This window comes from Eleginops maclovinus, chromosome 5 (assembly GCF_036324505.1).
Source record: "Eleginops maclovinus isolate JMC-PN-2008 ecotype Puerto Natales chromosome 5, JC_Emac_rtc_rv5, whole genome shotgun sequence".
NCBI classification, from domain to species: domain Eukaryota; kingdom Metazoa; phylum Chordata; class Actinopteri; order Perciformes; family Eleginopidae; genus Eleginops; species Eleginops maclovinus.
In genome coordinates this window covers 6,618,929-6,763,107 of record NC_086353.1, presented here as the reverse complement: position 1 = coordinate 6,763,107, position 144,179 = coordinate 6,618,929, and the positions used below count along the sequence as shown (strand labels likewise).

The following is a 144,179-nucleotide window of genomic DNA, read 5'->3' as shown; positions in this document are numbered from 1 at the left end:
TCATTTTTTAGCTTTTTTATTAATTTTGTGCCTTTTTATTTGATCCATTGCACACAGCATTTTCCACTTCTTTGTTTCAACAGTACAATGTGTTCAGGACACGTTGCACAAGAAAGAGGAGTTCCTGTCCCTTTTGCAGAGAGTTAGGGTACGGTGTGCCATTTTTGTTCCTTTAAAGATCTAATTCTTAAAAGTGGAGCATAGGAGTTTAAGTGGGACAGAAGCTCCAAACTATCTCTGAATACGACTCATGCACCATCAATCTTCCTCAGCAACAGTGAACACAGTGTGTGTGTGTGTGTGTGTGTGTGTGTGTGTGTGTGTGTGTGTGTGTGTGTGTGTGTGTGTGTGTGTGTGTGTGTGTGTGTGTGTGTGTGTGTGTGTGAGGATATGCCTCCCTGTTGTTAGCTAACCTGAAAAAACAACACAAAAACTTAACGGGATGTCAATACTCTGGACTGTTACTATAATAAACTCCTTTTCCTTTCCGAGAGGTTGTCCTGTGTACATAGCTCTGATAGGGACTAGATCTGCTGGTTTAAAGAGGTCATACAGTATGCTGCCCTGTGCTTTTGAAGTCTGTTTTTTAAAGATACAATGGTGATTTCCATCAGGCGATTTGTATAATACTATGCAAATACATAAGCTGACTTTCCAATACATTTATAATAAACAAAAAAAATTGATAAGAGAATTATATAAGTAAAGAATACAACAAACACAAAAACCTAATTTCCTGCTGCAAACTTCCTAAAAGAAAAGAGTATTGAAAGCAGTGAGTGATGCATGGTGAGGAAGGATACCGAGGCAAACACAAAAGCACACACACACACGCACACGCACGCACGCGCGCACACACACACACACACACACACACACAGATGTTTAGTTAGTCTTAGTCAAGCCTACCAGTCATAAAGGCTGTGGAAGCCTTACCACTCTGATCCAAAAGGAAGTCGTCCTGCGCATAGCGGTGTTTCTCCGGGCCGCACGCTATAAACACATCATCGTCTCCAAAGAAGTCCTGCAGGCAGATAATCTGGAGGAAGAGAGGAGAAGTGAAAAAGATGGATAATACTTAGAGAGGAATACTACTTTTTATGATACCTAAAGCCTAGAGAAAGTAAGGTAATAATGGGATACTTTAAACATTGTTTGCTTGTGTATAACCTGATCAGACTCATTTTGAGACATAGAGGTCCTTAAGATAACGCAACACGATCCTACTGAATGTTTCGCATTACTCTACTGACAGTTGGTGGCTGGCATGTATGTAAAATTTCAAATATTTACAAAGCTTAGCATATGTTGTCGGTTAAGGGGGTCATCTGAGAAGCGCACGAACGACTCGTTGGTCTGGGTGGGAGACTGTTATTAAATAGTTATTTGATTGGGAACAACTAAAGCTATTCACTTTAGCTTCTTTCATACAGTAAGACACGGTTGATGTAGTTCGATAATCTAGTGTTCCTTAAAAAAGATGACATGATGCTCCTGCCTTTCATTCTACTTTACATGTTTTAGGTGCATCTTTTTTTAATATATCAAACAATGTCTCATGCTCATTGAAATAGGCCAACTAAAATCAGTGTGTAGGATGTGTGTTGTACGGTAAGGTTGTGACTTGTAAATGTGTATGTGTCGAGTCAACAGCACAGAGAGAGGGAGCGCAACAACAGGACAAGGTCAAAACACCCTGACACCCCGAATACTGCATAGTCAATGCAGCGTCATGGGAAAGCAGTACAGTGTGTGTGTGTGTGCTGCAGGGCGATCTGTCTTGCTCTTTCTATTCTGTCTCAATGTGATTGTGATTTTGTCTGCAGCTCAGAGCACTTTTCCTTTTACACCCATCAGCCACCCGTGGAGACAGAAACATGAGTTACTTTTAAACTATGGTGAGTTATGCCTACACATGTACACACACAGATTATCCCTCCGTTGCTGTAGGTGGACAAGTAGGCGGAGAAAGGAGAAATAGATCCATTCATCATCTCATCCTTCATCACACACGATTGCACCCACACAAAAGAGCCCCCACACACTGCCATGTATACTGTATGTACTGTATACATGCAAACACACACACACACACACACACACACACACACACACACACACACACACACACACACACACACACACACACACACACACACACACACACACACACACACACACACACACACACACACACACACACACACACACACACACACACACACACACACACACACACACACGTGAAACAAGAGTATGGAGGAGGAGAGCAAGATGGCAAAAGATTGTGGGCAGATGGATTCTCTGGGGGAGATTTGGGGGCAGACTCAGTGGGTTGCAGTTGCGTGTGTGTGTGTGTGCATGTGCCTGTGTTTCTGGGTGTTTCTGTGCGTGTGTTTGTGTGTCAGTTGGTATCACAAAAACTGTGGTGGTCAGGAAATGCTAAATTACGACTACAGAGCATAAACAATCTCCACAGTAGAAACAAGAGTCCGAGGCAACAAGAAAACAGGAGAGTGGAGTAGGGGTGTGACATCTGACAACAAAAATAGTAATGAACATTAAAAAACACCAAAAACGACCATTACATTAGGCCTGAGGTACACATTCATTAATAATGAATAACACACTTCACATGACACTTCTGCAGGTCCTACGTTCAGACAGCATCCATAAAAAATGAAACAGGAAGCCGTATCCATAACATGCTCATGAATAATCAATAAACGCCCTTCCTGGCCTTCATATGGCCTTTTTGTCTAATCATCTGGTGGCGTCTTTACATGGCAACAAATACAAATGATCAGTGGAAGTAGATCAGGAGTTGAGCTGTGGTGAGTATCAAAAGGTTTGACATAGCTTGAATACTATAGATGCCATTCCTTGGATGAGCTCTCCCTCTGGAATCTGGCAGCTGATAGCCACACCATACTGTCAGGGCACAGGTGTTAGAATCACCATGGCAACAGTGCATAGGGACAGTCCGGTGAAGGTGTCAAAAATGGACTCTGGTGTAGTGAAGGATGATATGTCCCTCTGACCTCTGACCTTTATCCACACACTGCTTCCTCTGGTGTGCACACAGCATCATGTTCACACTGTGCAGCATTCTTTTCATTCACTTGATGGGCTGCGTTGTTAAGAAGCACGCTGGTCGTTTGTTAGAGGACAATGTGACACCGCATGACAGAGGACTGCTGAAGTGAGCATTGTCCCCTGGCAGGAAATCTACCGTGGTAACATCTGCCATCAGAGACCGACACCTCAAACATGGAGACATACGCTTCTTTGCTTTAAATGCAAAGATGTATACACATTTTTACTTTTGTCATTTAAATAAAGCGCTGCTGCCAGCAACCAGTTAGCCTAGCTTAGCCCAAAGACTGGAAACTATGGCAAACAGGTAGCCTGTCTCGGTCCAACTGTTACAAAATTGGACTACCTGCAACTCTAAAGCTCACCTGTTGTTTAATCATTGAAACATTTAGCTTGAAAAAATAATGTTTCCATTTTACAAGGCGTTATGTGCCAGGCTATTTGTTGGCAAGGCACCATACCTTCCTACAGTTTGTCTTGGTTGCATGGCAACAGCTTAGGGATAAAAAAAGAGTACATGAATCCCCATCACACGATAAAATGTTGTTTTTTATACTGATGGAGTCAGATTAGCAGTTTCACCCTCCTGTCCTATAGTCTTTCTGCTACGCTAAGCTAGGCTAACCATTCCCTGGTGGCAGATTCAAATTTAAGGGACACTAGAGTGGTTTTAATTTAGCTAGTAAACTGTCAATAAGAAGAAAAAAGAAACAATACAAAACATTGCCCAAATGTCATGTGACGCTGTCAACACGCTAAGCTCTGCATTTTCATTTCTGCACCTAAAAAAGCAAATTGACTGAAATCACTTCTCGTTTATTTTAATTGCTGATGCCGCAGTACATGCTTGTCCCAACACCAGCTGAGGCAACAGGCTTATTCTGGAGAACAGAAATGAACAGCTAGAATATTATATATCTTGGTTGAGAGAGCCCCTGGCTGTGATCTAATTTACTTTCACCTCTACACACACCTCTCTCACTGCAAGGCTTCACTGCTGTGGCCTGTGATAAAGTATATTCCAGCCAGCCGGCGATGCCCAGGGGAAGGCAGTGAAATTGAGACAAATGTCTGAAAAGCCCCAGGTTCAAAAGATAAGAACTATTTTGAACGTTTTTAGATGCAAACCGCACTATTTACAATAACCTGATTAGGAAGACTGTATGTACCTGAATAAAGAAGAATGCTTTGGATAAAATGTGTTGTTTGATTCCCCGTCTAATAAAGTTAAGCATCAACAAATGTGCAGCAGATCTTTTGGATAAAGTAAAAAGGATAGTATGAATGTCAGATCGTATTATCCATGTTTCTTCTTGCTCTTGTCAACCACGGCCAACATGAACAGCCATTGGCACTCCATCACAAGTGCTGCCCTGCTAGGGCTTGTCTCGGCCAATCAGTGAAGTGTTATGTTTGCAGGGTCCTGTCATTGGCTGGTTGACGTGTCTTGAGGCTATGCTGAAGTTTGCCCTCTGAGATGTAACAACCCCCCCCCCCCCTTCTCTTGTATGTCTGGTCTCTTGCTTTCACCATCAGTCTGTGTCCTCTGTGTAGCCTGCTGTACTTTCTGCCCTGCCACGCTTGGCAACAGAGGACCTACGTACAGGCAGAGGGCTTTTAGTATGAGTGAAAGTGTCAAAAGAAATCAATATATTTGACGTGAATCTGAATTGTTTTCAAAAAATAAAAATGGGCAGTAGGTTGTAACAAAAATACTTGTGCGATTTAGATTTTCAAAACATCTACTATTCAAATATATTCAAAACATCAACAATGTAGTTTAACTGTACAGTGGTATTGAGTGGGTGGGAATTGCCTTCTTTTGCTCCTACAGTAAGTCAGGGCTTTGTTCCAAAACGAAATGTCACACATCAGCAGGTGGTGAAAAATCAGGGCAGTGGAAAAGGCTGTGAATGGCTAAACAAGAAACACCCAAGAAAGTAAAGGCTCTCTTTCAGGCTGACGGGACAATAATCACAGTAATCATTGGGTACCATCAACCCCTTTTACCTCCAAACCTCTCATTGTTGCTCATCACACTGAGCCAAATGAGCAAGAGGGAAAGAAGGTGGTTTGAGTCCTGAAGGAAAGACAATAAAAATATCTGCCTCTGGGAAGGTCACCCTACACAGCACTCCTGCTGACACAAAGGAATTCACCTTTTATGATATCTAGCATTATTGAATTACTCTTGGTTGATGTTATAGAGTAAGCCAGATTTGTTTAAATTATATGACAATAAACCCCAATGTCCCCAACTATTCTCCAATGAAAGTAGCTAGCAGCACTAGCTCCAAAGGTTTAGGGCATTAATACGGCATTGAAGGGTCTAGTCTGCTGCATCTAAAGAAAGCAGCAGCAGAAGTTGCTAAATAAGGTGAGAAAGTCACAATATTGCAACACTGACTGCCCGTCCTTTTATGCCTTTCTCAAAAGACAGAAGGTTATCAGGTAGATAGCAAATCTACAGTCCTGTGAAAGACATATAAGCTAGCCTTTTTTTTTGTCAGAGCATATGATTTATTGTATTTCTCTCTGGATGTTAAGCAAATGAAAAAACAAATATCCTACATTAGTTTACCCACTCATGCTTCAACTCTTAAGACTATCCAGATAGCTAAATACCTATAAAATTCACCAGGGTGATGCTTAAGCTAAATCCAAACAGGTAATTAACCCTGTTTGAACTCTTACAAACAGACCGGGGCTGCTTCCTGAGACTGTTTAATTCCTTTGGATCAGAGGAGTAAATCTCAGACTTGTAAGAGCCAATAAAAGGTGGCGGCGGCACAAAAAGGAGCATTGAGAAATCTAACACCATCTTTAATACGTCACTACTCTGGATTCACTACATTGTTATGTTCTCTAAAACATTCAACAGCAACCACACGGGAAAAGAACCAACAACAAAGCTCAGTGAAGGCGTTGAAGAAGAAACATGAAGAAGCATGTTTCCGTAGGGTTGTCATAAACAGGATTTCATTAATTCATAAGAGTCACTTTATTTTAATACACTGAGGGCTACAGACCAATGGAGCGTAACTTTAAGTTGGCAGTTTTCCTTCATTTGTTATCCAATTTATGGAAACTCAAGGCAATCCAGTCTCCCTCACATCCGCCACTAGCTGGTTGGCCTATCACATATTTCTCTGCTGTCTGGCCCTCGCTCTCCTCCGAGACATATTCACACACAGAAGAAGAGAGACATTACTGTACATAACCTCGAGCTTTCTGAATGTACACAAGCGCTGAGCTCTTTATACTCTAATGGAGCTGTGCAAGTAGGAATGAGTGGGAGTAGAAACCAAAACATGCACACACAACTTTAGCCCAAATGAGCCTCAGTAGATTACTCCTTTCATTTAGACAGCGCGACTTGCTGTATTGCTGAGGTGCTAAGGGATCCACAAGAGATGCATAAAAATGTTGTTTTTGTTACCAATTAACATGACACTCAGTCTCCAATTAAAATCTACAATATTGCAGCACTTAATAAGGGGCTAGAAGGCAATACATGCTCAAAATATAATATAGCTGTTCCACAACAAGTCTCCAATTTTTATCTTTTTATGTTATATGTTCTTGTTTATATTTGTACTGTGGGACTGCCAGAAACGGTATTTCAATTTTCTGTATGTATAACACATGTGGAAACTTTGACAATAAAGTGGACTTTAACTTGACTTTGACAATGATCTACATGAATATCTCTTGGAGTGTAAAATGTATATCATGTTTGCAATATGAAAAAAAAACTGACTATTAACATAAATATCAAAACTCCTAAACTAGGAATTACACCTCATGGAATCTAATCATTAGATGCTGTTCAAAGCGCAAAGGGATATCCACTATCAGCATCAGAGCTGTGGTACAGTTGTCAGCATCCGCCCTGTGCAAACACATTCATCACATCAATCTGACAAAACTTGCTGAGGCAATCTGTGCCTGCTTGAATGATTAAACTCAAGTAGATAAACAATAGTGTGTGGGTTGGGATTTGGATATCATGATGTCAACTCTCCTGTTGGGAGAGTGAAAGGCCTGCTGCAAAGAATGGATGAGGGCCAGGCTCTGGACAAACAAAGCAAAACAAGTAGGAGATCACACAGCACACAATGGATGTCCCCCCCACCCCCTTGTGTGTTGCCTTGTGCACAGCCAACACCCCCCCGCTCTCTGTCGTCTGCCGGCTTTTTGTTTCCTGTTTGTCAATGCAGAGTATCATGCCAGCACTTGTGAAACGTTGGTCAGGCACTTTTTTCTTTATAATTACAATGAAGTGCGTTTGTGATGCCCACCAAGACTGGGAGAAAGCATTGAGGGTGTGTGTGTGTGTGTGTGTGTGTGTGTGTGTGTGTGTGTGTGTGTGTGTGTGTGTGTGTGTGTGTGTGTGTGTGTGTGTGTGTTAGAAGTTAGAATCGGAGGATGAAACCCTCTTTATTGTCACATACATGCACACAGCAGAGCACACAGCAGAGAAATTGGTTCTCTGCATTTAACCCATCCTAGTACTAGGAGCAGTGGGCAGCTATTTTGCAGCCCCAGCGCCTGGTTTGTGTGTGTGTGTGTGTGTGTGTGTGTGTGTGTGTGTGTGTGTGTGTGTGTGTGTGTGTGTGTGTGTGTGTGTGTGTGTGTGTGTGTGTGTGTGTGTGTGTGTGTGTGTGTGTGTGTGAGCCATCTGCTAGGACAAGAGACAAGAAAGAGGGGTTGGGGATTTTATATCCTAAGGCCAGACAGCAGCACTATTACTCCAGGGCCTCATCATTTTGATTCCACTGATTTAGTTTCTGACTTCCACGCTGCTACGAGGCCCCTGAATAAACACAAGGTAGATTTAAAAAATGGGGGAAACATAGAAAAATAGTTGTTAGATAGGAACTATAAAATGAGGAATGTAATTCTGAAATGGTAAGTTCCACATAAAATGTGTAATTCTGATTGGTTTGAGGTTGTTGACTTTTAGTAAGTGGATATAAAATGTGAGGCTTAGATTAAGAGCGTATAGCTTTTGTAATGTGTGTATCCAACACCAGCAACCTCAAAAATCCCCACTGTAATAGCTAGTTGTTGCCTAGCAAAACAAAAGCCCTAGTCAGAGGCCCATGAATTTTTATTATTTGTAAAACAGAGATGCAAGGTCCATATCATTCAAATGAGCTTGATTACATAGGGGATTATGTTGGCATATGGTTAACGTATAAGTAGAATAGTGCTCACCAAACACTACTTGAAGTTCAGACAGTAAAAACGTAATGAGTCCAGAGTGAACAAAAACTCAACCTAGCAGAAATGGTTCCTGGTTGGATGGTGTCACTGCGCTGGCGTCAGATGGAGCTGTATGCTAATGACTGTGCAGAACAATAGGTGGCCATGCGAGTTTCATGGCTGTTGACCTGAATGGTGGTGTTTAATCCAGACTTGGCCCTGAAAACAGCTCATGCCTCACAATCACATGGAGCCTGTGTGGCCATGACCCCAGCTACTAAGACAGGGAGACAGTCTTATTAATCCGTCTATAAGTGACTATAAGTGACTGTCTATAAATATAGTGAATGTAAACCCTCTAACTGTTGGTAAAAGACAGCAGAGCCGCACGTTCCTCCTAACACATGTACTGTGAGACGGGGCTGTTTGAGAGTATCGGGGCCAGGAGGCCATCATCATTAGAAGCGTGTCATGTGAAATGATGCCACAGTGCTTCAGTGTCACGCTAACCAACATCCACCTCCCTCTCTTGCTAATGTGCATGCCCCCAAAACCCAGCAATCCATGCACCATGAACTAGCTAGCTGTTATCTTGATGACATGACGGGGATCAAATATTTGCAAGTAATCTAGGGCTGAATTGAATTCACAATAGCAAGTAGTTTATTTTACCACTACTATGATTACTTCTATTTTAAATGGTGCTTAATGTTCCATGCACAAAAATATTCTTACGATCTACTCACAGAGTACAATATATTGAATTAACAACCATGTCTACGGGGTGATAGTTAGGCAGCAAGTCACACAATTGTAAATGTTTTTGGGACAAAGACTAGAAAAAAAAGGAAGGAGATGGAGGAAAAAGCCACTATAGATAAATGAAGTCTGTCTGTATTTTTTTTTATTTACTCTCTATTTACTGCAAATAAATGGTAAGTAAGAAGAACCTGTTTGTTGAGAGTAGCTCCCTACATGCTGCTGCTACCCACAGCATAGCAGAAAATGATTTGCAGCCTGATAAACTGCTGCAGTATCGAGACATGCATGTGACCTTCAAGGTCTGTTAGGCACACTGTATGCATGCAGAAGCATTTACACACTTGCCTCTAAGAATTACAGACAAACTGAGATACAAAAGAAAACCTAGTTAAACACATCATAGGGTGTGATGAAGAAAACAGCAGGAATGTCTTTCATCAAATAATACTGCTTATGTACATTTTTTCAGTCGTGCATTTCTTTAGTTTATTATATAAAGATACAGTATGCACGCGCATGCCATGATGTAAACAAACAAAGACATTCCATCTGAGCAGACTTTCCAATTATCAGAGTCCCATTTCCTCCCTCTGCTTGTGTACTGACAAGGTCTTTATAGATTTTAGGGACATGAGCATGTAAGCTCTTCCAGCTCAGGACTGTTTCCAGTTCCTGGTTAATGGGCAGACTGGCTGTCATCCTGATAACATTACTGAGTAAAAAGGATTGGGAACATAGGCCACTGTTTTTAGGATGTTCAGGCAGATGTTTTTGACAAGAGAAAATCTATGTTTAAGTTATGTAAATGTTCAGCCAGGACACAATCTTTAGTTTTATCACTACAAAGTTGTTTCTGAAATAAAAATCTTGAATTGATATATGTAGTGCGCTCTTGCTAATTATCCGATTGATGATCAAACCACATGATGAGTGGTGGCCAAAAAAGATGTTAAGATATAAGAGGAGGCCTTTTTTGATCGCAACCATTTGCAGCGAGGTATGTTTTACTTAGAGTACAGTAGAGGTGGCTACATGTATGAGGGAGGCCAACAGCATTTACTGTAGTTGTTCAATGTCAGAGTATTAGGTGAACCGTGCTAAGAGAGCCTCAGAATACTCTAATGATTTAAAAAATGTGTCATCATGTAGAGGAAACCAATAGATGACTATGGTGAAATAAACAAATGCTATGCATCCAAGATTGGGGAACTATTAACAATAACAATGTTTTCAGGAATAATACTTCTTTAAATAAACCAATGTTATCGATTATTCACTCACACCAACCACACAGTCATTATCTATCTTAAAATGGGAATTCTGCTTAATGCTACGTACCAGATTTACCTCAAATGTTTTAATAGCAGTACTAAAGACTGACTGGCATTGATTATGTGTCAGGTCAGAGGGGGCTGATGGCTACATTGGGGTAAAGGCAGGGAAATATCCTGGACAGTATCTTGTTCTCCCAAAATGCACCGGTTTAAAAAGAAAGGTGACCAAAAATCGGTAAAATCCGTGAGGTCCTTGAATCTGACATTGAATTGGGACCTAGATAGTGTTTGTGTGTGTGTGTGTGTGTGTGTGTGTGTGTGTGTGTGTGTGTGTGTGTGTGTGTGTGTGTGTGTGTGTGTGTGTGTGTGTGTGTGTGTGTGTGTGTGTGTACATTCGATTACGCTGCATCCTTTCAATTCTAATCCTGGATGTTTCTAAAAAGAAATTACCTAAACAAGGATCCTGTAACTGAAGAGGGAATACGAATTTGTAATGTAATTACGGCAAACAGAAGTGTTGTCAGCTGCTCTGCACAGTGGGATAAATAGTCAGGGTGGTAACAAGGGGGGCATAGAAAAGGTAGAGGGAAGCAAGCACTAGAGAGACTGGGGGCTGGGAAATGCGCTTTGTGTCCGTTCACCCTCCTTCTCTGGCAACAACCCTCTTCTTCTGCCCTTTCCATCTTTTGTCAACACAATTCTCAGTCAACTTCTCTGAGCTGACAGCACGTTAATGTGCCAGGCTGTAGCCAGGTCAGTGCCAGGTTGCTGCAGCTTATGCTGGGGTTCAGGACTTTCACAGGATAATCCACTGTAGTGGGGGAGTTGAGAGAATACACCGTTTGATGGTTTAACATCCTACACCTTTTTAACATCCTACACAAAGGTGTGTCCAATATCACTTTCCAAATGCGACAATATGACATGTATAACCACCTCACGTAGAGATAGGCTATGTGGAGGCGAGGAAAGTCCAGGGTTAAAGTTTCTGTCCTTACAATTCAATACTTTCGTTTTATCTTCTTCTTTCTACAGTTCCATTGACAGAGTTTAAATGATTCATACATAAAGAAAGAGAACTTAGCAAGTACTGGACCGTTAACTGCGCCCCACATTAATGAATGCATTGATTAGACAGTAAAAAAAAGGAGAATCTTATTTTCCGCCTGCCCAGTCAGCTTTGAGATGTAAAACAGGGGTTTCTTTGAAAAGCAGCAGCTGATTCTGCTGGCCCTGATAACCAAGATCTACAATTAACATTCAGTCTGAAGAGCATCTTTGCATCGTGGAGGGAGAGTGGACAGAGATGTATTGTGCAATCACACATGCACATCCCTGAACACACACACAAACACACACACCTGACAGCTGCACTTTAACCCCTCGCTTCCAGCTTATAGGTCTAATTATCCGGTTGTGGCCAGGGCCCCAGTGGGGGGCCTCTGAGTGTGTATGCGTGTGTGTGTGTGTAAGTGTAAGTGGGAGGGGGCTGCAGACCGGGTGGCTGGGACCTGTGATTTGATTTTGGAGGAGCAGATGGCAGGCTGCTGCTGGAAGGCATTTGGAGCGTGTTTGTGTGTTTTTGGGTGTGAGTGAAGAGCCTTACTTTTTAGGGAATAATATGTTTGATAATATACACCTAAAACAAAGCACTGCTATCTAAACCAAAGGTTAACATTGTTTGCAACCATTTGTGAACACATATGATACTGTACAGTTTCTATTCCTTTCATTGCATAATGCACTTTGCACACATGGAAACGATGAAATTTAACATCTAAAAATGTATTTCAACAACTGGATGGAGTCTGTGCCTCGCCTCCAGTCTCAGATACTGTATGCTAGTTCTACTCTGAACATGCTGTAATTGATATTGATCATCCGGTCTGATTTGGGGGTTTGAAGGCAAACAAGCTTCCCAAAACCTCAGTGTTCTTTCAATGTAACCAACACAAGAAAATATCCTTCTTTTTTTTTTTTTTTTACACAAACTCCATTTAATATATAAGAACACATATTTATGAGATGCATGTCTTTGCTTGCGAGTGAAACCCATCTAACTTCAAATGTAGTGGAAAAATATCCTATTTTTCTTTGCATGGTCACAAAGCTTTTCTTAGCTCATGAAAAGTTGATGTTTTGGAGAGACATGATTTTTACAGGATAGTGCCTACATGTATGTGGGAAAGAGCCTTCTCGCCACCAGTATGGCGCCACGTAGGATGTTAAAAGAGACTCATCAGCAAAGAGAGGCTTCATGACAGAGAGAGCCAAAAAGGAAAACGTGACAAGATGTTATGCTCTTCCATTAAATTCTCTAAGAAGAAGAAGAAGACATACTTTTATTAATCCCTTTCTCTACTCTGTTGTGTTGACACACATTAAACACACAGAGGATATACATGCACAAACACAGAGGAAATACATGCACACACAACCACATGCAGAGGAGAGGTGGCAGAGAAGCCAGGTACCCGGCGCCAAGGGAGCAGATAGAGGTTAGGTGCCTTGCTCAAGGGCACCTCGGCAGTGGCCTAGGAGGAGAACTGGCACCTCTCCAGCTACCAGCTCACTCCATATTTTTTTTGGTCCGATCGGGACGTGAACCGGCGACCCTTCGGTCCCAAGACCAAGTCCACTGCCGCCCCAAAAAGAAAGGCAGCACTGCCGAATACAGTACAGATGATGTTGTCAACAACTTAAAAGCCTCAGACCATGTTAAATAAAACCTCTTCTGACTGAACTGAGTGATACTATCATGGACAGGATACTGTCAGGAGTCAAGCTCTGGTGTCAGGATCACGTTACAGGCTTAATGGGTTAAACCTCTGAATCACACTCTTAATTTAATTCTGAGACTACTCCTGTTGAAGCCAAGAGAGTATAAGCAATTCTAAAGCAGAGAGTCAGTTTTTAAATACTGAATGAGTCATTCGGCACAAACACACTCACTGCCTTACCAATGGCAGCTACTGCTACTGCTTATAGATCCAAATGTCTGATTCAGCTTAAGTGACAGCTGAAAAGCTAGAAAATACTTTGATTATTGAAACACAGTCTCACCTAATCGTACTTTCTTGACATGTTAAGGCACCATTTAGGTAAAGGATATTACTCGAAAAATGTCCACAATAGTGGAGCTGTATGCTTCATTTGATTTAGATAGATAGACTCGGAGGATGAAACCCTCTTTATTAGTCACATACATGCACACAGCAGAGCACACACATGCATTTAACCCATCCTAGTGCTAGGAGCAGTGGGCAGCTATCGTGCAGCGCCCGGGGAGCAATGGGGAGGGGGGATTGGAGGTGTCCGGTGCCTTGCTCAAGGGCACCACAGCAGGGCCTAGGAGGTGAACTGGGACCTCTCCAAGTAGCAGTCCACTTTCCATATTTCAAATCTGTTCGGGGACTTGAACCGGCGACCCTACGATTCCCAGTCCAAGCCCCGTACTGACTGAGCCACTGGACATTTATGAAAACAATGCTTTTCTTGAGTGAAATAAACTCATTAGAGAGGTTACAGAAAGGGTGCTCTCTCTCCATCTGTCTAATAATATGCCAATCTTTTTGGTGTACAGATGAATAGTCAAATGTGAAATGCACAAAGTAGGTAAATAATGCGAAGCAAGTAAGATAACGTTTACAATACAAATGTATCTTAAGTACCAAAGTACCAAGTAACCTATAAAGTCCAATGCAACATTCTTCATAGCAATACAGGGTGTGAAATGGCTGGGAAGAGCAGCTGGTCTGCACAGCTGATCTAGTTGGTATTTACTACAGATGGAAATTGAGAGATAAATGGCTTATGTGACAGATATGGGACTGAAATAATCACAGTGGAGAATCAAATACGATTCTTACAAGAAACATTTATGTGTGCAGCTGTGGCCAAACCATATAAGTGGAAACATGTTTTATAATTCTCAAACAAGCCTTCAAGTTTTTACATACACCCTCCTTTATTTCCAGTTCATTTTGACCCCGTACTTTTGTTTGGTTAATTGCATTAAACAGCTTTACCCATTTTAACTATCCGACTATCCGGATGAGACAGCATCATATAAATCTTTTGGATTAGGGGCACCATGTGTTCAAAATCACCTCATCCCATAACACCAGGGACCCTAAATGAGAATCTCAGATGTAAATATTACTATATACGAGTCCCAGGTGGATATGATTATAGCAAAAACAGACTCAATGGCTTAATGGAAAGACAAGGTATAAAGGAAACTGTACTGATGGATATAACAAAACGCCTGAACTCTTAAGTGTATTCATTACTGCCTCTTTGAAATAAGCGTGGCGTGTAATTATGTATGGATGATTAAATGGGGTGTAATTACCTAGACTGCTGACACAGCTGAAACCTATAAATCATAGCACTTTTTAGAGATGAAACCTTTGGCTGAAAAGCTCAGCTGTCCCACCTGGTTTTCATACACACACTATCCAATTTCATCTGACTGAAAACACAACTCCTTCCAACTGTCATGTTGTGTAATTTCCGTCAATGACTTCATCAATATCGGCACGAAAGAAAAGTACTTGATTTTCTGTAACGGGTTTTCCATAATTTAGGGTTATTAACCCAACATGCATTGTAACAGACTCACCTGTTTGCCCTCCAGAGTGTACAGCCTCCTCACAGCTCCAGAGTCCAACTTGATAGCATCTGTGATGTCAGTGAGCACCTGCTCGAAGGAGTGAGCCGTCTTCTTGTTGAGCAGTACCCTTACTGCTTTGCGCGGTTTGACTCCGCTGCGGATGACTGTGACTAGTTTGGGTTTGATGAAGTCCTTGGACTCACGCTGCAACTCGCTCTTCGACGGGAGGAGGGAGGAAAGGGAGCGAGATGTGCCGGTTTTGCTGCCCACTGCCCAGTTAGGGTTAACGTTCTTGTTGTAGTCCACTCGTCTGAAGGGCTCGTTTGAGGCACACACATAACTCTCACCTGGGGGAAGAAAGCAGTTTGAAGAGTTGATCTCATGTCTTCAAATTATTTTAGGGTTGACTACAATGTAGGTGCTTTCATAACATATTTACACAATGAGATTTCTGGTAATCATCATCAGTCATTTTGATCACTGAATTAGTGGGTAAAGACAGATAATATTAAATGATACATATACATCAGTTTACTACACTGTTTCCTATAGAACCAAAAAAAGGCGATATGACCGTTCTTTTATCCGAATATCTTATATCGATATAATGCCAAGCCCAATTTACCATGATTAAGAAATTGGAATAGTGTGTTTTAAATTAAATATTGTAAAGATCACACACACATACTGCACATACTGTACATCAGATTTCATCTGACATGTATGGTATGCACCACAAAATACCAGGTCCACATGCCACAAGGGGAATCAGAGGGACAACAAAGAGTTAACATTCCTCAGTAGAAACAAAAAGGCGCATTGAGAGGCCAGGCCAGTGTACCACTGTCCTCTCTCCCCTTCAGCTGCCGAGCTGCTGCGTTGGCCTTCATCCAATGCAAAGCACTTTGTTTTATCTGCCAGCCTGAGATTCCACGTTTTAACAAGCAAATGTTTCCCCTTAAGAACAAAGTCATGTGACCAGAACAAGGCCGAAACATGTTAACCACAGGAGGAATGTCTGGTGATTGTTTTGAAGGCTGAGTGTTGGATGAGAAATTCAATGCTGTTCTGTTCCACTGAGTAAGAGAGGAAAAGTGACACATACATTTTGTTCATTCTGACTTCATCACCAAAGTATTTACCACAAAAACATGGATCTCTCTAAGAATAAACTTCTGTTTAACAGATACTCCACAAAACATATAAGATACTTGTGATCTATCAAATATCCACAGCTTATCAGTAAAGATATTTACAGGGCTAGAGGATAAATACTTCTCCTCAAAACTTTAAAGGAGAAGAATAGCAGGCACAAACTGAGAAACTGAAAAACCGTAGCTTGTTAAAATTTCTGTCAGGCCTTAACTCTGCATCTCTGAGTCATTGATAGAACTGCATAGCACTGAGACTGGCAAGGGAGCAAAAACACAGGCTAGTTTATAAGCTGCATAATGTATAATCCTATAAGAGGACATACCTCCGAAATCTCTTAGTATACAACTTGTAAAGGTTTGTGGGACAGTGTCAAGAATTCTACAAACAGTATCAAATCCGAAGCTATACAATTGTAGTTATCTGATGAATATCAAGACAAAAGACGCGAGCTGCAGTGAAAGAAGGCCAGATGAGACAGAGTGTCCCACGATACCTGGCTTTATTAAGCTCACAATTAACCAAAGGCTAATTAAAATGCAAGGTCACATCTGGGGCGAATGAGCCCTAGCTGAAAAACTAAAACAAAATATAACTGGGGGTGTCATTCATCAGGGGCACAATGACAGTATGCTGGAAAGACCTCAGATGGTGATTGGTGACAGGCTTATTCCCCGAGGTGCAGGGGTCTCAGGTGCAACATCCCTCAGTGATGCGAGGGGAGCCCAAACCAGCCGCCACTGGCTGCTGTCCTCATGTGGATGACAGATGAGGTCAGCTTTAACAGAGCTGTCTATCATGTCCAGCAGCTTTAATGCAGTGGTCTCACATCTGTTACCAATACAAAACGAGAGCAATGATGGTGAAAGGGAATCATAAAATAGCGGTTATATTAAGACAATATAAGCTTCTCTTCACCAAACCAATGAAGTGACCCCATGATCCAATGATACTCTTAGCATGTATGGCCTTCTGTTTTGTTTTACTGACTTAATATTCACTACTCTAGTAAAAGGAATTGGACAAGTATGGTGAGCTAACTATTTGTGACATACTATATTGCCACATCTTTTAGAGGGGGTTGGCGGGGAGGTCCCAATCTGTTGCTCAGTTTATTCAAATAATGTCACATATGTCCATGTCTAGTTTGTTCTTCTATCCAACAAACCCCTTTCAATCAAGCCTACATTAGTGATACAGCTCAGCAGTGTTAGCCTCGAGCCAAACCCCAAACGCTGCAACAAATTAGGCATTTCAAAATATTCATGACTGAGCGGCTCCTAAAACTGTGAATTTATTAACCACAGCTAATTAAAATCTAAATAGTTTGAAACGGAGGGTCTCCAGGCAAAAACACATCTTGTTCATTCACAAGACTTCAATAATTGATTTTATCCAGACAATAAACACATAATTTCCTTTTATTGTGGGTATTAAAGTTGGTTTACTAGTTTGTGTGGAACTTCTCTAACAGGTGCACTTAATTGGAATAAGTTGTTTTTATTTATTTATTTTTCCCTTGATAGGTTACACAGAACATTACCCATTTCAAAATACGTTAATGAATTCTACAAAGCTATTGTTTGTCAGAAAGTTATCAGAGCTTACAGCTGCTATTCTTTAATAAAGACAGGTATAATCAACTCCATATTGACCAATTCGGCAGTATTTGGAAAGGAAATCAGTTCCAAAATATCCCATGACGGAATAGTCCAAACAACCACAATGAGTTGAAAAGGGCTGCAGGCGTTAACTGTAGATTTGAACCTACCTCCAACACGTGATTAGGATAAACAACTTGACCTTGCTGTGCTATCAATGGAACACTAAAACCTGGCCAGCTCTGCTCGACTGCTCCCGGTGGCTCTTGGCACGTCTCCCTAAGAGCTGACCGGTTGGTTTAATAATCCCATCCAGCCAGAGGGGACACACATGTGAATGGTGCTTATTGGGTTTTTACACAAAAGAGCCCCAGCAGGCCCCAATCAATGGAGGCAGACTGCTGAGCTGTGCAGCAATGTTTCCTTTCTCTGTCCATTAGATGGGCGAGTAAACAAGGACAAGACACTGATGCTCTGCCACCCTGCAGTGCATCTCACATCTGATTTTACCCAAGTCATAAAAACGCACCCCTCAAGGTATCAAGCCATGTAAATAGTCGGCTAATTTGCTGTGTTTTTTAGATCTTAGGTCTTAATTGACTTTGGCCATTACAAACAATACAAACAGATGGAATGAAGTTTAGTAGATGTGCTCACAGTATTTAAAATAACTATTATAATTCAAATTCTCAATATGAATGTGAATGAAATGGAAACAAGACCATGGAAACACTGACACTAGGGTTCTTCAGAAAAACCAGGTAGTCTTGTGCTGTGTCTATACAGTATGGGATGGATTATAGAGATGGGAAAAAAATCCAATGTTTATGACTTGCTTGTGTTCAAGTTTTCAACAGAACCAAGACGGTTGTGTGCGGGTAAATTACATTTTCAATCACCTTGGATGTTGGACTGGCTGATGTGAGACATTCAATTCTTGGTTTTTGTATTATTATGTGCCAAGTCTGATTGTCTTCTTGATTTTTTAAATTTTCCCACAATTTGAGTGATGAGGTGTACACAATTTAATTAAAAGAAAAAACTTTTCATCCAGAACAAATGAAACACAACTAGTAGGACATGTTTGTCCAGGAGCCTCATTTCACAAGAGTTTCCTGCACATTAAGTGCAGAGGTGCAGTGGCAGACTGCCAATGCACCAAAACAACTTTTGCTCAAATTGTCAAACTAATGACGCTACAGAATTTAGATCAGGCTCTGGCCCAAATCTTTCTCAGTCACTCAGGGGAGGGGGGCATAGGAAATCAGTGTAGCACAGAGTGTCAGGTTTTATAAGGATGTGAGATGAATGTAGACGAGTATACAGGAATAATGACTGTAGTAAGACGTCAGTGGATCCTGAGTGTTGTGGCAGTGCCGTGACCTCTCCTGATAAAAGAGGATTGCAGAAGGTCACAGTACACATACATACACACACACACACACACACACACACACACACACACACACACATACACACACACACACACACACACACACACACACACACACACACACACACACAAGGATTAACTTATTACTGAGAGGCCACTGTCTCTGCAGGGGTGAATTACACTGCATTAAAGTGAAAGGGAAGGAGAAGCCTGTGCTCTATTGGTGTCTGCCTTGGACATGATGTCAAAACTTAAAAATAGTATAAAAAACTTGTCGGATCATGCACTAAACCAAATGTGTTTAGGGACTAATGTCTGTCCTGCAGTTCCTTATCTAAAACACTAAACTGATCCTGGAACTTTCCACTAATGACTCAATAACTTTAACTTTAAGTTAATATATCTGAGTTGTCCAATTTTCCAAAATTGTTATCACATTTCCAGTATTAAAAGCCATTCTTTCGCCCCTACACTTCAACCAACAAACTGGATGGGGGAGGAAAATTTCCATCTTTCAAGCCCCAAGGGTGAGATCAATTTAAGAGAGCATCCAATGGACCCTGCAAAAACATACACATTCATCACACATTAATTCCCAGGCAGGATTGCACTTAGAGCTACACAAGGCACTTTCAAACCTGCACAAACTCAACTAAAGAGGGGAGAGAGTGAAAGAGTCCAACTGAGATCAATGGACCCTGAAGCGCATTAGCAGCCTGTGCAGAACCAAAGCTGCACTGAGGAGGGATCTGCTTGTCTGCATGCAGACACATGGGTCAAATATGTCAGAACAGTTATGTCAATGATGCAAATGATGCAAAGGAAGCGCTGCACTGCATCCATTATACTGTGATGTCCTTCAGAAGGAAACCTCATTTGTAGAACTCTGCATAAAAAGGAACACAAAACTACATTTTGCCTGACAGACTCAACTTTCCTGCAAATGACATCCAGATGTTTAATTCACAAAGTAAACAGAATCATGAGCCATATAGGGGTAAGCCCTAAACAACGTGAATATGTTCTAAAAGTGACTTTTTATTTGCCTGAAGCTGCATCGATCAGTGTATATTTGCATGGACCATTTAGCCATTGCTCAAGGCAGAACTGAGCTTTTATAAAAAATCAATGGCATGACTGAATCAATGCACTTTATCTATCATCGGTATAAAGTATTGACCCTATTTCATGATTGGTGTTCACATAAGGTTACATCCATTATCACCCTTACCCTCTACTAACTCATCCAGACTGGTGATCCTCTTTCCTCCATCCAAAGCGTATAAGGTCCGGACTCCTTGAGGAAGGTTGACATTGTCCGACAGGGACCTTGTGAGCTCCATGAGCAGAGCATCCATGGACCGGAACCTGTCGCTAGATATGGCATAAACCAAACCTTTAAAATATCTGTCCCCATTGCGATAAAACCGCACTTTTCTTGCTTTTTTCTCGGAGGTGAGGGACTGGAGGGTGCGGGTCCGGTAGAAGCTACAGTGCGCACTGTGAGCAGGGCTGGGGACCACACCGTTTCCTCTGGAGCCGGACTGGGACCCGGAGCCCGAGTTAGTCCTCGGTGTCCGATGCGGCTTCTCTCGTTCCTCAAAGTGTTCAAATTCAATACTTCTGCTTAGCGACATGTTAACCGGCTTTTACTCTTCCTGTTTTAAAATAAATCCCAAACAGAAGGAGGATACACGTGTGATTCTCCTGTCTACGCCTCCAGTCAGCTGTTGTGGGGACACTGTGTGACTGCTTGCTGCACCGGTTGCTGGTGACAAGTCCAAACGCAAAAGAAAATAGCTCCAAAAAAATGAATTAGTTTGTCTACCTACAATAACACAGATTAGTAGTAATCCAACCGTCAGCTCGGGGTTATCCGGTTGAAAATGTGTCGAATAAAGAGCTGCTGTGTTTGACAGACATTGCAGAAGACCTGCCGGTAGGTTTTCAAACAACGTAGCAATTTGGCTAAACTTCGGCGCACGGCACCAAACACCGCAAGCCGCCTCCTTCTCCACCTCTCATCCTTCCTCTGACTGGCTGCGAGCTCAGACTGTCAGATCAATGGATAAAGAGAAGGGAGGGGGGCTTCCCCGTCAGGCTCAGGGTCCTAATGCTCTCTATTGTTCTGATAATATATTCACATGAAAACAATTACGTTTAGCCTATTATTTTCAAACCGTAAGAGTAACACAGAAAGTGTTTCAGAGTTCAGAGGAAAGGCCAAAACACCTTGAAAGTAATACTGATGGACTCAATTCTATTATAAAGAAAAGGACGACTAATATATATATTGTAATAGCCTATACATAACTGAACAACGGTGAAGCTTGGACAGCATTACTCCTCAAGCTAAAGATAAAGCACTGTATTCCCTATACTTCTTTATACATAGATTGCATTCAGAGATTGATAGGTTGCTGTATTGCAGAGTTAAATAGTCACACCATGTGTATGAATTTAACCTACACATTGAACAATATAGAGACAGTTCTGTTTGTGTATTAGACAATTATTTCAGTTTGGCTATGTTGCAGAGTGCAGCAAAGACTAAACAGGACTCTACGTTTCTGCCAAATAGTGAGCCTGGATTAAAGAGGGAGATGCCAGTTTTACTCACCACCTGGTGGTATCCTGGTAAATTCACCGCCACCCCCTGCCAGGATCTTAAATAAATGCGTCACCACCTGGCCTAGCACAGCACGGTCCTGAGCCACACTGTCACAGCAGCTTGTCAAAAAAGCAGGGCAAGCATGGTACCAGGCAGAATGGAGATGGGTTAACCCACTTTTCAAGGACAGTAGCCTAATTCTTGAAACCAGTGCAACAGAAACTAATAAATCTATCTTTTCGAAGCACCCATTAGGGACAAGATTGGGGCATTTATAGGTCTATTTTGAGTATAAAATGTACAAATTAAAAACAATATAGTTAGGAAGAGTTCCCTCATGAATGATCAAGCCAGTTTTTTGTAAATCTAAACTTTCTATATTTAATACAAGTCACTTTAACCCAAATTGTTTTCACAAATATGAATGTCAACAAACTGTTTACAACATAAGAAAAAAAGCTGCTCTTAATTCCTCATTTGAACACAGAAAAGACACAAATCATCTTGCATAAAGATGAATAAATCAGACAAGTGAGTTTCTAAACATCAAAACAAAAATTGTCAGGTGTCATTTTTGTATTTTTTGTGAGGTGACCCTTTTTCTACATTATAACATACTGTCAATTTGAGGAAGGAAATTAGGTATTGGGTTAATGGAAACTAAATAATGCAACTGACATCATCTTTTTATTCTCCAATGTTTTAGAAATGTATTCAGTCTTTCTTTGATTTGCTCATTTCATTCAAGTTTTTACAAATACCACCAATGAGTTTCCAGCAACATCTTAGGAATTTTTTCAAACTGAAAGCCAGCTGTGTCTGATGTATTGTTTGAGCAGCCTCTGAGGGAGGAAGTCGCTGCACAGAAAGAAAATAGGAAATGCTCTTCCCCCGGCAAAGGGAAATCCTGTACAGAATGACAAAGCAGAAAATCCCTCAATGACAAGAATCCCTCTCTCTAAATTAAAAACAACAATATGGGTTGCGATAAGGGCTTTGTAAGCCTCCTCCGACTCTTTTCTTTCGGTTCTTTTGCTAAGCTACTAATATAATGCAGTTTACAAGGGATTCGGGGTATAAGTCTCCCTTAGGCATTTATATGTAATCACTTCCCAAAACAATCCACTCCTAAGGAAACAACGCAAAGCATGGGATCATTTTAAAAAGATCTGGTCATTTTAAGCCAAAGTCACTCGACTAGTGATTACAGGCTACGCATTAAAAGAGATGTAAGGAACGTGTTGACCCTGGTACTTCCACATTTATGTAAATCAGATATAATTGTCCCTATTCCTCTCTTAATCTTATAAATTGCAATCTCTGCATTTTATCACTTTCATATGTGCAAAGGAAATTAAAAAACGACATACAGGACAAAACAAGTCCAAACTGAAGCTCTACTCATGCCTTATATTTACTAAAGAGGCATTTCTGAGGTGTCACATGGACCCTCATAATTCAGAAGCAAAGACCATCTTTTGGCAGAGGGTGGATAAAAGGCATCAGGAGATTTGAAAAAGAACCTATTTGTCTTTAAACCCGCTGACAGGCAGCGTGGGTGGGTGTGTTCATGATTTTCATGGCAGGCACCAGGTGCCACAACACGCAGATCCTTTCAGATTAATGTGTCAATAAAAATTACAATATTGCTCTGGGGTCAAAGATCAAGAGAGAGTAAAGGCTGCAGTTGGAGAGAGAGATTAAGGATGCATCGTTGTATGATCTTAACACCTCCCTCACAGGCATCACAGCCACAGCTGCAGTAAACTTGTTCAACCCCAGTTTGTGTGACAATGTTTAAAGATACAATGTTCCAAAACAGAGCTATGGTCAATCATTGTAGTTATTAAACTAATACATATGCATAAGACCAATTAGTATCTAAAACTGCTAATGGCTGTTTTGCTTTTATAAGGTCAAGGTCAAGATAATGTATGTCTGATCTAATAATGTTAAAAGTGCAAAAAATACATTAGCACCCTCTAGTGTTCACCAGGCAACAATAAATAAGGGGGATAGGAATTGCTATATTTTGCTTAAAAAACACAAATCTTTTTTCTTAGAGTAAATACAATTATTTGGAAGCTGTGTGAAAACGTGCAACTAAAACGTGTTCTCATGAACATTAATTTGTTTTAAAAGTCCAGATCATAGATTTAAACACCTTCTTGTTCAAATCAGACAATTAATCAAAATCATTCAATTCCTTGTTTTGTAATCAAATCATCACCCACATAAATGCCAAAGTCCCTAAGCACAAATATAGAGTCCACACTCGATGCCCTCTGTCTGCCTGGCCTGGTTTAGGTTACAATGTTTTCCAAATCCACTATTCTTGTAGTCAGGCTCTCACCTGGGACCAATTTGCCTTCAGAGACCTTACAAGGAGCTGTTGCCTCTGACTCCCATGATCACAGGGGCATGGAAACTCCTTCACTATAATAAGATGGTGATTCTCAGAGGGGTCGCAGAGGAACCAACAAGCCAATTAGCTGCATTCACAAGAACCAGACTACATTTTTGTCTATCATGTCTATTGCACATTTTGACACCTTTTACCTCTTCTAATATGTCACAACCATAACATGGACACATAATGATCATCCTCAGCCATGACCCACTGCAAAGTTATGAGGATAATACAAAAACGAGTCTCACACTGCAACTATTAAATCAAGTAAATCTCCTGCCATAGGAGAGTTAAGTGCTAAATGTTCTCCAGGTAAAATTAACCAGCAAGGCTACATTTTCTACTTTCATCCTTTACCAAGTAGTTCGCCTACAGCAATAATAAAAAAAAGGCTTACTACAGGGATTCATAAGCCTTGTCATGATCAAAGACAAGGTTATTTCAGGTGCCATACAATGTGGAACACAGCCTGTTCAGAGACCGTATTAAACTAACCTAGCACTCCTGTCCAGGCAAATTGAATTACAAGAGGTCACTTCAGGTTTTACACCGTTTGGCAGCAGTGAGGGGCCATGTTTTCCCACACTGACCCAGTTCTCTCACTTTCTGTTAAGAGTTGAGTAGCCAATGTTGCTACCAGGTCTGTTAGCATGATGCTGCAAGTAAGAAGAGGCTGTGTTACCTCATCTAACCTGGGAATAATTAATATCCCATTCAATTCAGAGATTCGAGTCAGAGATATATTGGAATCAGATATATTTACTGTATTGGCATCAAATGTTAATTTACAGCATGCAGTTGTTGTGGCGAAATCAGGCTGCTGGGGGGAAAAAAAACTAAACGGTTTTATTTGGGGGTATTTCATACTAGCCATGCAGTCAAATAGCTTCTGGGTATATCTCAGTCTGCCTGCTTTTGATACAGTGTTAGTAATATTTCCCCAAATAAACTTCACAGTAAGTAAGCCATAAAACATGCCACTAGTCCCTGCTGAAATATATCATTTTACATATTTAATTATCAAGTTTTTAGATCTGAAAACGTTTTCACTTGTCATGTTGACCTTGTTTGCTGTACTGTAGATTGTTGACAACGAATGAATGAATAATTGTATTACTGTATATTATTACTAACACTTTGGGTGTCTGACCACTAGATGGGGCTCTTACAACAGTGTTTCACTGCAAGTGCACTGCTCACTTGAAATTGGGTAATTTCCGTTCCTTTTTTTAAATCCATATCATTATATTTTAGTTTTTATATTTCCGGTTAAAGAAGCATGTATTAATATTGTGGTATTTCAGTTGACTTTTTTAAGATTGACCTCAAAGAGATGCATCATTTTAATGAGCACACGGAGGTCTTGATTTAGTGCCATGCTTCTATTATAATGGCAACCTCATAATAATATACAAGAGGGAGAGAATCAATGAAAGAGTAATAAAAATAACAGCAAAGGAAGAGTGGAAATTATCTTTTTTAGAGGACAATTGAAGTATAAGGAGGGAAGATGGAAAAGTGTGGAAAAGGGGAAAGGATTCAGTGAGGCAAGGATAACATGAAGTATTTGATGAAGAGATTTCAGACTCTAGAGAGGGGAATACCTGGACAGGAAAATAATCCCTGCCATCAGAGAAAAGACCAGGTTAGAGCACAGTCCAGTCTGCATGAAGCAATGAGCAGACGGTGGGGAAGAGAAAGCTCAATGACGAAAAAAGATGACTTTATTTAAATCAATGAGTTCACATTGTCACTGTACCCTAAGGCATGTATTGCACACCACAATGCTCTTATGTGTCAGTTAACCTTTTGGCCTTGGCATGACATGAAACAGGCTTCTCTCAGTGAGGAGTTCCCCCTTAGAGAAAGACACCTTTGATCAATAAAATAACCTGTGACTCCTCTCCAGAGGCAAAAACATCTAGACATTAACAGCACTGTTAATCTGTCAGAGTGGTCCTGGTGGATTACAGTCGGAGCGGTCACTGCATTGAACAGTCAAAACTAATGAGGCTGACATGTGTCAGAGAGAAGCATTGCTCTGGCCAGATCTCATCCAAGACATCCTGCTCCTCCCCAGAGAAATCACCGGCCCTGTGGTCCTTATTGTTGTATCAAGTACTAACCCTCCAAAAGATTAAGTACAGCACTGTCATAAAGTATAGGCATAACAAATAACATTATAGTGCTCCAAGATGGTGTTAAAGAGGTGATTTTTTTATTGAATTTGAAACGTGGAGATAAAAATAATCAGTGAGCTGTATTGAAAATATGCTGCGGCTTGCAATAATTTCCATATTTGATAAAGTGCATATATTTATCTCTATCTATTAAAAAAAGGAAAATGTTGATACACTTTATGGTAAGGCACCATTCACACAGGGTTTTAGTAGCAACTCATTTAGCTATAACTAATGAGTTCAATTCTTTAAATATTGGTTATAAGCCATTAAAAAAGAGCAATTTTTAGTTGCAAAAAACCTATGTGTTTTTATTTTTTACTCATTGCAAATGTAGGACATCTAGTGATAGTTACTTATATGTTGATCACTTTTTTATTGGCCATCAGTAATTAATAGTAAAATGGCTTCTAGAGCAAGTGTCAGGCTGGAAGTTAAACAGGTGGCAAACTAATCATATTAAACATTTCAACTGATGTATGAACCACATTTAAACCCTTACTGAAAAATACCCATTGAAAACGAGCGATCATTTGTTATTTGTTATTATTTGGTTATAACTTTTTGACATGAGTTGATGGAACAAGTTTTACTTAGTTGGAAAAAACTTAATCTACATGCATGTATACATTGTCCTAAAGCTAAAAGAGTGTTAAAACTCATGAAAGGTTTTTAAGACACATACTTTTCATGCTATGGTGAAGTTATGTTTCAGAAGTTGAGGGAGTCTCAAACCTGTATGAACTTTAAATAGTAGGCTACATAATATATACTTGTATGCTCAAGTATTAACTATGCTATTACCACCTTCTATACAACGAATCCCCAAACTGAATGATGCACAGCAACACCGGTCACCACATGTCACCACAGATCTGGCAAAAAAAAAAAAATCCACAGAGATGTGTCAGAAATTAGCATTGTGAGCAGTTGGGCATTGACGGATGTCTTTCACTGTGAATATCAACCACGGCGCTGGTGAACAAGTCCACTCTCATCTAATCTTGTCACAAACTCCTACAGCCCGCTGTGATGTCAGAGCCACTCTGAAAGTCCACGCTTTGTTTGAGCGAGTCTGTTGAATATACAGCTGTCCGACTGAAAGGCTGCATGAAGAGCGTGTGATGCAGACGTAGCTGTTAATGAATGGATCGTCACGGCGATAATTCACAAGGTCCAGTCACTGTGTGGTGTGAGTGCCTTGATGACACATTATCTGTGGCTCTCGACTTTTAAAGGGAGTAGCTGTCCTGCTAATATTAGAATAATGTCCTTATTTAACAGTTTTAAACTGCAGTATGTCTTGTGTTTGTAAGGTAGTAACATGTTGGATAGAATTACTTAATATAATTGCATCAGAACAAAGAGTGACAGAAAACCAAACAATAAGTAAAGCAATTAGCTTTTATAAAGCAGGATACCAAGGATGTGTTTGTAATACACTATACTATATTGTAGTTAATTAAATATCGATACCACTATAACTTATAGGCAGCTATGTATGGAGACTGTCGTATAATCAGATGATGATGACAGTGAAGTGAAACACAGTTCCAATAGTTCAAAGATATGTCTATTAAAGTTAGAAATGCTTCACGTGTTGAACACAAGCATCACTGCGTCCGTACAGCAGACAGGAGGTAGAATCAATAGATGGCACTGTTTCCCAGGCCTTGGCACGCAACCTTAGATGGTACCAAATTTCCTCCTCTCTTTTTCCTTTCTCTCCTATAGTTGTTCTGTCTAGAACCCTCTTAAAATGTTGAACAGACAGGCAGAGTAAACCTGAAGCCATGTGAAGCTGAATCCTCCAGAGAATCACACCTCACTACACTTATTGTATCAGAATGAAACAGAGGATTTGAGAGCTGTTTGGGACGATAGATAGTGGTGCTCATAATATGTATAAACTGAAATATATATATATATTTAAATATGTAAATATATAATTATATATATTTAATATTTAAATATATTTAAATATATGTATATATATATATTTAGGATTAAATGTGTGATATTAGCATTATGGTGATATTATAGTGAAGACAGGTTTCTAAACATAGTATGTTTCAAAAAATAAGAATTAGGGCAAAGGATTAAACAATATTAAAGACCCTGAAAACCAGATTATCCCAAAGTTCAAACAAGTTTGGTTATTTCATATTTGAGATTTGTTTTTCTGCTGTGCCATTTCACCTGGTACTAGGCGAGGTAAAAATGTATGTCATGTACCGTACTCCTGAGGAAGTAGCAGCATCCACTGTTGCAGAACATATAGAATCTGATGACAGTTTTGGAGTGGTCTGATTATATTGCCAGGCTGTCAATCAAATAACATCCAGAGTCCTTGATGAAACAGATTCCATCGAAACGTATAACTAAATATCATTGAAGATTTTTCTTCAAAACTTCCATTTTTGCACATTTGTTCCTGGGTATTTAAGGTTACAGAGAAATATGTTTTAACAGTCTTTTTCTGAGGCTGCATCTGCAAAATGGGGCACTAAATAAAGATCCCTGAATGTTAATAATTATTATTTGGTTTGAACATAATAATATTATTTTGAATGTAACATGAGTACAAAGGGGGGGAAAGCATTTTGAATCAATCGTTTGCGATCAAATGTTCTGCCTTAATAATCAACTAGCATTTTGTTGATGTTTGAGATTTATTAAATATGATTTGGCTTGTGATTTGATGTGTGTGCAAGTGTGTGTGCAAGTGTGTGTGCAAGTGTGTGTATGAGTGTAGGTTGATACACCTGCAGATGATTGACTGTTGCATTGTTGCAAAGTTAAATGAGATTGATCAGCGTGCTGTTAGATTAATTCTAACATTGATTTCTAACATATAACAAGTGTGAAGAGAGAGACAGAGCGAAGCTTGATGGATGAGTCAATGTGATATGGGAAAAAGCCCTTTGTGCTATTTTCTGTTAAACCTTGAAGCTCACCAGCTGCTTGAAGTGCAGAAACAAGGTGTTTGTGTGTGTTCAGCATCCTTTAGTTTCTCAATATTTTCTTAAAATACAAGCATAACAACTTTCAAATAGCATAGCGCCTGCTAGGTTCACATGGGGCTACCTTTCTTTGCGGAAGTTACACCTGGAGCATGAGACAATCGCAGTGGTTGCTAGGTTACGAGTCTCCTCATGGTCTCTGCCGTGAGCTTCCAGAGAATCGAGCTTTGCTCAGTGAATCATCCCCTTCAGTCGATACAGGAGTGAGTATGACCATGAGTGAACCACACAGAGTATGAATCCAATGTGTGTGTGTGAGCGTGTGTGTGTGTGTGTGTGTGTGTGTGTGTGTGTGTGTGTGTGTGTGTGTGTGTGTGTGTGTGTGTGTGTGTGCGTTCTTGGTCTTTTACTATGGCTAATACTTATATGTCAACAATCACAGGGTAGCGCCCTGTTATAACAAGAGAGGGTTTAACATGTCAGAGCAGGAAGCGCACGTTTATATTATATAATAAAATGAATGGCTGATTTCCTTTGGCTGCTTTCACCTCAGGCTGCTGCTTTTTTGCAAGCTGGTTCACTGTTACTAACACCTATACTACTCCAAAGTCCAAATTATTTGCTCTGAAAAAGACCTACTAACGTGTGAACACAAGGAAGAACTACCATTCTTTTGAAGTTCAATTTCTGGCGAGCATAGGGGAATTCAGAAGTCAATATTTATCAGTGTTTTGATCTCCACCTACAGTATACTCTCAAGATACAAATATGACACTTAGGATGCTTAATACTGCACCAGACATAGTCATTACATCGTCTGTCTCTTGTTACAGACAGTTAACATGTAGCCAGTTTCTCACAGCGTTTCACAGATGCTTCACCTAAACAGCTTCCCATTGCATCTAAAAACAATGCTGTAGAGAAAGGTGAGACTAAACCAGGTTGGTAAAGCAAAAATAAAGTACTGAAAGATGCCACAACGCAGATTCTTGGTGGTGATTCTCATCAAGTTTGTCAATAAAGTGACAGTTTTAACATTACACATGATCTGACCCCTTGATTGCTGATGTGTTTTAAATGACAGCTATAAAAAGAACATAAAGCTTTGTTGAAGATAAAGGTTTCACTTTCCAGAGATTCATCTCGTCAATAGAGGTCATTCATTTTTGTGAAGTCTACATGTGAGTATATGTAGAAAAGGAATATTTAATCTGCAGGAAATCTCATTGCGATGAAGCGATTATTTGCTCACGTTTTTAGGTGGTGCAATCCTCTAACTCGTGACAAAATCTTCCCAAACGCCTCTTCAGCTCGTCTGAATAGTGTAGTTTTCCTCTCCTCATCAATTCTAGCCATCTGTTGCTCATTTCATATCTGTTCATCTGAATTTGGCCCTGGGTCTTTGCATCTTTGGAAGCCGTGGGTTAGTGTTAAAGATATTCATGTATCCTTTTCAAATGTGGTTTGCGATAATCACAGATTTTTAAAGTAATGCCGACATTTTAGAAAGTAATGTCGCTGAATGGAATACTGAACAAATAACAAAAGTGTCAGGTTACCAGATAACAACACATTTCCAAGTGGAGTAAATAGGCATGATGTCTTTGGTTATACCTACCAATGTTTTGAGACAATCCTTCTATGAACCGTGGAGGAGCACACAGCAATAAATAATGACAAGCAGCAAATATATTTTTCTCCAGAAAATGTCACCACAGACGCTCCAAAATGCACTGAGAACACTTTTCAAAGGGGCTTTTCTTTATAGGGAAATAATAATGAAAGTTGTTGGATTTTGAAAATCTTTGGATTATTTAAAGATACCACAACATTGTTTCTGCAAGGCCATGTAGCTGTTCATATTTTTTGTTGCAAATGCTCAAAGAGTAATGCCTTTAGGACCTTTCTTTGTGGTTGTCAGTGCATCACTCCAGACATTTTGGATCTTCATTTTCCCTTCTCTCTCTCTCTCTCTCTCTCTCTCTCTCTCTCTCTCTCTCTCTCTCTCTCTCTCTCTCTCTCTCCCTTTGCATGCATGGTTTCCTCCTCTCTCCCTTGACAGGTGTCCTTGAGTTTTGCCTCTTGTGTGTTTGTGTAGTCTGTCCTTCTTCCAGGTCTGCATGATGGAGACGAGGTTGACGTCCTTAGTGTTTGGCATCACATAGACATTTCTCTACTCATATAGGCAGGACGTCTTTCCGTATCCCAATCAGATTGTACATTTTATGTTTGGGCTATATGAGTCACATTGAGTTGACATGAGAACGTGAGCAAATGTGTGGGATTAAATGTTACATTATGTTAACTTTCATGGTCCATACTTTTGTTTTACTTTTTTCTATTAGCACGTCATTGCATGCTTTAAATAAATGAAAAGACATAGTGTTTCTCATGCCTGTTTTGTTACCTTACAATCATCCTTTTATATCTAAATAAGGAGCGGTCCCTCTTTCACAGATTTTACAATCTTGCAGCGCAATGTTTCTAAAACAGCCAGAAACCCAAACATGTTTTTTCTTGAAGACCACAGTTGATTTTCCGCGATGCTTGAAATGGGAGGGGTGAGTGATTTTCGTTTGGTTGTAATCTGCAAACTCACCACTAGATGCCCTTAACTATTGGCCCTTTAGGTCCTATCCTGTAACTGATTCTTCCCATTTGATGAAACATTTCCTGCCAGTTGCACAGCAGTTGCGGTTTAAATGAGGCACATAAGGTGATCTGGAGGACTACTGCTGATTTATCTTGGACTGGGTCACTGTATTGGTGCTACAGTTTGGCACAGCTGCTCTCGTAAAATGTTTTGATACCCCCAATAAGAGTTCAGTGTTTTACTGTGATTAAATCCCCCAGGCCTGTTTGCAGTAAAAAAAATCTCTCTCTGTCTGTCTCTGAGTATCTTTCCTTACCATTCCCTCTCTCCCCCTCCCACACCATTACTGCTTGCCATTCTGCCTCCATCGTCATTCTTATTCTCTCCCACTCTCTACCTCTACTGACCTACACACAGGGAAACACGGGTCACTGAGTTCGTCTGTGTAGTCAGTACAACCGTCTGGTTAAAATCCTTGCAACTGTCTTGAACTAAAGTCAAACCAAATAATTTTTAACTGCTTTTTAATGTCAAATGGCAATGTGTGTTTATAAGATTAATTCATCCCTTCTGGCAGGGAGCAAAAGCTATGTGATGGCCTTCGACTGTGACGAGGAAATATCCACAACTCACGGCATGATTGGTCCAAAATGTGCCGTTTACATTTAAACTCCCAACTAAAGAAACATTGATGTTGGCTCATCTTATCAAATAAGTGTATCTCCTGACCCTGTGTCGTAAACACACACTTTTTGCTATAGCAGCTTGTGTTCTCAACAGGAGGGAAATACATGATTTTGGCTACCTCCTGAACTTTCCTCTATCACAAACATCAGGCCAGATTTTGGCTTCTTTGTTATAGCCATGTCTTTCATTCGTATAGTACAATGTTGACTCTAAAAATAGTACACTTGGAAGAATGCCATTGGTGGAGAGAGTTGCCCGCCGAGAGTTTTCCTGTTTAAAAGGGTGTATTTCTACAAAGCATTTCTACAGGCAGATATACACTTTCCAAATTGCAGCTGTCCATCATTTCTGCAGTAATGACTATCCTTATACCCTGTTTAAAATCTCACCAATCCGTAATATGCAGAAACATTACTGTCACATTGTTTTAAGAGAATACTTTTCCCTGGACTCTGTTATCTGAACCCAGATCTTTGCACTCTCTGCACCGTCATATGACTGACTCCGTTTAGCCTACATTTGTCCTCTGATTTTGAGTGATTGTTAACCAAATGCCCTAATTGTTTAATTAGGTCAGGGCCAGGGAGCTCTGACAGCTGCAGCGTGATTCATGTATGCTACATTTTCAGCAGCAGTAATAGGTGGTTGGCAGTTGGGGGGGCAAGAAGTGATGCGGCCTTTGGCAGGAGAGCTGGCATCTGTCACCCATGTCAGCATAATGGGAGCGCAAACGGCAGTCCAAAAATGCTGCCAGGTAACCCATTGCCTCCAACACCTCAACAAAGATTTCCTATCATTTTTAAGCCAATACTGTATTTGTAGCTTCCCCAAAGTCAGAATTTAAAGAATCATGGCTCTAATCCATTCTGTGTCTTCTATAATGTGTATGCCTAATGCAATAACGTGCTGTTGGTGAAATCAACGTGGAATATCCCTTTAATCTTTTAAATTGTACCTCTTTTTTTACAAAATCATATACAAAACACAAGACAAACACAAAGACCAAAGTGAAAACCTTTTGGAATCTAATGTCATTGTGCAATTCGTACTATACTGTATGTACTGAACTTTTTTTGTTTTGTGGCCATCCCCTTGTCTCAATGAGCCAACAACAGTAAAAGTCACATGCATCCCCAGAGCACCATGAGCATACTGTGTGTAGCGTTTGTTGAAGTAAATATTAATAGACAGGCAAGAGCTCTGGCTTGAATATTTCAAATCTGAGTGGCTGTACAGTATGGCTGGGTCCAAGTCCGTGTGCTGCGATCCATTAGTGCTACAACCATCCCCAGGGCAGCGGCACCAAGCGGAGTACAGTACTGTCTTGCCAATCTCTGCCGACTTGTTTTCTAGCTGACAGCTGAATTTACAAGGGTCAAATTACTGTGGGAAGAATAAAACCAAATTTTGAAAGGCTTGGTATCAATAGTTTCTATGTCATTCTGTCTGATGTTCACTTCCCCTCTCCCCTATCGTAGGTGGGGGAACAGACACACATTGTTTTTAAGGAATGTCCACATTGGGATAGGTTGTTAAACTAATGGAAATACTGTGTCGTGAGGACTCCAGGAAAAGGTTGGCTCCTAGATCACTTGAGTTTTGGGAAGAGGAAAAGGTTTCTTTGGCTGATATCTTGTTATCGAATGACGTGTGCATTAGCTGGTCGAATAGCACAAGTGAAATAGTAATTTAATGAAAGCCACACTACATCCATTTAAAATAAGGTCACAAATGAGATTCAGGTGACTTTCCTAACCAATAAACCATATGCTGAAACTAAGTATGACAAATAATCTGTCACTGGCTTTAGGTCCTACAGAAATGACAGTGAACAGTATAAATATATGCTCGGTAAAATATTTAGCCACCTGTTCTCCTTCAGGAAAAAATAAGAATCATCAGGGAGAATTATGTATGTGATATATGTTATTATTATATTATATGGCGCCCTAGTTTTGCAATAATTTGGCATGATACATAAATAAATACCTTATTTTGAGAGCCAATTAAATCTTGTAAAGAGCAGTAACAGCAGCATTTTATAATTTATAAAGATGGACGCAGCCACCGTGATGTTATTCCCTTAAGTCTGACTTTTCTGTCGATGCCATGTTGTTTGTTTTGGAGCCAGAAGTGACCATATTTGGACAAGAGGGAGGGTTCCTGAATCTCAGTACCACTAACACGCTGTCTGCCCATGACGTTTACATAGGCAACAGAACAAGTTTTTTAGTTTGTTTCTTGTTTCTCAACGGTGTTTCACTGCCTCTCTGGCATCCTGCCAGCTGCTGTCTGTCAAACTCAGACAGCGACCCACCCATCCATTTCACCTGAGATGAAAAAAAAACATAAGGTCTTGTATTTCCTCAAAGGTGTTTGTCTTCTTTATTAATACCAAAAAGCTGACATTACTAATTATTTATTAATGTTAGTTATTTATTTTCCTATTTTGAAGTTTCCAAAGGTGCAATAACTCGATTTTTGCTAACCTGGGAACTCATCTCCATGCTGATAATCCTGTCATTATTACGTTATGGAGCTGGTATGGTACAAATGTACAGTCAGCCAATAATTGCATGTTACATTAGCATTTATTTTTAGTTGTTTGTCTGCCACCTGATGAATGTCAGTATGACATACAAACTCCCTGTAGCTCTGCTTTTAGTCTTATCCTTCTCCTTTATCATTGATCTGGATTTCTCTAATATTCAATTATTTCCTACATATTTGCAAAGCCCAATGTGAATGTGTCAAACCAGATTGTTTACTTCGACCAGCATATACTTGTTTTGTCTTTAATTGGTAATGCCTCTCTTTACAGAGCATTTACAGCAATCTCTGCTGTTTTAAATTATTTCCCTACATTTGCAAAATAATGTGTATAAAGACGATCGGCAACACACCAGCCACCACTTTATACACGTTTGATGTGTGTTCAGGTAAAATACAACTCATATGTAAGTCATTGTAGTTATCCAAGAGAGTAATGGCCTATGTTTTATATGTTTGGCAGACTTATGGTTAGCTTTGTAAACATGCTGCCAGAGTTTTACGGCTGTTACTTTAGACTATAAAGAAAAGATTTCCACAACTTGCTTTTACACAAAGGACTCTTTCGCAGCAGCATTGAAAAGCCAGCCTACAACTCATCTTGAAAGCTGAGCTCTGAAGATTTAGGTTTGCATCAGTGAGGCTAGATTTGTAGACACCTTAAACTAAATGTGTGTCCCTTTAATCAATGCTTGCATGCTAGATAGCCATAATTCATTCTTCAACTGTATACAGAGAGCAGGATCCATCTAATTAGATTGTTAATATAACATTAAATGCACTGAAAACTGTCTTTAAATGCTTAACAAATATATTCTAACACATAGATCATGGTAGAGTAGTGCTATAAATAATAATCTAAATTAAATGTGAAAAATCTCTGGATATTGACTTGCATGAAATTAACTTGAATTATTACTCACTTTACAGCATTTCCTGGGGGACTTGTTAAAAATTGTCAAAATTGGTGCAGAGCCTGTGACATACTGACACTGGATCCTATACTTCCCATAATGCAACACAGCCTTTCTTTAGACCCTTGTTGTATCATGAACTCTCTCTTTGGTGGAAACACAAATAACCAGATCTTTATTGGCTCCAGCTCCAGCTCCGGCTCCAGCTCCAGCTCCGGCTCCAGCTCCGGCTCCAGCTCCAGCTCCAGCTCCAGCTCCGGATCCAGCTCCGGGTCCAGCTCCGGGTCCAGCTCCGGGTCCAGCTCCGGGTCCAGCTCTGGGTTGGTGGAAAAGAACCCTTACGGGTCATGGCTCCAGGGAAATCACCTGGATGTCCCTTATAGCAAATTTTAAACTAAACTTTTTACTTCAAGATTTTTTTCTGAATAAAGCTTTTATTAGACAGAAGCAGTGGGTGGGTGTATAACATTGGAAACGGGTTTAAAATCAAACCAGTTGCATAATATTAGTGGTACGTGTCATGTGCACCAGGCCAACAGGATACCCCTGTATATCAACTTTACATTACATTCATTTCATGGACACTTATCCTAAGCAACTTATTAAACGTGCATTCAAACCACATAGGGCAAAAGGTTGTTATCATAAACAATCAGTGGGTTTGAATCAAAATTCTTATTTCTTCTTAGTTATATTTAAACTGCACAGCAACATCAAACTGAAATCTCACTGTCACTGTGTCTCGCCGTGCTGTAGGCCGCTGCGTGGAGTTGATAGATGAGCAAAAACTGAGCTGTGGATTGATTGTACAGTCAGAGTGCTTTCTGATGTATAGGGCCAACTGCATATTACCAGTGTGACTCCCTCAGGGGAGGAGAGCAATGGCATTCCTTTACTGTGAATGTACAGGCATGCAGATTGGATATTTGATAGTGAGAAACTGTAGTATTATTTGTGTGTGCTTTTACCTTTAACATCTTCATATGGCAGTTATCAGTAGGCTGTTGTTCTGTTAATTCACTTGAAATTTGATGTGATACATTTTAGTCTATGAAAGTTATCCAAACAGGTACAATAATTGATATTTCTTGCAGCGATACATTTACCTAAAAGACTAATTTCCAAAATGTCAGACAGTAAAAAAAAAAGCGATTAAAGAAATTTGCATAATTATTTGCTGGGAAAGTACAGGTTATAATTTCCTCTCTGCCCTCTATGATACCGTTCTTTAACCATGATGTGGTTTCCCCTAAATCAGAACTGTACATTTAACTAACTTATGTAAGGGTTTAGTGTTTCTTCCATGCCTTCATGTTTTGCTGAAGCACACTTTTTTCTTAGTAATTCTTTTTCACCATTTTTAATTGAGGATATGCTGTGTTTAAAGGGCACACAGCACCTTGCAATACATAATAATGCATGTTTAAAGCAAAGTGACATTTAGATAGAGATGATGAATGTATAACTTCTGCTTAAACTATACTGTGCTAAAAATAAACCACATATTCCCCACTGAACTCGTTTAACCAAAAACACAGGAGGTGAGGCAGTAGCCACGTCAAAATCTCTCCAGAAAAGAAAAGTTTTCCTCCAACAGACGGGTCGGTGAATGCGGGAGATAGAAAATGCTCCTCTGGTGTCCAAAGTATGACTTGGGTTCACTTGAAGCTCATTAACACTGCAAATCCCCTTGATCTTTTCCAATTAACTGTCCCAGCCAGGACGATGTGAGACATGCAATTAACAAAGGCCAGTGGCTGACTCACCCCTCGTTCCCCCGTTTCATTACCGCCGAGTCTTGGATATGGGTCAAATTCAACAGCTGACATATGTGCTTTAACAAGGGCTTAGAGTTTGCTGCATGGCAGGTCTTCTTCCTCTGTACCGTAATTATGGAGATGGTCTGTTATTGGGAGAGTTGCTTCAAGGTCTCACTCTAAACAATGTTAACAGGGGTAACATGCAAGAGTCAATAACAAAACGAGGGGATGATTGAAGAGACGTGACTCTTACAACACAGACTTTAGATCTATAGTCTGCTAAACACTGTTTGACTGTTGGGTTTTGATCTGCAACTAGACACAATGATGTCATTAGTTTATGAAATTAGGTTTACTCATAGCGGTACCTGTGAGGAACCTAGACTATATGTTGAGGAAGGGCTGCCTGTGGGTTTGCTTTTGATGGCTGGCGGGAAAAAGGAAGTGAATCACAGTATTTATCGCCACATGCTTTTTGGAGAAACGTTTACAACTAACACCCTGTGAACATAATCTGCTGAGGATGGTTTGAATATTGTGCGGGTTTTGTATGCACTTGAGTTACAGATTATTAAACCATTTAAAGTTTGCTAAACTTTCCGTTTTCTCACAGTGCACCAAATCAATGAACAGTTATGATTCAGATTTGTCAATTATAACGGGTACTCCGATGTCAAGTCTTTCTACTAAATGTTATCAGCTAGGGAGCTAACTTATCATGCTTAGCTACATGAGTTTGAAAACTGTGTCTTCAGCAGACAATAAAGCAACATAAAAACTAGGATGAAAACAAGGATGGAATAAAAGTAATGAAGTATATGTTTTGACTAGCTATAATATTTTTTGTTGAAAAGTTCCCTGGTGTTCAAAACCCCTTTTCCTTTTAGGCAAATCTTTTAACAGTCAGACTGAAAATGTGACCTCATCATTTTGGCATGGATGACATTATTAGTGGAGGAAAACACGACTGCATGGAGATTCAGAGGATCTTAACGTCCCTTTGAAGATAACATTTGCATGTCCTGTCAAGTGATCATGTAAGTGGGCAGATAGACTTGCTGGCTTCAAATACAGAATTTACCGCCCACCAGCATGGACGCATGCAGTACACACACCAGCCAACATAAAGCACAGTATGCACACACACACACACATACACACACACACACACACACACACACACACACACACACACACACACACACACACACACACACACACACACACACACACACACACAAACCCTGTTTTAGTATACTAGTGAGGACATCTTTTTGACTAACACTTCAAACGCTGCAGGAGGATCTTCTTTTGAACGTAGTCATGAAGTCAAACCTTAAGCTTGTTTAAAAGTTTAACCCTTACATATGTTTAACATTTTTAAAGATACAAAATAAAAGTTATTTTGAACCCCTGAATCTGATCTTTTTTGTTATTATGTTTAAAATGTAGATATGATTTTTTAAAGTAATGGTCCAATCTGTGTGCCTCTATCTAGGCAGTTTCTTCCCTTCTCTACTGTCTGTGTGCATGCATGTGTGTGTGTGTGTGTGTGTGTGTGTGTGTGTGTGTGTGTGTGTGTGTGTGTGTGTGTGTGTGTGTGTGTGTGTGTGTGTGTGTGTGTGTGTGTGTGTGTGGGCTGCTGGAACTCAGTTTAGTGATAAAGAGTGAATTCAAACTCCTTTGCATTCACTGTCTGGGTGGCTGGGCTCAGATTTCTGGCACTGCTAACACCCTTGCATTTTCATTTGGTTTAAAAGGACTTTGAAACAATATTCTTCCTCACATTACATTTGCATTAGTGTTAATTTTCTTGAGGGCAAAGCAGCATCACAATGTGTGACTCATAAAAAGGAAGTCTGATTATTTTGGTGATCCTGGTGATGACAGCAGTACAATAACTTTGAATAATTCTAGCAGAATATGCACTCTCTTTGTCACTCCTCCCCCAATACAACATGGGTGATGCCGTTTCAAAACTGAAAGTTATATTGATGTTGTGTTGGGTGCTTTTTCTGCTTTCATTAATAACAAAACAACCAGGTGAGCTACTAGAAGTTTTTGTATCTCTGATATCATTAGATATTGCCTCTATGAAAATAATGTGTCAAATATACTAGAGGATAAAAATTCAAGAACTATTGATGATTGAGAGCATTGCTTATCCATGCCATTTTCAATTAAACTAAGACAAAGTAAGACCAACACCAGGGGTCTGATCCTGGGGAACACTGCCCCAACTCCCTTGGTGGATCTGCAAAATTTGAATCCTGCATTTGCACAAGTTGGACCCCAGTTTGATCGTGTTTCACACGTTCTTGCCCTGCATTAGTTTGTAGATGGACTTTTTGCAAATATATTTTGGATGTATGTACTCAGTAGTAGAGATGAAATGGTCCTTCCTATTCCTTAAGAGCATGGGGGCAGGCATGAATCTTCCCTTCTTAGATATGATGTGATAATGAAGCATTTGATATAAAGTTCAAATTTTGCTTAAAATAAAAATAAATAAAACCAGTTATGACTTTAAATATTCAACTGCTGATTATCCATATGTTGTCAACCTTGATGTTCACAGGTTATGTGCAGGGAACCAATTATTAGCTTTTGTAAGGTGCAACTGTTCACACCGGTTATAGAAAAAGTGAAGAACATATGCAGCTGTAAGCAGCGTCTAACGAACCAACTAAGTACAGAACATCAAACTGATGTAATACCAGTCTGCATCTTCAGTCAGTATAAATAACACCATGACGTAAAGTAAATTACTTAAAGGGACCATACACAGCATTCAGAGCATTATTAAATCAGCAAACCACTACTTGTTGATAAAGATGAAGTGGAGTTATAGCAATAAATGTCACACTAGGTCCCTATGTGTTGTAATCCAAGCTTGTCTGTGCTTTGTTTATATAGCTGTGTGTGCATGTTAGTGGGCATGTTGAGCACTTTTTAATATATGTATAAAACTGGTGTGGCATTAATTACATTTCATTTATTTACTGTGCATCTTAATTGCAGGGATTGTCACTAAAGATTCATGATAGATCATTCAATGCAGTGACAAAATATTGGAGACAGCACACTTAAAAAGGACGTCATATCATTTTCATCGTCAAGTCATCTACGCCCGTGTGTCATGTTAAGATGAAAGTCAATTAACATTATGGGTCAGCTTAAAAGAAGTCTGACAATTGACACTTGTATTTGACATTCCAAAACAACATGAAGCAACTAATGGAGTTCTAAGGTGGTCAAAGAGTTGGTGCCTTAATTGCAGGCACATCAATAACACAATCTGCAAAGCGACATGGGTATTCATTATGAAATGACAGACTGCTATGTCAAAGTGATTACATGTAAAGGTTTATGGCCAGTGAGAGATTGACACTGCAACGTGACATTATTATGAAGTTCAGTCAACTCATTTAAGTTGTGCATGAATTTGCTGTGTTATTATTCAAACTACTCCTATATCGAGTTAATGTTTAAACACATTTTCTAGACCTTTGTTTAAACAGCAGGACATATTGTCTACAACTGCACTAGAAGCTCCAGGAGGCTCTGCTGTTATCCAAATCATATAAACCAAAGTATTAGACAAGATAAAAACTAATGTCACAAATCAACAACCTCAAAAGGGATGAAAAGTCAGGAGATCAATGTGGTCAGATTCGTCCAAGATGTCTCTAAACATTTAATTGTTCATGACTTATCCCAGTATGGACTAGTGGTTGGGTCAACGGACAGACGCGTAGTCCCTAAAGCCACATCACCACCATGAATAAGAAATGAATACTAACTTAGATGAGGGTGTTTTGGTTATATCACATAAGTGGGCTTTAACCAAGGATCTCATCGTAATATTTCGCTCGATATTATGGACATATTATTGTAGCACCATGACTAATGTTATTAATTTCCAATAGTATTCTCGTAGTTTAAATTCCATAAATAACCATTTTATGAAACAATAAAACAAACTTATAATTACTCTTATTACTACAAAAGTCAGCTGGACAAATGAAATAATTGATAACGGCTCGTCTCTGTCTTCTTAAAGTTTTACACTTCTGTCGGCAGTGTAGTCTGAAAAGTCTTATTAACCTGAGTGCCATTCATTAACATCACATTATTCATATGCATTTCTATATAAGACTCCGTGCATTTCCAATCCTGCAACAATTACACAGCTATCAAGGATTAAGGAATCCTATATTTAGGAGCGGTTACAGAGATAAGCAATTATTTTCAGGATTTGAACAAATTCAAATTAGAGTCCCTACAGCATGTTTCTCCTCTGATCAAATACATTCTACTATATCACACTTTAGCATACTTTGAGATAAATATCATATAAAAAAATACCTTTATTTGAACTTTAAATATTAGCTATGGGTAAAATATTTCATTCTAACCATGGTTGAATCAAGGCGACAATGTTTAAAACGAGACTTAAAGACAAAATATCTAGTTTAGCGTTCAGGGCTTTGGATACTGGGTCACCTCCCTATGTTATGTTTAAGATGAACTGGGCTGTTTCCATAACAGCGCCAAGAGCCATGGCCAACGAGTTCCCTCCTCCTGAAATAGCCTGGAAAAATTGTTTAAACAGATAACTGGGAATCTGGCTGCTGGCCATGAGCGTGCCCCAGTGCCTCATGGGATATTAATGGCAGCCCATGCTGAGGCAGGTCTGCAGTGAGGGGAATAGATCCTAGAACGAGCACGGCACATATCCCTTAATCAGTGTTTTAAAATCAGCTGTGCCCCTGCTAATTGGCTTCATTTCAATCTCAGGATGTCTCCATTTGCTATTGAATTAGAGCAGCGAGGGGCTGCAGGGAGGCACTTTGTACGAATACATGTTTCTGAGCTGAAATCGCACTTATGATTAGATCTACTTTCCATAAAGCATTTGCCAGAAACCACAATTTTTTTTTTTTTTTGCAGTGCATGCCGCAATAGCTTTTAATACAGAAGTGACCACTCTTCTGTGCCTTTCCTCGGTTAACCCTCCATCTTTACTTCCCTCTTCCTGCGTAATGGCCAGCGAGGATGCTGCTAGATAAATATCAACTCCTTTGGCAGCGGTCTCCATGTACATTTCCCCAGTGAGCCCATGGGCCCCTTGATGAAAGCCATCCGTCACCGCTGTAGGATGACCTGTCTTCACTGACCACCACACACCTCCACCCTGACCACTAGACTGTGAAGGGGATGTCTCCATGAGCACCCTCACACACCACCAAGTCATGATTTAATGCCTTTAATTCACACTGTCTCGAGGGCTTATCAAAAGGTTAGCTCAGGAGCATTGAGACAAGTTTATAAAGGCCCTGCAAAATTGAACTTGGGGTATACTGTAATGCTCTGAATTTGGAACACTGACACTATTGTAAGCGATACTACATTTTGATTGCTGCTATAAGTTCCCATTAATCGCTTTTAGCGCAGCATTCACGAAGCATTTTGGCAAGCTGAGCATGTTTTTCTGTCATTGTATCCCAAAGGACAAGACACGGAAAAATGATGTGAAGCTGATTGAGATTAATGCGTGGTAAATGGAACATGTGCTGCGATGACAGTGTAGATGAGGAATGATGCCTCTCGGAGATGGAGAGTGACAGGCCGAAAACAACATACTGTAGTAGCGTGGGGGATATTACCATGAATATTCCTCTCAAAATGTGTAGAGAACATTCAACATGGAGCTGTTAACAGTGGATGAAGGCATTTTACGCAATTTGCTGTAAATGTTATTACGGAAGTCACATTGCAGTCATGTAATTGAAAGTGATGAAATTGTTTATCATGGAAGTATTGGTGCAAAACAAATCCCAGGATGCAGGTTTTATCTGTTGTGGGCTATCAGGACCAATTTATGACTGTCATCATCATCATTTCAAGTAATGTCATTGGAGTGCATATGGAACAGTAAATCCGGTTCCCAGGTTCCTCGTTACTGTAAATGTCCCTCCTACACAGGCAATCAAAGGGATAATTCACGTAGCAATATGCTCCTGCGGGTCAGAATTGGACTGAGGATGCACATGGGAGAAGAGGAGATTTTAACGAAGAAGAGGAAAAGGGAATTAGATACAAAAATGCAAATCATTGATTTTACAGCATCTTCAAAATATCAGTAAATTATGAAAATGGTAATACCACAACATCTCAGAGCATTAAGATTTAACAGTCTTTCTAGATTAATTTTGGGGTAGTGCTTGACCCCGGACCTACAAGTACTGCAGTATATGTCATACAAAAGTATCCACCTTTGAGGTCACTGAAGCCACAAGACAATGACCAACACAGTGTAGTTTGATGACATTTTGTTGGTGGTGCTCAAAGCACTCAAAAAATAAAACAGGAAAAGTTAACAGCTAGCTCTGTGTCAGGGATAGGAACTTAAAAATGTTGAAGTCTGGTGAGAATAATTGGGAATGAGCTGGCTACTGACTTTTTTTTGGATTAAATGTCTCTGTGCTGCAGTGCTACAAAATGGCTTTCAACTCCGTTACTTTGATAGACAAGCAAAAGGCTTATAGACGGATCGCAAACCCAGAAAAATACATTCAACACTATCTGCGTGGGTACATACAACTACAGGCCGCATGCAAAATCCCAGGGGTTTTTAGGGAATCTAAAGGACAAGTTTACTTCGATTAAAATTGAATGGACTGCATTGACATATGCTTTTCTAGCCTAGGCGACAACTCAAACTGCTTTACAATACAAGCCAGAATTCTCCCTTCACTTATTCACATTCATACACTGGTTGCAGAGGCTACCATACATGGTGCCACCTGCTCATCAGGAGCTTTATTTATTATACAGAGGCTCTATTCTGCCAGTATATAGGACTGTATTTGCATGCTGAACTGTTGAAAGATGAGGAGGAGAAGCACAGAAAATGTCAGCTTATGGACATTTTGGACATTTTCAAAGACCAGCATTTCAGCTGGAGTGACAACTTTAACTAATAAGTTTAATATTCTCACAAGTGTTTCCAAGTTTGAATTATGTTTTCTATTGGATGCCAGAGTTACACTTTTCCTTTTTCCTCTACCTGAGCTACAGTTTCTACCAAAGGAAAAAGTGTAGTCCACTTTTAAAACTTTTTCAAATCAGTATTCCTCAATGTATGAAATATATCTTCAATGCACACAACAGATGTTCAATATAGGAATTGAAACACAGTCCGACTCCTTGTGGATTTCACCCACCAAACAATCAACATAAAAGCAAAACTTTCATCCTCCTCTGTTTGCAAACTCTGCCAGAGCAGAGTTAGTACAGGTGAGAGAATGAAAAGGGTGTTGTTTTTCAAAAGACTCTTTCCTGCTTTGTTCTTTATGGCACACACTTTAACCACTGTCTGATCAAACAAACCAAGCAGATTGTTTGGCTTTAACAAAATACTTAATGATAAAATATGAGATGCCAAGGTTTCCTAATCCTCAGACAACATAATATTAGTAAAGCATGTTGTTTTGTCAATAAATACAGTAACCATTCGGAGGATGCCTATTTAAAAAAAAAAGAGGCTACAGTGCAATAGAGACACTTGTTCAATATGGTCAGCGAATGAACAGTTTTCTACCCCATAGTCCTTATTTTAGCTGAAAAACCAAAACAGGCTACAGTTTTGCTAAGAATAGTTTTGTTCTGTGTGAGGCAAATGTGTTTATTCATTACAGATAACCCAATTCAATCGTGTTAAATATGCACACTGTCAGAAACACATATGTTCCTAATTTATCCTCTACCTCACAGTTGTGTTTACTTTAAAAACAAATAGACCAATAAAAGCTTTCTTTTGTTACTTTTACTTTGTCTTAATTCTAATCTTAAAAATATGTGAAATTCCTCTGAGATGCTGGAAGCGCATCTGCAGCCCTCCACACATACACAGATAATTAGGTTGCTAAAGAATAGAAAAATAAAAAAGAAAGTTAGTTTGTAATAGGAGATTCCTCCCAGGCAGTGGAGGCTGGTGTGTATATATAGCAGAGCAGCCTCGCTTGTGTAAGGGGGTGTGCATGCTGATGGCCATCGATCGAAACAGAAGGTGTTGTCTGGCACTTCGGGCCATTCACACAGACTCCTGGCTTTCAGTACAGACTTATATCAACTACTTTGCCAGTTTGTAATTAATGTGAATCTGCTGTTGTGTTGGTGTGCCCTGTGCTTTGGTTACGGAGCCATTTTGACATGTTTTTGGAATATTCTCTTAAAAAGACAAAGGAATGCAAGAAGGACAGGAAAGTATTTACAGTATAATTAAAACTTTTACCTTTAAAAACGCCTAAAATATATAGGATTTTCTTCTTATTTTAACAAATTCATATAGGAATACATTTTAATGTACTGAAACTTTATGTAATGGTGCTTACTACTTGTTGTGTGTGCCCTTTGTATTAGTAATTAATGCAAGAAAACAAATTTCATTCTTAAAACTTCTGTAAAGAAAAATGTCTCTCGATGGTCACAAACGAATAGTTGTTTACTTGATTGGTCAAGCGAAAAAGAGATGTTCATCAGCTATTTTGAAAATGTATTCATTACTAATCTTCAAATGTGTGTATTCAAGGCTCTTCTCTGCTTTATGATTAAACTGAATATCTTTGGATTTGGGGATTTTGGACAGACACAATAATTAATTTGAAAAAACACTATAGGCTCTGGGAACTTATTTTTCATACACTTACTAACTGGTTAATCAAGAAAATGATTAACAGAATTAATGATACTAAGAGTGATTTTTGGTGGCAGCCGTAGTTCATTCTTCTCTGAGCTAGTTATTTCTTCCTCTCTAGTAAAAAATGATTTGACAGTCTGCTAGGAAAGATGTTATGGGAAATTGAAATCCACTCATGACTGCTTTTACTGAAATCATTTGATCTGATATCAGGGAATGTGTGATGGTCAAACTGTCAAAATTATTACATTTGTCCCGTGTAGTCTGAAGCTTGAAGTGCAAGTAAGATATAATTTTTCCTAATATTACCCTTTTCTCTGTGTTCACACTTTTCATCACTTGCTGAGACTTTTGTTCACAACCTGAAAAGTTTCTTATGAGTCTTGTGACAACTGTGACCCCCTAACCATTGGCACCGCAAGGCTGTGAAGAAATGATCATCAAAGCCAGACAAATTTACACCTTAGCAAAGTATCATGAGTCCTGCAATTTCACACAGACCCAGTTTTCCTCCACAGCAACACCAGGAAAACAGCCAAGTTTGCCACTTTCCAGATGGAGGCTAGGCTTTTGAATAATGACTTGCTCTAAAAGTTGCATTTGAATGTCTGTGCTACAGTGTTTATAAATTAGCTGATCTCTATACTGGTCTTTGTACTGCCATGCATACTTTACAAACAGTGCATACTACCTAAAACTTTTATCTCCAAAACATTTACATTTCACTGAGTATGGATTATAGTGTATATATCTGAATTCTGTTACCTAATCCCATGTCATTTAGTTTCAAAATGAGCAGAACTACTTCTATTGTCTATATGCCTTGCAGTTATATGAATACTTTTTATTTATCTGAAGCATCACTGTGCAAACCATGTGTGTACATGCTGTAGAACGTAGGTAGAAATGAGAAAAAATGCAGGATGAATTTTTTTTTCTCTACACGCTTGTTTACTCTGAGATGAGTCGTCTTTCCCTTCGTTTCTATCAAGAAGGCATTCCTCCTCTTCCAGTCATTGCACACACACACACACACACACACACACACACACACACACACACACACACACACACACACACACACACACACACACACACACACACACACACACACACACACACACACACACACACACACACACACACACACAGCACATCTCTCTATGTAGCGGCTTCTTCCTCAAATAGAAAATGTGCACTAAAACATGACAGCACTGGCGGCTAGTCTCCGAGAGCAGCCCCACTCTCTCTGGCCTAGATTCTTTCAAATCCGCTCTGGAAGTGCCTTCGTCCTCAGCTGCACTGCCAGCCCGCCAGAGAGTGAGTGAGCAAGCCATCTGGCTGCACAGCACATCAAATCCCAATCTGTGTTAATTTGAGTGTTAAGGGCCATTGTTTATTTTTGAAAAAAAAGGGAAAGGAAAAAAAGCCTCACTCACAGGATTAATAAAGCCCTCTGTAGTAAATTGTGAGCAAAGTTTGCACCAAAGTTTCAGCTGACGTGCTGCATGCCAGACACTGCAGGCACTGCTGAAAATTACATGTGTGTAACCTGGCAAAATCAAGATTTAATGTAGCTAGGAGACAGTAAGGCTTTATGGATTCATCCAAAACGCATAGTAAAATATTTTAATGAATAAAATAGAATACTAAGTAGGCCAGTAATCAGGCAGTGCAGATAAAAGTATTTGTGCCTGGTACCTGGTGAAAACATGTGGGCAGCCATGGGCTTCCATGTTTTTTTTATTTAGACCCCAATTAGCTCAACATCAAAGCATCTCTATCAAATGGTTTAATTACAATTATGTAAAAGTTATATTTATCCAGCTGGATAGCCACTATCTACTAACATAGCAAGAACTTGAAGATATTACATTTTATCTAAATATTCCACCCGAAAAACAGTACTCTGTAAGTTTATAAAACATCTAAGTTCAAAATTCCTCTTGCTTTACTGGAGCTAAAGAATTAGTTGAAGCAATATTTATTTTTGTTTTTCTTTGTCCCATACCCCTCGCTGCCTCCCTTCCTCTTCCTCTCGCTTTCTATCTCACTCACACACACATACACACACACACACACACACACACACACACACACACACACACACACACACACACACACACACACACACACACACACACACACACACACACACACACACACACACACACACACACACACACACATGCCACCCACCCTGACACATGGTGTGTTATGCAATTGGTGATGCCTAATTACCACTGACATCGCGGAGACTGTTCACTGTGAAATTAATCATGACACAGGCGTCAGCTTTTGATATTTTTCACCAAGCGATCTGAGTTTGTACCAGCCAATGTAATTAATAAACCAAATGGACACAAATACTGATTAGACGCTGACACTGATGTCTTAATAATAACCAGGGACCTTAATACCAATGGCGGGTGCAACTTAGTAAAGATACAAGCAGGAGAGTCAGAAAAAACTGCTACTTATTTTCTAACTATAAGGATGAGGTTGATTATGGCCTTGACTTTCAGGCTGTTTGCTCACATAAATGGCATATAATAAAATAGTTCATGTGCAACCATGTGTAAAAGTTCACGTGTAACAAGGGTATATGAATGTACATAGAAACTCTAAACAGCTGTGGGTGCACAGTAGCTCGCAGAAGGCGACTGTGCTATTTTTAAATCATACATTGTACTGGAAAGCGCTTACAGTATATCCGCTCATGCATAACACAAACAGTTGCTTTTCAGTTAGCAGAAAACCTCGCTGTTACTTTATTATTACAAATAGATGAACTGAGATTCCAGAAACACAGCACACCCGTATCTGGCATAATTAATGTGACATGCATCTCATCAGTGCACAAACCCCGACAAGAGCTGGTTGCTCATTTCTCGAGTTTTTTTTCTGCCTCAGTGGCAAATGATCAGAAGCCAAGCAGTTCGGGACAAGATGCAGGCAAATTAGTTTGACATCTCGCTTTTTTGTTAAAATCGTGTTTGGATGTTGTTTACCCCCATAAAAAGCAATATTATTTCCCCACCACACATTCGTGATTTGCTTTGATCTTCCACAAGCTTCAAAGTGTAATGTATCAGAATTGTTCATTTGGAAAACACAAAGAAAACTTGTTTCCCCTTTGAGATGTTTTTTTTTCCAAAGAAAGAACAAAACTATGAATAGACTACAGGGCTCCTGCATTTTTTAATTGGTACAGAAGTGTCTTATTCTTTCCTAGCAGATATTTTAGGGCTGTATGATCGTTCTACAGTTTGTCTATCCGGGCCATTTCAACTTTTGCTCCAGCTTATCTCTAAGCTGACCCTCCCTACTTCTCTCAGGTCACTGGAGTACCTGGAGAGGGTTGAGGACGACCTGAGAATAACAAAAAGAGTTTGATGTCTTCCTGTTTTTCAGCATTTCCATATTCATTTACTCATCATATTTTTTCAGGCACTTTGCCTTTATTTTGAAAGCAGAGAGCAGCAAGATAACAGGAAATGAGGGTAGAGCGGAGGGATAACATGCAGTGAAGGTCCCCAGATAGATTCTAACCTGGGAAGCTTAAATAACATGTTCAGCGTCTGAACCAGGACATCCTCTCTTTTATTTTTAAATGATATTGTATTATTATACTGATTCTGACCTGGTTAAAATATATTGGAGTAATGATGAGCATTTTAAAGTTAGTTATGGCATTGTCAATATTATCATTATTTGAATTGGTTGCAAGTTATTGATTAAATATATTGTATCTGCATCCAAGGAAAAGAAAAACTGAAGTAAAGGAAGCAGAGACAGACAGAAGAGACTTTTGAAAGGTCTAGATAATAATGTACATACTGTAAACACAGTCTGTCTGACCAAAGGTCACCTGGAAAGAGTGTGTTTTCCAAAAATACCAGCAGAGACCCATATGTGCAAACACTGTACACACATGACGCTCAAAGTCACTAGAGACCCACTGTTGTACACCTCTGCTGTTTTCATTTGCACACTTAAAACTACATAAAAGTTACAGATGGTTTTCACTGTGTTTCACTGTATGTAATTGTGTACAAAAAATCAAATGTATCTCTGTGAATTTGTGTGCACGTAGATGTGAATGTGTGAACAGAGTGTGACAGACAGAGGAGCAGAAGGTAACCTTTATAAATGACACACAAACAGCTAGACGGTGCATCAGCGTAAAGGTGGCTTTTCTAATCCTCCCCCCTCCTGTTGCCTGGCTCTCTTTTCTACTGTATCGCCACATTACATCCCAGGCAGAGGGACACGTTGAGCTTGGCTGTTTCTCTAGCTACTGTTCTGTCATTCTGATTGACGTTTTCCTGTCTCCCTCCCTATGCTCAAGGCAGAGAAATTGAAGGATAGTTAATTAAAAAGGACAACTGTAAAAGAGATATAGTGGTAGTCGGAGAAGTGTTTTACCCTTTTGCTAAGCTGCTCCAATCAATGTTTTCATTTATGTGTGTAAAAACGGTTGCTTGTAGTGAGAATTATCATCCTGCTCTGAAGTTCTTCACCAGCTAAATGAAGTATTTAAGTTTCTTTCCACTCAACTTTGGGGTTTTTAAAGCCTCCAATATTACTGTTAAGCATTACCTATCTAGTGTACATTTTTCCTGCTACTTCTGAACACCAAACAGCAGACCAAGACACTAAGAAAGTAGTTAGTGAGTACCATGCAACATTTAACAACTAAAAAGCGAGATTTAACCGTTGCTTTAAAGTGGTATGGACCTAAGGAGAGCTGAAAGGAAAGTGAATATTCTCTTAAGACTTGTCAAAAGGCTGCAGCGTGTGTTACATTTACTGTTTCTTTGACCAACACAGAAGGCTGCAAACAGAATAATGTGTTTGTAATAATCCAATTATATAATGTAATACTGCCAGTGAACAATTTGTCTTCTATTTGAACACATTCAAACATCTTGCATGCACTCAAATCAATTCTGTAGCAGGACGAACATCTGTTAAGAAACATCTGCGAACTTTCAAAGTTTTAATGCATCTAGGTAAGCTTAGCAAACCAAACTCTAACATACCTTTGCAGCAACTAAATATAATGTCTTTGATTTATAACAATTTCCAGATTCCAATATGAACAAAAACAAATAATCAACCTGCAACAAATGTATTTAAGATTTCAGAAATCTGTTCTAAACTTTCTGTTCTACAAAATCAGATGCAATGACACTGAAATGTTCAAATGGCAAAGTGTTTGCTTTAAAGCTCACTCTACCTTTAGGTGCTGCAGGTTGGGGGAGAACTTTGCAAGTAGACACCAGAATATCAATTCATAATGTACTTGACACAGTTTTGTTGAACAACACATTATTTAATGATAATTCTCTGCATGTTAATTATCTGATCTGAGGCAAGGCTGTAGCCTATACGCAGTGTTCCCACTGAATATGCATTTCTGTCTACACAGAGGATAAACATGTTATTTAATCATCAATGTGTTTTCAGTCGTCATTGCTTAAATAGGATGAACAAACCCCAGGTGGCGAACACATAGTACGAGAGAGACAGGCTGAAAGCATATCATTCAGCACTTAAATGTTACGTGCCATCCGTGTAGTAGGGCAACTTAAGGTGAACAGCAATCTGTGTCAAAAGTGAAACTGGATGCTGGCCTTATTCATGTTGCTGGAGTCTCACAAGAGACACATGAAGACTTTGCATGAAATGCTGTTCTTTTTCTATCACACTTGGATTTTTTAAAAGATGAAATAACATATCAATCATTCATGAATATTTAAACATATGAAATCTATCTATCTATCTATCTATCTATCTATCTATCTATCTATCTATCTATCTATCTACCTATCTATCTATCTATCTATCTATCTATCTATCTATCTATCTATCTATCTATCTATCTATCTATCTATCTATCTATCTATCTATCTATCTATCTATCTATCTATCTATCTATCTATCTATCTATCTATCTATCTATCTATCTATCTATCTATCTATCTATATATCTATCTATCTATCTATGATGATACAGTTCTTCCTCCCTGATCTGGACTCAGTTGTATATGCCTTTATTTGAAATGTTGTAAATGTTCACACTGACAGTCACACTGATTCTAAATGATTATGTCTGTAATTAAACCTCTAGGTGAATAAATTTCAATATTACAAGTTGTTTGTGTAAATCTTCCATTTACATATATTTGACTGCTTTCATATCAGTAAAACCCTATCTATTTTATTAGATATATTGGATGAATTGGGAACTCAAAATGTGGTGCCTGTATGAACCATTAATCAAGGACAGAAATCATAGGCAGGCACATACAATTTGGGCTGAAAGTTGCCACATACATGAATGCAGCAAGAGTGACAACAAAACAAATTGGCCAGAGGGGTGGGGGGCCGCTGATGATGTATGTGTGTTGATCTTACTCCAGAAATGTATTATGTAACAGACAGACTAACACAGATTAGGGGCAAAAGAGCTTACAGTAATACGAACATATTTAAAATGTCAGCGATAAAGCTGCTCTAATCTAAATGTGTAGAGTAACAATTGATCAAATGGATTTGTACGTGAGGAGTTTGCTTGCAGGGATGAAGCCGTAGAGAATTACTACCAGTTATGCACCTCTACAGAGCATTTAAAGGGTCTTTTCACTCATGGTTTTGCTGTCACAACATGCAACATTACTGTTAGCTTCACTCTACTCTGGTGTTTAAAGCTATCAGGCAGCTGTTTTCAGCCAAAAGCTCTGTTAACCCACTGTGAAGAGTGAATGCTATACTTGCATTCATGCATCATTGTTAATGTTGCTCTGTATCAGCTGAAAGGTTTGAGAGTACATTGTGTCATGATATGTATCCTTTAATACACATATGTTGAAAGAATGACTTGTTTGAGGCAATACTAAACCTTCTAAAGTTGTGAGAAACAAGAGGGAATGGTAATGCCAAGGGGGTCACTTCTGGGATGGATACATGCTCACTTTAGTAGTGAATATTCCTCATGAATAACTGCTTAATTGGAGCCAAAAGCTGCCGAGGGAGGATGATGGTGACGGACTACTTCTCTGATTAAAACCATGTCTGTAATTACTACACATGATGGGGACTGGGTCTTCTGCTGAGTTGACAAGTGTTTTGTTTCAGAGTTAACATGCTCCAATTCACCTGTCCCCACGAGGCGCAGCATGCACCTCTCTGTTTTGCCTTTGGCCTTCGCAGCTAGTGGAGCTGTCTGCTATGTCTCTAAACTGGAGTGGAAGCATGCTCCTAATCATAGCAATCACTCACTCCAATAGGACCCCCTCCCTTAAAATTACAGCTATATTTAGCTTCCTTGTATATACAATGTTTTCAGGCTAGTGTGATTATCATTGATTTGGCAAAAACAACGGTGCCTGAATGCTCAGTGGGACTCAATGGAGCTGCCTTGAATTTTTACAAATGATGGAGGCAATTATTACTGATTTCATATCAGCCGTGTTCTGCTGTCAGTCTGCAAATTCTTATGACTGTCACTGAGGAAAAATCTGTGATGCAGAGCTAAATTAGATTTGCTCATGATGTGTTTGACTGGCACCCATTATGTGCAATGGACAAATGGGAGCTGCATGAATGGGAGTGGGAAACATTGGTTATATTTCCATTCTGCTGCTTTTTCTGAAAGCAGGTCCCCATTCATGGGTGATTAACAGGCAGATCAGGGAGGTGGGCAGTGTTGCCCGGATGGCTTTGACTAATCTAACTGCTGCTGCCTCGCTTGGGTAATGGCTACAGGCTGGATTGGAAAACCCAGACAAGTAATAAAGAGAAACATTCAAACTACTGTATCCACTCTCAAAGCCTAAGTCCTACATGCACACTGTTGTTCAGCCACATGAAACACTACAGAAAGTGACTTGGCTGACTGACAACTGCAGAGATTAAACTGATTGTTGGATGTAACTCCAAAGTCTACACTCACATCAATGTCATGACATATTGGCAGAACAATGAAAATAACAGCTTTATCCAAATGATAGTATTGTTGTTGGCGGCAATGAAGATCAACACAGGCACATTGTACTTTCTCATAAGTGCAACAAAGGACAGCATCAGTGTTCTCATCTAATCTTATTTACTGTATGCCAATTTGACTCTGTTTCATTTGGGGCATGCTTGAAGATCTGAATGACATAAAGAAAGTATGTCTTTTGCTCTACTTAAAAAAAAAATTATACACAAACTACTACAGTTTGGTGGCAAAAAGGGTTAAAATAACATGAAATGTGTTGAAGAAATGGATTGAGTTAAGTGACATCTTGACCATCCAATAGACTTTTCCTAAAGCAATAGAAATATTGCTCCACCTAGTGGAGGCAGCCATCAGAGTGTTACAGGGCAACATTCTGACTTGATTTCCAACAGTAAAATGACTCCTCTCTCAATATTTACAGGTTTTTTTTATTTTTATAGGATCCAAGTCAACTGTAAAAGTGAGACTGGGAAGGCTCCTTCTCTATGTGATCTTATCTAAATTGTCACTGCGCGTTCATGTGCATGATTGTGAACGAGCTCCATATGGCAAACCTTTTCAGAGGTGGCACTGGATAAGATGAGAAAAATAATAAACAGGATAAAGTATAGTGAGGGAAGAGGACATAATATTTTAAACCGTCAGATAAATGGAACACACCTGGAAGTACTATTTAAATTAATTTTAAAAAGACTGCTTCTCGAGTTTATTTCCAAACACCACTGCGCTACACGGTGCCCTATTTCCAGGCGGCTCTGTCTACCTGCGCTGAGCCCCTCCCCTCTCCTCTCTTCCCTCCTCGCTGCTTCCCCTCCTCCCCCTCCTCAGAGTTTGTGTTGCACTCGTTGCAGTAGGAGGGTCCATGTGCATGTGAATGACGTCGCTGACTTCAAGTCCGAACGACTCCTTCGTTTGTTTTTATTACTCTTTTAATCTTGGGCCCAGAATCGGTAATCTGTAAATGTGCGGCCATAATGTGAGCTCATCTGCCGCTGTCGTCCGACCCGTGGCTGCCGTTCGTCCTGTCAGGAGCAGCGGCTTGCTGTAGAGGATTACTAGAGATAATACGCAGTAGACTTCTCCAGTGCGTCTAGCTGTCAAACTGAAAACTATGTATTGGAAAGAGTAGAAACAAGACATTAGTTCATATTTATTGACTTTGGTTTTTCGTATCTTTCTTTTTGTCCTCTGGATTATCGCTGCCCAGCAACACGGCCACCTGACAACTCTGAATGTCGTAATTAAGGTAAGGAAGGACGGAGCGCAGTGTTTGAATGTACATTTTAATTTGTCACGGGGTGAGATGATAATGAAAGCAAAGTCCTCACTGTTCCTTTGGGAAATAACTGAGTATTTACATCCCCGATGCATTTGCTACGGGAGAGAAATCTAACAACTTTACACCGTGGCCGTAATCTCAGTGTCTGCTCCATAATAAAAGTCACCAAGAAGTTTAACGGACTTTAAGTAGCCTACAAACAAAATGTGCCACACTCGTTTTATTCATAGAGTTTGCGTTTCTGCAAGCACCTGTCAAGTGGTGCTCAGAAACATGAAGTGCTGTCAAATTCTTTACAGAAATATGACTTCAGTAATAATATTGTCTTCCTTGTGCACTTAGTACCCCTTGTCATTCAAAACGCAGTGAATGAGACGACTTTAATAACTTCGACAGCAACAATAAAGCAAAAATCGTCTTTTAGAATTAGTTCTGCGCATACGCAAAATGGAGAGATATGCAGAGTTGCATGTCCTACAGAGGCAGGGCAATCACGGCTGGAGCAAGGGGGAGGCATTATCACTCTGACATCTTCTTCTGTTTTAAATGTATTGTTCCGCACGTAATGTGCATGGGGTTTTTTGAGAGGCAACCTGAATAACTTTAATTCCGATGTCTTGTCTACTCCGCAGCTGCGAGCCCTTCAAAGAGTGAACGGTAGCACTAAAGAATGCCTTTTTAACATGACTCAAAGCAATGCCTTGTCATTGCAAACTGTTCAAACCTGGTATGGCAGGCTATCGGCGCTATTTTTGTTTCTTTTGCACATGACAGAGCTGCTCAAGGCGCTAAAGCAACATTTTAAGTTATGTCGCAGCTATGTTGTGACTGCAAGAGCAATAACTATTGAGTGGCAGCTATGCGACCAATCAACGAAAGGGCCTGATTAAGCTGGTGGATTTCTGACTAAACTGTCCAATAGGGGCGCAGCAGAGGTGGGAATTCAAATAAAAAAAGCCCAGACGACGTCACGTAGATACATTAACCCTTGAAATGCAGATTTCTTTAAGTTGGTAGACTGTACATCCCCTGTATTGCAGTGATAAGGAGCTTTATCTGTGAGTGAGGAAATACAGTACAATCTCGCATTGGACTGCTTCAGATTTACACAGCATTACATATGTTTTGGTCATGTTGATCTTTATAGGGAAGTCATTATAATATCAACATTAAGTAAATCCTTTAATGTTTTATTTGTAGATACAATCTTCACACAGCCTTTTTCTTCCTTTTCACATGCCTCTTTGCTTAATTATGTTTTTATCCACTGAAGCGGGCTATGAAAAGACTATATTTACACAGCACAAGCATATTCTTAACATTATCATTTATATTCAAATGAGACATCTTATTCTTTCCTTGAAGGTAAATATGTTTAAAACACCTCAAATATTATTTTCAAACCAATACATTGTGCGCAGCTTGAAAAAAACAACATTGGGAACTCCTCTCATTAATTTCTCTCCTTTTCTCCGCTTACCAGGTGAATCAATGAGTCAGCAATGGAGACCAAAAGATACCAAAGTTTCTTTGATGGGAGCGACACAGAGAACAGATGGCCGCAGGTCCCCAGCACCATGGAGCACTGCTGCAGCACAGAGGATTCAAGTCTGACTAGCAGTGATATCCTGATGGACATAGTCAATGTAAGCTGCCCTGCTGGAAGCCCGACCACTGACTGTAAAGACAACAATACCAAGAAACCGGAGCAGCCAATGCTTCGGCTTAGCCAGAACCAGCCATTTGTTCTCCCTCACTTCAACAACACTCTCCATGGTCATAAGCAGGAAATGGACTCCAAGGAGCTTTCCAAGACTGTGGCTGAGTCTATGGGACTGTATATGAATGCTGCCAGGGAGGCAGACTTTGCTTTTAGCCAGCATGGGGGCAGTACCAGCCCTGGGAAGATGTATCCAGTGTGTGGGCGGGCTCTAGAGGAGACCCAGTGTGGTTCCACAAAGAGCCCCAAGTTAAAGCACTTTGGTTTCCAGCAACCCAGTACCACTCCCAGAGAATGCGCGACTGCGACTCCAGTTAGCTCAGCATCAATGCTAGCCTCGTCTATGTCCTGCAGCCCCCAGACTTCTAGCTCCATCTCTAGTCCCGGGGGTAGCAACAATATGGTGTCATCAACCACCAGTCCTCCTACGTGTTTTGGACCGGTGTGCTCGTCTGTCAGTAGTCCTGTCAGCCAGACATCTTGTGCTGCAACTCTCGCCAACGTCAAACGCAGGAACTCAGCCACATGTAGCCCTGTGGAGTCCAGCACAGTGGGCTCGCCTCCTCTCACCAGCCCGCTCAACGTCATGAGGTCCCCCATGTCCAGCCCCCACAGTATGAGTAGTGTGAGATCACCTCCGTCCTGCAGCACTACCTGTAATATCAGGTCGTCTGTCTCGAGCCCTACGGGTGGCAGCTGCACCAGCACTGCCAACAACTGCAACACCGCAAGGCCATCCATGTCCAGTCCGGCTACAGGGGGCGCCATGGCTGTTGGCAGCCCACAGAACTCCTCCTCTGGTGGGTTCCCTGTGTCCAGTCCTGCTGGAGGACTAGGTTTGGTGCAAAACGACACCAACAGCCCAGATGCAGATGGTCTGACCAGAGACTCGGAATTCAAGAATTTTGAATTCCCCAAAGTAGAGATGGTAGACGGGGAAGTTTTTAACGTCGGCTTAGACCAGATGGGCATGGTTAAGTACATCAAGAATGAACCTGGGACTGACTTCAGAAGCATGTGTTTAGGCAGCTCCAAGTGTAATGCGAGTAGCACACCTTTTATCACACAGATTAAGAGTGAGCCAAACAAAAATGAGGGATGTATGAACCCCCAGCACTATGCTGAGCAGCCGCCATCTCTTAGTCTCTATCCTGCATCTGAAACCACCTATTTGTCCCTGAGGAATAACATTGATGAATTCAGTCTTTCCGGTATCTTAGGACCCCCTGTCTCCTCTATGAATGGGAACTATGAGTCCGATGTGTTCTCCAACAATGTCCTGTCTAAAGGGGTAAAGCAGGAGACCACTGATGGCAGCTATTACCAAGAGAATAACAGCATGCCCACATCGGCCATTGTTGGAGTTAATTCCGGTGGACATTCATTCCACTACCAGATTGGAGCTCAAGGAACAATGTCTTTCACGCGGCATGATGTGAGGGATCAGTCCAACCCTTTGTTGAATCTAATTTCGCCCGTAACAGCGTTAATGGAGTCGTGGAAATCTCGGCCGGGCATTTCACAAGGGTCACTGTCAGCCAGAGGTGAGGGATACCTGGGTCAGAACTGCATCACGGACAGCATGTCAAGGTAAGGAAAATGAAGACGTCTCTCCAGTATGTAGACTAAGTGATTGCTTTTGAGTGTATCTCTGTAAGGTGTCTAGTTGGAAAACTGTGATGTGTCTAAGTTGTGATAAATATCAAAAAGGTTGAGGAAGTTTTCATTTTGTCAAATACGTTTCTTTTTTTGTCAGTACACCTGTAAAATAGCGTGTCTCTCTCGAGGATCAGATAGGTGAAAGGCCAGTCTGTTGCAGTTAGACTCATATTGCACAAGGGATTTAGGGCGTTTGCTTTGAACAGTGTAAAAATAATAACAGCAGGGCTTGGGAAAGGCAGCGGGATGCTGGCGGGAGGGAACAGGAATTAAAGGACGGGGTCCAGGTCATTGTTATAGTAGCATGTGATCACAACATCATCCCTACTAGCAGTGCCCTGTGTTCTACTGTAAAACAGAGGCAAAGTTTACCTCTTATCAAATGCCCGTTTGTATGTACAACAACAATATTTATTGGTCTACTACGAGGAGGTCTATGTTAGACCTTGTGTAATGCAAATATCTGTTTTTATGAGACCCAAGCCATTGGCAGCATCATAACTTATCAATGATTGATCACATGCTTTTTTTGCCATACTAATAAAATAAACAGTTGGTTTTGCAAGGGTGGGGGCCAAACAAAACAACAAGCCAAAGGGAAAAAACTATAATAGCCGCCAAACTGGCAAAGTGCAACTTTGACAGAGTTGTTGTGCTTCCAGTGAGTTCTTGTGTCCAAGTTGCATGTGAAGCCGCAGGAAGTGACTTGTCATCAACACGATTAATAACATTAAATATCATAGCCATTTTCGAGACCATGAAACAAATAGTATCATTGTTGAGAATCCAGAAGTAAGGATAATTACTCTGCAGTGAGAAGGGCTGATGTCTGCAGAACATCAGAAAAAATCTTTGTCGTCTGGGTGTGATTTTAACAACATCAACTGTAAATTGGTATTCCTATAAACTACATGCGGTTGTGCATTTATTGCATAGGATGTTACTTATTCAAACTCTTTACGAGCATTTGCAAAGAAGCAATAAACTAAGTCGTAAATGACTTCATGATAACTTGCATAGCATTAGTAAGTGTCATATCCTTACTGTAAAGGAAGTACAGTATTTAAGCTGCTTCTGGCATGGTCATTTACGTTGCTCTACTGTGTTCCACTGTGACTTAACCATAACAATTTGGGCAGTGATGTTGCACAGAATCTCAAAATTGAGATTTATTAGATCAAAAGCTTTCCTGATTGAATTTGTGGAAAGGAACTTTCACAGATCTCACTGATTGCTCTGCTCTGTTCAATTGTCTATTTTCATTTTTTTCAGCTGTTGTCATTCAATTGCAGGGCGTAGTTTGAAAAAAGGGACTGGGAAAAAGTCAGTTCATCTGTAATATCACAGACTATTTACCCAGGTCAGCTGGTTCACTGTCGCTTGCAAGAGCAATACAAAACACTTTTGCTGGTGATGATAGTTGTTAGTACATTTTCATGATTTTTTATTTGTTTTCAAGATGTGTGGTCTGATTTAGCCACACTGAAATATCGAATAATAAAAATAACACGGACTGGTGACCAGGACCATTTTGATTTGCAGCTCAAAAATGTTTTGTATTTTCTGTTGTAAGCGTGTTTACTAGGCATGTTGTGTGCATGTGTGTGTTTTCATTCACACTACATCCCACCCATAGAACCGAGCTGATTATCTTATCTTCAGTGTTATTTATGTCTTCTATGTTTGACATGTTCATCCAGCTTTATATGAACAGCACACGCTCCTCTAGAGAGTAGAGATACTGTGTGTGTGTGTGTGTGTGTGTGTGTGTGTGTGTGTGTGTGTGTGTGTGTGTGTGTGTGTGTGTGTGTGTGTGTGTGTGTGTGTGTGTGTGTGTGTGTGTGTGTGTGTGTGTGTGTGTGTGTGTGTGTGTTATAACAAGGCTCGTAGCTCTGAGGAGACTGATACAGCCCGTTACCTTGGAGGCAACCCATATGGCAGGAGCCAAAGCGATGTTGACGGGATCACTGCCACCTTGGTCCTAATGAGATCCAGCTTAGCCCTAATGTCAGACAGGATGACAGTAAGAGGTGGGCCACATGGCTGGCAGCCAGGCAGGCAAGGAAGCAGGGAGACACAAACACACATATACATACATCCATACATTAATGTATACACTCACTCACATACACATACATGTATTGGGTCGAATGCAAAAACTGTTCAGAGGTTTATGACTATTTTCAGTGTCCTGTTACACCAATAGTATTGTATTGATTGACAGCTATACTTAGCTATAAATATAGGCTTATTGTCCTACCTGAAATCTGAGAATGTATTGCAGAAAATCTGTGGTGCTGTCGAACTTTGGACCGACTACATGGTGCCCAGGCCCAATATTTCATAGGCAAAAAATGTTACGTAACCATTAAAAAGCACAACCAAAATTCTTTGATCCGCTGAAGCCTTGGATGACAGTAAAATCCCTTGGCTCTTTTTTTCTCACTTTGGTTTCCTCTGTAAATGGTTTTAATTAAAAATGGCTGCTCATCTGAGCAGTCTGGATTACTTTGTGCAAAAATATTTTAACTCAGATTCACAAGAGAAGAGGAAGGGGAAAAAATGAGTTGCCTTAACCATAATTGTTGTATTTATGTGATGTACGTGTTGATTGGATTCAAACGTAATTCTTAAACAAACTCTGTGGCCAGAACAGTGTATTTTACGTAATTAGAGGTTTGGATGCTGAATCTTTTATTGCAAAAAATGTATTTTCTCTACCTATTCTCTTGAAGAATATCCAAAAAGCTGCACAGCTGCACCACTATGAAAGTAGTCTGGTTTGTATGAAATATGAAAATTATCTTAAATGACCTACATTTGTGTGCTGGATTATGTTTGCTCGCTGCCTAAATCTCCAAATCTCTTTTCACCCTATTTAGGACATTTTAATTCTGGTTTTCACAGCAATTTTATTCCAAATAGAATTAATCTAAAATGTGTCTGCCCCTGACCTAATAATTGTATAATCTGACAAATTGTAAAGACTCGAAATAGAAGCCGACAATGTATTTCTTCATTGAAATAAGCTCTCATTATTTTATTTTACCATTTTCTATATCCATGGGAATAGTTGCACTTCAATATAGGCTGACATTTTCATTGCTTTACGCTTGCAGCCAGTAGCTGTAGATCAACAGTGTCTGTCATGAGGATGGACCAGATTCAAGCAGGGAAAATGCTTTGCACTGGACTCCAGCCAACGCTCAATGTTCTGCAGAGGGATGAAAAGGCATACTCCTGAGAGCACACTAATAAGGCTTTAATTGTATGTTCCTCCACTAAATTAATGGATGGAAATGATTTGATTAATTCAGACACCGCTGGATACTAATATCCAATTAAATACCAACACCAGGCATGCACAGGGGCTCCCAGTGCATTATGGGTTTTCTGACTATAAAGCGGGTGGCTGGTGGTTTGGGTTGTTAAAAGGATGTTAGAGGTGAAGGTGATAGAGAATGGCTTAGATGTTGTCTTATAGTCCATGCACATACATTAACTACGTGCATTCTCATGTGCACTGTCCAAACGTTGGATTCTTCATTTAATTACTCCTGTAAATCAATCAGATATATTTTATTCAAAGGACGTATACAAATAAACTATGAGTAACAGTTCATGTGTTTTTCAACTTATGTCTTCTATTAGTAACTAGCTATACAGTATAAGTGTTGAAAGGGTCAAAGTTCAACAGAAGAAGTTTGGCAAACATAATGACTCTTCCTTTACTGAATGTACTGTATGTGACTTCTGGCTGCATTTATAGATAAAAACATACTGCAGCGTGGACCGCAGGAACTATCGTCATTAAATGAACAAGTGGTTCTGCAGAAGTGTAGCTTTTGTCTCAAAAGGAGACACAAGTCCATTTAGCTATTTAATTTCCTTCATTGATTAATATGTTCACAAAAGGTCATTTATGTTAGACTTATATAGACTGGGTAGTAGTTTGAGAGGCCGTTGGGTGAAAGGCCATGGTTTTCCGTGTGATTAAAATCTTGTAAGATAATTGACAGCCCACTGAAGGATGCTGGGAGTAGTTCACCTCAGGCAACGGTTATATTAAATAAAAAAATATATTATACAAAGTACAATACTCGTTAAAAATAAAATTGGAATAGTTTATGAAAATATATCAATTACGATACGAAGACTTTACTTATACACATTTGACCAATGTTGAGATTATGAGTGTAACATTTTCATGTCCTGTTGTGTTATCTAACTGGTGAGGAACGTGACACTGTCTGGCTCATGGAGGAAAGAAAACGACTTACTCCCAGCCCAAGGACAACCTTTAAGCACCTGAACCAGCCTACAGTGCAGGACAGTGTCTTGTTCTGAATGTTTTCAATTGTTCCCCCCTTTTTGAATTGGCATGAATATCTATACTTGGATGTGTAAAAAAGATAAAGGACATCAAATGGAAAAAAAATCGAAATGAATAAAACACCTGAATGAATTTTTATGGTATTACACAGAGCCAACAAGGATTCAGCTCTTTTCTATCTTCTGGGCAGCTAATCAGTCATTGGCGTGGGTGGACTGAAGGCTGTGTGGAGTAGAGTGGTGAGGCTGTATTCAACGTAGTACGAGTAGGTCGGGTGAAATACTACTGTTCTACTGAAAATCTAAGAATTTATCCATACATTTAAATCCTGGTGAAGATAAACACATCCAGTGAGGCTTTATAGATCTAGACTGAAAAGTTAAAACTTGTGGAGATAAAGATCGTGCTTATTCTATGTAAAGGGTTCAAAGGCCACACGAAGCAGGCAGTGAGTAATCCCGACCTAGATTGTTCAAAATAATATTTGTGCTCGATGTTGATCTCATTACAGATATTTGTTGTACTTCTCCTGCAGAAGAGAAGTGTAAAACTTCAGTGCCATTAATGTTGTTAGGGATGCATTTTATTTAGTTTGTTTGGGGTTTACTGCACAACAAATCAGCTTTCATTGATATGGTGGACTTCCTCAATTTGGTCATAGTCATTAAGTGGTCTCATTAACTGGCAGACTCATTCAACAATTCTGTCAATGAAGGCTTGCCAAATTTGGAACCGAATTATACAAATTACCTTGCAAAACTACACAGATTGTACAAAATTAGGCAATAAATTAAAATGAGTTTGTTTTAATAGCATTGTGTCAGATTTGTAAATAAGCTATTTTTGTTAACAGGTTTACCACAAAAAGTTAACGAGGTGATAACATGTCAAATTTGTGTTTTACAACTTGTTCCACTGGCCAAATTTATTTATTTTAAGGGGAGTGTAAAATGTCACGATCAGCTTTTGACTATTCGAGCAGTTTTGGGTTTTATTTTCAATGCAATACTCTTTCCTTTTCAGTAAAATGCTAAACATTTTATATAAATAAAGTAGCTTAGTTAATTTCATAACTTTTATCAAAATAAGGGAAAAAAAGAGTCTGAAATACGATATAAGTAAGACATCTGATCTGAATATCCAACAATGTTATTGTATCAGGTAAAGCCATGAGGGCACAGTGAGAGCCTGCTTTGTGTTTCAGCTTTATGAATGGAAACGTCTTCTTTTTTTCATTTTACCTTGTCCTATTATAGTGTGGGAGTAAATGCCTACAGTGAATGTAATCTTTTTAAAAGAACATTGTGTGGCACATTGATCGGAAGCTTTTGTTACATAGAAAGATACCATGTAAAAAGCCTCCACTCTGCCTCTCCCACTCGGCGCACACACACACACTCACTCACTCACTCACTCACTCACTCACTCACTCACTCACTCACTCACTCACTCACTCACTCACTCACTCACTCACTCACTCACTCACTCACTCACTCACTCACTCACTCACTCACTCACTCACTCACTCACTCTCTCACACACACACACACACACACACACAAAACACACAACAGAGCCACCGCCGCCAACAACAACAACAACAGCACACATTCTAGGCCGGACTTAACACCCCAATAAAAGTGTGGTTGCTGCTGGCTAGTGCTGCTGGGACATGAATGCTTGTCTTGTCCTCATTTGAACTAATTCCTGAAACACAGTCTGGTGACAGAGGGCCAGATTTCCGCTAGGCCGGTTCTACAGTTGGAGATCGACTCTCTATTACCTACCGCTGACATTCCCTTCTGTTGTTGGGGTCATTAACAAACTGCATAAAAGGAGGCGGAAACTAAATACCAGAGCTGTAACAAAGCATAGAGCATGCTTCTGTTTCGTGATGAATGCCTTGATTTTTATAGCGTGTTGCTTTGTGAATTAATGTAGCAGAATGGCAGTACTTTCTTTCTTTACCTGTAGCGTGTGAGTAGTTTTAAAAATGTCCTGAATCATGAGCTTTGTAGATTGTTTTGTGAGGAAGAGAAGCTGAATAAAATGCAGCTTCGTCTGAGAGCTGGTAGTCATAATGGGTGACTACAGGGAAATATACACGCTTAAATACAAATTACAAAGAGTAACTGGTCATAACAGCCTATTACTATTGTCATAAATTTAAAAAAAAAAATGTTTATTGAGCTAAATGCAGGGAGATGTCTAATCCATTGGTTGGACATTATTCATTCAGAGCTATTAAAAGCAATGAGATCTGTATTTCATTTTTGATGGAGAGGAAGCAGAGAGAACTCATCCCGACTCACTCTCCAAGCGTATTATTGTCTTCCTCTTTATCCTGATAGACTTGACTGAGCAAACAAGGCATGCCTTTATCGTTCATGTTTAATTAGAGTTTGTTCAAGTATTCATGCCAAAGTGCTTATGTTTAAACCACCGTGTTTGCTTTCCTCTATGAAAAGGATGCCATAAAGGAGGACGCTTCAAAAAATGTTAATTGTTCAGCTTGAAAGGTTTCCAAAGTAGGTCATGCATAGTTGGCTCAAATAGAGTAAAGGGTGTGTGTGTTGTGTGTGTGTGTGTGGCGGAGAGGGGTTGTTTCAGGTCCTTTTACATAACACTTTTATTCTCTCGCAAACACACACAAAACTCATCCAAAAACACTTTGACGTCAGCAGCACCCATGATTCACAAACGTGATGCTGCGAAGGTGACTTTAAACATTAATACCTTTGTTGATAATTTAATTTCTAACACCAATGCTCAAAAGATAAACTGTAAGAAATGATTTGCTAAGTGAATAAATAACAGGGAAAAGCAAGTCGACCTCTTTTTAGGTTACCAATGTGGTTTAGAGATATTTAGTGCATTGACCTTCATAAATATGTGTTTTCTCCTAATACATCTATTTGCTCTGCTGCCTGGATTATAATTTTGTGATCTTTTTTTGTTATTAACTCAAATAAATGATTAGATAGCTTTATGTAAATGGGATCTGACTTTAAATTACCTCTTGATTTAATAGCATGTGTAGCATTAAAATCAATCTTCTATTAAACTTTTCTCACAGATGCCAACACGTGTAACCAGGTGTGTGTTTGTAAGAGTATCTTACACTCTTAGTCTTTATCAGCTGTTTTTGGGGTTTATAAAAAAGAAAATCACATGCTGTACATCTGACCAAGTATGTTAAATCCCAGAAACACGCTGTGATGCTCACACACGTTTTAGCTTTGAAAATGTATAACAAATTAAAAATCGCCTTCATGGTGGTGACCTAGAAAACCTACATATACTGGGCGTCTCCCTCCGCTCTACTTTGGGCGAAGACTAAATGATTTGTGCCCTTTGTCAAGCTTTAGTTTAATCCATAAAAGACTAACCTGAAGAGCTCCTGTTATTCAGGGCCCAGCTCCACCAGCAGCACAAATCATGTTTGTTGCACACTGACCGCGCAACTCAAAAGAGGATTGCAAGAATCCAGTCAAAGCTCAAAGAAAAAATATATGATATCGGAGTGAACCTGCTTGGAGATGTAATTGTTCGCCTGACGCTGCAGAAGGGTAAACGTGTTTGGCAGGAAGTGTAATATGATGTCTGTTTTCAGTAGAAGAAACGTCATAATTAAAGGGGTATGAAAGGGTCAGCTTTCTCCAATTACACGCAGACACACACGCACACAAGAAAAAACGTCTCCCTTACATCAGGTTTTGTGGAGTCATGCAAATCATTTTGGTTACAATTGTTTTGAGATGTCAATCTTAGACTGCTTCCAACAATATACAGGAGGTGAATGACATTTTGTTTGTGGAAAATATGTCTCCATTACTCTGGATATTCATTGGTTTTTTTCATTGAAAATACTTTGTAGGGTCTAAACTATTAACAAATGTCTTCTGCTGATTTACAGTGGAAAGTGAAATTCCATTCAAATCTCAGAGAAAGATAGCATTGATTTCAAAATTCAATACATTTGTGGTACCAACCGAAATAGAGTATTGTAAACTGAACAGTACAGAAAGTAGGGCTGAAAGTCAGATGTGTAATTGTTTACTCATCGTTTGATCACACGGTTTAAGATTGTTTATTCAGGCAACACTTTTATCAGACTGCTTGTGTTTCAACTTTCTCAGAAAAATGGATCCCTCACAAAGGTAAAGTTTTGAGTCAAGTTTTCAAGTATCAATACATTTAAAATCATACCTAGCCCTTCAGAGATCTTTGTAACATGGCCAATTTAACCTAATGTTGTCTAGCAAGGTATAACTAGAAGTAAAAAATATGTATTTGTGTTTTCATTGGTTAATCCCTTTAGCTACAGACCAATATCACAGAGACATGATAATAGATGGCCTATATAGACAGGCAAGTTTTGAGGTGAATTTAGTTTGCTTGCTGGTGAAACTGGCCTGTCTATCCAGAAAATAATCAGGTACAGCAAGAAGACAATACGACAATATGATGGCATCAACTCAGTACTGTCCACAGCTCTGGGAATCGCTCAGATCTGGCCTTCTCCCTGTAGAGTTTACTGCACTGTACTTGGCACAAGCAAACATTCCCCCGTTCAATGTCTGCTTTTCGTTTCGCCTGCCTTCCTCTGACTTGGCTACAGCTGCCTGTTTCACTCCGCTCTGAAAGGGAGACGGTCTGTGTGTGTTTTTTTTTTTTTGGTTTCTGACTGTTAAACAGGAGCTTTCTCTTTTACTCACAATCCTTTCAAAAGTAAAATAAGTTGAGGCACTGAAGAACTGTCATGTTGAACTTAGAGCTCTCAAAGTGTTTGTTCATATTCACACCTTTAATAATTAGTTGGCTTTGTAATCACACACAGACACGCTCACAGACATATGTTTGCTCTGTTGTGGTTAAAAATCATTCAAGGATAAATGGAGACGAATTATAATGTAGGTTGTGTTTCAGGTTATCAGGTACATTATGGCGTGTGAACAAGTCATGCAAGGTTAATATGATTTAAAATACTAGGAGCATTTCAATTTTTTACAGAGTAAATGTATTTTATAAAGACAAGTTAGGGCTTTTTCTTCAGTCTTTATTTAATACTTTCATGCCAAATGCACATTGAAAGCAACATTCAGTAATTCGATGTTATCACTTCTGTTTATTTTGGCCATGAATCAATTATCTGACCGTTTACTACACTGTGAGGGACAAAATCCACTTCCCTGATTATTTTCAGAATCAATAAGATTCAGCTATCTAAATATAAAAAGGGCACCTTCTTCTTGTCAGTCCTGTGTAGGTGTATTATTATTTTGAACCAACAGCAAAGTTTAAATGTAAAACTATCTCTTTGCCTGGACTCAGTAAAGAAGTGCAGTTCACGGGACACAAAGAGGGACTTTCATGGACTGCTAAAGACTCACATACATTTTATTTACTTGCAATGCAATTTTGTACACAACCAGGACTGTGTTTTTTGTTGCCAATCTTTTTACATGCGTCACAACAACTACAGAGAGGGGAAATATGTGTTTAAAACTTGGATCACATATGATATGGTTTTGGTTCTTTTCTTTCTCATAATGTAATAAGAAAAGTTTACTATTGTTGACTTAATGCATATGAGATTTTAATCTACAATTACAAAAGTTGGACTTCTTGCAATATTTTAGGGATAATTTGCTCCCGTATTGTTAATAGTGTACTTTTTTCTGGCTGTGGTTAAAGTAGCTTTTGCTGACCAAGACACTGGCATCCTTTAATGTGTACATTAACAACCGCATGGTTCACCTAAATAGACACATGCCAACAATGGTGAAAAGGTACCACTCCAGGTTATGGGCCCTTATTGCAGCCTACTCAACCATGTTAAATGTCCCTGAAGATCTGAACCCCTGGCCGGGGAAGGGCAAACATGTGGTTGGTGTTGTTTCAGCTCTAAATAAGAAGATATCAGTTGTCCTCCACAATCCCATTTTCGGATCAGTTGGTTATTCATTTAGGGCTCCACACCAAGAGATGTTGACATGAGTGTAATTATTCCCCCACACTTCAAACCATTGAGCTGCATTTTCGTTGGGTATGTAAAGGTTCTGCATGGAGATCCTTTCATTATAATTGGCCAGTATAAAACATGAATAAATCCCATTTGCTAATTGGAGGTTTGTTATAATTTTAGAGCAATTCAATGATATGACTTAGTCAGGGAAAATATTGCTGCTGTTGTAAAATTGGGTTTCAAAGTTGCTTATTTGCATGCTGAGGGGAGAAGCAGCATTGTGTAGTGGGTTGTTTTTGGGTTGCTGGTGGAGGAGGATGTTATCCTGCTGGTTGTGAATGCAGCTGACATGCCTTAAGTTCTTCCTTCATTCCAGTATGATTACACCCACTCGCTCCAGTGCCACTGACACATGCGCCTTGTGGTATTTCAGGCTCACGAGCAAGAAGCTTCTCCTCCAGGTGTGATGCTGATACTGCCTTTGCATTTGCCTGTTTGACAGATTAAGTGGAGGGGTTGATTGTCTCAGGTAGAGAGAGTGCCTTGGCATAATTGCAAGATAAAGACAAAAACATTTAGTGACCTACTTAAACATGAGACCTAAAGTGTACAGATATGTTTTTGATCACCTTTGTCAATGATGTGAGATTGGATAATACATGTAGTTTATTTACCACATTATATATATAAATTAGATTTAATTTTTTACCCTGAATTTAATACAATATTGAAAACAACGTACACACTCTTAAAACAAAACACTACACTTCTGAAGTGTAAATTGCCTAAACGTATCATCAATTAATTTTAATTTAGTGTAAGCATATAAGTGTGAGCTCATTGTAGTCAGCTGGCACACTTATTATAATGTAGTGTTTTTTTCTGCTGCATCACTAGTACCTGCAGCAGTTTCTTTAAAGCAACACAGTAGGTTTACCTAAGAAAACAACTTCACAGCTGCACCTATCAACACATTTTATATTAACGATAGAATCATATGACAGCTTATACAGTTATTTGAAATGGGTCACATCCAGGGGGTGAACTCGCAGATAATTATCACCAGACTCCACTCTTCCTCAGCTCTACAGAGCGTTTAATCGTAACACACTGCACGCTTCATGCTCAGCACCAAAGAGCAGACTAAGTTTGTGACAAGCTAGTGAATAAGGTAGAGCATTTAGCAGCCGAAGAGAAAAAAGGTGAGTCCCTTTTTGGGCAAACATTCGTCATGTGACCAGAAACACAGGTCGAACTGGATGCTAGAGTTTAGAATAAAATATGTAATTGGGTAACAATTATCAGCAGGTGTAGCAGGATTGCTGTACTGCCTCATATATGGAATATTACGTTTAGGTAGATCAATAGGCGTTTCAATCTGAAAACGAACGGTCAGATCAGGTGCATGTCACATTTTGTTGTTTTATTCTTTTGGCCCTGGCATCAGTTATTAAAGCTCCCATCTGTAGGCTGTATTGGACAAGCTCTACTGAAGGCATGGCATTTACTTCCTCTGTGAACAAAGCTGCGTGCTCATTTCCTGCAATATGAATTAAGGGGCGAACTCTCACAAGTGTTTCAAAGAGTGATTTCTCCTTAGAGATAATCACTGTAGAGGTGCCAGATATCTAAGAAGAAAAAACACCATACTCTAGCGAGACGGTGAGAACACATGCTAAAATGTAGGGTACGGTATGCATGTGCTTCTCGGTGTGTGCACATGTAAAGTATGTATATATGTGTGTTTGTTACAGAGAGAAAGAAAAAGGAGAAAGCAGGACAGTACAGTATATGGTTGTAACTTTTACTCTACTCTATTTAGTATTCGTGCAATCAACTGAAACAATTTCATATTCTTCCAAACAGGAGTAGGTAGGAATTTGTTGATACAGTGCTGCATATCTACTGTAACTTAGCAGCACATTATCAATACAATTTTTGTTGTTGTTATGTTGTTAAGGATAGCAAAAGAAGGTGAGACAAAGCTAAGGGAATAGCTTAGTACATGGACATTGTTTTAAATTATTTACCATAGAAAACGACAATACGTGGGCAGACGCAGATCCTTATAAATGTGTGATTAGTATTTATTGTAATATGGGTTAACAGTTTCCTTTTAGATGACAATTGCCAAGTGGTAAACATATTTGTTGTGATCTAGATCAAGTTTTAAATCTCACAAATCCATAAGTAGTTACACTTGATCACTGGTCCTTGGTAACGATTTTGACACTAGATCACTGGTTGAAGTATAACCCGTGGCTAATGTAGCGTAAGGACATCACCTAGCTTTTTAAAAGTGACTTGATTACAAATGCCAAAGTTTTAGTTTTGACAAATACATTAAAGAGGGCTTTTCAGAGGGAAACAAAAATCTGTAGTGAATACTTTTCTTGTTCTCCTCGTGTCATATGCAATTACTCTGAAAGCAGACACCTGTTGATGATGCTTTTGAACCCTGTCTTAAGAAATGTTGGGAAATTCCATTCTGTTGTATTACACTTGTAACCACAATGGACGTAATTCAGCCAACAGGCTTAATTATTAGATTTAAAAATACTTTGTATTATTTCTTCCACCCTTTTCTAAAGGGCATCAGAGGACTCTGGCTGTGTGCCCTGCTTCATTAATGGTTTGATGATGGGGATGAACAACAATATCCTGTGGCTCAACATTTCTTCACCTGCACATCCAGTTAGGCGATGACACACACTATTTACACAGTTCCCTAGATGAATGGCAAGACAAAATGCTGAGTCAAATGCTCAGTGTACTGCATCACGTTTCACCCCCTCTTCCTCAAACCTCCCTCTACCGCCCTGAGATTAATGTAGTTGAAAATGAGGGCACGTCACATGTGTTGACGCGATGGGAGAGGCACTGGCCTCAGCAGAGCTAGCCTGGAGGCTCAGCCACTGTACAAGCTGCTGTGCATTCACTCTATTCATGACGTGCCTTGCTACAGTTTAAAAAAAAAGTGAATAATTATCAATTTACTGGTAGCATCTCAGTTTTTTACGAGGACTTCACACGAAGTGAGTGAGTGTTTGGAACAAAACTTTGTCAAAAACTAATTCAAATGTATTTTTTTCAGCTTCTAACCCCTTATCTTTGATTAATCTTCATCTAAATAAAATATTCTCCATGATTTTCATGAGTGCTAGCATGCCAAATGTTTCATCATGGTGTTTGTGCATGGCTTATTGTCCTCCTGTTGTCTAGTTTACATTTGATTGTGCTACAGGCAGCCTGACATGGATTTAAAGATTTAAATCGACATTTGTCTCATGCATGCTCACCATTGGTCAGACAGAATAACACGTCCACACAACAATCTGATAGTTTAAGGCCCATCCTTTCAGTCCCATAGTGGTATTTACCAAACATCTGTGGGCTGCAAGATTTAGTTATTCCCCCTGAGCGGGCTCCCTTTGGTGTACTCACAAACACACACGCGCACAAACAGACACACATGCATGTACACTAGTAAACAACCACAGCTGTTTATTGGACATGTTGACATTTGATTGTGGCTTCTCATTTTGGACTAATTTTGCAGAGAATCCGTATAGTTTACTAAAAACGACATGGAAAAGTAAATGTTTGAAGTGAAATATTATTATTATTATACTATTAAAGATTTTCTGGGCAAATAAGGCTTCATCAAGTATTATTTTAGGTATATTTATCAGGTTTGTTCAATATACCTAAAATAATATCATCTGGCTGAGGTCTGGTCCAACTGGATGGAAATAATTCAAGCTGTCGATTTTAGTTCTGAATCTCTAATATCTTATTGTATGTGGTTAAACTTGATTAATAGTTAAAAGAGGTACAAAGATTTTGTGGTAGGATCCTAATGTAGTAGTGTCTTCACAAGTATGACAACATAACCCACTACTTACAGTACAGTAGGACGGAGGGCTGGAAGCAGCACCATGCACAGTGAATGCATGACAACGGAATTCTTTTTTTAGATAGCTTCAATCTATTTTGAGAGATGGGTAATGATACAGGACAGACACTGAAGGACATTCAAACCTGTCAACTCCGTTTTCTTCACACCTCATTGGTCAGAGGGAAGATGGCATTGATGAAAGGTCGTGGGGACTCTTATTAAAAGAGAATATATTCATCTGATCCACGGGTAGCACAGGGTAGTTTCTACTCGCTGCCTATAGATGGATTGGGTAATTGATCTGATCTGTCCTCCCTCACTCTGCCTCCAGCAGCTGTTAACCCTGCACTGTATTAAAACCAAATTAGGCTCTTCTACAGAGAGGAGCGTGCCAAAGGAAGGTTTGCAGCATGTTAATGATAGTCAATACACCTCTGTACTCGCATACAACAAGGAGTAAAGACAGAGAATCAGGAGAATCCCTGTTTGTCTTTTTTTTTGGCTTTGATGCCCAAACAATATCTCCTCTTAAATGAAAGCTGTCTACAGATACACAACATCTCTTTGGATATCAAATAAATGCATGAAAGATGTGTCATTTTAAAGGTGAAGCACTCCTATTAACTGACAAAAAGGGTTTGTAAGCCGATGACACGGTTAATAATCCTGAAATCCGTTCTGAGGATAACAAAAAATGCGCAAGCAGGATTTATATTTACACTTGTAAATAAGTACTCAAGGTTTATGTTTTTTTAGTATCTTTGTATTAACAGGTTTTTCTTTGAGGTATTTTGGTATTTTAAATAAAGGATTTTCCTGTATAAGCATGTACAATCTGTTTGTAATTGTTGTAGTGCAGGACTTAATTTACCATATTGCTCATTTACATGAAATCAAATTCTTCAAATGATTTATATACCTAAAAAATTCATATCCGCGTTGCTTTGGAATTCCATAATTGAATGTAAGCGTATTTAATACAGCATTAACGTATATACACAGTCAACATTAACATTTGGATGAGAAAAGAGAAAAGGGAAAGTTTGTTAAATAGCTTATTGAATCGATTTAGGCCATGTCTTTCGTTAATACTGTCCTTGTTGGTTAATTTAACCATAATGCAAGAACATCTCATTGTACAGAAGGATATATGTTAGAGGATTAGAGACTCAGCTAAAAATTAAACATGGATCACAAATATAACTGCATGGAGAGTGTCTTGTCTAGTTTACATCAGTGTCGCTGTGGAAATCTGAAATTTAAAATAAAAAAAGAGGAGGGGAGTTAAGAGAAGATAGGCTGAAACAGATAAAGAGCTGCATGGAGGGATGGTAAAGATGATGATCAGAGATAAGCAGAAGGAGGAACAAAAGGGCAAAAGGGAAAGGCTTGTCTAAGTCCCCTTTCAATTTATTCTATATTGTTCATTACAGATGACAGATTTGGTAGAGAAAAGTCTCAATAAAGAAGCACATGACCATAATTAATCCTCACACATCATTGGACCTTTTTAATTATAGACAAATGGGTTTATCCATCACATGAAACATGCTCTATAATAATCAAAGCATTATGTTGGAAAAGATGAAACAAGGATGTTCCTCTGATTGCAGTTGCTTTTTGGAAATATGGGTCAATTCATGTAGTCTGGTTAAACTGTTGGTTTGTTCTTCGGGTGCGTGTGTAGCAGCAATTAAAAAGCATTAAACACTGTGCAGTATACTGTTTATTTTAAACAGCAAGGGGAAATACCCTTTACAGTGTGCGCCTGAAGGGAAGTGAGGAATATAATGCAAACAAAAGTCTCTTGTCCTTCCTGTCGTCCTGTCCTATTGGCTGCTGGCCAGTGACTTGGGAGATATTGCCATAAACTGAATGCATCCGACTGAGATTTTAAACATGTCTTGGTGACAGCCTGTCTTCATGATACTCAGTTCAAGCATTGAAGGCCAAGAAATATTTATACTATGACATTTTGAAGATGATTATTAAGAGCATTACACGACAAACAAGCAAATAAAAGCCCGAAAGGCAAAGACACTGGTTTGCATATTTAAACTCTTCATCACTAAGCTCACCTAACATCATCAGAGAGAGACAATAAAGAAAGCAGATACACAGAGTGATGCAACTCTCACTCAGAGGAGTGACTCTACTTCTTGGAAAGGAAAAGTGAGTAGACAGACCAGACAAACTTGGCAGGAGGACTGAGGACAAAAACGTAGAGGTTCGTTCCAAAATCAATGCGGCCTACTAATATTTGATTCTCCCAAAAAAATGTAGGCTTCTATTGGCAGACACGATACGCACGCACGCACGCACGCACGCACGCACGCACGCACGCACGCACGCACACACACACACACAAAGTAAAAGTTTCCTCCGTGAATGAATGCTGAAAATTTAGCTTAAAAACAAATGAATCTGTCACACACCTTTTGAACGAACACATTTAGGTTAAAACTTGAAGAGTATTCTAATAAAACAAAAAGCTGTCAAAAAATTCAAACCAAGTCACCTTTTACAGCTATTGATAGGATATGTGATACAAAGAAATACTTTTCCTGGAGATTCTGACCTAAAAGTCACCTGTTAGCATATAAATGTATGTGATGATGTCTGACTTTACTATTTAATATGTGAGATTCTGCAGTATTTTGCGTAGATATCAGAGGTTTGCTGTAAGTATAATACATTGTGGTGAGTTTCTACTTTATTTACCAGAATGTAAAATATTCATACTTTGAAGATTGAAAAAGACATATGTTAACGGGTCTTACAAATGTGTTTGGTATTGAAAGTGTTGGATTTACTTTATAACTTTTTCACACAATTGGGAGTCCTGCTCAAAGAAACTGCCTCTGCTGCTGCATTCGCTCTGAGTGGTCTCATCTGCTGCCTCTACATTGCACTGACCAGATTCTGAGCGATCCTTCTTCTGTCGTCCAATGCAAATTACTATAGAAAAATAAACCACTTAAGATTAAATGGTTATTTTTTTGTATTAGCTTCAGCCACAAAATCACATTGGTAAGGTTTAGGGAAAGATCTTGGTTAAAAGACTACTTAGTTAAGGGTTGGTGTATTAAGGATGCTTATGTCACTTTAACGTTGGCATGTTTTTTAGACAACTTGCAAAAACGACTTCAAGGGAAAACGGTCCGTAAACAATTTTCAAAAAGAGACATGGCTTAAGATGAGACATTTTCCTGCAATCCCACAGGTAAACTGAACCACCTAACCTCTCAAACGCTTGTGGAGTAGTAGCACATTTATATATTTCTGATGGTGATACCTGATAGCTACCAACATGTATCAGTATAAATGTCATTATGTGGAGGAAAAATACTTATTATAATACTTGTTATCTTTATAACTGCAATATAGTTGTCTTCGCTTCCTCGCACCTCATTCAGAAAACCTTTGCACTGTATTTACAAGCTCACCAGGCTCTATTTCCATTGCAGTATAATGCAGTATTTAACCAGCAACTAAACCAGCCAACCAAATCTCTGCATGTGCATTCCTGTTAAATCAAATTGCTATTTGGACAGAGTAATTCCCCTACTTCTTTGCATAACATTATCATCTATTATGCGGTTTTAGCATTTGTCAAGTCAGTACAACAACACAGCCACTAACCTTACGTTCTCTAAATGCACGTTCGCTTTGTTTCCAGTTGGAATTCCTGGTAATGCTCATACACGTGCGAAATATCTTGCAACTGTGGAAGTTATTACACTCACATATTCATGCATAAAAGTCTTAAATCTTCATACGAAAGTAAAATATATTCAGCTGTCTGTCTGAGGAATGTTGTAATAGTCGATAAGTCACAGAAAAATGATCAGACATGAGATGCTTTGAGATTCCTTGAGACTGCCTTCATTACGGCTAATTGGATTGTATGGTGCCCACTCATTGGCCGACATTGATACTTTTACAACGTATTTAAGGCGCTTAATCTGAATGGTAAAGATATCATGAGAGTGACATTTAAGCTCCTAAATCCGGAGGATGTCATAAGGGTTTTAGAGAGGGGGGAAGAGACAGTGAGGGGGGAGGGAGAAGAAGAGAGACTGGGAAGACAGAGAGAGAGAAATCAGATGAAGACACCAGAGAGAGGGTCTCTGTGACTATATGTGCTCAGGGAGACGGTAAAACAGAATGACAGTGCAGGGCTTTGGTTTGAAAGACTGCCAGCTTGTCAATTCCAATGTTACATTTTTATCGACACCCTCCTCACCACAAGTTGACAGGAGCTCAACTTTTGCGTTCCACACGAGAAGTTTAGTGTTAGTGAAACAGGTTCCCAGGCAAACTTTGGAGCAATCTTTTGTCTGCTGCTAAAGGAAGTATGCAAGACTGGCAAAGTTTATTCACTTGACCTAGAAAACTGCTCTTAGTATAAATGTGCATATATTCTGCATTCAAAAGTAATTTTCTTCTATTATAGTGGAACGACATACAGTGTGGATGCACAATGTTCTGAATGAGCTATTTTCTGCATGAATTGCTGTTGTTTTAGAGAATCTCAGGGGGGCGAGTGGTTTGTTTTGATGGACTTGCTGGCTTCTACATCAGGAAATGTACTGACATGGCTATACTGTACTGTGAATAAATACAATTTTTCTCTTAAACCTCCCATCATCAGCTTCTTCTGATTGTTACATGAGCTAAATAGCACTTTGTGAATTGAAAATGGTGTGAATGCTTACACAATTAGTTGATTGACGGATAATTAGCCTCTTTTTCTATTATATTTCATTGTTAACTGAGTGATAAAACAAATAGTTCTGCTTTAATAGATTTTTTTTTTTAAAGTTGCAGTTGAAATTGCGTCAGCAAATTGCATATATTTACTTCCCCCCCTGGGATGACTGGGCCTAAAGTCTTGTGTTTTTGACTCTTAGTTGCCATTTTCCAACTGTATATCAAACGATTAATAAATAATCAACATAATTCTAATTTAACACCTAATAAAAATCACAGGAAATGTGTTTTCAATTACTAACACTGAATGAGCAGTATGAGAACTTTTAGCAGAACTTCCTGTTCTTTTCACTCCGGTTTCCACTCACTCTGTTTATACTGCCTCTCAATGAAGCTGCTGTTATTTATAGCCAGTTTACAGCACTACCTGGCTGTAAACAGGAAGTGCAGACTACTACACAACTGTCCATCTGGACATTAATACACAATAGAAAATCAAAGCTATTTCCCTGGCCACAGACGGACTGTTTTGTTCACTGCTGGGCTCGGTCCAGCAACATACATCCATCCAAATTCACCAGCTGAGCAGGACGGAGAGAGTCTGCATGGAAGATGGATTCCTTTGATGTCTAATAAGCAATTATTGATGCTTCACCACAATGACTTCTTAAACTCACTAATACCGAACAGCAAATAGTTTGACAGCTTTATTTACTGCCAGGACTTGGATTGCTTGTGACCACCTCAAATGATGCAAGGGTTCCACATTGATCCTGTGCTTTGTGTCTTACGTTTGTTTGCCGATTTGCTCGATAATCCAATTATGGCAGCCCGAGCTCTCCCTGAGCCCGTGTGATGTGTATAGAGACACTTAGCATGCAGAACAGGGGAGTTAAAGTGGGGAAGAGAGTAAACTCAGAGAGCTGTGTGAGCATACCTACAGTATGTTGGAGAGAGAAAGAGAGAGAGGGAGAAGGGGAGAGTGAACAAGTGAAGGAGAAAGAAACCACTAAGGGGCTGTGTGTGAGTGTGTGTTCATGTGAGAGAAAGAATAAGACAAAGACGGGGAGAAAAACAGGAGACAAAGTCGCAGGCGAAGCCAAAGTTACCTTTATAAACGCACTGACCTTGTGCACTTCACATTAACCTCGCTCTCAAAGAGAATTAGTCTGAAGCATTCACACTCTGCTGTTCCTAACCGCGGCAATTTATTTCAGTGGACCAGAAATGGGGAAATTGAATCTCCTGTTACCCTGGCCAGAGACCAAGGGAATACATGCAAATGCTGAACAGACAGACCTGAAACCACCTCTGCTTACTGTTAGTCCACTGTTGTCTCTCTGGATAGATTTGGTGTGACTCGAATAGCTCCCTAGGGTGCCAGACTGTTGGAACAACTTCATAAGCTGTGGCTGCAGGGATGGATAAACTCTTTCACTACTTTGTCACTCCTCTTCCCTGTGCGTCAGGTTTCAAATCCAGGTAGGGAAAGGAGACAAAGGCATACGAGAATGGGCCCTGTTAGCAAATCGCTTTCAGTGAATGACATGTAACATCATATTATCACAGTACTATGGCAGTCTTTCTAACCCTATTAAATCAGGAGTGAACATATTATTTCTGATTGATGGCCGCGGGCGAGTAGCTCAGACAGATTCATTTATGCAGCATTTGCTGCTCGTTACTAACAACTGATGCTATCACAACAAAAACAAGCTTTAAAATAGCCCTTTGTACGTTCAACCCGGGCACAGAAAGGCTTTGGGGTGCAAAGAGTTTAAGAAGACATTTCAAACTAAACGTGTATTGATTTTTTAAATGCCTCTGTTATACAATGGTAGATGTAAGTCTTCAGCATGAAGCTAATGTTGATGTTTGGCTCTACAACGGCACATTTTGCCTTCTGCAACAAATGGCTTTAATCCACATAAATTAGACGAAGTTGCTCGGCAGGAGGCAGAGATTACAGGGATAATAAACGCGGTGTGTGTGTTTCGGAAAACAAGGGAGACCGAGAGGAGCAGAGCAGCTCTGACTAGACGGCTGAGAAGGCAGGAGTGTTGACAGAAACACGGTGTAAGAGCAGCAGCTGGGGTAAGGACCTTTCAGCAGCACGCCAAAGTCAGCCATAAAGAAAGGTGGCATGAGAGGAAGGTTGAATCAATTCAGCTGAGGCGGTAGAAGAAAGAAATCAAACGCTATAGCAACATGGTTAAACTGCTTCTTTTTTTTTTACTTAAATCTGAGGAAACGTTTGAAATGTGTTGTGAAAAACATAATTGTATAATTTTCTGAACCAGGATTGATTTAGCTTTTACTAAAGATTATCCCAAATTAGAACCTTTGGAGACATGTTTTTACAAATAAGATTAACGCATGAAAAAAGGAAGACAAGGCAAACAAAATCCCAGTATTTTGAATATCCTATGGGGATTGCGTATTTACTTAGAAGAGTAAAGAATGTCTCTAACGACACGATAGCAGGGCATCAGCTTTGAGGGTTTTTGCATTTTTATTAATTAATTAAAATTTTTTTTATATATACAGGCATCTAAACCATGAGATGTATGTGTAAGAGCAGTAGGCGTTAAATGGAAATTATGACCTCTATTTCCCAAGGGGATTTGGTGCTGACAGATCTGTTCAGAGCAGCCTGGCACTTTTCCTGAATTTACAGTAACCAGAGTTTGTATGCTTTGGCCAGCAATCCCAGTGAAATGGGCATGCTTCACACTGTAACATGGCTGTTATGACAGGCTTTCTCATATAAAGCCTGTGTGGACAGACAGACCCTGGGGGCAGAGTACATAAAGAGGAGTCAGTGGCACATTGAGGGGCTGTCATTGTGCTTCATAGTTTACGGTGTCATAAATCTGGACGAGTGTGTCTGTCAGGTTTTGGTAGAAGGTATATGCAACAGATATGAGATGTACAGACATTTTCTCTGTATTGCTCACAAACACAAATTACGCTCTATTTCCTCTTATAAAGCCACTCATTAGCGCTGACGGGTTTCGCAACATGAAGCAGAACAGTGAATAGATAGAAAATGTAGAGCTACAAGCTGCTTTTCTGGCGTACAAAGATAGTTTTTCAATAGGGAATCCTTTGTTCACTGTGTAAGTCCCAATGGCCTCCCGTGTAAGAGCTCAGTATGTCACTTGAGACTAAATTCCTGCTCACAAAAAAGTAATTAAAAATGTTTGTAAAAATCCACTCAGGTTAGACCTCATGTGTTCTCCTTTAAGAAAGAAATGGTTCCTTTGAAGAGAAAAACGTACATGTATTAGATATTTCTCCTCCCTTCTCCACCTGTCTCTCGTTCTTAAATATTTATACCATACGCTCAAGGGGTCATGTATTTACCCTGATCTTCAGAGTTTCATTCACCTCAAACAATGAGATGTAGTGTATACACAAGACAGCGGAGGTAAGGCAGCATAAAGAGTGGAAGGAGAGAAACCTCTGAATCGACATTTTCCCTCGGATGGAAAATGTGGGAGATATTCTGAGCCCCGGGAGTATTTGGTTGGGCCAATGTTTTATTTGAACAGGGCGTCCTGGTGGCAAAGCCCGATGTTATGACTTATTAAAAGTGCAGCGTGAAGGGAATTACAACGTGGTGGGAAGCAGTGCATATGTACGTGCATGTTGCCTGCAACTGTATGTTGATGAATATATTTGTGTGCATGTGACTAAGCCTGAGGAAAGAGGACAAGGACAGTTCAGTCAGATGATGCTCAGTACTTTACATTACATTTACATGATGCATTCAAGGGTCGTCTTTGAATAGTGAATGAGGTTAGGTTTGGTATCATTTTTGAAGAGATATGCAAGGAGGGGGATAACCTTTAATTTAAAAGTTCACATGGAACTAAATTTGATTCTGAATTGAACTGTTATGAGAATAAGCTAGGTAGGGACTTTTTGGGGAAATTGATTTGCATTTACAGTGCTGAATGTGTGATGGCAAATTCAAGATGACAGTAACTACTAGCTCAACATGAACAGCCATTACGACAGTTACAGTATCTGTTGTTGACCGATTCTTAGAGTCACAATTGCCTATGCCAATAGCATTTTTGGAGTTTTGGGGGGCCGTACAAAAAAGTATATATGTGCGCTTCTGAGAGCAGATGGAATCATCAGTGTTTCCAATGAAATTACACATTCCAAAATAGTGTTACCAAGGCCTACTTAACATTTGTTTTAACCTGTTGAACTAGATACAGCTTTAATCTGTAAAAGAGCAAAACATAAATACGGTAACTCACGAATGTAGTTTTGTACTTAAAGCCCAAATTCACATTTTCAAATACCTTTTTTCTTTAGACCTTCACCCTAAAAAAAACAACAAAGATGATCAGTTTATGGTCACTTAAGATATAAAGAAGAAGCCAAATTCAGTTTTACATTATTCGGCTAAATGAATTATACCAACAGCTTCATCGGATGCCATGATGTTCATTCATTGAATTGAACAACAGTGAGGTAGTTGTATTTCAAATCAATTTGCCATAATTATGTTCTTATCAGGAATGTAATATCTTAATTTTAACCACATTTCCGAGCTTGAAATGCAATTTATGGCTGATCGCTCAATTTTAGAAGCAGGATCTATGTATATGTGTTTACACCTGTAAGAATCAGTAGCAAATAAGTCAGTATCTATGGAGGAAACACTTGTATCAGACTACAAATATGTTTTTAAATATGGGGATTTTTCCCCTTACTCTCTGCTAACTAAACTGCCAAAAAGGTGACACAGGCTCTCACTCTGAAAGGGCAGCCACTTGCATGACTGCAAATCTCTCACCTTATTAAATATACATCAATAGTCAGCCTTGTGAAAAAGCTTTGACTGAGCCAAGGTGACGTTGACTGCTGTTTTATCTTTAACTTATTGTTTTGAACAGGAAATAATGCTTCAGGGTTTAACATGTGAAACATAAAAGTACTATGAGGAGGAAAGGTAGGACAAAAAGCCTGGGCCTTATGATAGAGGTGCAGGACGGAGACAGGTGACAGACCATTTGTAGAAAATCTGCTTTCTATGACCCTTTTAAAGAAAGCAGTACTCACTGACTCGGTAGTAGTGTTTACACTTTAAGGCCAATCTGGTCGAATTTCAAGGTGTGCGTGACTTTGGCCAAAAAGAGAAAATCGAGACATCACGATCAGGTTTGTCAGGTTGCACCTGCTCCGGTGACAGAACAGGCAAACTTCATCACTTCTGTCAATGATATACCTTCTTTGATTTCACTTAACCTTTTTGGATTAAAACATTTTAACTGCATTACGGGAAAAACAAAGTAAAATAGCTTCACAAATACCGAGTATTTTATTATTTATTTATAGTGCTGGTTGAATGTGCAGATAGTTATGGATAACCTGACTAAAATTTAGGTTTCTAATCTAAAAACAATTCAATCCCACTATGTGGACTTCACTATTACCTTCACTTACAAATGGAAAAATACGAAATTGTCCTGCTTATTAAAAATGAAAGAGTTGGATTAGAACGGGTAAGCCTCAGAGTTAGATTAACTGGGAGTCAGCACATACGTCCATTTTCCTTGATAGTTCATTGTGTGTGTTTTTCTTTTTGCAGGAGTTTTTGCAAGAACTTAATTGCGCAATGTCCCTCAGCAGGTGTTTCATTGTTCATCCAGCGGCCATCTGGGCCTGTAATCCTTTGGAGGTGAACACACTGAATTTGAAAAAGGTCATTGCACAGACACATTTAGTATGGCCTCACGTGTGTGTGTGTGTGTGTGTGTGTGTGTGTGTGTGTGTGTGTGTGTGCACGTGTGTGTGTCTTTGGTCTCTAACCTTCCTTGTCTTTTGCATTTTGCACTGCTTGTGTGAGACCTTTTGTACTTTTGAGGTCAGAATTAAGGTTGACCTTTTAGGAAAATAATGTGAAGATTTACAATGAGCAGGCCTGATGCTGCCGGACAAACTGTAGTCATAGTCCGGTTGGACCGTTCATTGCATTTGCTATGGGTTGATGAATTTTTACCCCATATTCAGCGGCACTATATCACCATAACAGCAGAACATTTGTGGTGTTTTCAGTTGGACCAATTTCTAAAAATACGATTGTGTAACATAAAAATCTATTTTCTCTACCTGCCACTAGGACTTATGTGCAGACATGCCATTTAAACAATAACATTTATAAAAACGGTATTTCGAAAGCTTCTTAAAGCTCCATATTTCTGCGGTTCTATAGTTTATGTTTCCTCTCCTTTCATTTCACCTGCTTGGCCCCTCGTAGATAATCCCAGCATCAGTATGGACTAAGTGGCTGAGCGCAGGCAACACTTCTGGCTGGCTATGCGCCGGCTCTTCTGCTGTTGAACCTGTCAGATGCTATAGAGAGGCTGAGTGGAGAGCGCCTCTCAGCAGTTCTTGAGCTTACATGCAGAATGTGCTGCGGTGGTGCTAACCACCTGGATCTGAGCCAACCAGAGACTTGGCTTTGACTCTAGCGCAAGCCCGCTTCTTGAGGTTTTGGTTTTGTACCCTGTGAGTTAAGGGAGCCAGAAGACTATAAACTATACATACAATAAACACTCAGGGCAGATCCACTTGGCAGCCCCATAGCTACATGTATCCCTGCAGTATGTCCGTTAATGTATTGTGGTTTGTGTGTTCAGTGTTTCCTTGTTGCACATGCTGGACTCCCTGCCTCATCTTCTTCCATGTTTGTCCTGCAGAATTGCAAATGACTGGTGGGTGTTGAGGATGATCACATCTGACAGCTAATGCGTAGGGTTGCTGGCAACATGTGTCAGCGCCAGTGTACATTAACCTAGATTCAGAGTGAGGCCTTTTTGAATCACACTGGAAAGGAAAAGGTCACTTTTTGAATAAGATATTATTTGGCATGTTTAATTTCTCTAGACCCAAGTGCTAAGTTTTTTCTTCTTTTTCTTTTTGGGATTTTAAATGACAGCATTTAACTCATAGTACATTCTAATCTATTGATTTGATTCGTATTGTACTTTCAAAAGTTGTTTGCTAACTAGCTAGAAAGTGAAGAAAACAGGTAAGGAGGATGTAGCATTGAGATGGCTCAGGTCAGGGCTGATCCCTTAAAGATAATCTCCCTCTCTAGGGATTTGTTTTTCTCATTTGTCCCAGGGCCTCTAAGCTGAGTTTGGAGGTCACCTGCTGTGCAGTCAACAAGGCCCAAACCGGACTAGAGACACATTTGTAAGGAGGCAGGTATTCAATGGAGTCAGTTGGAGAAAGCAAAGTAAGCAGTAAATAGAGTTGAAGCATGAACACCAGGGGAGGCCAGGTCTAGAGTTCATCCGTGCCACTGAAATCAAAGGATTTGGGTCAATAACAAAACCAGTTTTAGCTGTAGAGCTTTGAAGTGGTCCATTTGTGTTTTTGTTCGTGGCAGTGAAATAGATTAGAGTCAACTTTGAGCCACGTTTCACAAAGGTGGTTGAAAACAGGCTCATTTTTGTGTATTTAGTTAGATTTAAGCCATCTACCTTGCTTATTTATGCTGTTAACATGTAGGTTTATGTCCAGGAGGGAAATTTGATGGAAGTCATTGAGATTGTATTTCATGTTTATTCATGTGTCTAACCTTTTGTTAATCACTGGACTCTTGTTTGCATTATTTCTCGATTTCCCATGACTGGACATCAGCCTGACGCCCAACAATATATTTCTCAACATGTCAGCTGAATCATGTTCCCAGCTGTGTTGCGGCTGTTTCTGTTTTCAGTAAAGAAGCCTGGAAACTTGCTGCTAAAAACAGAAACTTTCGGGGTCAGAAAGAGACGAGTGTGAGGAGCACATGATAATGTCCCTGCTTTAAGGCAGTACAGTTAAGACACTTTTGTCACAGCTGATCAAACAGCGCTGCAGGACATGATGGGAGATCTGAGGCTGCTACAGATCTGCATAAGTGATTATTGAGTTTATTCACGAAAATGCGTAAAGGCCGTATTTGTTTTGTATTGTAATGTCTTCCTGTTACATGTGCAATTGTTTGCGGAGTTGATGTTTGTTGTTTTGTCTATTTCTAGCACTGAACAATGTTGCTAAATGGAGAAAGTTATTGAGGTGACCAATGTGGGATTTACACCAACGTATACACATCTTAGTCGCGAACAGATATATAATTTCCAAAGCTCAAATGCAAGTTCTGTCTAAATTAAATTCCTTACACTTTTGGAGATCTTTGACCTGGTTCATGCTTTGTGTGTAAATGAACCCTCTGCATATGGTCAGAAAGAAATGAGTGGGTGTTTTGTATATAGGAACTGTTTTCGTTTCTCTTGTTGAGGCATATGCAAATGTCCGAATACGGCTGCACTCTGAGTATTTGTGTGCAGTTTGAAAAGTATGAAAAACTTGCATACCAGCATTGATTAGGATTCACACAGACTTTAAGTATGTATAGCAACTTCGAATGACCCTTTGGACTCACAGTGGCATCTCAAGTTTAATTTTATATGGCATGGATGTGATAGGTCCCACGCTGCCCTTGACAGGCATGAATTACGGGAGTTTCCAGCCACTATAATCCTCCCTACCAGATAATAACACCCTGCCACATCTTCCTGAAATTCATGCCTGCATGCTTTGCATTTATGCCAAAATATCTCAGTTGATTAATTTCATTCACAGTGTGACAGTAAGTGATTTAGGTGAAGTAAAATTGGTTAAAATGTCTCTGGTTAGTTAAAAGCAGCCAAGCTCCACTCTTGAAGCCCTCAAGGTCTCCATTAGACCTTGAGGCATTTAGCTGCGGCATCATACTGAGGGAAAGGTGAAAGTGCAGCAAAGAGTAGCTGTGATGTTTGGTTATGGAATTTAAGGACAAAAACAGGCATCGCTTCAGACATGTCGAGGAGAAATGTACAGCTGGTAAACCCAATGCCCCTGTTTCCGCCCATAGAAAGAGCCTCTGTAACTCTCTACAAAGCGCTGAGTGTGTGTGTGTGTGTGTGTGTGTGTGTGTGTGTGTGTGTGTGTGTGTGTGTGTGTGTGTGTGTGTGTGTGTGTGTGTGTGTGTGTGTGTGTGTGTGTGTGTGTGTGTGTGTGTGTGTGTGTGTGTGTGCGCGTGCATGCATTCCTGTGACTTGTCTCATTACTTTGTTTACACTCTAAACAGTGGCGTTATAGGAGACAGATAATCAAGATTTGCTGTTTTGGATAAGGTCATTTTAAGTTTGTAGGCATAAGCCTTGGAGGGGAGACAACACAACAGCTTGGAATTAAAAACAAAGTATGCAATCACAGCCGGGATACCAGATTCCACCAGAATGCAAATTTGCCATGTCTGTAGTGACCTACATTTTATTTGTCAGTGAAATCAACTCATTTGCACTGTGTTATAACTCTTGATTCCAAATAACAGAACATTTTGAGGTAGAAAATAAGTGTTTAAAAACCCTGTATGAAATAATTTAAAGATGTTTGTTGTCTTAACCATAAGAGGCAGCCTGAGTAGATTATACTGTAACCTTAACACAGGTGTAACACAAGCTCGACAGATAGGAGATCTCATATTTCTGTATGCTCAGGTACTCTGCCCAATGCCAGGGTCACCTTCACCAGGAAAAATAAATCCCTGGTGGCTCTCTAACGCTACCCATAAGACCTCTCTCCCTTTGAGAGGCGGTGAGTGGGTGTCAACCTAATGTTTATACTGTCTGCTCGTGGTTATGTAAGCCATTGTGTCCTCTCTTTCTCTCCCTCTCCATCTCCCCCAGCTCGTTTAGACCAATCTACCTTTACCTTTCCAACATGCCAAGTTGTGTGTGTTACATAAACATCTTTGAACTGGTGTAGCTTAAGGTCTTTCAGCACGCCAAGGTGTGTATTACATAAACAGTGTAGGCCAGACTATAGAGAAGCATTGTACCGTGGAGGCTGTGTTTTTTTGTTGCAGAGTCAAGGATGCTTCTCTTTTATGAGGGGTAGGTTCAGGGAGGCTGTGGTACTTGTCTGAACTATCCCTGTGATAACAGCCTCTAGAATGAACGAGTCAGTGTGTCTGCATGAACGCACACACACACATTTATCTTTACAGTGGGCGGCTGGCTCTACAGCAGCGTAAATACAGTGCAGTACAGAGGTGTGTGTGTGTGTTAGGACACACAGTGTTACATGCATGATGACATTGTTTTTCTATACAACAGAACTCGCTCAACTGCTTGTTTTCTGACTCTGTCATGCTAATGTACTTATGTGGGTCACAGGGTTCGTTTCCTACCACGTGTGTCCTCCATCATACAGACATCTCACGGCCCATTATTCGCCCATAACGATGATATCTTGATAACCTCAGAATAACTACAGCACTCTTGACTCCCCCTGTATCTCTAATTTGTCATTTTCCTCGACTTCATGCTCTGTTTCTATGGCAACTAATTGTTCTGCTTATGTCAAGCTCTGATGACTTCTGACCTTTTTTAGCGCCACACATTGACCTGTTCACGGGTAATGCAGATTATAAAGTCAGATTCTTGTAAAATAATTGGAATTCCACTTAGAACGACTGCTGTGATTATCAGATGCAGAATTTCCGGATTTTGATAAATATTTAGCGATCTTATCTGGTCTTAGCCCTCGCTGATTTAGCATTCCTTCGGCAGCTGAGAGAGGAGGAGATATTTGAACCATTCGGGGAATGCTACTAGTGTGACATTGGAATTACGTGTAAAAAGCATGAGGCAAATTCTGAGCCCAAACATCTGTCCTGTGGTTTGGTCCTCACACAGTTTAGTGGGCACTGTGGGCTTCGTCTGGTTTCTAGCTCTCACAATTATTTTCCTTTGTCATTTCCTTAATATCTTTCCTAAGCAGCATGTCAATGTGAGAAGCAGGAAGGAGGACAGCGAGCATTAGTAAGAGATACACATTTTTGCTTGTACATTTTGGTAGGAAGAAACAGGCGTTGCGTACTCGCACTCATCCGTATCCTCCTGGGAAATAATCAGTGACTAAATCAGTTGTTAGCTTTTTGTGTTATCTTTAAAGATGAAAGGACACAGAACACAATGAAAGGGCTGCACTGGGGTTTCTGTAGGAAGGGAAAAAAGCAACAACTGGAGCGAAGAATGAGACCTTTGATCTGTACAGTCCATCCCATTGAGTTCGTCTGAGATTGTACCCAGAAATAGAGAAGACGGGTCGAAAAGTAGTCTGCTCAGAACCACAGAACTTTATTTACAGAGATATTGTAGTGGAATTTTATCCAAAAATGCAAAACGTTTTGGTCTTTAAGGATTAACTAGAACATTGTCATGGTGTATAATGTACATTGCATTTCCTAAATTAAAATGTTCAATAGGTTAACAATATCTGCAAATGTGATTCTCTGCACCCTGGCTTTGTTTTTCAGTTTGACATGAAGGGCGACACAAGGTCCCGCATGCAGGAATTAACAATTTGAACCTGCCTCAACAGTAATGTTATTGCAGTGGTACATCATCATTAAAACCCTCATTCAAACAGACAGAAATTGCGACCTCAGAATAGTTTAAGCTAAGAAAATGTCAAGCCAAACACACGGACATATATTTGGCAAGTCCTCATGGTCAACAACACATACCGCTTAACCATAACATCCTAATTTGTTTTTTGACGTGAGAATTCTGTTGCATGTCATTCCCTTTTCCTCTCAAGCTTATAAATACATAACACACAATTATTCTTGTGGAAAAACTGTCGGCTAACATCTCTACTGAAACAGCCGGATTTGGTAATGTCTGGTTGATTGTGTTTAGTTTTGGGCTACTGGCGTTGGTGCACAGTCACTGCAGCCTGGCCTGTCTGCTCTGGTTTCATAAGAGAGAGAGGGAGAGTGAATGACCTATATACTTCTCTGAGGGAGGGGAAGTCACCTTGTTGGTGGACCAGCAGGCAGGCAGGCTGGCACGCAGCGACAAGATTTTAATTTGCGGCACTATTAAAGTGTGGACCACTGACTGCATATTAGAGGCAGATACTTTAGAGGGACCACTCAAGAGCTGCTCGTTTTTTTTCTTGGTTGTGAACTTTCTGAGGCTGTTTTTCTTACTGATGGCCTTCTTGTTAACACCGGTTTATAATAGTGTGAAAACGCCAATATATAGGGATGGAATATTCAGCAGACTAACATGCTGAAAAACACATCTTGACAAGGATTGGATTTGTGCATGCACACATACACACACTGACATTAGATGAAACCATGGGGCCCGGTGCCAGGAAGATCTAGTCAGACAAACACCTCACCAGAGACTCCTCTAAGCATCCTAACAAATTGAATGTGTGTGTAGATGGACAAGAGAGAATTAGATCAGTGGTCCTGATTGTATCTGAGTGTGCTGTTGCTGTACCCCTTTCCAGCTAGTCCCCTGGAGGAAATGTGTGTGCATGAGAGAGCGTGCGAGGTAGAGAGACAGAGGGAGGTGGAGAGAGAGTGTGCTTGGCAGCTGGTTTGATGAAGGATGTAAGGAGAATGTTAACCAGACAATCACCTTGCCTGTTATTGATTGAGATGGGAGAGAGGTAATTAGAACAGAAAAGCAGGGGAAGCTCAGGCCACTTTTAATGTTTTGATACAAGGTGTTCTCTCTTTGTACCCATCTACGTGTTGTGTTGTGTTCTATGTTTGTGTGTGCGTGTGTGTATGCAAATGAAGGGAAATGGGTTTTTTTTAATCAAAAGTGAAACGACCTTTCCTATTTTTTCACTGCGTGTAGAGCTGTCGTTTGGAGCATGAAGCTTTTAATATACTCAGAATGTAAATGTACCTTACATTTTTTATTACATGTGAGAGCCATTTGATTCAGTGCTATTCCATTAATAAGTAGCAAACTGTAATATAATGAATCATTCAGCCTCATTCATAGCGCATGCTTGCTCTGCACACTGATGAAACCATGTCACGTTTCATACAAGACTTTATTCTGTAGCCGGTTCAAACTCTAAATGCCTTCCCTCTGTTTTTTTGCGTTAAATCTCAAGAAAATGTAGTCCTAATGTCGCTAGAAATGCATTGGAGGTAAATGAATTAAAAGCTTTATAAATGGCATTAAATCGACATACAGTTCACTAATCAGAGCCAAGATACTAGTCCTTTTAAAGCCAATATTGATAGTTTAAATATACAAAATATTGTTTTCTATACACAAATAAATCCATTGGAAATAAACCTTCAGTTTGGTTATCCATATATCCAAATGTGAAATTTAAATATAAAACTGGGCTCTGATACAAATAATGAAATGAAGACAATGTTTTGAATGAGGTCAAACCTATCTTTGGAATAACTGAGCTGCATTTTCATGTTACTTTTTGGCCAACACGACCCTGAGCAGTTAGTCTGTCAATCTGTACTGACATTAAACTGAATTTATTAATGGTATTATGAAGGTCTCACTGTACAAACATAGATGTGTTCAAATAAAACATTTAAATAGCTGACCAAACCACTACAAACAATAACATACAAGCAACCAAAGTTTACCAACAACCCATATTTCACTGTAATTTAACAGGACACATTCTGTATGTCCCAAGTAAGTCCTCATGATGCAGGAAATGCAATACCAAAAAAATAAGAATCAGTGCTTGTCTGATAATTGACCATGATATAAATTATAGATCATATTGTCCAGTGTTACTTTACATGCACTGCCAATCTTTTTCAATTCTGTAAAACTGATAGTAAATGGCTTTAAGCATGCCTCTTTTATAACTGATTAACTATAGACAGCCATTACATTTGACCTTTGACATCTCTTACAATAACCTGCATGATCTCACCTGCAGAAAGAGCTAAACTGTAACTAACGGTGACCGACCCTCCCATTGAGCAATGCACGTGTAAGAGTTTTACACAATGATCTTTAATGGTCAAGTAATTGTAGAAATCAGTCAGTAGTAAAAGCAGTATGAGATGCCAAAGTAAACACCACCTTTGTTCAGGCAGAACTGCAGCAGACCGTCATCAATTATGCTGCCTGTCGATTGTGGCTCAGAATAAATAACGACTACATGACGTACAGCAGTCCTCACCTTTGATCTTCAACCTTTTTGGATAGTCATTTGCTCATCATGCTTTGTATTATTTTTGTCAACCTTTCCAATGCCTTAAACAGAAGGGGACAAGGGATTTGATCCATACTTCAATTTGACATCTTGCTTTGTGTGTCTCTGCTTATTGAATTTAAATAATCTCCTCTATAATTCTGTCATTATCGAAAGCCTGGGTAATCTATAAATTAGTGGAGTGCAAAGCCCTCCTCTCTTGGCTGGCCGACATCTTTATGGTTTGCCACATTGTGTTGCTACTGTTCTGTGGGTCGTAAAACACAAGAATGTGCATCAGGCAATAACGAGCTGAGACAGGGGGACAGTTGCCCTGGCTTTGTTGTTGACTTTTGAAAATTCTTCTTTGCTTAATGTCGAGTCTAAAAACTCTTGTGTGTCCTTTCAGCTCGCCACTGAGACAACCGTCCTCAACGGCTAAAGTGTGCCTGGTTTGTGGAGACGAGGCGTCAGGATGCCACTACGGTGTTGTGACGTGTGGAAGCTGCAAAGTATTCTTCAAAAGAGCCGTTGAAGGTATGGCAATAACTCATGTTTAAACAATATATCACTGCTACGGTCTTTTCTAGGGTTACGGAGAGGGCAACCAAACACTACAACTTCAGAAAATCAAACTAGATTTTAAAAAAATGGTGAATCGCTTTAAAAAGTCATGACAACTCGAATAAAACACAAGAACATTTAGAAAACACATTCAAATATGACAACCTCTTTGGAAGAACAAATAAACACACTTCAAGGATTTAAAAAAAAGCAAATGGATTTGCGAAAAAAACATCAAAATCAAGATTGAACATAAAAAAGACAAAGCACTGATTCAAAGTTACATTTGTAGACTTCTTTAATGCCACTCCAAACTAAATTTAAGACCAATTTTACACATATTTTTTCCCGCTTTCCAAATCTAAGTGTGACAATAATGTGAGAATCATTTGGTGAAACCTTTTTGGTTCCAAATATTTCAGATATTACAATGCAACTCCAAAAAAAAACCATCCTAAAACGGGTTTAACTGTAAGAGGAGAAAGCTAGTACTACTATTATACAGCAAGTTTCCTTCATGTTGAAAGAGCCCAAATTGGTTATTATATTTCATATCATTTCAAACAATAACAAGTCAACTTTAGCCCTCTGAATTACTGGTGGATATACCGCTTTATTTATTCACAGTAGATAACAGGTAGGACTTTTTTACAAGTACATTTTAATATGTGGTACAACAACAGCTATTCCAACTGATAAATGTTAATAAGAAAATGTGTGCAAACTCTGTTTCAGTAATATTCAGTTTCAACTTCTTCCTCAGTTGGAAAAGTTGTCCTTTAAACAAAGCTAAAGATTAACAGCCTGGTCTTACTATTGAGTAAAAAAGCAATGCCTATCCATTTTTGTATGATGCTTATTTTATTGCAATACGTAGGTTTATGAAACAAACTACTGTTTAATCTTTGCATACCTTGTACTTGTTTATTTTTTCTAAAAGATCTTTAAAATAACCCCAAAAGATGGTATGTACATTTATAGACTGTGACCAAAATGCACGAAACATCATAAAAAAAAAGAGAAATCCCTCAGTGGTTTATTCTCCTGTAGCTGTGCTTTATGTTATATTTAGCTAAGAGGAAATCAGCAGCAGCCATAATGTGCTTTTCATTTTGTGCCTGTTGCTTGAGGCGTTGGCCTCACTCATTAAGATGAGTGTTTGAATGCAAAACACACTCTTTCAGTGCAGTACTGACGGAAAATAACAGCAAACAAGCCTGCAAGTCAGCCATCAGGCCCTCTAGGTGTTTTTCTGACTGTTGGAGGAATTGCACTCATTCCCAATCAAATCATGCCTTAATTTGATGATATTTACACACCGTCATTATGGAGACCTGAAACCAGATTATGTGTCAGGGGTTATCAAATCAGACATGCGATTGTTCTTACTTCAAGCGCGGCCAGCAGAGCGCCGGCGGCAGATGCTAAAGATCTGACGTTTTGTGAGAGAGTTATTCAGGTGAGGCTCTGAACAGATCGGATCTGTAAAGGCTTTGTGATTACACTACTGAAACCCTATTTGTATCTCATATGGAGTCGAATTATACTGAAATTGACTCATTGATTATGAGATGCCCTTTAAATCTAACGCGGTGCTCTTTACTTTATGAGTAAAGAGCACCGCGTTAGTTTCCTCTTGACTCTGCGCTGCCAAACAACTGCATCTGTGCAAACTATCGAAGTGCGAAAAGGGGCGACCCATACAGTGGTGTGATGTCATCAAGGTTGCGTGCGATGTGTGCGCCCTTCTGATGTGCAAAGCGAGCAGTTACCCTACATGACCCCTCCACAGCTGCTGCTGAGGTGGAAAGAGAGAGGTAAGGGATGAAAATAGGGAGCGAAGGATTTTGCAAAGTGAAGAGAGATAGAGGACAGTGAAACAGATACAGCCAGGGTGGGGGGGAGGAAGGGCAAAGAAAAAGTCAGACGCAGACAGAGAGATAAAGAGAGGAGGAGCAGGGAGAGGGAGTAAGAAACATGGAGAGGGATGGAAAATGATGTGTCAGCAGTGAGCCTCGGAGAGGTGTAAGTTAGGACGTGAGAAGACGTTTTACTCCTCCCCTCTCCGAGTAATTCCTCCTTCTTCTCCTCCTCTTTTTTCTCAAAGTTAAAAACTTAGACTTGACATGTGAAATATAAAAGAAGAGCGCAGAGATTGGGCATCTATAGAAGGGGAATAATCCAGCCCATGCTTAATTTATTTTGGCACCGACTGCCTTGGGGGGACAAAACTTTTCGATCGGCTGTAGCTCATTAGTGGACTAAGTGGCTCACAGCTTTACTACAGAGCTAGTTAGCGTTGTAGAGTCATCAACAAATCTAATAAAATACTCTGACTGTAGAGTTTCTGGTTTCACCTTTATCGCAGTCATCGTGAGGTAACTTTATTTTACATCATCGGAGCTTGGCACTCTTCTTCTTTGAAGTCTAAATGTTAGGTTTGCATCAGACCATCTGTTTGAAATATATTTTGGCCACGTGGGCCTTTCAGCATCCAAATCGCTGCTTTTAAAGTCCTTTTCAAGAGGGTAAATATTCATTACACTTGATATTGTCTACTGTACCAGAAGGCACAGCAAACTGTGGTGCATAAAGTAAATGATCACAGTCCCAGGAAACATATAGAATCACTCAATTACAAGCAGAGTTCTGACATTTCAATATGCCCTCAATTCATTCTTTAAGCTTTCACATCAGTACTTACCCATATAGCAGATATTCATCCCCTTGATCTCCTATTACCTACAAGTCCTCCAGGTTTTCATATACATAATGGCAGCCCTTACACTCACCTCTTTTAGTGCTATACTCTTGTATAGTAAACAAACATTGAAGTGTAATAACTTTTATGAAGCTTACAAGTGTGGCAGTTTTATAACTACTGTTGACTCAACTGTCACATGCAGCCGATGAGGCTCTTTTGAAAAGAAGTTTTTGGGGATAAACATTTATCCTGCGCTGCTGGAAAATGCCTTCTGACACCAAACAACAGTTTGTTAATGTGGGTTATCATCGCTAATGAAATGTGGAAATATCTGAATGCATTCATATGTGCCTCTCTCCTGCATCCATTCCACTAAAGACTAGTTTGTTGATACAAGACAGCTGCACTCAATGAACGGCTCCATGTGGAGCGCATTTGAAGAGTTGAACGCTAGCTTATTATTCACATGTCATCAGTGGCTTGGCATGTCTGCTCTTTGCAATAATACCAGGCCCTGCTTTTAGCTCACTTTTTTGCCGTTCTCTTATTGAACTGAGAGATTTAAAGAGACATTAGTCAACCTTGTTATGGCCTCACTGTGTACTGCATTGTGACTGGGTCGTGGTTTCCTTGGCGCTGTTGTCAATCTAAAAACCTTTTCCTCGGCACCGCCTCTGTTGAGAGGTCATTTAAGGATACGGTTCTGACTGTTTCTCCCTGACTGGCAGTTGTGCTGTCCAATTGCATCTTTTTCAGCTCAGGCCGGGGGAAAGAGGCCGCCCACCCGTGCCGGAGTGAATGCTTCAGGTTGTGTGTGAGGGGCCCCATGTAACAACGACTGAACTGAAGCCATTCATCATCGTTGCCGGGATCACAGCTCCACAACACATGTCTCACATCGGGGCTTCTTTGATCAAAACAGCATACACCATACATACAAACACAATCACAGCTGCAAATCTTACCAGGCATGCACACATGCACAGACATGAACTTCTTCATAGGTGGTATAGGAATTCATGTGTAAAGCTGTAGGTTGAAATCTGCAAAGATAACTGTAAGTATGTGTGTGACCCACATTGCCCAATAGGCATTTAGATTGCAAGTGTGCATTTTACATCCTAATTGCCCCATAATCGCCACAAACACACAATATACAAGGGCTGCAAACAAAAAAAACGCTATAGCAACTTTTGTTTCAAGCTTTTAATTTATTGAAAAGGTATTTATTGTGCAAAATAAGAGAATACAAAAGTAAAATACACTCACTTATCCTACATTAAGTTGGCACCTCCAAATTGCTTGTTTAGTTAAAGCAACAGATATTTAAACTCAATATTTAAAAAGAGAAACACAGCAAATCCTTAGATGTCAGAAGCTGGAGCCAGCAAATGTTCTGGGTTTTGGCTTAATTATTTAACTTACTTTTGACTAATAAATTAATTCAGCGCTACAGTATTGATAGGAATGTGCCTAAACATGAAGCCTCAGAAACAGGCATGCTGTATGTTTACTGTACATATGAGGATATACTGTAACTCACTCATAAATGCTCAGACAATACTTCCTCTGACCTGGGCTGACCTGCAGCCTGATGGCTCCTCGGTGGAAATAATCTGACCCCCATCTCTTCCTGCTCCCTGGTGATACGTTTGTTCTTTGACGTGAATGAAAAAAAGATCTGGTGCAGTCAGTAGGTTAAACCTTTTGTGTTCAACCAAATAAGAAGTGCCAATCTGATGAGCAGATAAGTGTAGGTGTTGTGGCATACTCTTAATGCACTGGCTCGAAAAATAAGAAATGCATACAAGTGGCAGAAAAGCAGCATGCTCCATACTGTATGAGCAGTATTAAAAGTAAGAAACTTACTCTAAATATATTGAGAAAGTGTTGTAGTGATAGAATATTAAATGTATTGGGGATGAGTATACTGCGAGATAGATTTTCGAATACAAGTGCTTTATAAACACTGCCATAACCGGTTACTTTTGTGTTTTACACATCTCCATACAATACTATAATTATTCAGTGCAATATAGCTCATGTGAAAATATTTGCGAGAAGGAAAAGCACATGACGACAGTTTCCATTTATAGTAGATTATTATAGAAGTAGTGAGATTAGTAAATAAAATAAGTACCCATTTTCACATCCTATTTTTACCACTACACCCTCTTTTTCAGAATAATTCAGGCAGGGAAACCTAATTGTGTAGAGCCCCATCCAACACATCTGTTTGTGTGTTGTCCAAAGAACTGAAGTCTCCGTTTTATTGCAAGGCAGTTATTTGCATACTGCTGGCCTAGTGGTAACAACAATAACATCTTTGCTATGCCTGTTTTTTTTTGATAGTTTGGTATTTTTGTTTGGTATGTAATTTAGGTTGCATAAATACTCCTGAATGACGATCACAGAATTGACCAAATTCTTTGATAGTGGATAATTAAATGGCACAGATCTATGAGAGGGACATAGTTACTAGCACAACCCTTACTTAATGCACATCTTACGTGTACAGGACTTGCTTACAAGAAATCTGCACTACTAAATGCCATTCAGAGAGTCAGTGGTATTATTGATGTGGGTCTGCTACTGTGTCTGAGGCTATTTACACAATCCAGGCCTGGCCACCTGTGTCTATTGGCTGTTCGATAATGTCAGGTTAAAGGCTTTATTTTAGCAATGACCTGAAATCTGTCAGTGTTTTGTTTGTAAAGCAGATGCACTGTAGCTATGCTAGTGGCAGAAGGCCTGCAGGGCAGATAACCTATGTCAAAGTGGGATCCCCATAGGAAGCAGTATTTCCCTTTCAGAAGACTGCCTTCATAACTGATGTATGCAAGGGCTGACAGACAACAGAGGCTACTCTCAGCGGGTTGTTGCCAGATTGTGAGATCATTAGCTTAAATTAGACGTGAGTGGACTCCATTAAAAAACTCTTAGTGTCGCCATGTAGTGGAGAATGCTGACAGAGTGTGCATTGTACTCGCAGATTTACAATGTCAAATTGGATACATTATGAGCAATCTTCTATCTTTTTTATGGATTAAAATGGAGATCTTTGTTTATGTGGCACATGACTCAAAGTAACTTCAAAAATTCACTTTTTTTATAGAACTTTTTTTTTGGTAAGGTAAAACTGGGAAAGTAGCATTCTTCAGGAGCCTACCACCTACCTGGTTGAAAAGCAAATGCACATATTCAGAGGTAAATTGCCTGCGCACAGTGCACAAATAAACACACACAAACACAATGACTTTGCCTGTCTCTTAAAGTGTATTTCACTCTAACAATTATTAACAAGATTCACAGGAATGAGCAAAGCAGTTGACAGGAAGGCTACAGAGTTTTTCAGAATGGCCAATTGGTCCGGCCTATCCAAGCGAGTGAGTGTGTGTGTGTGTGTGTGTGTGTGTGTGTGTGTGTGTGTGTGTGTGTGTGTGTGTGTGTGTGTGTGTGTGTGTGTGTGTGTGTGTGTGTGTGTGTGTGTGTGTGTGTGTGTGTGTGTGTGTGTGTGTGTGTGCGCATGCATTAGGGAGGTGGGGAAGGGGATGGCTGCGTTGTGCTTCCTGTGTCGCAGTTTACTGTTTTTTAGAGCAAGAAAAATGGGCTTATGTAACGGTCATGTGATTTAGCCAGAAATAGTGGTGGGGCTACAGCTGCTGCCTCTCCTCCTGCAGCTCGGTTCCTTGGCTTTTGGCAGAAGCCAGACAGACACACTGCGCACTACTCCTGTTAGCTCAGAAAACAACTTCTGCTCCGTCCTACACACACATACAAATACTGTACTGTAAATGCAACAAAGGCAATGCACCAAATGTACATGTTTGGGCAAACTGCATGTAAACAACTCACAAGCTTTCATGCTCAGACTTAGGTCTGTGCCAGAAATGTCAAGTACTTCTGAAGAAATAAATGATGCAAGGCAAATTTGCGGGGAAAAATATATTGATAGACATTGACTGGCATTCATGTGCATGCACACAACTATATGTACACAATCTGAGATGTACTTACAATTTTATATAGCAACCCTAATAGAGCGTAGCTGTGTACAGGGGTCATTGGGGGTCACTACATCACACTATACCACTCCATCTGGGTTGTGTCGTGAATTCCAATATGTGTGTATTTGTTTGTGAAAGCCGATACAACAATTTTTTAAAATTAATTGCCAAGTGGAGCAGCCTTGTGTGTGTGTGCATGCGTGAGGGTGTGCATACATGTGTGCGTTCGGAAGTGAGAGAGTGGAAAGTGAATGATTGTATGTGTGCACGAGCATGAGCCTGTCTGTGTGTGGGCGTATGGCGCTCTGAGGCTGGCGGACGTGTGGAAAAAGGGAAAAAGGAGGGATGGAGACACAGGCGTAGAGAAGGAGAAGAGTGGAGGAGTGGAGGAGCTGTACAGTGAAGAACCAGTGAAGCGAAAGGAAGCGCTCTGAAATGGGAGATCATTGGGTTTAGCTAAGGGCTAGGCAGGAGGCAGGAGGGATTCTCGCCATGTTAGCATCACTGTCAGGAGTAGTCTAGCTGCAGCCACTGTCCTGGTTCCAGTGAATATTAATACCATCATGCCATATACTGTAAAATACACCATTAGTCGTGCGTTGTAGAAAGTGAGAGCGGAATAATCACAATTTCAATCATTTTCACAGTGATAATTATGAAATGTAGATCTCTGATAATGCTAGACATTTCACGGGTTGTTGTGTTGACCTACATTACAGTCGATGACAGAGACTCGAATCAGACTTTTACTTCTGTTCGTGCAATCACATTTATACAACTGTTATTCAGTAATGCATACGTTAGCCTACTTTATCTTCTTTTTTGTTCCTTTTTGATCTTTGCTGACCATCCCTCTGAAAATATCCCAAATGCTGTTCTATGTCAAACTGCATGTGTGTAACGCTGTGTCATGTCTTTCTGTAGGTCAGCACAACTACCTGTGTGCCGGGAGAAATGACTGTATCATTGACAAGATCCGGAGGAAAAACTGCCCTGCATGTCGTGTACGGAAGTGTCTGCAGGCTGGGATGAACCTAGGAGGTGAGGAGTCACACCCCCGTTACAGATTTGCCCTGTCACGTGTCTCGGATCTGGCATTTGAGTCAGCCTTGCTTTGCTTATAAGAAATGATATGAAAAAGTAGGTCTGGCTGTATTCACAGGAGGCCCAAGGAGGATGCTGAGTCATAGGATGTTTGTGTATATGTTTGTATATAGTATATCTGAGGAAATATGCATAATGCATTTACAGAAGGTGTCGATCTACAGTACTCTACACAAAGTTACGGTATTGTATTATGAGGAAAGACGACACTAGATGTGGAATGAAATATATTCATTTATTGCCACTGGCTTATTCCAATTCAGGGTCGCAGTTGCAGAAGACTAAAGGCATACTGTAGGTTTGTAGTCCATTAAAGTTATTGGAATTACAAATGTTATGCTTCACAAGGAAGCTACATTTAAACATGAATGTAGTATAGAAACATTTGCTAGAGCTGACAAATTACTTAAGATAACAAGGGGTGGCCAAAGGGGAAAAAGATATGCAGCTGCTGATACTGAGAGTAGTGCTTAAACACCCTTTTTCTGATGAAGTGATATTTCTGGAGCTTTATTAAACTGAAAGATTATTTAAACACTTGTTTTTATGCACAGTTGAAAGTGCAAGGCAAACCCAGGTGTTGACAGAAAAGGAACATGTTCAATAGGATGTAATAAAACAAGCATAGGAGGACTATTATTAACCTTCAGTGCAGTATGAAACGTGTTTTATCTGGATGTAGTTCTAAAACAGCAGTCAGATTATTATTGCCAGGTTTTACTGAAGAATCTTAAACAACAAAAAACAGTACAGTGGTCACAATGATGTCGAAAATGAATAAATATTTCAGTAATGAGTACAGGCTTGTTTGCATTTTGTTCAAGACCAGTGCCTTTGAATATTACAGCACATATTAAATCTAATCCTGACCTCTGATAACAGAACATGTAATACACAAAAGGGCACTGTTTGGAGTAATATAGCGTACAGGCAGCAGAAGACGCATTGCAGAGCGAAAGCGTGGGTACAATAAAGTCAGCTTAAACTTCAGTTTCACTCCTTCACTGCCATTTACTATGAAAAACAAATAAGATACAGAGACATCTGACGCGGTCTAGCCACCTGTGACAATTCCCCTCAAACAACTTGGTTGAAATGTAGAAAGGAAAACCTACTAAAAGTGCAGCTAATTGTATTTAATTTGCATGCTGCAGGGTAGCTAGTGAATTTGACTCCAAGTGTTACTAAAGTCTGATTTAAGTGTCGATTATATTTCACATCATTAGTCCAAATCTGCAAAGTAACTAAATATATTGAATACATGTAGTGGAGTAAAAGTACACGATTTACCTTGAAATTGTATTAAAGTAGCAAACCATTGAAATACTCAAGTCTCTCAAAATTGAACTTAAGCCCAACTTTAGTAGATCAAAACATATTGAATCAATTCAAAATGAGACGAAACCAGTGTGTACTAACAATAACAAATGACTGTTCACAAACGGTAAAGCAAACACCAACAGTAACCTTCACTAACGAACATTTCTTTAGCATGCTAGTTTACAAGAAGCAAGACTTACCTTTACGAGGTTATGCAGTGATTTCCCCGTATCTCAGCAGTGAAAGCAATACTCAGGTAGAGAGACGTCGTGAATCAAAAAACGAAAGGACAGGTAAACTCCATCTTCAGTGACATGGTTTTTGGACAGCAGTTGTTGCTGGTAGCAGCAGTAGCTAACATTAGCATGTTTAGTTCATGTTAAATATAGTAACAATGCGTTGTGTGCGGGTGTAGTGATGTGAGCACACCTGTTAGCACGTAGAGGAGTTAATTTTGCCTCTACATGCTAACAGCTAACAAGTAATTCTCCTTCTTCTATTTGTTATACTTATTCTTGTAGTTGTTGTATTTCTTTTTCGGGTTTTTATAACCACTAACGTGACAATATGAATTGTATCAACGTGTATTATAGTAGCCATGTTAGTTTTTTATTTGATCTCTGTTTAAAGTTGACTACACAACAAACAGGATTATTGTACTATTGTTGCTATTTGCTTTTACTGGACCTAATACACAATTGTGGACACTTTCGGATTTCTCATTCACACCTAAACATTTACAGTTACAACCTCCTTCAGTTACAGAGTAAACAGATTGTCAGGAAACTTTTAACATTTAAAATCAAACATCTAATAACAGCATACACTGTAAATAAACACTGTACAGCAGTTTTTTCTCCTAGATGGAACATATTTATGTTAATAAATGCAAAATACATATACAACATGGAACAATGTGGTAATATGTTTTGTCTTTTTTTCCACACAGCACGGAAGTCCAAGAAGTTAGGGAAGCTGAAGGGTGTCAGCGAGGACCTGCAGGGCTCTAAGGATGGCCAAACTGCCACAAGTGGCGTCGGAGGCGGTTACCTTTCGTCAGAGAAGGAGCTCAACGCTAGTGCTGCCAATGCCCTGGTGCCCCACGGGCCCGGGGTGGTGACACCTTTTCTGCCACCCTCCATCTGCAGTGTGTTGGAGCTTATTGAGCCTGAAGAGGTGTACTCTGGGTATGACAACACGCAGCCCGACACCACTGACCACCTGCTGTCCAGTCTCAACCGCCTGGCCGGAAAGCAGATGGTACGCATGGTGAAGTGGGCCAAAGTACTTCCAGGTTAGTGACCACCAGAGCGATGTGCTGAGTCCTTAAAGCTGTTTAAGAGAGGCTTTTTTTAAAGACAGAATTGGTGAAGAGCGAGGAAAAAGTGTCCTCAAAGACACATTTTGAGAAATGAAAGTGTGTAAAACATGTTATATTTTATGGTGATGGTTACAGCAATTTTTACTTTTGGAAATAATATTGTTTTATAATGACTTTTTTGCGACAAAGAAATAAAAAATTAGACAGGCGTCTTTATGGATGATTAAAAGAAAATTATAAGTGGTAAAAATATCTGTCTAATAAATCAAGGGGATTCTAAACTGTAAATATAGAGAGGGCTTTTATCGAGAATAAAATGCCTAATTTTTCACTTTTGCTATTTTTCTCAGCAATTTTAATTTAAAATATAAGGGCAGGAAATAATCCAGTAAAGCTTCAACAAGATTAGAAAGTAAATCCAATTTAACCATTAAAACAAATCAAGATTAAGATTTCCATTCCAAAATCATTTACATTATCGTTGTCAGATGTTGAACAGAATATCTAATGTCTATCTCGTTAATTTTAACCTATAAACCGCATCACTGGAAGAAAAACATGTTTGAAATGGGATAAACAAGTTACCCTAAAATGCCAGTCAGTGGAGACATATTGAAAGATGCCTCACAGGTAGCTCTTTGAGGCTGTTTAATTTGCTGTATTGCAAATATTTGATACCTCCACGGTGTCTGCTTGCCATATCCGGACGTATAAATAGAAGGAGAGACAGACAGAAGGGTCAAAATGAGTACCTTCGACTTTCAGATGCCTGCATTCTGCTAACATTCGGATGTGGTAGGGCAACATGGTCCAGCATTGTTAATACCTGCAATTCATTCTCAGGGAAGTCAGACTCGTTGTCAATGTGACAGATTTTATTAGCACATACTTTCTGATGTCTTGGTGCCTTTAACTTTGCCCAAGAAATGAAAAACAGGCATCTAACTGTACTATATTCGTATTTTAATCATCAGCCAGCCCTGTACTGAATACACAGTGTCAAGCCAAGCATTTGACGTGTCTTTTAAGCAAATATAATTTCACTAATGATTGTATTTTGCAGATAAAGATGCATATTAGCTAAAATAGTCCTTAAGCCTTTATAAGTCACTTGTGTGTCCTCAGTTGGCCTATGTTTTGCATGAGAAGGAGTTTCTTGCCAGAGTTTGATTGAGCATTTGGCAGGTTTCCTATTGGACTCTATTTTCGGAGTTCCATAGACAACAAGCCAATAACCGGAGGCCTTTTGGGATTCGCACAAAACAAGAATGGATGAATACTTTTCATTGGCTGCCATGTTTAAACAAAATATATCCACAAAAAAAGCACACTGTTGCAAAATACAGAGTAAAAAATGCATGAACTGACAAACAGGTACACGCATGCAGCACACACAGTTGAATTCTTTAAAACCAATGTGTGAGTGTTGTCGGCTACATTTAAACATAGTGATTTCCTCTCATCAGTTCTGCCTGTGTCTGTTATGTGTTTTTTTGTGTTAGGTTTCCGAGGCCTGCCCATTGAGGACCAAATCACCCTGATCCAGTATTCGTGGATGTGTCTGTCCTCCTTCTGCCTCAGCTGGCGCTCCTACAAACACACCAATGCACAGATGCTCTACTTTGCCCCTGACCTCATCTTTAACGAGTAGGTCTACTCTTCCATATCTGCAGTGTACCGCACACATCACGTTACTTTAAGATATTAGCCATCATGACATTAAGCAGCGGCCATGATGTAAAAAATGTTTTTTTCAAATGTAACAATGAGAAGAAGTGAGCCCAGGACCATCACCTGTTTTTATAGCACAAGCCTAAAAGAAGTTTTCTGTTTTACTCACACAGAAAAAGGCTACTACAGATTTGTCTTTCAGGCATTTCATTAGTAGATACAGTAATTAGTTTAACAGTCAGGCTTTGTCTGTTAGTGTTTAGTAGTTTCTGCAAATTTGAGCTCCTAATCAAGTGCAATTTAATGCATAAACATTCATTTTGCAATTATAATTTTGGGGAATAAGGAGTATATTTTCCTTTAGCACTATTTTGAGCATGTTATTATAATTTCAGTCAGACAACTCACGTGCTTCATTAATATGTTTATTAGAAGTAGTACAGACGTGGACGAAATTGTTGGTACCCTTCCGTTAAAGACAGAAAAACCCACAATGGTCACTGAAATAACTTGAAACTGACAAAAGTAATAATAAATAAAAATGTATTGAAAAATAACGAATGAAAATCAGACATTGCTTTTGAAGTGTGGTTCAACAGAATCATTTAAAAAAAGAAAATACTGAAACTGGCCTGGACAAAAATTATGGTACCCCTAGAAAAGACTGAAAATAATTTGACCACAGGGTCATGTTAAACTAAGGTGTGTCCTGTAATTAGCATCACAGGTGTCTTCAGACTTGTAATCAGTCAGTCTGCCATTTTAAAGGGTGAACAGTAGTCACTGGGCTGTTAGTATCATGGTGTGTACCACACTGAACATGGAGCACAGAAAGCTAAGGAGAGAGTTGTCTCAGGATATTAGAAAGAAAATTATAGACAAGCATGTTAAAGGTAAAAGCTATAAGACCATTTCCAAGCAGCGTGATGCTCCTGTGACTACAGTTGCACATATTATTCAGAAGTTTAAGGTCCATGGGACAGTAGCCAACCTCCCCGGACGTGGCCGCAAGAGGAAAATTGATGACAAATTGAAGAGACGGATAATACGAATGGTAAACAAAGAACCCCGAACAACTTCCAAAGAGGTTAGAGGTGAACTCCAAGGTCAAGGTACGTCAGTGTCAGATCGCACCATCCGCCACTGTTTGAGCCAAAGTGGACTTAATGGATGACGGCCGAGGAGGACACCACTGTTGAAAACAAATCATAAAAAAGCGAGACTGGAAGTTGCCACAATGCATCTTGACAAGCCACAAAGCTTCTGGGAGAATGTCCTTTGGACAGATAAGACCAAACTGGAACTTTTTGGCAAGTCACATCAGCTCTATATACAGACTCGAAAATGAAGCATACAAAGAAAAGAACACTACCTTGAAACATGGAGGAGGCTCGGTTATGTTCTGGAGCTGCTTTGCTGCATCTGGCTCAGGGTGTGTTGAATCTGTGCAGGGTATCATGAAATCTCAAGACTATCAAGGCATTCTGGAGCGAAAGGTGCTGTCCAGTGTTAGAAAGCTTGGTCTTAGTCGCAGGTCATGGGTCCTCCAACAGGATAATGACCAAAAACACACTGATAAAAACACCTAAGATGGCTCAGAACAAAACGTTGGACTATTCTGAAGTGGCCTTTTATGAGCCCTGATCTAAACCCTATTGAACATCTGCGGAAGGAGCTGAAACATACTGTCTGGAGACGGCACCCTTCAAACCTGAGACAGCTGGAGCAGTTTGTTAACGAGGAGTGGGTCAAAATACCTGTCGACAGGTGCAGAAGTCTCATTGAGAGTTACAAAAGTCGCTTGATTGCAGTGATTGACTCAAAAGGCTGTGCAACAAAATATTAACTTAAGGGTACCATCATTTTTGTCCCGGCCAGTTTCATTATTTTGTTTTTTAAAATGATTCTGTTGAACCACAATTCAAAAGCAATGTCTGATTTTCATTCGTTATTTTTCAATACATTTTTATTTATTATTAATTTCAGTGACCATTGTGGGTTTTTCTTTCTTTAACGGAAGGGTACCAACAATTTTGTCCACGTCTGTATGTAGTTTGAGTTTGGCGTCTAGGCTCGGGCCTCATCACTCCACATATCTACATAGAACATTGAGTGATGATTAGATAACTAACCCCCGAGCCTACAGGTGGAAGCTGGGTTGGAAGCTGGGTTGGAAGCTGGGTTGGTGGTGGGGCAGCATCACCAACGTGAACGCATTAGCAGCGTGGAAGCAGCAGTAGCAGCAGCTGCATTAGCAAGGCAGAGGTAGGCAGACCTGACAGCTTAAATAGAGCGCCAGATTCAGGGGACTATGTTTGGTTGGTTGCGAGAGTGGCGAGGGGCGTTATACGCGAATGTATCGTTGGTGCTCGAGTTGACTGCCTGAACTAGCTCGCAGGCTTCGCCCCATACCTGGCAGCTCAAAGGGCCAAATAGAGTTTATGCAGTAAAAGCTTGTTTTTATGCAGCTGTGGGTTAACGTTAAACAAGGTCTAAATCTTTCACCTGATTTTTTAAACTTCACAAGGAAATGCTTTAATACTTTTCGATGGATCCCTAATTGCATAAGGCACCAACGTTGAAAGCGGAGCAAGTGCAGTCAATGGTCCGCTTGATCTGTGTTGATGCGTTAAAACAACAGAGCAGGTGTAGAGGAAATGTATGTGGGCCTTTTCTTGTTGGAGCCGTGGTGCATGGCAGCTGATGAGTTGGATTTAATAGAATTAATGAAAAAGGAGAACAGCAGCCTCTGTAGGCAGCCTGCTGTAAAGGAGCGGCTTCAGTCGGGGCAAGTTTAAAAGCTCTAAATAATAGCTTGTGTAAGCGAATGTCAGTAGGTCAGTTTGTCCCAAATAAACAAATAACTAAACAGCAGCGCAAATGCCATTGTGCAACACAGCTTCAGCCTCTGTTAGCTGGTGTTGTGTCCGATTGAGCTTACTACAGTTAGTAAAGCATTAGCTTGCTACAGCAAAGATCATCTAATCAATTTAGTGCAAAATGGATCGCAGTTTCAAAAGAATTATCTTTTTCCTTCTGTGACATGACAACAGCTTTTTAGAGATAATCAAATTTGTAAAAGGGACTTAATGGTTTGTGTCACTTGGCAAGTTCAGTTTGAATCAGTTCTAACAGAGCCAGATAGTGGAATAACACGTGCATTTATGATAACTTAATTTTCAGGCTTATACAAATAAATCAAAATGTATATCTTTTAACTGTAGTGTGCTCTACGGTTAAAGTTGCTGCAGTTGCTGCGTGTGAGGCATTTACAGTGCGCCTGTCCCACTGACGGATGGGCCTGGCAGAGTGAGGAGATGAAATGTAGTCCTGCTGGAGATGGAGGTGGCTTGAATGTCACTGCCATCTCCACTCCATGTTTTTTGGCCTGTTATCGTGTCGAGGTGTGTTGCTGGCTTGTTGTTACCGCGCACCTCTCTCTGTTGTTTAGTTAATTGATAAATCTGTCAAAAACTTGGGTGAAACTGGTCCATAACTTAGATTTCAGGGGGTTTGACAATGTACACTTGTTTACTTAGCTACTTAGTGCTTATTGACTCCGTGCATTCAGGCATTTATTGAATAGACTCTCCTCTCACTCCGCTATTAGAGTTGAGTGTGTCGCTGATTGAGGGTAAATACTGCAAAGACAGAGCATTTTACACTAAAAACAAAGCAAGCCTGCTGTGTCATTTAGTCTTTGATGGTGTGTGTTTTTGATTATATGCGCTCACTCATGATTTAATTAATGTTTCAAGTAGCAGTGGAGACATTTACTTTATCAGCTACATGAAAAGTAATTCAGTCAGACAACTCACGTGTTTCATTAATATGTTTATTAGAAACAGTATATAGTTTGAGTTTGGCGTCTAGGCTCGGGCCTCATCACTCCACATATTAACACAGAACATTGAGTGATGATTAGATAACTATCCCCCGAGCCTACAGATGAAAGCTGGGGAGGAAGCTGGGGTGGTGGTGGGGCAGGCGAGCATCGCCAACGTGAACGCAGCAGCAGCAGCAGCAGCAGCGAGGTGAACACATTAGCAGTGTGGAAACAGCAGTAGTAGCAGCAGCAGCAGCATTAGCGAGGCAGAGGTAGGCGGATCCAACAGCTTAAATAGAGCGCCAGATTAGGAGATGTTTGGTTGGTTGCAAGTGTGACGAGGGGCGTTATGTGCCGATGTATCATTGGTGCTCAAGTTGACTGACAGAACTAGCTCGCAGGCTTCGCCCCATAAATGAAAAGAAAAACATGTCAGTAATATTCCCAAAGAAATGGCAGTAAGTAACACTGTCTATAGATAATATAGAGAAGATTAATGACAAATAACAGTTGGTTTTCTGTCCTCTAAGAGAGCATTTTTTATGCAGTCAAAAATATCCTACTAATTTGAATCTACATTTTAAACATGTCAAGTCAGAGACAGCAGCGTGCGACTCTGTAATTGTCTGCCAACACAGAGGGCAACGACCGGTGAAAATGGCACTTTTAATGTCATTTTCCAGGCAAGAAGTATAATTAGTTAGTCAGCTGAAGCAAATTGAACAGCTAAAATTGTACCTGTGAGAGTAAATGTCTATCCGTTCAGATGCTATTCAGCTGGTTCTTGTTTGTCAGTACCACTACTAACAGAAAACCCCGTCCATGACTTCTTAAATCCATGGATGTATAAAGAGAACTGGAAACAGCGTCAGCAGCATTAAGCTATTCTTTCTTATTAAGGTTGCTCAGTGTAGCATGAAGCCTTAATGGCCTGACTCTCGAGAGCAAAATTACCCATGTCTGGGCCCAAAGAGTGTGCACACCTCAGTTTTTCCTAAGCCCCGCCTCCAGTGGGGAGCGTCACAGTCGATCTCTGCTCAGTCAAATGAACAGAGAGAGAAAAAAAAACACATACATACTGGGTTTTAGCGCATCACAACCTTTAGACCTTAATGGATTAAATAAGGGCTATACAAAAATAAATGATCCCCCTATTTACAGACATCTCTTTCCCAATTTAAGTCAATTTGAAAAGGTCTTTTGTTGTTGTGCCTCCGTTCGACCACTAAAGAATGTGCTTCCACGCCCGTCAAACTTTATTGGGGCTTGGTTAACTCCCATTAAGTGGCAACTGTATATTGGCCCATCCACTCATAGGCCTGAAGTTTTTTAAGTTATCCAAAAATGTGAACTCAGTATGTTTTGTTAGTTTATTTGCCACAATATTCAAGTTTAAAAAACACGTTTCTGTTGTGGTTTTTCTGTTTTGTTTTACACATACTTTTCCAAACAACACAGTCTGTTTGCTTTTTCCAGCTATAGGTGAATCTGAACTTTTTCTTCAGTTATGTGCTTCTTCCTGAATCTTTTAGCATAGACACAGCGAGTGAGTGTGAGTTCAATACTGAGAGAGAAACAGAGTGAGAGATGAGAAAGAGAGAGAGGGAGAAGGTGAGAAGGAGAGATTTCTGCCAGGTTTTTTTTCTATCCTTCCGTCCTAAAACCAGCAGCTCATTTTAGGCAGTGATTCAGCAAAATTGATTTCAGGAAGAGAGAGCGAGAGAGAGAGAGAGAGAGAGCGAGAGAGAGAGAGAGAGAGAGAGAGAGAGAGAGAGAGACAAAACGTGTCGAGACTTCTGAAACTCCAGCCCAAAGTTGTATCATATGATGTTATGCTGCTTGCATACACAGTGCTGCAAAAACAGGTCTGCTTGTCTCCCAAACGTTCGGACTGCTTATCAGTCATTTAAACGGGCTCACAGACCAAGCGGTGAAGTAAATACTCCAAAATCTGTCCTATGCTTTAATGGAAATATAATGCTCTCGTTTCCATTTGGCTTCTCCTGGCCCCTTCCATCAAATGTTTAGTCTAGTTGTTATCAGAGAAAAATCTCCTCCGTCACTGCCATGTAATGATGCAGTTTTACTCCTTCAAGTCATGCCACGTCACTTGCGTTTAATTACTCAAGTCTCTATGTGATAGTGATTTATGGCAAAGCTAAGTTGCTTCTGAAGCCGGAGATTTTCTTGAATTTGCGGCATCTGCACAGCACATTTCTGATTGGCTCACACTAATGTTTCTTTCCTGTTTTTGTGAACTCTGTGATGTAACCAAGATCATTTTTGGTGATAACATGGTACATGAGGGAGAAGAGGAGTACGACATTTTTTATACATGACGAGCATTTGCAATTGCTCTGCACAGTTAATGATGCACGGTCGACACATCCATGCACGCAAACCTGTTAGGCAAACATGTACATCTCTGTTAGCACATGTTCATGTGTGTATCATTTCTGTCAACACTAATTGGTTAACATTAGTTGGAAAGGACACATCTTTAAATATGTTTCTATGGAGACTAGGGTTAGATATGGGTTCTTTTGTAGGATTGCCCAGCTTTAGAAAAGTAGTGCATCTGTGCTGTGATACTGTACGCAGCACTCTGCTATCTGGGATTTGGTATTCTGCTCCAAGCCCAGACTAGCAAGATCCTCCTCTGCGCTGTGTGAAAATATTTGGTCACAACGACCGCGTAAGAAACGAATTAGGAGTAAGTTACAACGAATTGTGACATACAAATCTAAATGAATAATCAAGTCGATAAGTGAGTAATAATTGGATTGTAACTGATACTGATGCAGGAGTTCTGAAAGGCAAACTCCTCTTTGCGAAGCCTCAAATCCTTTTCTTATCACATTTCTCTCCTTTGTTTCTGTCTTTCTCCAGGGACCGCATGCAGCAGTCAGCCATGTACGACCTTTGTCTGGGCATGAGGCAGGTGAGCCAGGAGTTTTTAAGACTGCAGCTAACCTACGACGAGTTCCTCTCCATGAAAGTCCTTCTGCTTCTCAGCACAGGTAGGCAGTGAGCTGCAGGCCCTGCAAGCGCACTCACTAATGCATAACATACACTGCATTGTTTGTTTGTTTTTTCACCAAAAGCACAAAATACCAACTGTACAATACAATGTATAATGTATTGTAATTGGGAATTCAGTTTTTTTAAATCACATTTAGTCAGCATCAATTCCAGGCAAAAATTCATAGAAATGTCAGGATCTCAATAACATAAACAATAATATTAATGCTGGCTGTAAGGCATACAGACATGTGACTACTTACAGATTTCAGTAACAGTCCCACTGGATAACAGCTCCCACATTTCATCACAATAACTAAACTGTAGTGTCCCAATTAAAGCTGATCATTTTTTGGAGATTTAATTTAAGGTGGATGCTCCTTTTTTCAGATGCTGCATTCAAAGTCATCCCAACAGTGTTCAAGTGGGATGACTCAGGGTTTTTTGTTTAGTAGATCAAGGCAGCCATGTCCCCTTGAACTATTTCTGGACTAATGTTGCTCTATGACTGGGAGCTTTTGTCTCGTTGAAAGCACCTACTCCTGAGAACTGGGCTGCTCAAATAGGCTGTACAAACACCACACACAGGTAAAGGTACGCCGGCCAACAGCTCCCACATTTCTAAATCATGAGACAGCCTCTCACATAGGAAATGTATTGATGAGGTGTCTTGTAATCTGTAACATCCACAGGACACCTTTGCGACTGTTTTGGTAGCGTTTGTACCCTCCTTCCTCCCACCCACGGTCGTGCCAGTTACATTTGTATTCATGGTAATCTGTTCACATGCCTAACAAGCGTGGAAATAGACCTGATGTTGCATGCACCTGTTTGTGTAGCAGCATACAGTTTATGCAAATAGGAAAGGGATCAGTGTCTCTGAGCGAAGGGTGCTCTGTTTCATATTTTTTGATTCTGTAATTGCCCATGGACAACAGAACACATCTATCACTCACTAAAGAAGGTCCCGTCGTGTTGCCGCTCTCTGCCAAACTGCGCCCACAGGCACTGAAGTTACACACAGAGGATGTGTTGGGCTAAGTTGCTCACTTGGAAACTGAAAGCACTGGTTTTTCCACCACTTCAACACCCTGTGACCTGTCAGTTCAACAGTAAAACAGTTAAAACGTCTGTGATGGCAGCTGTGTCGTAACTTCCGTCCACACCTACTTGCAGCTACACAAAGTTCAGAACTCTCTGGGACCAACAGGTCCTGCTGCAGGCGTGCATTTATGCTAACATCCACGTGGTGCCCTTATCTGTGTTTGTCTTTTTGTGTCAATAGACTGGCGATATTTAGAGAGGGAGTGAGGTGAGGATAAAGGCGGGAGAGGGCGAGTTTGGGAAGCTATTTGAAGATTCTGCATGCTGGCCAGATTTCAAACTCTTTGGACGTCAGCACCAATGCCAATAAGCGTTAATATTCATTGGCAGAATATACATTTTTTCGTAGGCCTCTGAAAGCTGTGCGTAAATGCTGAAAACAAAACCGGGTTTTAACTTCATCCTCACATTAAAAGTTTTACAATTTCACATTCATTTTTTAGCCAATCAATGACAACATCAATCGAGATGAGTTATTTGAGTGCAGTCATAAAATAAATTATGTATCAATTAATATTATAAGCCAGTTCAAGGTCAAAACTGATCATACAGTGCAATTGTAATTGTTGAAATTTCATTGGCTTTGAACTAATGATTGATGAAACAATCATAATGAAATGAATTAAAACATCTGGCCAAATGTTAAGGTTATTAAATTACCTTTTAATCAAGTTTGAAGCTCTCTTTGTTTTTGTAAATGATTGCACTTGGTCGTCTTCTTTTTAATATAATACACATAGATCAGACTTCAAATGCAATCTTGCCGTTTCTAAAACAAATCATGGAACAGTCTCATATCTGAAAAAAACAGGCAGTCTTCCAGTTTTTTAACTTTAACCATAACCAAGCAGCGTTATTTACTTTAAGTAGTACATATTATACAAATACATTATTTCAGTGGATGTTTGAGCACATAATATATCCCTGACAAATGGTATACTCTTGTTTTGGCTTCAATGTACATGGACATATGGAAGGGCCGGTGTGAACGCATTTCTCTGACATAAACTCAGTGTTGTTGAGTCATCTGGAAGCAGGGGAGCTCCAGCTGGACCTCAGCTATTGGATGTTGGGAGAGATGAGGAAGAAAGAGAATAAAGAGAGGATGAGAAACCAAGAGGGAAAAGGGAGATTTAAGAATAAAATCAGACAAATGTTGACAGTGAGAGCTTGTGCTGGTGAGAAAGAGACAGGTGCATAGCTATGGGGAGAAAGAAAGAGAATACAAAGGGGCTAGGGGGGTTGGCAGAGCCAGGCCTTCTGTTGCTGTGGCCTCCCTCTCCTGTTCTCACTGGTCCTCTGGAGGATTTCCAGAGAGCCCTGCTGTACTTAATAAAGGCCAGTCAAGCACCAGGCAAAGCTCTAAGACCTGCTATTTTTCTTTACTTCCTTCAAACCCAGGGCTGGAATTTTGAAGTAGAGGGTGCAGATAAAAGAAGTTGAAATGCAGAATTGAAACAGGACATGTAAGGTGCTTTAATCTGCTCTGGTTATTGGATTTAGTGAAAATATAGCGGTAAAATATGACAGAAGGGGAAGAAAGTAATCATGCAGTGCTTCATTTCTATGGATGTGCAGCAGAGACTGTCTTGTACCATATGGAGACTCAACATACATTTCAGCAAAAGCACTTCTGAATATTTCTTTCTTCTTTAGATTGGAGCTGAGGCAGTTTAGGAAGCCCTTTTAGTTACATTCATTTAGAGGTAATGCTAGGGCCTCGTGAAGGAGTAGCAGCAGAAATGTTTACAGAGGAGTTGTCAGAACTTGTCAGCTGAGCAAGTAGTACGGAGTCATTGAGTGTGTGTGTGCCTTTGGTCTGGTTTGAAAAAATGTTGTGTTACATAGAGAGGGAGAGAGAGAGAAAGAAGAGAGAGGGAAAGAGGGATAAAGAGAAAAGAGAGAAGGGCTGTTGTTCCTCTCTGACCTTGGCTAAGGTTTCATGGAGCCTGCGGTGTCTCATGACCCTGTTTGGATTTAGTACAGGGGCAGAGGCCTGCCAGTTACACTCCTCACCTCTACAGAGACGTGGATATTACCGGAAATGATCCCGTTCATTTGTTCTCTTTCCAAACCACCACAATTAAAGCAGGGCGAGTGTACAGTATACTAACAGAGGTGTGACACACACTTTTTTACATTTCATTAATCATTCATCAACAAAGTAATTCTATTCTATTACGCAAAAGCCTGATCAACGCCACAATACAAGTTATCAGGTTAAACCAAACATAACTCTTCTAAGGTGACTGTTAGGCAACATCATAAAACATACCATAATTCATGCTCGTTTGCAGTTCTCTGATGAAAAGTATAAGGTATTAAATCTGAACCGCATGCCACCCTGTCAGTGTGGTATGTAACCCGGAGCAGGAAGCTGCATGTCCTTGAGCAACAAACGTGGTAATGGCATCTCCTTGCAGCCTGCGCTATGTTTGCCTCTTTATTTGAAGTGCATTAAGAAAAGAGCTTTCCCTCCTTTTAGTGTACATAATAATGAAGCTGCACAACATATAGCGGAGTTGAAGAGGCTTTATACCTGCAGAGAACATCCAACCTCCACCAATTACGCTGATGTAAATGCCCCATTTGTAGGCCGGTCAAGGTAACAGCCCTGAATGCGAGGTTAGTTTTCATTCAGTTGTGTATGGGGGTCAGTCAGAGGTGAACAAAAGGTTAAAATTAGGCCCCGGTTTTAGCACATTCTCATCATGTCAGCCATGAAATAAAGCAGAGAAATGTCCGCCTTTGCAGCAGGTTCCATCTGTTTTCATATCTGCTTCCCTCAGCCTTGCGTACGTTATTTTTATTGGCGATTGCGCAAGAAGGGTAGGGGGATAACATAGAAAAGGAAAGAAAGAGAAGACGTGATGAAGCCAGACAAACACACTCTCTGATTTATTGACCTACAATGATCTGTTCGCAAAAAGATGCAATAATAACTGACAAGAAGCAGGGTTTTGCTTGTGGCTATTCAATCTTCCGGACTTAAACCAGGACCTGTCAGTTGTTGCTTTTTGCTAGTGTTGCTACTGAAACATACTGAAGCAAGGGAAGCACATGATATAGCTTTTGAAAGGAGGTTTTTTTTAACCACTCTGGCTCAGAATTTCCCATTCTGCTGTAAAAGATATTTTTGTAAGGTTTCAAAAACACGGTAAAATATTTATAACACATTCACACCATTGCAACATGTTAAGCCATTCTGTAAACACAGAGGGTCTGATCAGTGCCTTTGCTGACACCAAAAAGCCTTTATTACAGGAAACAATTAGTTTCACCTCTACTTATGAATCACAGGTGTAATTAATACATCAAATAATTGCTGAATCTCTTTTATAAACACTGTTGTAAGAGTGGAAGGTAAAATATTCTGTGAGGCAAAGTTATATTAGGCTAAGTTTTAGGTATAAGATTATTGAGAAGCAGTTTTTTTAATTACAGTATAACCAGAACTTAATTTGGCTACTGTAGGCAATAATATACCTTACAAATCAAAGGGACATTACATTACAATTGATGAAAATATATCCAACTGCCATGAAGCATTCACATTTTTGTGCATGTAAACGACCTGTAAAGGCTAAAATCCCTTTGTCCCCCCCCTCCCCCCACCAGAAACATCTCCATTAGACTCCTTTGTTTACTTCAGTAACATAGTGACATCACTATGTAAAACTCCTGCTTCTATCTAATAGTGCTCCCAACACATTTTAAATGATAGGCTATGGGGCGGGACATCTGTAAGCAGTTCAGCAATCACAACAGAGCCGGCCAGCTAACCAATCAGAGCAGACTGTGCCCTGGTTTCAGACTGAGGGTGAAAATAGGTTTGCCAACACAGGCAGTATGAGAAAAATAAAGAGCTTTTTGAACATTAAAGCCAGTATCCATGTCACAGTAAAGGAGCAAAATACAAATATGAACGTGAAAATGAGCAGATTATGTCCTCTTTAACAAAGTCACATTGGGATAACATTGGGTATGCTGTAAATGTGCAAATCTCAGTGTAGGCTGAAGGTCAACTGAAGGCGTTCCCTCTGACTGATCTGAGGTGTGCTTTATGAGGGAGGCGAGGTGTTTCTTAATCTGTTAGCCAGCAGCAGAATATCATTTAGGAGCTTTGGCAGACTTCCATATCTGTGACTTTGTTCTCCTGCACAGGGGGAGAGAGAAAGATATAGACATTGCGATGCATCATTGTGAAGTTGCTGTACGTCGTTCTTCATATTCGTCTCAATCTTTCCTTCGACACGTTTTATTTTAAGTGCTTTGGTGCATGCATCCAAATCATTACGACGTATAGAGTTTGCAGCTAATTTGAACAAACTGCTTGAGGAATGAGGTTGGGTTGGACACAATGATTAGGCTCTTTAACACACCGAAGCATTGTTACTCTCTTTGTTTTTCAGCTGTCACTGTTGCCTTTAAATCAATGGCTTCCAGTATTTCAGTTGTCTTGCTTGAATCAGGAGCTACACACGAAAACTAATTACCTCTTGTAATGGTGAAAGTGGTTGTAATGAATTCACTAAATAGGCTTAAACTGTCAACACAGGAAAAATATCCCAAAAAAGGCGACTGAGTGGGAGTCGGAGCGTAATTCACTGAGCACCTCTAATTACCCTTTACGCAGTTACACACTTCCACGTTAAAGGAACAGACCGGTGGTCGCGCATGGCTTAGCCCATTAACTGCAAATGGTGTTTAATGTGCATTCTGTCATACGTGTTTGGACTGTACCGGTACACTGCAGGTGACGTTATACTCGTTTCAGTATGGTCGGAAAATCAGGTCAGAGAGACTTGGAATTTGCTTCAGAAACTACCTTACCCCGAGTTTTATTTTCCCAAATCTCTGTAAGAGTTTGGATTTTTTTCAACATAAATTAGCCTATTTGTAAACCAGGTCTCTTTGCTGATTTTTCGAGGTAAATATAATTAAAAATCCACTGGATTTACATTTTTTATTTGTCCTCCAGGTTTGGTATAATGACATCATTTATGTTAAATGAAGAGATGTTTGGATCAAATTAGTTTGATTGATTTCAACACAAAGTCAGTAATCTCAAAAATAGTCAACAGTCCTTCCTTTTAAGGCTTTAACCCACAGCAATATTCATACTTAGTCCTAAAACAACAGCCAGCTAGGAGCGGACATTAGAAACAAACATTTTGAAATGATGATGATGGTGTGGGAATGTCCCTTTAGACTAATCCAATGAATGAAAAAGCAGACAAATCAAAGTATCACATCCCATTGACATATATGTTGGCAAGAAGTAATATGAAGTAAGCAAAACATACAATGATTTAATATAGCATTGATTATAGTGCTGTTTTTTATGCTCTATGATTGTTTGACACTTATTATGTCAATTAACCTTCCAGTTTTAATAATCTCCTACTGTAAATCTTCTGAGTATCCATAAATGTCTCATATGAAATGTTTTTGCCAAAATTGGCCCATAACATTTCAACCTTAATTGTTGTCCACCTTGTAAATCCGGTTAATGACAGGAGGATTTGTTTTGTTTGCCAGTTCCCAAAGAGGGTCTGAAGAACCAGGCGGCGTTCGAGGAGATGAGGGTTAATTACATTAAGGAGCTCCGGAGATCAGTGGGAAAAGCAACCAACAACTCTGGCCAAACCTGGCAGCGCTTCTTCCAGCTCACCAAGCTACTGGACGCCATGCATGATGTAAGTACCCCTGCCCTGTCTGCCTCCCCTGCCAATGGCCTACAGACCAGCACAGGCTTCCCTTGGCAGCCCCTCTGTATGACATGCCTCCACACACACCGCGAGGGTGGTGTCCAGTGGCAATTTGGGACATGTTATGGGTGAAATGGCAGCATAGTGGATTAGGGTAAAGATGGAATAAGGATTATTGCATCCCAATCTCTCCCTGAGGGGGAAGGTTATTTTGGAAGAGGCGTTAACCAGCCTGTATTGGAGAATGGAACCGAACGGGATCAATGCAAGCTCGCTGTTTATTGGAGCAGAGCAGAGAGTGGTCACTGTAGCAAATGTGCTAAATCACTGGTCTTTTTTTATGCATGGGGCAAACAATATGTGACCGTGTAGGCAAAGCCCCAGAGAACGGAGTGTTTTCAAGCGAGAGGTCACGGAGATAAATGACCAGAATTCAATGACCCAAATGACTGAATGACTGAATGGGGTTAGTGATGAACAGATGACCCTTCTTTAAAGAAAGGTTGACGAGAAAAATAATATGTCGCCCCCATGTGGTGAGCCTGAGAGACATGTAAAGGATGTAAACACACCCATAAAATTATAGTGAACCTATATACTTAGAAAAAGCTTACAAATATTATTCTAAATTGTCAGATGTTAAACAAGCGATAAAATCTCTAAAGTGTGCACGTGTTTAATCATCCATTGTTTGTCTGTTTTTTCCAGCTTGTGGGGAACCTGTTGGATTTCTGTTTCTACACCTTTCGTGAGTCCCAGGCCCTGAAGGTGGAGTTCCCCGAAATGTTGGTGGAGATCATCAGCGACCAGATACTCAAGGTGGAGTCGGGCCTTACTCACACAATCTACTTCCACAAGAAGTGACTCTCTTTGCAGAAGAAACAGAAGTGTCATTAAGAAACTGGAACACAAGAGGAAGAAGTTCAAGAGTATGAAATGTGCGAGGAAAGGCCAGACCAGTCGGCCCGCACCTGGACCGCAAGTTTGCCAGCGTCCGCGTCTTTGGAAAGTGAAGTGGCGTGGTGACAGGAGTAAAAAAAAGGGTAGAACTGATTAGACCCTGGCAGGCACTACGAGCAGGTATGAGCTGTGAATAGATCGTGGAGCCGAGCGCGGCATGCAGAGAAGGACTTCAGAAAAATGTGACAAAGCATCCCGAAGTATTCCCTCCCCCCCGCCCCCCACAGTCCCCCCCAGTCCCCCTTCCCCAAAGAACAGTATTTTCTATGGAGATAAAGCCATACATTTCTTAGGCTGCGCTAGATGCATTCACTGCGCACACAAACACAAACACACACACACACACGAACACAGTGGGATATCGATACACATGCTGTCCACATGCCTTCACACAAACGCACAGATGCACTCCACATGCACTAAAATCAAATTCCCTTAAAAATCTAGAGAGAGAGTTTTTGCAAATATTAAATGTGGCTTATGCAGTCTTTCACAAACAATAGCACTACAGAAAAAGAAGATATGCCAATACTTAGATTTTGCTTTGCAGTGTAGCATTGTACTGCAAGAGTACAGGGCAAAAGACTTTGTGAGGAGGAGGTAATTGTAGAAGGAGAGGCGAAAGGTCTATTTGAGTATAATCAAAGGGCTATACAAGCATCATCATAAGCTGAATAATTACATTAAATTTATCAAATCCAAGTTTGAATCTCAATTGGTGTCATAACAGCCATCATCAACATTCACATACTGAGTTTTTTTTAATTCAAATATGTAGTAAAACAATCAAAACTAATATGCAAAAGTCCAAAGCTAAAGCTGTTTGAATCTAAAAAATGTCTCTCTTGTGTAAAGAAAGATTGCACGTGAAGCTCCCATGTCATCAAGTCACTATTTTAGGCATTGTGGTGTAGAACTAAGACGATATTGACAAACAATTTTACCTTTTTGCAAAAAGTGGACAGGTGTGCTGCAGAAAGAAATCTCGCATTTACGCCGGTAATGGATTTGACTGAGGTGCATCCATAGTAATTGTGTTTTGTGTTATCTCCAGAGCAGCTGTCCAAATGTCTGTTTTTACTCACAATGAAGCGAAACCAGCCCTTTGTGAACCAACACTTATCTACTCTTCCCAGAAATAATAAAAAGCATTTTATAAAAGTGTGTTGCAAAGGTTTAGTTTTTGACAAGCCAGTCATTTTACATTAAGGTGCTTCATTTTCTACAAAGCCAGGCAAAAGCATAACATGTACAGTAACGCGCAGACGGTCCATACAGTAGACTAAATGGACACGCAGTTTAAACACACATACTCTCTGTAAAGTTGATATAATCCCAAACGGAGCATTACTCTGCAGTGCTTACAGCAAATGGCTAATGTATCAAAAACCAGGCAAATGTGTACAGGTATTAACAACTCCTCTTCAGCGGTTGTACAGTTTCGAGGTACTTGTTGATGAATGCTTGATGAGGAACTGTTGGTATTATCACCTTTACTAATTACGTTTATTTCCTTGCTCTTTATCTTTGGGCCAAGTACTACTATTTTAAGTATGGCAGGCCTAGTCATCTGGACCATTACCTTGTCTCACACCCCACTGCTTTCTGGATGGTTGTACGACATAACTATGATGCTACTGAAAAGCGATAGCGCCGATGGGGTAGAAAAACAGTGGGGGCGTGCGATCTATTGTTTTGTTTTTTTGTGCCCTGTGAGTGCGTATTTACATTTGTGTATGGAGTGAGAATGGCTTAAGTTTTGTGTGTGTGAGTGTGTGTGTGGTGTTTTTTTTTGTGTTTCTGGCAATCATTTGCATAGTTGATCTGCTCTTTCAGTGTGGGTATTATGCATTTATGTTATAGGATTAGCCATATCCTATTTCCACATTTAGATTTGCACAAAGGCGACACAATGTGAAATGAGGCATTAGCGCAGCTAGCAGGAATTGTCTTGTTTTGATAAGCAACTGGGATGATGTGAGGAAAGACTTGCTGCATGGTCACCCAGCCTAAAGTTAGACCACATGACATCATTAGCACAGCCGGTTGCCGGAGTGATGTATTTGTGGCCCCGGCTCTTGTAATAACACCGTGGTGCTACGCCACCAGCTCTCTTATGAGGCGGTAATTGAGTGAAGATTGGTGTACAAAGAGATGGAGGTGGCATGATCACAACTGTCATTAGGGACTGTACGGAAATTATTCGGGGTGTTCAATAAAAGGGGGAGGGTTATGTATTTCCTAATTTCGTCTCAAGGGAGCGTTGTTTATATTTGTTGCGAGAGCAGAGGGAGGCTTCTTATCTCGTCCTACAATTATGCTTTCATTTATTTTGGGCTGGAATTATTGTGGTGCTCAAGTCTATCAGTTCTCATGATGATTTCTCCAATCAGATGACGCATTGAGCGGCTTTTAACCAACTTCTAAGCAGCTCTTATTTAAAATTGGAAACTGGGTGTATATTTTACTATTATCTTATGTTTCGATACATATATGATTTTCATTTGTTCTCGGGAGAGTACCAAAAATCTGAATAATGCTCTGTTGGGCTCGGCTCTCTGTTCAGTCCCCCTCCGCTGCCGGATAGATTTCGTACAGTCCCTTGTCGGAAAGGCCTCATTTTATAATCTGTCTATAATCTGTTGTGCATTTATTTTCAAGTTGTGAAGGACCCTTAAGCTAAATCTCTCACTGTTTCTTTGATTTGCCCCTTTTATGTCCTTTTTAAAGAATTAAAAATACTGTCTAAAGGTTCATAGGATGAATAGGGAAAGTATTTTTGAGAGAATTATATTTTGCTGGAAAACAATATTTAAGTACTTTGTCTAAAAATGATATCCTTTTTGTAAAATGAAATGTTAATGCATGCTTTTTGATGAGATGTTTACATTGTATTTAAAAAAGGGAAACTTGTGCCTTTTTATCTCACCTGATTTACAATTTTACAGTATATATTGTAAATAATACAGCAAGTCCTTATGTTGAGTATAGTATAAAACATTTCTACTTTAACCATCTTGTTGGAATATTGGAAAAATGTGTGTTTCCCACTCGCCATGTTCTGTGTCGGATCACAGAGAAGATTTTACAGTGAAGGTTGGCGCCTGAACGGGCCGAATAGAGAAATGAATGTATCATACATTGTGAGAGACGTACTACCTGAATGTTAGAGAGAGTACATTTATTATCTTCTTATTCAGTAACGTTATTTGATTTTGCATCTTTTTTTTTTAAACTTTTTGCATCATTGTTCAAGTGGCTCAAACAAAAAATAATAATAATCAAAAAGTATTTCTTTTTGTAACAAGATGTGTCAAGTGATGGATCCTTGAGTTGTTGCTGTTGAAATGATTTCCTAACCCGTGGCGGTATTGTTGATGAGCACCACAATAAAATCAAGAAATCACAAACTATTCAAACTGGAAAATGTGAAAGAGAGTTCTTTACTTTTCAGTTTTAGAGAAGCTAAACTTAATGCACACATGAAATGTAATAAAGTAATCAATGTAGAAAAATGTTGACAAAGTTAATCCAGTTGAAATTTGACTGTTTTTGACCAGTTTATAAACTGGACCTTTTGCACTAACCGCCAAAATAAATTTCAATCATAAAACAAAACCCAAAGAAAATACAAATCTATACACATTAGATCCCTGATTATACAAAAATAATATCAATAATATTCTCAATCCCGTGGTCAAGCCTTCTGCATTCCGGATATATATTGTTAGACCTTTTTTTCTAAGGCTATTTTTCTTTTAAAATAATAGTTTGACATTTTGGAAAATACATGTATTCACTTTTTTGCTGAAAACTGCTGGCACTCATGTCTGTTCGGTAAATATGAAGCTACAGCCAGTACAACGTTTGCTTAGTTTAGCATAAAGACTGGAGGCAGCAGGAAACAGCTTGGCTGGACTGTCTAACGGATTAAAAAAAGTACATTTACCGTTGTTTCTTTGTCAAATCAGTAGAAAGAGTTAGTAAGTTGTAGTTCTATGGGGTTTTTGGCCGGATTGTTAGGAAGTCATTGCACTTGGTCAAGATATAGTCCAAGACGTCATCCCCCAGTTAAACAATAACTTTAATCACACTTTTCTGTAAGAGTTAAACAGACAGATAACATGTTCATTAGTGAGCTTTAGAGCTGCTGGTTAGCAGATTGTGTTTGCTGTAGACAGTCAGGCTACCCTGGTTGTAGTTTTTATGCTAAGCTATAAAAAGGGCAGATAGTCATCCACCCTGACCCGGCTCTGCTCGATGCTTCTAATGGAGGAATGATATGTGAGGTCTTCGTAATCCAAAAAGCCAAGACCTGCTTTTGGAACGTGTCATGAGATAACTTCTTATTGAGTTGTGCAAGCTAAGCTAAGTGTCTCCTGCCTGTAGCTTTTTATTTATTATGAATAGATGACATAGCTATCAATCTCCCTGTGTTCCTCTGCAACAAAGCAAATTGTCAAACCTTTAAAGGAACAAAAATGATTTAACTATTTATTTACTGGAAGCCAATGGACACCTTCTGCACTGATATATTTGATAGTAAGCAACGCCATTTTCAAAGCTGTCTTCGTCTTAATTGACTTCCTTCAGGCATGATGAATGACTCAGAACGTGTTGAGCTTTTACACAGGTCACCATCGCGTCACTGTGTGACGACTTCGCCATTTTCTGTTCACGGTGATAAATCGGGTGAAGAGAGACTAAGCCATATCTCCACAGCCATGGCAGTGCATTTCTTATTAATATGAACATATATACAAATGCTTTTTTTCAATTCCAAAAATGACTTTTTACTCAGATGCTTTGTACAATATTTCTCTCAATAACTATCCATCAAACATACGGTAGACATCCTTCACCATAAACCAATAAAACCAGTTACAACTGTATATCTTGATGCAGATATTGCCATAATGTGTCTGCAAAACTATTGCAAGATTCTAATAAAACTGTTAAATTGATTATTTGATTTGATGTCATTTGTTGGTTGTATGTATTTGTGTTTGATGAAAATTGTTCTCTGAAACAGAAGCTACGAAAAGGTGGCCTAAAAATGGTCTGTTTGATCTGCGTGAATTTGAAACGGCTGCATTTAGTGGCTGGGGAAGGATAATGAGCCAAAAAAGCACAGAGTTAGCATAGAAAACCAGACATGATGTGGAGCAGCAGTCACAGAGAGAGAAGATGAAGAGAACAAAGAGAAACGGAAAGAGAAGAGAGTGAAAACGACAGAGATAAAGCGTGCGAGGATGAGGCTTTTACAGTAAAACGGTGCCTGTGGAGAAAAATCACCATTAACCTTGTTAAAGGCTGATCTGAAAACACGCCTGCTTTGCCAGACTGTAGAGCAGACAGTATTACTTTTTTGCTCATTTTTTTTCTCTCTCTCTCCGAATCCGCAGCCTTCTCCAAATCTCCCCCAGATTTCCAATTGCTTTCAGTTGTAGTCGTGCCAGATAAACAGAATCTATTGGATCAGGCTGATTTCACGGCTGCGCCCGCGCACATGGCGGCTTCTGTGGCCCACTCTGAGTTAAAGGGGGATTTTTTTTCCTCCACACTCGTTTATGTTTGAAATTCACTTTTCTCCAGATTCCCACTCAGTTTTCACCCCCAATAATATATCAAGTCTTATTGTGTTTATATTTCAGAGGCTGAGCACTCTAAGGGAACCAGATGAAGACGCAGGAATGTATTGAGTTAGTGCTTCTAGACGGGCACTTTTGGGAAATTCAGACACATTTGTGGCACTTGGTTGTGTAATTTGCTCATCGTTAGAGTTAAACTGCTGTAGGCTTTGATCTAAGCTGAGTCACGGCGTTAGACTACATTTTAAGGCTGAAGGACACTGCGTCATGGGAGGCAGAGGACAGCTGGCACACAGCCGAGACTCAGCCAGGAAGTAAGAAATAAAACATCCATCTGGATTTTAAACTCAAATGCTCTTACATTACGTTAGGTGTAAATCGATACGGTTTGACCTATGCATGGTCACCCAGACTGATAGATGTTTATGCATAATACTTCACACAGGATACTATAATACTTTATTGTCAGATCAAGCCTGAATCATTCTTACATCACAGCTGCTGGTTTTTCAACATCAACAAGGAAAGATATTTAAAGGGCCCCTATCAAGCTAATTTGTAGGTTGATCTTTTTTTAATTTTGCGCCTCTATTGTGTCATGTTTCCATGCTTTAATGTTCAAAAAGGTCTTTATTTTATCTTTACTGCCTGTAGTGCAGCACATTTTTTCCCCCTGTCTGAAACTTGGTTAGCTGGCCGGTTCTGTTGTGATTGGTCAACCGCTTAGAGATGTCCCGCCCCTTAGCCTATCATGTACAATATGTTGGAGTGCTAAGCAATATCTTACCAATTGATGTTACTGTGTAAACAAAGGAGTCCAATGGAGGCGTTTCAGGCAGGGAGGGAGTGTTTGGGAGAGAAACTCCCTCTGGAGGGAGCTTTGGGATTTTAACCTTTGCAGACCATTAACATGCACAAAAATCTATATAACACACTACAGGAAAGGAAACCCCCCAAAAAGCATAATAGGGTTCCGTTTAATACAAGACACAAGGAAAGGAACATTTAACAAAATATTACAATGACTGATGACAATATTATATATGACACTTTAATTTACATTATCTCGGTTTAAACTCTGTATTTTATATTTTCTGTTCAGGACTTTTTTTGTTGGAGGGATTCGAGACAATGTGGTTGGCCAGCCTCAATATGATATGCTGCTAGGTAGATTCATAGTTTCCTAAAGGGTTTGCCTTTAATCACTGGGTGGATCAGCTTTGACTCACATACAGCGGTAACACAACCTCAATCTCAAGTGATATTTTGGCATCTCACTGGCTGACCCACCAAACTACCAGTGATGTCCTTCGCTTCATATTCAAAAGTGTAAGAGCATTAACTGAGCAGTAGGAAAGTAAAAGGAGAAAGAAGGAAGCCAAGAATAAGATAGAAATAGTTAAAAACCCTCCCGAGACACGGACAGGTGAGGCAGAGGAAGCAGAGCAACTGCTCTCTGACAGACAGTCCAAAGCAGAGTGAGAGGCAGGCGGGGCGGATGTCTCTATGATTCAGCAGTATTCTGGCAGAGGGAAGATGGTGATGAAGGGCCTGAGGGATGGATAGTGGGGGAATATTTTTGCCCATCTCATTAGCGCTGCCTCATTTCATTATGTAATCCTGGTGTCTGCAGTTGCTTCAGGGCAGTGCTGGACACGTGTTACACTCACACCACAACCAACCTTTGCTATCTTCCACTCATGTGTTTATACTACTAAACAGTGCAGCTACAGACCTACTGGAGGTCTAAGTGTGCTGATGGACGATGGTAATGATGTCACTGAGGCTAAAGCAGCGGGTCTAGAGGCTCTTTAGAGTGTTAATTAATTACACTGATGTGGTTGAAGAAGGAGCATGAGAGATGAGTGGCTGAGATGTTAATGGGTCAGGACGGTGGATTAGTCTGACTTTCTCTATTCAAGATAACACTCTAATTTGGATTCATTTTTGGGACGTTATGTTGGAGTATAGGACAGATTGACCAGTGCAGGTCCATATAAAGAGGCAGGATAACTTTACCCTGCATGGCTTATTTGGAAAGCACTGGCATTCTTAGTTTTTGAAAAATGTGGGCCTTCGCGGAGACGCAATACATGAGTCATCACAACCTTTATCCAAATACTTAATATATCCATCTTATTTTAGAAATCAAACCCAGTACAGTAACTTTGCTGAAACTCCTGTGAATGAAATCAGTGCCTGAGATTAGATTGTTAAATTAAAACGTGGACAAAATAAACATTCATCACATACAGTAAAGAACAAAAACAATCTTTATTTGTTTAACATTGATCAACAGGATACCCAAAGGTGTAAAAATGAAAGGGCCTTTACACACGTCATGAATCAATGTTTTAAATTATAGCACAGTCCGCTGAACCAAGGCTCTCAGAGAAATTAAAGTGTCTTGTTTAACAGCTGAGGGATGAATTGTAATCGGACCTGTTCATGCTAAAACCAATCCATACGAAAAACTGTCCTTCACCTAACAGACACTTGTAAAACATACTTGGCAGTCATATATATTTTTATACTTAGGCTATATACACTGAACGGATGTAAAATACTGCATTCTTTGGTCTAACTGATAATAAAATGTTGATTTGTCTGTCTGACGTTGAAGATAAAATAGTTAAACCAAAATGTTAACTTTGTGGGAGTGTCTTGTGTATCTGCTCAAACAAAAACTGAGCAACGTTAAAAATAAGCTTTAAAAATAAACAGATAAAAACCACTTGGTTTCGAACCTGCCTGGCAACTTAAATTTACCTAGTGTTAAAATATGAGAGGCTTATCAGTCATCAAAGAGGCGTATCAACGTGTTTCTCTAAAGGAGTGCGCCAAGAACTAAACAGTAGAGTGTTTTTAAAAATGCAAAGGTCATGCGATCAACGTGCCAATCAAACAAAAATAAAATTAGCAATGTGCCTCATTTTGAATATCTTAAAATGAGAGAAAACACAACATTTTAAAAGTGAAAGCAGTAACACTCCAATCAATGTTCATACACACCGGGACATTTACACTGGGTGTTCTGAGGGGTAAGGCACGGTAGAAACGGTATCTCTAATCTCTTAAAAGCTGAAAACAAACTTTGCATCGTTGTCGAGAGGTTTCTAAAGCTGCATGTCTTTACAAAAACAGGTTACAGTGAGTGTCGACATTCTTCCTTAGTTTCTGGATCGTTTTGTGACTCGGGAGCTCATGGATACCATGTATAACTCAGGGTGGAGAGCGAGGCCTTTGACGGAGAGACTTTCTCTCTCTGCTGACCTGGATTTTTAGAGGCTACAGCATCTTTGTACAAGGCAGGATATTGTAAGTGCAATGCTGAAATCCATGCGGGTACTCGACCAAAGTAAATTCAGACGAAGAAACGTGTGTATGAAGAATGGTCCACCTGTAATAACATATTGTCACTTACTTGAAGTATTCAGGGATTTGGATAACCAAGGCTCTGTGGTGAATGTCAGAGCTGAGGCACATGTTTCTCAGCATATCTTTCCCAGTGGAGGTGATAATAATTTGTCCATAAATATTTGCATTTGCCGCTACATCAACTCCACGTAGTTCTCAGGGATGAGGCCCTTCTTTCCCTCAAGCTCGCCCTCCAGCCAGCCCGGCTCCCTCGACTTGACCACTGCGGGAGAGGACACAGCGTCACCAGGGGTGGGGGAGACAACAGCAGCAGAGAGAGGGGGAGGGTGGGGGACAGAGCAGAGGACACGGTGCCTCAGGTGAGTATACAGCGTGAATCAGAGCAGAGAGAGCACAGGTATGAAGAGGATTATGTGGTTACACTAAACCCGGATGTGACTCATTTTATCTTTGTTTAAAGATCCCATTTTCATTCTTAAATTCAGTCTAACCTCAGACAGAAGACAAAGCTCTTTAGTGTGATGATGTTTTCGGAGCACAGATCAGTTTTGTGCCATGTTTCCTGAAAATCCTCCAAATTAGCGAGTCAATTCAAAAGCGTGAGAGCATTCGCAAGTAGTGACAACTTCCAAGGAAAATGAAGCCTTAAACTAAATCAGTACTTCTTGTAACATGTCTCAGTCAGCCTCTCTACAGCGCTTTCGTGTGTATTGTGAACGGAATGTGAACAAGAACATGTAAAAAAAAAGGCTCATTTTCATACAGGTGTAATCAAAAGAGTTGACCCGCGACCAAAATTCAAAACCCACCAAACAATTTGAACCTGCTTTTACTCCCAAATTGACTGACAGGTCTTCAAATACAAGGGCTACGACAGGAAAACCACTCATTCTGAATTATTCATGTTTTCCGCCGTTGTTAAAGGTGTTTTTACATCAGCTCGTCCCCATTAAAATGAGGAACAACAGACAAACAAAGAGCCCCTCCCCTATCTGAGTACAATAACAAACTGCGAGGGGTTTATCTTACTGCTATGTTTAGGATTTTTTTTTTGCCAAATGTGTTTTTATTATTCATTAGTCAATACATCATAAATGTAGATCTACAGCCATTGTGCTTTTTCTAATAAGCACACCATTTAAAACCTTTGAATTAATGCTCACCTGTTTCTATAAACGTTTGTTTTACTTTGTGTTAGGTGTGGTTAGTTTATACATGACTGCGTATAGTTTTATGACACCATTAAACTGAACCAAACCTAACCAACAGGAAGCACAGTTTGTGCCTTAAAGGAAATAAATACGCAGGGCAAATTTGTCCTTTCAGTTTAAGGGTGAGAAGACATCAACACACTGTCTGTTGATTTGTTTTTTCTGTAGACAAACTATATGTACAGTGGCTAGCTCAACTATTCAGACCTCCTGTCCCTTTGCACATTTGTTATGCACATATATTTCAGGCCAAAAAAAAGCCATGAGTACGTACATATAAAAAGACTGAATAGACTGGCAAAATGTCAAGGGTCCTCAACGTACTGCAGATGTAGAGCTCAAGAGCCTCATAACATGTCTGCTGACGGTGGAACATAAACAGAACTTGGTTTGTAACTAACTCCAGATTTAAGACCCGATCCAACAGGACCACAAATCATTCAGCAAGTCTTTCCCTAACCAAATCAGCTAAGCTACAAAGTAAATCACAAGATAAGATAATGTTCTCTAGAGTTTTATCTAATTATTTTTTGAATATGTGATTCTTCTTTCATTGTGTTTATTATTATTCAGATAATATGAGTTCAAGTTGGAAATCCACTTTGTAATAAAACACATGTTGCCATCACAGGCTTTTATCCTGGCTTGAACCAACATGAAGCATTGATGGGTTTAAAGTGGAGGCATAATAACAGGAAGTACTGTACGTACAGTAGATAATAGTATGATTGATGGAGGGGCTTTAGTCGTCTAATCCATATTTATTAATGGCAGATGTCCGCTTTTGACATCCTAGTCATAACTTTATACTATTATATGTTTGATGGGAGATGCTTTAGTTATATTTCAGGACAGCAGATGCTAGACATGTCCAAAAAGGATGTGTTGGAACCTTTCTAAACAGAAAGAACAAAAACAACCCAGACTGCATTGTATGTTGGGACCTTATCAATCACCACATATACCATATCCATATTGACTGTGTCTCCCCAAAAAAGAGCAAAAAATAGGAACTACAGAATCCTCATTTCCTCTGCGAGTGATTAAAGCTCAGTGGAGCCTCTTCCAGACACACTGAAGAGCAAATCTGTGTCTACCGCCCCCCCTTCCTACTCTCCCTCTCCTCGTCTCATCTCTCTGTTCGATTGAAGATCAGATTGGGTGTTCGGTTTTCCTCCAAATCCAATATGCCGGGGCTGGTTCTGAGTGAGCGACTGGTGTAGGCGATAACACTTACCGGCGTTGAATATTGCGCCGACCTGGAAGGAGAGCTCAGAGTCGTGCTCAGCCTCACATGGGAACACTGCCTTGGCTTTCCTGCTGGTGACACTGAAAAATGAAGGCAATCAGTGAGCTGGCGGAGCTTTGGGGAGGATTACCGCACAGTTCAATCTGGGCCCAGGGCCTGGTTCTTCATTCACTCACTAGCCTGAAACAGCAGAAACGGGCCAGGCTGGAATATAAGCAAAAAACTAAAGAGAGGAGCCGGCCGCTACACACTCTTGTCTTGCCCTATCTCCAGTCTAGACAGAGCAGTGAGTGAGTCAAAACAGACCCACGCGCACCTGTTTGCGTGCACACGTACACACGTGCACACACACGTACACACACACACACACACACACACACACACACACACACACACACACACACACACACACAGGCGCAGCGCTGTCTCTTAACAGGTTTTGTAGAGCCAGAAAGGCAGCCACACATCGGGTCTGCACAGCAGACAACCATCTATGGTGAGATAATTAAAAAGTGGCGGAGGGATTCTAAAGAAGCTTTGCACACACACAGAGGTAGAATAGAAATCTCTCTCCACGCTGCTTCAGCTTTTTAAACTCACGTTTGTGGGCTCAGAAGCTGCATTTTAAATCAGTTTGATGTAAAAGAGCGCCGTCAAAGAGACCATATTCAGCGCTCTGAACACGTTAGTAAAAAGGCGTATTTATGCAATTGCGCTATGGAAAACATTAAAAAAAACACTGCCACAGAAAGGTTGTTTTGCCCACCACTGCAAACTGTTATCTCGAATGCCAGAAACATTACCATGTAAAAATTGTGCCTTCAATTCATGATGCCCTGATAAATATTTCATATTCTCTCTGCCAAGCAGCAACAATGTAGGATGAGAGAGTAGAAAGAAGATATTCAAATTGGAATAAAAAAGTTTGTGGTCACAAAGTTATCAATACAACAATGTTCAGCCGAGTTCTTGAATTGAGAATTGGAAGAATGCTCTCTGGTGGAAACACATTTGGAAGAAATGAGGATTTGTATTTCTATGAAAATGACATTAATGGATTGCCCAAAGAATGACCGAGCTGTTTACAATTTTACTCGATAACATTTAAGAATGGATTCATCATCAGGTCTGAAGGAACGGAGCGATAGATCAGTGTAATGGGCGGACAGTGTACACAGTCCCATCCTGTTGGCTTAAATAGCTCGGTGTGTATCTGGGGTTGGACTGAAAGGAGAACAGGCTGCGGCCCCGGCTAGAGCCAATACTTCATACATTAAGATTCCTCAAAGCAAACCAAATGAAGGTCTGGTGAATACATGAAAAAGTCAGGGGAAATATTGATGTGCAAAACCGGGAGTAGATGTTAGAGGAGCGAGGGAGAAGGTGATTCTGTTGAGTGAACATGCAAGATAAGCCCAGGAAACGAGTAATGGAGAAAGTGAGTGAAAAGTTAGAGAGTGAAAGAATCCCAGAGTGTGACATTTAGCCAGAGTGTGGAAATGACTAAATGGAAGAGATAAAGACTGGAGAGAATGACAAAACACAGTTCGAAGGAAAAAGGTAAATATAGAGAGGGGTCTTACCTCTCTTCTGGCTTTTCTTTTTCAGCTGTGGTGGGAGCAGGTTGGCTCTCTGGGGCTGCAGGAGTGGAAAGCGAAGATCCTGCTATGGGGTCCCTGCAGAGAGAAACACACAGATCCTACGGTGATGCCTTTTGTCTGAAAAGAGATTGTAGCGTAGGATTTTTCCCTCAGCTTCCTGTCTATGAAATACAGCCAAAACTGAAGCTGTATAACTTATTCCATTATTCAACCGTTCAACTCCTTAATATCTGCATTGATAGTAACGCACCACTGTACAGACTTTTGATTATACACAATTTAACATATTCATATTTTGTAGTAAAATGTGCACATTTATGCTTGTACCTTTTAAGATTGAATAATATGAATGAAATTCTACTGGACAATAATCCATTCTTTTGCAAAACACACATTTTTATAGTATATTTTTTGCAGTGGCTGTGTACACATTTGTCTTTATTTGTATTAAATTACTAATGTGTGTTTGTCTTGTCTCCATATTTAATATGGTAGCTTAATCTTATCATTGTTTGCCCATTTTTACCTGCTATGTCACTTTGCTGTAGTGATGTAAATGCCCTGCTGCAGGACTAATAAAGGAGATCTTACTCTGACTCTGATAATTATCTAATTATTTATCTTATTATAAATTAAAATGGAGCCACTGATAAAAACCCTAATTCTACCCAGGGATACATAAAGTGTACTGATTCTAAGAATATCCACATATGTATTCGTTATTACAGCAACCATTATATATTCTACTGTTTAATATTTATTTTACAGTCAGTTCAATTCTTCCATCTCACTATGACTTGCCCAATTGTATTTCTTTATCCCTGTGCATATCTTGAGTGTAGTATGATGCATTGTTGGAGCCTGGGACTCGAGAGTTTAAATGCCAGATCCAATTCTTTAGCTATTGTGCATTATGACAGTAAAGCCTTAGATCTCTCACTATGGAAGGCAGTGAGAATGTGGCCTCATGTTAAAAAAATAAATAAAATTGAAGGTGTTGGGTTTTCAGCAAACTGAAGGTGAGAAATGTGCCAAGACAGTCATAATGTGTTCTCATACATTGTTAAGTTATTCAGTTTTTGGTAGCAACTACTGTACGGGTGGCATCAGAGCAAGAGGTGAGCTACACAGCGGCACCTGTGATATGGAAACAAGGTGAAAATACATTTCTACACCCATCGAGTACAGAAACTGCGATGGGGTGCAGCTTCGTCTCCATCAACCACCAACATTTCCACCATGCGGACTTATTTTGTCACTTCTGCGTCATGAAGAGACAGGCAAGTGAAATAAGTTAACAACAAAATTCAAGATAGAAGAAATCATTGCACTCTTGGTTCAACACGTCTTCAGAGATACGTAAATAGAACACATCAGTTGTAAAAAGTATACATATTCCCACATGTTTCATTCCACTGTAACGCAGTTACTACAGGGGCTTTCGCACTTTGAATGCTTATCGCTACAGGCTGTGCATTCATTACCATTACCAACAGACAACAGGCTTCCGTAAATCAAACAATCCATTTCCTGCTAAGAAGCCTCTTCAGGACGACTGGCTTGACATTAACCTGGAAGGAAATCATCCAAAAAATCTTCGATATGCTTTTCTGAAGTCCTGAGATTGAAACTCAAACAAAGACATGTATCTGACCTTCTGTATCACCGCTTTGAAACGTTTTGTGCACCACTTCTTAGGCCAACTACTTACATACAGTAGTAAGATTAACTGGTCCACATGCCAACTTGTCTGGAGTCCACAGAGCTGACAGGTAACAAATTCTCACTCTAAAATAATTTGGATTGACTGCATGGATAGGGAGTGGATTCAGGATAAACAGTAATGAATTATTCATGCCTGGATTCTGAAGGAATATATATATTCCTTCAGAATCCAGACATGAATAATATAATAGTATTAAAGTTATTTAATCCTGTTTGCAACCACAGCTAGGATGACCTCCAAAAACATAGCCATTGATTGAAAAATGTCACTTTTTTCCTTGAAATAGAGTGCATTAAAAACTAGAATGTCAATCAGAGAGCGCAGCCAAGGCCAATGGTGCATTCATGTGCTCCTAGCATCGTCGTTCTTCTGACTTCAGCGTGTTCATGAGCTAACGTGAAAACAAGATGGACGTTGAGTGTTCAAACATCAAAATGAGAGCTGTTTCTGAGTTGTTGTTGAAACATTTGTGTATCTTTCTTATTTATTACACGTACATGAACATTAAATTCCAACAGGAATGTAAAACAAACAAGTTCACTGTCAGCTTAATCTTTTACAGTTGTAGCTGTGCTTCTCTCTAGATGCTGTCAGGGCCAATGAGTGTATGGCCACCATACAGGATGGAGGTAGGGGTCCTGATAAAGGCAGAGTGGAGCAGAGAGAGCAGGAGTCCAAGCCAGGCTTCCCTCTGTGTTCCATGCCTGCCCCAAGGCCAGTGCTAATACAGTACATAATGAGCAAATTGCTCCTAGCTGCCGCTCCCATAGAGACGTTAATAAAGGCAATTAGAGAGAGCAGCTGGGGAGGGGCTGGAGTTTGAGAGGATGTTGTGAAGAGTGGTTACGTTGGCACTGGTAGAAGAGAGAGAGCGAGATGGCCTTGAGGGGCAACATGGTAGGGGATCTTATGTAGACATAGGTGAGCACACGGCACTGGGCTCACGCTTTCATTCCCTCCTCTGCGCTGCTTCCTCCCGCAATTTCTTCCCCTACCTCCCTCTCGGTGCGCTTGTCCATCCCCAGCGGTGGCTGTTCCGTTTGGTACTGGCCTGACTGTGGCTGATTTATAGCTCTGCAGCAGTGTGGGGCCACTGTGGTGCTCAGCTGCTCCACATCAGCATGGGGGGATAGTACGCTGCAGTGCAGCAAATCCACTCATTAACCTGGGCCCAGGCACAACCACTGTCTGCTGGGTCAGAGCCAAGAGAAGGGAGAGCAGAGGAGCACCAAACCTCACCCACCTGCAGGTGAACCCTCTCAGATACACACAACAAGCTCTACAATTCACCTCCGATAGAAAAGTCAGCATATCTAACTGCTTATTTCAGCTGCAGGATTATACAGATCTGCAAAGATCTTTAAAAATAAACAGATATCTAAATAATTAAAGAATAAACAGTTAGAAATCAGCGCATGCCACATGGCTGCCCTAGAAACTTGGTAAATGTACCAGAGGTAAATGGATTCATCCCAAAATTGCTTTAACAATTACAGCTAAGCCAAACCGAGGGAAATCGTTTGCCATTTCTCTTCAGCAAAAATAGCATCAAGCTTTGAATTGCTCATCCCTTGTTTTCACTCATCACAAGACTAGCTAAGCTTCTTCTGAAAACATGTTTAAATACAGTAAACGGGGTCGTGTTAGAAATTCACTTGAAGGAAAATCTTTTTTGAGATGTTAGCAATAAACGTAGCATTTTTCAAGAATATAAAGGTTTAAGGTATTTATAATCATATATTAAAATATGCAAGACATCTCATATTCCAAGGTGAAGTGAAGGTCTCCTGGTTTATTATTTTAAACACTAGGGTTGTCCCATAATGTCCCATGCTGCCAGGTTAGTAGCAGGGCGATATTCATCAACATGCTCAGACTGCTGCTACTCATTACTGCAGGAATTTCCCCCGCAGATCCAGGCCCTGTTGATCCTGGCATGGATCTAACGCGGGGATGAGTGGGGCTATCAACTGTCTTTTTACTAAAGGAACAAGGGAAGCGGTGGGATTTAGTTATGTTTCTAGTAGAAAGTGGGATCAAACCATCAGCCAAGCAGCGCACCCAGCCACCGCCAGTTTGGGTGGGCAGGAAATAAACTCTGATCCACCATTTTATGATGCACAGCTGTCTGCTGGCGAGAGGCATGGAGGTAGGGCAGGAGAGAAGAAGGAAAAGTCGCCAAGAAATGTAAACTCATTGGGAAGGACTTGAGGCGACAGCACCACTGGGAGAAGCTGTGACTGAATTTAGAGAGAAGAGGAGAAATGAGGCAAGACATCGAAAATGACGGAGATGATAAATCATGCCACAGTCCACAAAGAGTCATGGCATGATATAGTGAGTCAGGAAGCATTTGTGTATGACCAGGCAGATTTTGCTGCAGCTATCCTGCAGGAAAGAGGCAAAAATATGCTGTTTTCCAGGTGCACTTCTGAGCACACCAGAGTGCAGATAGTACATTTCTGAGAGTTGCTGGAAGTCATCTAGCAGTTGCCTTCCCTACTGCTCCTTTTGGCCAGGACTGAAGCCGAATCCCTGGGTTCCAGGCCAGCGAGGTGCTGTGCTAACAGGTCTCCACCATCTCACATGCTAAGATTTATGAGTGAACAAAGCCAGGGCGACACCCTGTGACATATGGCGCAAGTCTTCATAAAGGGACAGGGGCTGCGGCTATAAGGGTAAACAAGATGAATATCTCCCCAATGTCAATACGATTTACACGGCCAACGCACGGCCACCTGTCTCCCAAACAAATAAGAGCTGAGATTTACGACCTCCTCCTGGTTGCTCCTTCCGTCCTCCAACATCATGCCACATATGTGGGAAAGTGCGAAAAGAAATTACCCACCAGATAATAAAAAAAAGGTTGGTTGCATAAGTAAAATAGTGTTTTGTTCATCTGATCCTGTGTCTTGGGAACATTCCTACACACACAGGTTTGACCCACAGAGCTCAAAGGGAGAAAGGAATCACAGTGTCCTCTCTCAAGTTGTGAGGTGTGTCGCTTGTTATTTCTAAGGTTTTTTCAGCTGATGGTGAAGGAGAAGGGGACAGTGAATGAGGAAAAAAGTCTATTTCAAGGTGAATCTGTAGACATGACACAGCAGCGAGTCTAACATCTGCAGCATAACCCAATAATTCATCTCTCACATCAGCATTCAGGGCAAGTCATGGGCTGGAAACAACAAAAAACGACCAAGGACTTAGTGGAGAGAGTAAGGACAGAGAGGAGGAGCCAGAGGGAGCCAACTGATGAAGCGTTTCCTTCTAGTAAATTTAAGAGACAGAAATGGAAGGACAAACTGAAAATTGAATAAAAGCATTAACATTGAAGCTGACACTAAAAGTTATTCCTTATAAATTGTTTCGTTTTTTGATGACTCTCAATGGGAATTGTTGGGAAACTTATTTGCTTGAAGGGAATTTACAATGTTCAAAAAGGGATACTTGGATCAAAGCTAAATACTCTTCTTATCAATCCTGAATGTATCCTATGTCTGATAGACTATAATTGAATTGATGCACGAGGGAAAGGACTCAATGAAGCAACCAAAAAACAACTTGATCCTAAAAAAGTGATTAAAACATCATTTGAAATCCATACAGTAGACACACATCCGAACGTAAATGCTGTGGATTCCTTAATGACAGGACTGTTGCTCATTGATGCCCAGTCACATATTGATTTGGGACTTTAAATTTGAGTCTGTTATTGTAATCCAGTACACTTTTTTTGGCAGATTAAGTGAATAACTCCTCCCGCCCTAATAACTGTCTATTCTGTGTGCACTGCCCTGGCTCTGTTAATGTGAAGCAAACAAAGTGTCCTGAACCCAGACCACAATCTTCATAGGCAGCACAGGGGAAAGGCAATGGATGTATAAAGAGAAACGCAAGGGAGGCAGAGGAACACTTTTTGGCACATGCTAATGTTCAGAACAAGCACAGAAGGGAATTTGTTTTCGTGTTTGAACAATTTATCAACAATCTTTCTCTAAAATCACAGACTGCACCTTTAAGTGTAGTGGAGCACTCACCTGGAGTTGCTGCCGGAGCTGAGGCTGCTAAGCGGGACGTGATCGTTCTTCTCTGTAGACATCTCAGAGGCCGAGGCCGACGACGACTGAGAAGAAACAGACTCATTGCTGCCCATCGAGGTCTCATCTGTGGCTAGGCTGGGTCCATCTCCCACTGCTGACACTGAGATGAAAAAAGCAAAACAACTGACAACGTTAGTTACTTATCTTACCATTCATTTGATTGCACTGTACCGATTCTGCCTACTCCATCTTACTGACGACAACTAAAACGGTTGAATAATTTATCAAGATATAAGGCAACGCTGCATCGACAGGGGACTTTATGAATCAAACTGCTGTCAACACAGGCGTGACTTACAACCACGGTTTTATTGTTCATGATCATACACTTCTGCAGTCTGAGACGGGAACCACAGAAACACGAGGGAGATCTGAGCTCTTTTATTTCAATTTTACTGTCAAGTAAAGATACTCTGTTTGGGAGAAGAGGGAGGCACAGAAGCAGCTGTTAATGTTAAAAAACTAGTTTTTTTTGGCCTTTTCTTCTTTTTTCCCCAGGCAAACACGTATCAAAGAGCTTAAACCAAAAGCACATATTTTATTAAGATTTAATAGAACTGGTGCGAGGCTTATTATAGATTCTAGATGGATGGAATGTTGCCATCACAGATCTTAAGTAAGTAAAATGTGTTTAGTTCATTTAGTTTTAACCTTTCTAGATTTTGCTGGAAGAGTCACATATTTTCTCTTAAAAATATGAACGAGGTCACAATACCTGCTCAGCAACCAATAGCAGACAGGTGACTAGTCGGTGAACTAAGTGGAGTATTTAGCATTTGGCAAGAGCCAGATATATCCCTTATAAGTCAGTGGAAACAGAGCCAAGAAGAGGGCGAATATTGGACTTATATTTGCCAGGTAAACAGCAACACAACAACAAATGAATGATGATGTTGCTCTGAAACAGCTAGATATGCAGGACAACTTACTTTAAAACCATTATGAGGGACTCATACAAAGGTTTTAAAGAGGATTAGGCCCTTTATCCCTGATATTATAATACCCCATGCTAAAAGTTGGCGTGAGAGAGGAAGAAAGACTATCTGGTAAGCAGATTTAGATTTTCCTTTTGAATGGAGGGGAAGGGATTTGACTGGCGCTGAATCAGAAATAGTTGGGAGTTAGATTTTTTGGGTCATCAGGTCAGGTGATCAGATACCTTATGAACAGCCAGAGCCCCTATCATAGTCTCCCCTTTTGTATCCACTAATAGACGAAATGGCAATTAATTTAAAGAATTTAACAAGAGAAAAACCTTGGTACACAAAGAAAAGTTACAAATGCTAATCTCTTCAGACATTACCACAGAAAGCAGGTAACAGAGTTTAGTGTGTCATCTGCAAACACTGCTGGGGTTGAATTCATTCAGAGCCAAGCAGTAATAAACTGTGAATAAACTCAGCTGCCAGTTATCAGGTAATACTAGGTACCTTGCAACAAATAATGTACAGTTTGCGCTGATACAGAGGTGTTGCTTTAATCTAGTGATCATTTTGTGGTGTGTAGTTTGTCGGGCTATGTAGAAGTGTTCCTGTCATTAAATGGCTCTAGACAGACCAGGTAGCTCAACAGCGCTATAGCAACATAGCTCCTTCCATGTAAACAGCGTTGATGACATGCAAGTTCTTGTAAATGGACTACTATAAATGGTTACTAAATACACACGTTTTCTTTAATCTTTGTGAACTGTTCTAAGGAGGTTCTGTTTCAACTGAAAATGATATAAGGAAAACGACCTTATCTTCTTTTTTTTTATCATAAACACATTTGCCAGGATAATATATTGTTTATGTTCTGTTTATTTGTATAAAATAGTTTTTAAAGAGCAGATATAACATGATCAAACAAATGTACCTGTTTTGCTCCTTAAAATAATGAATTTATGAGTTGCAGAGTCTCTGGATCACTATGGTACATCTAAAACAGAAGGACCTATCTTTATTCTAGAGCGCAAAACAGTATTGCCAAATCCTATGATCTTATAAAACTTTGGCGTGACTCAGTCCCTCAAATATATTCGGAGTTGTGAAGATAAACAGGTGCACGTGTCTCTTACCATTCTGAATATGTAGAGCTTGTGGATTGTAGACAGCCAGGGGCCGACTCTGTCGACTCAGCTTCTTGGACTGCCTCGTGGGAGCAGAGAATACTGGGGCAGCAGGTGAGAGAGGGCATGACTCTGGAGCATCTGTAAAGATCTGAATACAAAAATATAAATAAAATACGTCTCTAGCAACACTAAAAGCACAGTGCAGATACTCTGGGTGTTAAACAGGAGCAGCATCAGCAGCAGTTTGTCCTCGACTGACCTCAACTGAACAGGTTTTTTTAAACTTGCAGGCTTTATGTAGTAGTAGATGAATGGTAAATGGCCATTTGCAGCCACAGCGTGTGCTCCCAGGCAGAGCCGAGCAGCTCATTGATTGAACCCTAAAAACTGCATGTGAGAAGATTTTGTTTGTGCCAAAATAAACAAGAGTCGCTCCACATGTAACGCAATCACATCCCGTCCAGAAATCTGGGTTCTAAGTTAAGGTGACATTTCCCCTCAAAGATATTGACCCACTCTCGGAAAGAGCAGGGAGTAAAATAAACAGGGTTTGGACTCGAGGAGGGCCGGCCAACTGGCGCAGCCTGTTTACACCGGGCCGTGTTTACATATAAACTTCAGATGTGGAGTTAAAAGAGAATAGGGCTGCAGAGGAGAGGAAGTCTCAGCAGAGCCTCCAGAAAGGATCACAGACGAGGAGAGGAGGGAGGGAGGAAAGGGAGGAGAGAGAGGGGGGGGGGGAGAAAGTGGCAGAGGAAGTGAGAGTGTGAACGGGGGAGGCAGACACGAAGGAGGGGGCATGAGAGAGAAAGTTTGTAGGAGAGAGGCAGATAGAAAAAGTGAGAAATCTGATATGGCTGAGAGTTTCTGCTGCCTCCCTCTCTCCCTCCCTGCAGATGGAGGTGAATGTAAAACAGAGTCTGCTGTTGGTATCTAGGGGTATCAACAGTCTGGGGTGGGACTAAGCTTTGAGCGAAGTTAATGCCTGTCTGTCTGTCTGCTCGACTTTCCCCCTGCTCTAACACGCTGTACTTTCTGAAATGCTCCTGCTGCATTCTAACACTACATCCTTTATCACCTGGACGCTGCTGGATACCTCTGGGCCGGCTCCGAGTGGTGCTGCACACACCGTGTTGCTGCTGGTGTGGTTTTAAAACATTGGTATACCACGCTTGTTTTCACTAGGACTCTTTATTCTCTCAACACGCCGTTTTATGTTTGTGAGCTCGGGAATTGAGCTATTATTCACAACACACATTTTCTTCCATTTAATGAAGCTGTAGGAAAAAAATGCAACCTAAAATCTGCTGGTTTCATCTGATGCAACACACAGTGCACCGCTGCTCCAAACAGATTAGGAAACTAATCTTAAACCTTTTACTCTTTGACACAGACAATTATCCCGCTCTGAGGATTGACACCGATTAATGACATTCTGGGGAGATTACAGGATCCCATAAACTACAGGTTATGAAACATCACATAAGCTAAATAAATGTGTTTAGGCGGGCAAAGGACCTTCCAAATATAATCAAATGTATACGGTAATCTGCAGAATAATCAAAGGAACAGGATATCATTGGTTTAATCCCTGTATGAGCACTTGGGGCTCCCCCTATTGGCTACATAAAACATTATTAAACTGCGGTCTAACTCCTCTACAACCTAATGACTTGGTGAAGGGTATGCTTTCCCAAAGGTAACATTTAAATGTATTGCACGTCTTATTATCTGGTATTTCTGCTCATTATTTTGTGAAGCAAGCAATAAATACTATACACATACATCTTATTAAAGTCACACGATGCATTATCATTGCAAGAGCATTTGCTAAAATAAACGGCATTGTTTTGTAAGTACACATAAGTCTAAACAACCTTAACAAACTGGATCTACAGAAGGGATGAGCTTAACTTGCACCCTAATTGAGACTGTTACTCTGCCCAAATGAAATGCTGGCATCAGGTACAGTACAGTATGTGCACCTCTCTGCCAAGAGAAACTGCCAAATAGAAATTAAAAAAACAAAACTTCTGAGCAATAGTAAGAGAGGCGAGGGTTTCCTAACAGTAGCTTACATATTTACATGTATTTGAATATCCTTCAATTACACGCAACCCAGGTAGACAGTGCTGTGTGTCACCTGATTCACATTTGATTTGTTTATCTTTGTACCTTGTTTTGCCCAGGGTGTCCAACATTTATTGTCGAAACAGAAAATGTTGCACTGCAGAAAAATCCTCTAAATTGCAGTCAGTCCAGTAAAGATCTGACCAATCAAAAACAGACAATGCAATAAAAAGTATTCATCTCTTTTATAATAGACAAGGTACCAATAACTTGCATTGGAAGCAATTCTGCTGTCAGACATTTTTGGGGATTGTTTAGCTTCTGGTTTATCACTTATTGATAGCACGGTCGACACGGCTCTGCGTGTCTGCTGAATCCCAGTCCTGAGTGTTACCTTTTCATCGTGTTCGATGAGGATCTCCACCACAATGTTCTGGAACTTGAGATCCATGATGGCAGCAACAGTGTCCTCCTGAGGCCTCATTAACGTCGGGCCGAACACCACGCCCAGGTTAGCCACGGTCATCAGGTTCAGTTTACTGTGAGCCGCCACCCTGAGGAAGACAACAGCTCACATCAGACACATTTCACTCCCGATTTTATAACTCACTTCACTGATGAGTTCTGTCAGGAGAGAATGAGAGTGGACTTTGGAAATAACCCACTTTATACTCGTGATGTTCATTTTTTACAGGAGAAACTGGATAGATTAAATACTAACTAAGATAAACAAGGAAAATTATACCAAATTCTTAGTGTAATGGATTCCTGTTTGGAAATTATGAAGAAAACAAGAAAATGAAGACAAACAGTGACAAATATCAACTACTCTACAACTTGGCGGCCTCAAATACACCCTTGAAATGGCTTTGGTTTCTACGTGGAAATGTAAAGGTGGTAATTTAGTTAGTAGATAACAGCCTCACTCATTAAATATAAAGGCCTTTTCTGAGAAAATTGCTCCTCTGCTCTTTTTCCTAAAGGTCATTGTTTCATTTTATAACACTTTAATGGTTTTATGATGTTGACAGGAAGGTGGGCTTTCTTTAAGGCAAGGCAGTTTAGTTTTTAATAAAAAGCACTGCAGGAAACCCTCAGGAATGTATTGTTTCCTCCTATAAAGCGCGATTTCACAATGAGCAAGCATATCAAAAGTCCAAAATTGCTTTAGAAATAGAAAAGGATGTTGCAGGGATTACTTTATTTTAAGTTATCATTCCCTACACTCATGTTATCATTCCCTACACTCATACAGTTTTACATAAAAAAAATGTAAAAAACAGAATTGTGCAACTAGACTTTTTGAGGTTACACACACCAAATATAATGCTGTCTAAATCAATTCCAACAACAACTATCAATACTTCTGGGAGTGGGTATTCTCTTTATTTAAACACTAGGTCCTTACTTGAGACATCGCAGGATACTAAGTTTAATTAAGTCCTCTAGATCAGTTTTAAAAATCAGAAACACTCCAGTAAGTAAAACTTTATCTCTAGAGGTGACTAAAAGTGTAGAATAAGACTGAATTTGAAGAAGTTAAACGGACAGGTGAAGAGATTTCACACTCAGAATGTGATGATATGCAGGAGAGCAGCAGAGACAGTTTAAATAGCTTCAAAGGATGCCTTTGAAGACAAAAACATTGGTGACAACTCACATTTATAACATCTCTGAAACCATTTCAGATAGGAGTGTGAAATTCTGGCTTTGCTTCCTTCCCCTGCAGGACATGCACGCACGCCAACTTCAGAAAAATATCCGACTCTCTCCAGTCTGGA

General features: G+C 40.0%; 3 protein-coding genes across 4 annotated transcripts in view; 1 reads left to right on the top strand and 2 right to left on the bottom strand.

Moving 5' to 3' along the window:
• The window catches only part of dclk2a (doublecortin-like kinase 2a), a 36,997-nt gene extending 15,883 nt beyond the window's left edge, over positions 1–21,114 (bottom strand). Inside the window, 3 exon segments of the mRNA XM_063884608.1 lie at positions 937–1,039; positions 14,965–15,302; positions 20,333–21,114. Of these exon segments, the coding sequence (XP_063740678.1) occupies positions 937–1,039; positions 14,965–15,302; positions 20,333–20,738 (847 nt within the window). The 5' untranslated portion in view covers positions 20,739–21,114.
• Positions 21,115–55,340: 34,226 nt separating this feature from the next.
• On the top strand, positions 55,341–124,386 carry nr3c2 (nuclear receptor subfamily 3, group C, member 2). Its single transcript, XM_063883615.1, has 9 exons — positions 55,341–55,730; positions 57,247–59,073; positions 92,519–92,646; positions 100,309–100,425; positions 102,758–103,102; positions 104,632–104,776; positions 111,516–111,646; positions 118,293–118,450; positions 119,171–124,386. The coding sequence occupies exons 2-9, from the start codon at positions 57,266–57,268 to the stop codon at positions 119,324–119,326; spliced, it is 2,988 nt and encodes a 995-aa protein (XP_063739685.1). The 5' UTR covers positions 55,341–55,730; positions 57,247–57,265; the 3' UTR covers positions 119,327–124,386.
• A 2,877-nt stretch (positions 124,387–127,263) lies between these two features.
• Positions 127,264–144,179, bottom strand: part of arhgap10 (Rho GTPase activating protein 10) — a 43,822-nt gene continuing 26,906 nt past the window's right edge. The window contains exons 18-23 of one of the 2 annotated variants that reach the window (XM_063883854.1): positions 142,793–142,952; positions 140,335–140,476; positions 138,216–138,378; positions 132,435–132,527; positions 130,840–130,931; positions 127,264–128,653 (exon numbers count right to left, since the gene is read on the bottom strand). In XM_063883854.1, the coding sequence (XP_063739924.1) occupies positions 128,565–128,653; positions 130,840–130,931; positions 132,435–132,527; positions 138,216–138,378; positions 140,335–140,476; positions 142,793–142,952 (739 nt within the window). In that variant the 3' untranslated portion in view covers positions 127,264–128,564. The remainder of the gene's footprint in view (positions 128,654–130,839; positions 130,932–132,434; positions 132,528–138,215; positions 138,379–140,334; positions 140,477–142,792; positions 142,953–144,179) is intronic. The other variant, XM_063883855.1, reaches the window with a different exon arrangement.

Excerpts from the sequence above, each read along its gene's own strand:
- nr3c2 (XM_063883615.1), top strand. The coding sequence starts at position 57,266 with ATGGAGACCAAAAGATACCAAAGTTTCTTTGATGGGAGCGACACAGAG. Across the intron at positions 92,647-100,308 it reads CTTCAAAAGAGCCGTTGAAG|GTCAGCACAACTACCTGTGT; the intron begins GTATGGCAATAA and ends GTCTTTCTGTAG. Across the intron at positions 111,647-118,292 it reads CCTTCTGCTTCTCAGCACAG|TTCCCAAAGAGGGTCTGAAG; the intron begins GTAGGCAGTGAG and ends TTTGTTTGCCAG.